At 33.6% G+C, this 104,710-nt stretch overlaps 5 protein-coding genes across 10 annotated transcripts; 2 read left to right on the top strand and 3 right to left on the bottom strand.

Annotated features, from left to right (window-relative positions):
* Nucleotides 1–786: 786 nt before the first annotated feature.
* LOC135835934 (uncharacterized) lies at nt 787–4,308 on the bottom strand. Its single transcript, XM_065350450.1, has 2 exons — nt 3,995–4,308; nt 787–3,923 (listed from the first exon to the last, which is right to left on the bottom strand). Exon 2 carries the CDS (start codon nt 3,921–3,923, stop codon nt 921–923), a length of 3,003 nt encoding a protein of 1,000 aa, XP_065206522.1. The 5' UTR covers nt 3,995–4,308; the 3' UTR covers nt 787–920.
* Nucleotides 4,309–4,544: 236 nt separating this feature from the next.
* Nucleotides 4,545–6,607, top strand: LOC135835936 (tRNA pseudouridine synthase-like 1). The gene is made up of 8 exons (XM_065350452.1): nt 4,545–4,974; nt 5,077–5,205; nt 5,305–5,433; nt 5,507–5,683; nt 5,759–5,869; nt 5,940–6,063; nt 6,134–6,356; nt 6,435–6,607. Exons 1-8 carry the CDS (start codon nt 4,922–4,924, stop codon nt 6,539–6,541), a joined length of 1,053 nt encoding a protein of 350 aa, XP_065206524.1. The 5' UTR covers nt 4,545–4,921; the 3' UTR covers nt 6,542–6,607.
* On the bottom strand, nt 5,940–8,830 carry LOC135835938 (dual specificity protein phosphatase 19). Its single transcript, XM_065350454.1, has one exon. The coding sequence runs from the start codon at nt 7,208–7,210 to the stop codon at nt 6,605–6,607; it is 606 nt and encodes a 201-aa protein (XP_065206526.1). The 5' UTR covers nt 7,211–8,830; the 3' UTR covers nt 5,940–6,604.
* A 695-nt stretch (nt 8,831–9,525) lies between these two features.
* LOC135835937 (estradiol 17-beta-dehydrogenase 8) lies at nt 9,526–11,094 on the top strand. Its single transcript, XM_065350453.1, has 6 exons — nt 9,526–9,755; nt 9,846–9,962; nt 10,043–10,233; nt 10,300–10,478; nt 10,556–10,683; nt 10,767–11,094. The coding sequence occupies exons 1-6, from the start codon at nt 9,725–9,727 to the stop codon at nt 10,853–10,855; spliced, it is 735 nt and encodes a 244-aa protein (XP_065206525.1). The 5' UTR covers nt 9,526–9,724; the 3' UTR covers nt 10,856–11,094.
* Nucleotides 11,095–11,147: 53 nt separating this feature from the next.
* tn (thin) lies at nt 11,148–85,284 on the bottom strand. Of its 6 annotated transcripts, none has more exons than XM_065350444.1 (15): nt 84,766–85,283; nt 63,120–63,225; nt 31,615–31,757; nt 29,514–29,792; nt 27,929–29,278; nt 20,361–20,514; nt 19,472–19,759; nt 17,245–17,542; nt 16,349–16,842; nt 13,654–13,917; nt 12,749–12,921; nt 12,538–12,678; nt 12,076–12,216; nt 11,709–11,926; nt 11,148–11,624 (listed from the first exon to the last, which is right to left on the bottom strand). In XM_065350444.1, exons 3-15 carry the CDS (start codon nt 31,747–31,749, stop codon nt 11,411–11,413), a joined length of 4,149 nt encoding a protein of 1,382 aa, XP_065206516.1. In that variant the 5' UTR covers nt 31,750–31,757; nt 63,120–63,225; nt 84,766–85,283; the 3' UTR covers nt 11,148–11,410. The 6 variants fall into 6 exon arrangements, with proteins under 6 accessions (XP_065206516.1, XP_065206520.1, XP_065206518.1 ...); XM_065350448.1 differs by having other exon boundaries at nt 16,769–16,842; XM_065350446.1 differs by having other exon boundaries at nt 16,349–16,815.
* Between the last annotated feature and the right edge of the window lie 19,426 nt (nt 85,285–104,710).

Here is a 104,710-nt window from a genome sequence, read left to right as displayed (position 1 = left end):
TGTATAAAATTCTGAACGGACATCTCAAATTATTTTTGATAAACCTCAAATTTTCTTTAAAAAAATTCGATTATTGAAAATGAAACAACTTAGAGAGGATCAGGAATAAGTTTTCCAGTAATTTTACTAGAAGAAGTAGGTTCCCTTACGCAGAAGTATCTCATTTTTGCCTTCCAAAAAAGGAGATGGTCATCATACATTCTTTTCTAGAGGCGGCGCCCCAACCTATAAAATACATACACTTTCAATATAATAAATGAACAAAATGTACACCATATTTGAATAGGTACTTCTTTTCGCATAGTCGTGTTCTGTTAGGTGTATTAAAAACAAAGTTTGATGGAGTAATTGTTTATTCCAAACTAAATACATCAATCTATCTTCTATTTTTACATAATAAATGAACGTTCAGAAAAAAGTTAAATAATTGAGGTAGAAAGTTGAAGAACTTACATTAGAAAAAAAAACAACTAACATTGACCACTACATAAAGATTTTTAAATGCTCAATTTGATATTTAAATACTCTTAAAGATTATTTTCTTACGAGCACAGTACAATTGATTAGAATAAAACAAATTATCGATGTTTGCGGAGGATAAAAACATGAAAAAATAAAAGAACTATCTAATACTTCATATAGATATGGGAAATGCCAAATATAACGAAACAATTAATCTTAATAAGCGTAAAACACAATCACAAAAGTAAAACTATAAAAAAATAAAAGAAAACGATTCCTTACTCTATATTTTTAGATTTTCATACTATAATGGCATCACGTTCGCCATTTTTGGAGTAAAAAATAAATAAAATGAAAATAATAGAGCTTATGAGCAAATAGATCAAGGAAACAAGTTCTAGAATTTTACATTAACAAAAAAATACAATAACAAACTGAAGGTAACTACCGTGGAAAGGTTAACCTTTAATGTCTTCGAGTACAGCTCTTCTTTCATTTAGAAGAACATTAGTTGCGTTGATCATTTCATTATGATTGGAATCGTCAAGTAAAATCACCTTGCAAAAGGTATTGGAGAAATCAACGATGATACAATTCAATACTTTCTGATAGACGATTTCTTTAAATCGGTAACAATCTTGTTGGGTCCATTCTCCGCGTATTGGTTTCACGTTGAATAATTTAGCATTAACAGTTTGTACGGGTAAAGCGTAAAATTCTGGCAATGTATTATAAACGGCAGTGATTGGAACCGAGACAGTTTCAGCGAAATCCACTAAACGAACAACTACAGTTTTTAGATCTTCCATCACGTATAAGGCTAATCCACGATACCAAATATTGTTTTCGAGCTGTACAGCGTAACACTGTCCGATAGTAACTTTTGATACCGATGGCGGAGAAAATAACGAATGGTAATTATTTAGATCGAGCATGAATTCGGCAAATTTAGGGATGTTTTCGATCTTTAATATGAAATTTGAAGGACTCAGCGCTTTTAAAACGACTACTTTATAGATGCTGCCTTTATTCAGCTGGTACTTAGGAATAACTTTCGAGCTCGATACGTTGTTGAATAAATCGAAGCATAAATTATCGGGTAGTATGTTGCATAGATTATTGACGAAATTGATACTGGTGACTTGATCACATTTTTCGAGGAAAATATCTTTAATAGGCACAACTTCATCGTTGTTTTGTTTCTTATATAACTGCACGATTGGATATTTTTCAGTTTTAATAACTTTTACGGTAAACGCTGCACTTTGTAAATCTGTCTGAGAGCGAATACGATTCATGAAACTGATTATTTTCTGCGTGGTATCATTCTGTATAGATATTCGAACGGTTTGACATTGAGGCGAAATATGTATCAATGTATCAGGCAGAGAATCAGTGTGAACGATATTTCTCGTATCGACTACTTTAAAATCGCCAGTATCGATGTACTGAACATTTGCTTTGTTTTCACTGAGAAGGGTTTTCACCATAATTCTCTTCCAGGATTTCTCCGTCTGAATTAGATAGATTTTCTCCAGGTTGAGTTTTAAATGAGACGAGGAGTAAAATGATCGTTTATTTCCGTCTTCAGCGATCAGTTTGGCAGCACAATCCAACGCGTGTTTTAATAATTGCAAAGATCCACTTTCAACTTGCACTCGAGCTTCACCGCATTCGTCAACTGCTAGTAGATGTACATCAAATGCTTCACCTACTTGCGCAATCTTGGGAACATGTAACTCGTTTCGAATCTTATTTAGGAAATATTTGTTGACGCTCACGTTGAAAACATTATTTCTTAAATATATGTCCATAGATAACTGGTTATTACTCGTTTCATAATTCAATTTACCGATGGCTATTTCGTTATTGAGCATTTTCATCAATTGGCAGCTTACGTAATTCGTGTTCTCGTACTTGGTTAAACCGGCCATCGAGCAACGGAAAGCTAACGGTGGAGTATTGGCAAATTTATGGTTCAGTGGAAATAACGACCGTAAAAGGAATTCTTTTTTAATGCCCATATCAATCAAACGGCACTCGGCGAAGTTTTCACCAGCTGATAAAACTTCAGCTCGGTACCAGTTGTGTTCAAAACAACACGCGTACAATTCACCAACATTAACGGTTTTCACGTCGCTTAACACGTTACGATCGTAGTGTTTGTTCATCTCGGTTAATAAAACGACGTATCTGATCTCATAGTCTTCGTCTAAAATTCTGAACCAAATTGCGTTGGTGTTCACGCAATTAGATATAAATATATTCCATGGTTCAGAAGCAGGAAATATTTGAGCAGGCAGCGAATTCGAATACGGAGTTGGCGACAAAAATGCACGATATGGATGTATTATAACTTGCGTAGAAAGCGGTTCGATGTAAACTGAATTCGTATTCTCGATCGAATTAATCCAATCTATGGGCGGAGGTATCTTGTATTTCTGTATATAAGCCGCTTTGATGTATTCCGTACTGATGCCATGCTTATGCGAATTGATTATTTCTAAAATACTCGTAATCACGTTGTGTTGAGCATTAACGAACGAAAATTCATACTTATGTTTCAAACTCTCGTAAGCTGTTTTTATCAAATTTTCGTGAATGCTGGTTAGAGACAAATCGTTGTACGATGGACTGATGAAATTATCGTTTCCGATTCTGAGTATGGTGTTGAATGAAATACCTTCGTTATCGGATGCCACGCTGGTAAGAGTTTCAAATACAGGAAACGCCAAAGAATGTTTACCAACTAAATCAAGCAACAGCAAATAATACGGATTATTGGCGTACGATGGCAGAGCATTGGAATTCGGGGTATCTACAGACGTCGTAGGCGGCGCGAAATACTCATTGTTGTTGAATATATTAGGAGAATTGAACGCGCCTTGATTAAAACTTGATGACACGTTACTGTCCAACTCCAAATTCGGGTAATAATGATAATCTTGATATGTCTGGGATTCTGGTTCCGTATATTTTTGCGAATATGTTTCACTATTCTGAGCGTCGTTCACCTCACTGACTGCGCTTTCACTCGAACTGCTCGAATATAAACTCATTTTTTCAATGATTGATTTTCTAGCGTTCATATTCGCTTGTCCGGTACATGATTTCACAGTAACTTTCCTTTTACAAGTATCCTCATCGAAGACTAAATTATTCGTCAACTGGACGCTAAGGTTTGAAACATCGTCCGATTCGCCGTTCGTAACAACCGAAGGAGTTTTCTTTCGCGTGTTTGATATCAAGTAAGACCCGCCATTGAGTTCTACAACACGAATTCCTCTGATGCAAAACAGAAAGGAATAAAGGTCCGGATATCCCAATTCGTCGAATGGTATACTAGTTTTATATGCTTTATGGAAATCTGATTCCAATGATTCTAATGAAACCTTTCCACCCATTAAGTTTACATAATCCCTTATGGTTCTGGGCACGCTAATCAAGTCTTCTTCATCCATCTGAAATGGAGAATAAAATGTAAGGAAACGATAACTTGATGGATTAACTTTTAACTACAGTATAATCTTACCTTTCCACTTTCAATTATTAAGGTCAGACGGTACTTTAAACGTTATTCGCACAGTAATGAATTTTTCCAAAATTATAGCAAGTTGACCGAGCATGAGCTAATGAACCTCAGCAATAATAATGATGCTTCAAAAACCATTGTTCATACACAAGTATTTTCCGTTTCCGAAGCTTTGAATTGACGCTCATCAATAATCTCAAAATTATAGAACTAGAATAAAGAACTGACTAGAAGAATAACCACGATGACTTCGATACAAGAAAACGTACTTTAATTAGTTTTCTTATCATCAACAACACTTAACAACACTTGCCTTTGCATTCTTTTGTACTCACCTCGCCCTTCCCCCAAGATGATTGTTTTGATTGTTGTTGTTGTTTTGCAATGCGGAACTGATTAGTGATTTTTGATATTTCGATTTTTCGCCTCTTCTGTGATTCGAAATTAAAATTCCGAGCAATATATGATATGATTTGTCTTCATTCGGCTTTAATTAATGAAATATAGGTCTTTGACAGATTTCTTGTCGAATAATTTGTAAAACAATAAACCAACGTTAGCTTTCAAAAATTGTTTTTGTATCTTTGTTGATCAGCAGTGCAAAATTAAAGGTGAATTTTGTTTTAAATTTTCAAATTTTGATAAGAACTTGGGTCGCCAAAGATTTTTTATCTCTTCGTCTCGTGTTTGCCGTCTCCGAAAAGTTTCATGATTGATTTCATCATCTTTTTCGTTTTCAATTTTTGGGAAATCTGAGCCTGAAATGCTCTATCTGCATGGTGATTGTGATCCTCTATTAGTGCGAATGTTCGGCATACAAATGTCATCTCTGTGACTACAGAAAGTATCGAGACAGTTTCCCTGAATCAGCAAGTGTGCCTTTCAGCCTCGTAGAATTTCAATCGTATGAATCTGGTTTAAGCTGTCATGGGGAACAAGAGATATTTAATCTATTTCTCATACATCGGAACGATGTTCAAGTACGAATAAACCTCGATTCGTGTTTTATTAAAGCTAAGATGATTTGAAATAAATTCGATTTGAATTAATGTTTTTTAAATGACTCTTTATAAAAATCTCAGGGGCGTTCAGCGTCAAATAAACAGAAATTTAGAAGCAAATGTCGATCCATCTACAGTTCAAGGATTATTAGAATTCGCACTATGTCGATTGAGACCCAAGAATGATGTTGTACTCTACCTATCCAGTCGGTATGGTATTGAATATGATTTATCTCCTGTAAATGTTGTATTGTGATCAGTATTTTTATAATAAGAAACTTAAAAATGAATTTTTTTCTCTATGTGCAGTACTGATCAAGGTGTACACGCTCTGAAAACAGCAGCTGCTGTAGATTTAGAATTCAATCATGACATACAACCGCTATACATACATAATTATCTCAATGGATTTTTCGATGAAGCCGACTTAGATATTAGGTAAAAATAATAAATTTTTGGTTTTATTATTCAAAAATGAAATTCCAATTCAAGTATTTTTATTTATTTCCAGAGTTCTAGATGTATTACAAGTTTCCAAAGACTTCAATCCTAGAAGATTACCTCTTTGGAGAAAGTATATTTATAGATTTGCTACGATCAAGCCGGATTCTGGGATACCACAGCATTTGATCCAGAAAAAGTTGCTTCCAATTCCAATAACAGAGAATCACCGATGTTATTTTGTTCCGTAAGTGTTTACAGATTTCGTTCGAGTGTTGGCTGATTTTTCACACAGCTCAATTTTGTATCATTTTGTTATCAGGAGTTCCCTACTTGACTTGGACGCTCTTCACAAAGCTTCGGAATTATTTATTGGGACAAAAGATTTTGTTTCATTTATGGGCAGAGGAGTAGCTGTTCCTGAAGATTTTGTGTAAGTGTTTATATTTACGAGTATGTCCGTAACAAATAAAGATGAATATTACAAAGTATTACTTTTACAGAACCATCCGGAGAATTAATCGGTTATACGTCGAACCTGCCCAGCCTTTTGTTCCAAGTCCTTTGAACGATTATTATAATTACTGGCACTGTGTTTGCGAAGGAAAATCATTTTTATACAAACAGGTAAATACTTAAATTGGATTCAATGTTTCTACTTTAATGATAATTATGCTAAAATTGAATTTGTTTGCAGATACGGAAGACGGTGGGCGTGTTATTGGCGGTAGCACAACATAAATTATCTATGAGTACAGTTCAAAAAATGATTGAAGACCCGTCACCTTTGTCGTATCCAAAAAGCCTTTCTGTAGCTCCTAGTCATGGCTTATATCTAGCAGATGTTTTCTACGATCCCAAAGATCTTGAAATACCTGCTGACGAAATGGAACAAAAAGAACCGAAACAAGAAGAGAGTGGTTTGTGTTCATTTTTTATTTACTCAAATGACCAAGTTTTCATTTACTTATAGTATTAATTAAAATAATTATTTTTAGATGGCATAGATGAAAACATGGATCCGTTGGAGAGAAATAAATTATTAATTAAAAAACGACTAGAAAAATACAAAGAAAATAAGAAAGCGCTGACAGCTGAGCAATAATAATAGACCAATGGTGACTCGTTTTTATATTGAATTATGTTAGAAAATAAACTTTCGTTTTAGTTAGTTCTTTCGTGAATACGCAGTGGCGTAATTTTCCAGTACCTTTACGAAACCAGGATTTGGATTAATTTTTGGTCTCTCTTTCTTTAGTATTTCCAAGGCTTCTTCATGATTTATTCCGCGATGTCGTATTAGATAAGCAGCAACAATTGTCGCAGATCGAGAAATACCCGCGTTACAGTGTACCAACACAATACCGGACGATTCTCTTACACCATCGATAATTTCGAAACAAACGTCGAACGTACGTTTAATATCAAATTCTTCGGTGTCATATGCCTCTATGAATGTAGTTGATATATCATCGTACGTAGGACAAGGTACTCCAATACTTAGAATGTGCGTTATGCCATTTTCTTTCAACATGTTATGATCATGAGCTACATCTTGAGAACCGATATATATCCAAGGTAAGACTTTACCGATCTGTAAATCAGGCGTATGGTCTACCACATATCCGCAGCTGGAAGTATTCAGTTTATTTTTCCGAAGTTCTCCACTCTCATCGCGATACTCTTCATACACTTCACCGGTGTTCGAGTATAATTTCACTGTCGTTGCTTTCAAAGTGTTCAGTTTTTTTTCTATGTTTTCCTGTAAGGACATTTATACGATTCCAGGAAAACGTAAAGCGAAATGTTCTGAAGAACGTATAGGAAAAATTGATTTTAACGAAGAATCGAGGACCATTCCGAACGAAACGAAACAAAAATTATCATTTCTTATCAAATGATTGACATGTGTTATTCAAGTTATGAAATTCACGAGAAAAAATGAACTGCTTTAATTTCATTAATTCATGATTTTTGAGGTTCTTCTGCTTAATGATGACTTGATTCTTTTCTCGTTGCGTTAAAACTTCGACTTTTGATGGCAGAATAAAATTATATTCGCAAAACTGAGATTTTTCAGATTTTTTCAAATGAATAATCTTTAGATCTACATTTTGAATGGCCGTATTGGTAACATTGCATTGCAAACAAAGCTACAAGTATGGAAATAGATTATACTCTTAAGAAAGTCATAGGATTTTATGTAAGTTTTACGTACTGCGCAGTGCGCGAGCAAGCATCAATCAAATCAGCTGTTCACGTACAACGTTGCACCCCGGTTGCTCCACCCACCTCCACCGCGTGACGACACCAACCTGCCATGCGCAGTACGTAATACATACGTAAAATGCTAAGACTTTCTTGAGAGCATAATCTATTTCCATACTTGTATTAAAGAGCTTTAACAATGAGAAGTCGAATTGGAGAGAATGTAAAAACACAGGTTTACCAAAACAAGGTTTACCCTTATCCTGGGTGAGAATGAAGTGTACTTCAAGGAAAGTCCATTTTTAGGTTTACCTTTGGTAAATCTGCACATCAATTCATTGCAGGGATGGAAGAGCCGGGAGCGAGCCAGAGCCAGAGTCTGAAAGAGCCGGATTTTTTGAGGAGCTAGAGCCAGAGCCAGGAGCCAAATAAATGAAAGTGCAGAAAAACATCAAGAGCTCTCTTGCAAAAGAGCTCCTTATTTTACTCAAGAGAGCCATCATCATAAGGAGTCTTTAACCTGGAAAGAGCCAGAGCCGAGTGGGAGCCCACAAAATTTTTCAGGCTCTTTGGCTCCCAAAAAGTAGAAAAAAAAGTAAAAAAATGCGCAAAATTTCATCAAAAATTCAACTTTCAACTCACATTTGTGAAGAAAATGAAGAATTTCTACGTTTGTTTTCTCATTGAGAAATAAAATGAAAATAAATGCAGTATATTTTCATTTTTTTCATCATTTTTCACAAATTTTATATTCTAATTTAAAGAGCCAAGAGCCAGAGCTGGAGCTGGAGTGGGAGCCGAGAAATTTGAAGAGGGAGCTGAGAGTCAAAGAGCGGAGCCAGAAGGAATTGAGGAGCGAGCAAGGAGCCAAAGAGCACATGTAAAGAAAAAGGGCCAAGAGCCAAGAGCGAGCCAGAGCCAAAACTTGTGGGGAGCTGAGCCAGAGCCAAGAGCGGGAGCCCTGAATTCATGGCTCTTCCATCCCTGATTCATTGTATTGGTTTACTCTCGAGTAAACATGCACCCTAACATTCGTTGATCAATTTGTTAGGGTTTACTCCTAAGTAAACATGCATCATAACATTCCCTGAAATCAATTTTTTTTTGGTAATTCAATTTTTGCTTGATTTTGATTTTGACTAATAAAATAATAAAATATTGTGTAGGCAAATAATTATTTTATTTTATTTTTTATTTGAGCACAAATTTTTTCAATTTTTTTTACAATTTTTCATTTTTACCAATTTTACCATTTACGAGTTGATTTTTGATTTTGACAGAAAATTGATTTTATTTTAATCAATTTTTTTGATTTTTTTATAGAATAATGAATTTTTTGGACAATATTGTATCGTTGAGCAGTAGAAACTAGAAAGCAGCATGGTCCTATTCGGCATGATTTTGTAATTATTAAAGAGAGGTTAGGTTAAGGTTAGGTTAAATGCCGATATGTTAATATTGAGGGAGGGCGCGAAGCGCCCGACCGAATAAGTGCAGAGTGAGTGAAGCGAGCTCTTGCTCCGAGTGCGGCCCTTGAGGGGCCGCGAGGGCGCGAAGCGCCCGATTCACGAGGAGTACTCGCGTAGCAAAAGTAGGAGATACGGACACGCGCGAGGCGAAGCCGAGCGCGCCCCCCAACACTGAAAACAAAATTTTATCTTACCAAATGCATGATAAAATTGAAAATTTTGTCTGGGTTTACTCTCGAGTAAACATACTTACATACATGGTAACATTCCTTGAAATTTTCGTCGGGGTTTACCCCTAGGTAAACCTGATCGTAACATTCCCTAAGGTACATGTTATTCTCGCCTGTGGGTGGTTTACCCGGAGGTAAACCAGAACATTCTCTCTAAATTGACGCGTGTGCTTTAACAAAGCTCTTATCAATTCTTATCAGTAAATGCGATTAACCTTTCGCTTGAACTCTGACAGAACGAAAAAAATTATTTAAAAAACCTGAAAAACTTGAAAAAATAGGTGATGTTTGGAAAGTTATGAGGTCGTGAGAAAACCCTATTAAATTCATATTCGTTTTAGTTTGCAAGCTGTTGTTCAAGTTCGATTTTTGTCTATCAAGATGCTGGCTGGTAAAATCGCTTTCGTGACAGGTTCGTGTTTTTCTGTTGCAGTTATTTGTAGATGTCTATGATACTAGATTAAATATTTGAAACATTCTGTTCAACTTAATTCATGTTTAGGTGCTGGAGGTGGAATTGGAAAAGCTACATGTCAATTACTTGCTGAAGCTGGTGCCAAAGTTGTGGCTTCAGATTGCAATGTTACCTCTGCAAAACAAACAATCAGTTTGTTGAAAGGTCAAATATCTATTGATCGCTTTTGCACTCGTGCATTATTGAATCAATTATTTCTAACTTGACTGCTGGGTAATTTCCAGGTGATGATCATATGGCGCTGCGAACTGATGTATCCAATGGTAAGGATGTTTCCAGTACCTTTAACAATATTATGGAGAATTATTATACCCCGCCTAGTATCGTTGTAAATGCGGCTGGTATCATAAAAGACAATTTTTTATTGAATTTAACCGAAGAAGACTTCGATAAAGTGATAGATGTCAATTTGAAGGTAAAATTATCTCGCCTGAAATTCAATTTTTAGTTTACGTGATTTTTTCAACTCTCTATTTCCTAGGGTACTTTTCTAGTCACACAGAAAGCTTGCAAGCTTTTAGTTGATGCAGGTAAACCAGGGTCTATTATTAATATATCGAGTATTGTGGGAAAGAAAGGAAATCGTGGTCAGTGTAACTATGCGTCGAGCAAAGCAGCTGTGGAGACGTTCAGCAAATGTGTAGCGATGGAAATGGCTCGGTATACCTACCTACTTCATGAAAATCTAATGACACTTTTATCTTTTAAAAAATACTGAACGGTTGTCATTTATTTAGATATGGTATTCGGTGTAATACAGTGTTACCAGGATTCATTTCTACGTCAATGACTGAAGCAATTCCTGATAAAGTTAAAGATATGTTTCATTCATTAATTCCGTTGAGAAAATTCGGAACACCCGAAGGTATATTCTCGTGCTTTTGTTTTTTGCTTTTTTCCAACATTTACTTACTTACCTCTTGTTTCACTTTTTTACTCCAATTGTAGAGGTAGGTGAAGTGATCAAGTTTCTGGCTAGTGATGCCAGCTCTTATGTTACCGGAACTTCAGTTTTTGTAAGTGGCGGATTGGAATAGGCTAACCAGTGATGATAATTTTATTCTTTCGTCGCACGAAATCTTTCAATCAATTTGGGATTGGTCATATTTATTCTCTCGATGAAATTCTTACCACAACGAAATAAACAGTGAACGTTATATATACGAGTACCGTGTATTTTTCAATTTCTTATCTGTTGTGTTACTTTTTCATAGTTTTGTTATTGCTTCGAGTTGAATACTACTGGTGTGTGTTGAAATAAATGTGATAAAATATATCGTCGTATTGCGTAATACATATTTCATATTGACATAAGTAATCAAATGAAGGTTTTGTTTCGCGTCTCTCTTTCTAACAATTTCGTTTATTTGTTTCACAGCAAGCTCGTTTTTATAAACAACATCGAATAAATCAAATGTTAGTAAAAATTTAAAAATCGCTAAAGAAAGAATATAACTCAAAGGTAACCGAACTTTTTAAACAAATCGAAAACGCGTAATAAAAAACAAATTCGTAAAATGCTGACGCTTAGAAAAAAAAACTGTGAGCAATAATTCAAAATTGCGCAGTCGTAATTTACAAATAGGAAGAAATTAGAAAACTTGAACGCGATGATTTTCTCGGTCGCAAACTAATATATTTCCGTTCGACATGACTGCTACTCCTTCCAATCCCTTGAATTCTCCGTCTCCCGAGCCCCAGCATCCGAACGACCTCAGGAACGTGCCGTCTGGATGGAATATCTGTATACGATTGTTTCCTGAATCGCCAACAAGAATATAACCTTGATCATCTACCGCCACTCCCCTAAAAGCATAATTTTTTTTTTGCGTTCACCACCAATATTCGTCATCGGTCAAGATGACTGGGCTGAAAATGAGATTAATTTACCTGGGGAATTTGAATTGTCCATTGGAGGAGCCTTCGCTCGCGATTGAATTTAAAACTCTGCCGTTTACGTCGAATATTTGCACTCGATGGTTGTTCGAATCCGAAACAATGACACGGTTTGTGTTGGAAACTGCGATGTAATGGGGGTGTTCTAATTGACCGATTTTATTACCGTACGAACCAAATTTACCAACGAATGTGCCATCTGATTGGAAAACCTACAAAAAAAATAGAAGGAAATTATACCTAAGTACTTATAGTTCTTGCATGTATTTTCTTTCTACGTCGAGAAGTGAATGAAGAATCGTATTCGTCTTTCAACTCGTCAGTTTTAAATTTTAATATTTCAATTCTGATTTGTAATCACCTGAATTCTGTGGTTCTCTTTGTCACAAACGTATATAAATCCTAAAGCATCGGTCGTTATTCCCCATGGGTAATTGAATCTACCATCTGCAGTTCCTTGACTACCAAATGCTCTCAAAAATCTTCCAGATGGATCCAATACCTATACGAAAATGACAAGTTTTCATTTTATTAATTTCCCAAAACTTTATCAGTGATTATTCCTCTAATTGCGAGGAGTCTTCAATTCGGTGTGAGCAGAAATCATCTTTTACGAAAATCGTTCAAAGAATATTTTGATCAAAATAAATTTAAGGGCTCAGCGAGCAACTAAAATTCTATAGAAATAGGTACTTTGATTTTTTTTCTTAGGATATTTTCATTGCTGAGGATGTATTCGATGAATTTTTTAACCAATAGGTCACTTTTTTATTTACATAATGATCACACCAAACCGAAATTCAGGAAAAAATTCTCCGCATACTTGAACTCTGTGATTATATCGATCCGCAATAATATATTGACCAATTCTATTGACTGCTATTCCAGCTAAACAATCAAATTCTCCTTCGCCATTTCCAAAACTACCAAATTCTTTCATAAATTTTCCATTTTGGTCGAAAACCTACAAAAAGATAGGTTGTAACGATAAACTCGTTTCAAATACCTACGGAATATAAACGATTAAAACTCACTTGAACTCTATGATTTGAAGAATCAGCAATAACAATGGAATTATCAGGCCCAACGGCAATACCTCTGGGCCATGTAAAGCATCCGGGGCCACTCCCCCGACTTCCTATCTTGAAGCACAGCTGTCTCTTTTGCATATATTGACTTCTAAGAGTAGTACCTACCTCTGCGAAACCTACAACATATTGATCATGCGTTTATGAAATAATTCATTCTCCAATAAATACTTGTAACGTGTTTAATTGTACTAATTGTAATCGCCCTAAATGTGCTGGAGGTGTATTTTGAAATTAAAACAAGCTGTAGAGGTGTAATTGGCTAGCACGATCGTAAACAGTATTATAATGTATGGCTCATGACAACAATTCGTGATGACCTTAAATAGCAATTTGTCACAAATGTTAATTCCTTTAATGACTCTAACTGTCCGAATTGGTCGAATATATTGGATTGGCAGATGGCTGTATATATTTTATTGAAAACGTACACCGCGCTTGTTCCTCATGTATCTGTATCCCAGATGAAGCATACTGTTCGAAGAGCTGTTGAACGTCCCTTTAAAATAATGAGCTACTAACGCACAGGCACATCTACGAATCCATTTTCGACCACTTTCAACTTGCCAGTGTTTATCTTAGTAAATTCGAATTGTATTTTGAATTCTAGCGACATGATGTTTATAATGGTTATCGCAGACATCGCGAGTTTGATTAATGAGTCGGAATTTGTTGTCGCCTTGTTGAATAGGTAACATCCTACTCTACTGCTGCCTACTTTTGATACCCAATTCGTGTATTTACCGTTTACGATAATGGGATTACTTCAAGCGGTAAATTATTATAAAATAGGTAGATATTCCACGAGTTGAATTCTACGACTACGACAAAAATAGGCACTACAGGTATACCTGCTTGGACTGCTGTAGCTGCTGTAGGAGAGTTGGGGGAGCCTTCCAGGTTTTTTTGATCGTCGTCAGAACTTTCAACACTGGCTGAATTATTACCCCTTAAAGGCAGTCCTAAAGAGAGCCTTCGCGATGTCGTCGAACTGCTCGGACCGCTGACCGCCGAAGAAGGCAGATTATTATCTTTTATGTCTTTGCTCCTGTTGCCGTATTTATTCTTCAAGTACCTAGCCCATGAACTTAACGATGAGCCGTCTTTCTCCGATCCTGCAACAGACAAGATGGGCATTGCCACGATTCTCATTTACTACGCGAATATTAAACGTATCGAATTTCATGTAGGTACGTACCAATAAAATACGAACGAGAGAAACAAATCAGATTTTACGTACTTATACTATAAGCGAAAAGCCAGAAGCTTTTGGTTAAAATAATACATCGTGGAATTTGCATCAGCAAAGAAAAGAATTAAAATATTTCAACGAAAAGGAAATCATTTATGCATCCGCATTTTTTAACACCAATGAAAAAGCAAATTCTACGAAAGTTTTATTATTGGAGAAGATATCTTTTTTTTTGGCGGGGGGAAGGGGTTCTAAACGATGATCTCAGAGAAAAATACATAATTAAGTTCATTTTCACAATTAAAAGTACCTACTTAATAGTTTTTTTTTTTGTTTTTTTTTAAAAATAAAGTTCGAGGATTTTAGTAACTATTTTTTGCTTTATTAAAAGAAAAACTAAAAAAAAAGAATGCGATCTGCGACGTCACCAACTTATCAAACCACATGAATTTGGGGTAAAAAATGTAATAAAACTTTACTTCAAAGTCAAACTTTTGATACAATTTTTTGATCCTTTTTAAAAATTACAATTCAATGCAAAAAATAAAATTGCCACAAAATATAAAATTTTTGCGAATTTTTTCATTTTTAATGTTCAATAAACGTCTAGAAATTTACATGTTTATGAGAATTCTTATTAATTTGAAAGCAATAAATATGTGAAGTCATGATTGAAAATTATCAAGTCACTCTATTTCAAATAAACGTCATCATCATTTTTTAAAAGTTATTTTCTTAATCAAAATTTAACGTTTTGGTACAAAGATTAATAAATCAGAAAAGATAATCCATCACAGGCTGGGTCGTTTCAGACTTTTTTTTGAAAGCCGAAGAGGGAGATGTTGAAAATCGTTGCAGGAGGACTTTCAAGACACCACGGAAAAAATTTCAAGTCACATACTAAAACCCATAAATTTCAACCTTTCAAAAATGTTTATGGAAACAGAAGAAATTAATTTTTTTTATTAGGTATAGGTATCTACTTTATTGAATTTAAAAGTTCAAAAAATCATGCAAAAATGATTTTTTAAGAGAATATTGAATTTTTCAAATGTTTGAGAGCTCAACTCATCACCCTGATTCTTTATTTCAATCTGAAATTCTGGACGGACGGTAACTAATCATTCTTAGACCGCTTTGAAAATTATAATTTAGGAACATTTTTCAGTCTTCTAGATCAAAAACTTTTGATGTCGGATTCAAGATGATCAATTAATTCTTTTTTTTTTTTAATTAGGTAGTCGAATCAAAAATTAAATTTCACCTTCATTCATTCAAAATAAAGCAGGTGAAGAAAGCTCGAATCAAATTTTCAAGAAGTTGATTCATTTCATAGTATAGACTATACAGTTACGCCATTGGTATTGTAATTTCAAAATACCTCATACAATTCTATTAAAGGGATCTTTTTATCAGTGTTTCATGTACGATGAGTTCACATAATAAATTGAATATTACGCGAAGGTGAAATGTAACATTTCCACCTTCTTAAATCTATTAAATTTATCTAATACGTAGTATCAAAGATATACCTAGCATATAGGTACATTATGCTGAAAGGACAAAACGAATATTCAGTTTCATATTACATATTGCCATTGTAAAGAATCATCAGATATCCCTAAATGCAAAAAGAAAATGTGGCAGTCTCAGAGACACGATGTGATAAACACAGATAAACAAAACGTAGCTAGGTTCATATCCTCATTGGAATACTTTTCATATACTCGTATATGCTCTGCTACCATAATATTACATTTTGTTCGTATAGTTCTATATTATGGTGCATGCATATCACGTCAACGTCAAGTCTTCACGTTGCGAAAATATTATAGGCAATGGGTATGTTATGTTTTATGAAAAGGCTTTTTAAAGGATAGGTAGGTACCTATGGACGCTCGTACGTATTACGTTCGTAGCGAAATTTAAACGTTGCGTTGGAAATTCGCTACACATGAAAGTACCTACCCACTAACTAAAACAGAATAGAATTTGAGTACATTAAAAATGTTTTAAAGCCACTCAAAGAAAAAGTCTATTAGCTTCTACATAAGCTAATGAAAAAAAGGGTCGTCACGAGCAAATAGGCCTTTTTTTTAAAAAAACACTGTAACGTCATCGTAATTCAATTTTCAAATAAAGATAAAAAAAAAAAGCGCACAGAAATTTCTACTCTATAAGCGCAGAAAAAGGCGAATGGAAACTCATTTAGATTGTAGAAACTTACAATCGATCGTGTGTACTTTTTTTTTGGTTGGTAGGTATTCGGGTTTTTTATTTTAAGGATGTAGGTGTGTAAGTGGAGAATTTCACGATTGTTGACGATTTAAATATTATACGCACAAACATAATACCTGTATTAGAGGATAACGGCCGTTCTGGCGAATTCTCCCTCGATTTAAGAACGTGGCTAGACCTACTCCGCGATAAGTCGTTGCCAGCGTTAGATGCTTTTGATGCCAAATACGAAGCCGGATAATATGAACTGGCAGAGTTTTCATCTAAATCGCCTTCTAAATCTTCGCCGAAACCGTGCGTACTTTTGCTTCGAGCTAGCCGCGCTTTTCTATCTTTGAACGACGTGTACGCTGCTGGCTCTCTTCTAAAATAGGCAGAATCGTCGTTTCCCGAATACCGTCTACCTGTTCCTTGCAGATAATCGTCCTCGTCCGTGGTGGGTGCCATTGCTGTACTTTTACTTTTGTTTAAAAAGCGACTAGTGAACCGAGACTTAGGTTCCGGTTCATCGTTTCGATTGTTGCTCAGGTACTTACTGCTGCTTCGGTTTGCGATGGCGTCCTTTGGCGATGCGTAAGATGGCCTGTAAGCGTCCGAATTTGTATTATATCTGCGGAAATATTACAATATACGTGTACGTGTAATAAAGTACGATTGTCATGTTTTAAAAGCATCCGTCTCCTTCTCAGCTCCGAGTATTATAACTACATATACTGGGTGTTCTGTTTGTGGAGTTGAATAATTCGCTCGATGTGCAGCAACTCAGACAACACAAATGTAAATTGGTTTGTCGACCCAAGAAATTGAAGGCGTAAAATTATTAGCACTCCAACGTCTTGGCCCCTCAACAAATTTACACTTGGGGAGGTTGATGGATTTCTGTTGTTACAGGCGAACTATTCGACACCTGCTAGGAACACTGGGTTCTATCTTATATTATGTATGCATAGAGAAATGTGATCGGATTCCTTACACCAAAGGTGAATGTGAGTGCGAATAACTATTTAGTTACCTGGAAGACGAAGATCCATCATCCCTGCTACTCCTACGATACGATGAATTAGCCCCGGGTGATCCTGGTCCGTTATCGCGAGCATTAGCACTTCGAGCAAGAAGTGGTCCGATATCGGTTTTCTCCAGGCCAGATTTAGCTCCGGTTTCAGTTTTCTTTCCAACTTCATCTTCGCTTTCAGTTTCTTCGCTTTCGGTGCTCGTTTCGGTTTCTTCTTCGTCATCGTCGTTATCTTCTTCAACATTTTCAGCTTTTGGTTTCTCGTTGATAGGTGAAGATGTGGAATTTGTACGATTAGCTGAAAAATAATTTGATTTGGGTGATAAACATGGTTGTAAACATAATTATGATTTTAATCTTATGAAACAAGAGCTGGGAAAAAACTAAAAAAAAAAAAAACCAATTTTAAATACTCGAAAACAGCAACAACATATGCCGAATTCCCGATCAGACTATTTATTTCCATTAAAAAAAATCGTCTTAAAAAAACTTTTATCGTACTTATTTTAATTTTTTTTTCCAATTCAACTCTGTTTTTCCTAGGTGTTTAAAGCAAGGTTTTGAAAAGTTTTAAACAGTTTTTTGTTTGCAAACCAGCCTTGAATGAAAACAAGGAATGGCTTAAAAATTCTAGTTTCTTGAGATAAATTTGAAGTTGCGAACATGAAATTGAGATTTTTGGGAAATTTTTGGAAGTCCAAAATTGGCCATTTTTGGGCGATTTATACTTTTTTCGAAAAAAAATTCTCAACTATTTATTAATTACTCGTAGTAAAAATGATGAAAATTATTCCTAAAACTGATATCAACTACCCCGCGTACAAATTTCATTATTTTGAGCCATTCTGAAGCCTTTAGCGTGATTTCCGATTTCTTCAGAGTTTTGCAGTTTCTTCAGAAGGCGTGGAAACTAATTTGGGCAGCTAAAAATCTATTAGGTAGTAGCTAATTATTTACTAATTTAAAGAATTCATTTGAATTTGAGCCATTTTCTAAATGAACAATTTGAGATTTTTTTTATTTTGGCATAATTTAAATCTGAGGAAAAAATTTGATGAAATCAAACATTTTCAGTGTGCAAGAAAATTTTTGAAACGGCACGAACAACTGTACTTTATCTGAAACCAATTCTTTGAATCCGAATTTTACCATTGCAAGCCATTCTATAGAGCTGTCTGATTTTAAATTTCTCCAGTAGGTAGGTACCTTACCTACCTAAGTACTCAGTAACAAATGCTGGTTAAAAAAGCAGGATACATCAAGGAGTTCGCCTGTAAATTGGCTCGAATAAGAATAAATTCGTTTAACAATCGAGAAAAAGCCACAGCTCGATTTTCAGTCACCCAAATTAGCTTACACGCTTTTCAGAGAAAATTCAAAATTCTGGAGGAATTGGAAGTTAACGCTAAAAGTTCCAGAATGGCTCAAAATTGTGAAATTTGGATTCAAGGGTTGGTTTGAGACACGATACAGCTGTTTGTTTCAATTTCAAAAACTTCTCTATGAACGGAAAATTTTTGATTTTTTGAATTTTAACCCTCACAAAATGAACCTACTGATTTAAAAAAAAATTCACTTTTGAGATGTTCGGTTGGAAATTGGCTCAAATGTTCATAAACTCGTTTAACGGGTCGAGAATTAATTTCCACGTTTTTGGAAACATTTCAAAATTTTGGAACGAATCGAATATCGCGCTGGAGGCTCCAAAGTGGCCCAAAATAATTAAATTCAGATTCCGGAGGTTGGTTTTAAGTAAGATTAAGAAAACGAAAATTATTTTACTTTTTGAATTTTTTAAATTTAAAATTTTGGGAAAATTGAAAATTACAGTGGTGCTCCAAAATTGCTCGGATTGGTGAAATTCAACTTGGGGACGCCAGTATTTGGTTTTATGTAGTACAAATTTTCATTATTTTTATTAAATGAATATGAGTTTTCTAAAAAGAAACCATCCAAAAAAAAAGGTTCAATTTTAGGTTTTCAAAAATTCGCCAAAAATCGAAAAATCAGTTTTAACAGCTGAAAAATTGGTTACGAGGGTTTCACGCCATACTCTTTCCAAAAATCTCAGTCTCGTTTAAAATTTAAATCGGAGGTAGACATCTCGAGAGATTCCTTTTACGAGCAATAAACAGAGGTTATTTCGATCAGAAATATGTTCAAAAGTTATAAATTTTTAAATTTGTATTTTTCCTCTTCTCTATTCAAAATCATATTATTATCTTACCTCCACTTAGAAATCGACTTTGAAAACGGGAAGCACCCGTTGTAGGAGTAACCTCTTTCTTAGTATCTGGCGGAACTTTGGTTCTAGGACTAGAATTTCCACTATTACTATCAGCCATTCCTTTCGCACTGGATTCTCGACCAGTTCTCGTTAAATACTGCTGTCTCAGCTCATCGGTGGTGAAAGCAGCGCCCGTGTTTCGAACCCCGGACGACGAACCCGTTGAAGACTCCGAAGAAGCGGTCGAATCTGAACTAGCTGAGCGAGCAGATTTCTTCAAAACAGCTCCTATGTACAATACAAGTATAAAATTGTAATCGTCGCGAGTATAAATCAAGGGTACTTGAAAATTTAAAATAAGGGTACAATTATTATTTTACGTATAATCAAAGAAATAATCTATGTAAAATAATCACGAGCTTTAGCACACCACACCTATATTTGAACTGCTACCCTTAATGCAGTTGCATTATACCTATAGGTAATTTAATACTATAAATAAGTAATTCTTACTCGTAATTAGACATTTAAACACCATTTTTGAAATCTTTAGTAGGTACTTAATACCCGAGTGGTAATGTGAGAGTAGGTGATTTAGTTTTACATAATGGCGATGTATTTTCAGTCACGATACCAAGTACGCTAAGTGTACGTGCAAAAATTTGCGATTTATGGCGATAAAATGTAACGCATAGTTACGACATAAACGTACCTATATAATTAGTTGGGTAGAGCTCCCCAAGTTTACGAAACGTTTTATTTTACTTATGAAAATGCATATTAATCAATCCAATATTTCAAACAGAAAGACTAAAAAAATTCTCCAATATCGAGCTCAAGTTCAACTCTAATTAAAACAAAAGAAGAAGTTTATGTAAAATAAATTTACCAGGTTGAGATACGATATCCGATGAGGCGGAAGATCTTCTCGAACCACTCGTCACAGGCGTTTTACTCGATCTCCTCTGTGTTTGTTGCAATGAACTCACAGCTTCCTCTTGTTCTTTGTCGTCTTCGTTACTGTCTTCTTCGCTAGAAACCGCCTAAATCCAAAGAAAAATCTAAATTGTCCTACGATTTTGGTAATTTTTTTTCAATTCATACAAAAATATTTAAAATAAGTTTCGTTCGCATAAGTTACATCGAATCGTTCCCAAAGGATTACTTAATTATACTATACACTCAATTTACCATGAGTATTCCCATTCCCTTCCGACACTTGTGAACTATGCATTCTATAAGAGTACTTTTAAGACGAACAACTCGTCAGAACAAACTCTTTTTAGGGAGTGGGGATGGGAGAGAGAATGAGACGAGAAAAATACCTGGGGAGAGGGATAACTGTTTCAATTCATACGTATTTCTAAGTTGGACGTCAAGAGATCTAAAAACATGTTAATAAATTTGCCTAACCAGTTCGCCGTAAATACGGTAAGGTTTCTAACTCTGGATAAGTAGATAAATTTGAACCAAAAATGAAGTCGATTATTCCCATTTAATTCAATTTTTTCAAGAATTTTTTTCGATGGCCTGATGAAATAGCCACCTTTTACGCCCTGATTTCCATGGGGTTGAGGGGGCTAGTATTTTTTTCGCATAATTATGCGATTTCTGGCAAAGTTATCAAACCTTTAGAACTTTATATCTCGATCGAAACTGGTTCAATTTAAAGAACTTCTATTTACGATGCTTTTAATAAAAATTAAAATTTAAAACAACCTTCTAAACGTTTCCATGAAAGGCCAATGAATAAAATTTGACTTAATTTTCATATATTTTTTCTTCTGATAGAATTAATCCCGAATTTTTGATCTCGCAAACAACTAAAGAAAACCTGTAACGAACCTCTCTCAACATCTAGGCACCACTTTACTATATACGATATTCTCTGCATTCTTTTTAATCAGGTCTTCAAATAATAAATCACTTTTATACGTAACAACGTTCATGGTCTTGTAAATGCAAAGTACGAAACTTTACAAAAAAAATGTACACTCATCTCCGCCCTTTTCAAATGACTTCATTGTATTAAAATCCGCTACAGGCTGAACTAAGATTTTCGCAGACAAATGAAAATTTTCCAGCTATTAATATTTTATTTGTTTCATTATTTCGTTTTGATTGTTCCGGCTAATTTCGCGGTATTAAAGGCGAATTAAAATTTAAGCAAAAATTTCTTTACTGCCTGCTATACCTAAGTATATATTTTTCATTGTGAATTTTCACCAGTTCACTATATAAGGTGAATGTTTTTTGTGATGTCTTTACGTCGAGCATAGGCTTTATATCAAATTCTCTCTCTACCCAAAGTTTTGAATAGAATTTTTAATATTGCTCGTTGTACATAATTCTCAACCATTTTGTTGTCGACTGGTTTTTCGAATTTATTAATTATTTCTCCCATTTTGTACAACTCGCAAAACTTTGTTTCTTTTACGTTTGTTTACGCCACTCATATTTAACCCTATCTGATTTTACGATAATACAACTATTCGTTTTTAGTTATGGTGATTTTTATACCGCGGTTTAATCAGCACGAGTATTTATTCATACACTACTTAATAAGTCCACTCGTACCATACGTATCTATCTTGTAACAAATAAACTCGAAAAGTTTGAATACATTAAGATCTGGCTTATATTCTCCTACTCATGAAAACTGCAAACAAAACCTAATGTTGTCGTATCTTCTGATGTTATGCAACTTTATATACACGCTTGCATACAAAACAGCCGTAATATCTGTATATATTTTGTAACGGCGAATATTATGCACTACGTACGTCTACGTAGTACTCGCAGCATGTACTACAAGTGTTTACAAAGCGCAATAGTACTCTACGAGATAATTTTTCTGAAAATGTTCGTTTAGAGAACAGAGAATGCATTAATTATACGTCTTCCTTATCAAAAATTATAATTCTAAACAATCGGGAGAGTTTTATTCATTCAACTATGTAGTTCGAAAAAATCTCAGCGAAATTAATGTAGTTAACGATTTTTAAATTTAAAAACAAGGCAATTATTTTTTTTAAATCGGAAAATATTCGATATTGCCAATAGGTACCCACTCGAGTTTTCTTAAAATAAGAAATCTACCTACATTATGTATTCGTTTCATCGTTTGAAAAAAAAAGTATCAAAAAGTTGCATGTTTTTAAACACAAATTACTAAACAGGCATTTTTAACAAACCTAAGTACAAAGTACCCAGGCAAGATGAGTACCCTACATGTACATACATATTTTGTAGTCTAAACTTTGAGTACCATTGACAGAAAACTTTTTATTTAAATTCAAAATACCAAAGTATTCTTTTCCAATACTTTGTTTTATATACAGTTTTAAGTAGGTACCTCTCTACCTATACCTAATTAGTCGAATATTAACAATAAATTTGACCATTTAACGATACCAAGTTGGCATCGGTGAATAAGATTATTCGAGTTCATGAAAATAAACGATACGCTATGCTGTACCCTACACACCCTATACCTGTAATAAAGAAATTCATTAATTTGCAAAATGGACCGCAGTAAGTATGATCGGTTCGGAAATTTCAATAATAACCTACCACAACTATGAAAATTTACTTAGACTGATATAATCTGGAATAAATTATACAGCGAATTCGCACCGGTATTTGGTTAAGTTCTGGGAACATACTGATGCAGTCTTTCTCTTTCCATCTCTCTCATTTACGTTATAAAGAAATTAAGACTGTTATTAATTATATAAATATTTGAATCTGTAATCGCGATTTATATTTAAGTACGTTCAATTTAAATGCAAATTCGAATTTATTCCGCCATAAAATACTTGTAATGTTCCTTATAGGTGCCTGTACTCGAGTACCCCACTGAAATTACGAATGTAAGTGTCATATGATAATACGGAAGACCTCGATTTGATACGCGAATAGGGCAATTTTGAATACATAGAGAAAAACTTTGTTTATAGTATTAGTTTCTTTATTGTATTGATAAAGGAGATAAGAATAGAGAAAAAATTACTGTCGGATTCTGTAATTTAGTTAGGTACCTATTTTTGTTCATTGGTATGCAAAGTGTTGTATTAAGTAATTCACTTTTGACATAGATATTATATTTTTACGTAGCCCTACACTAATCTGCGCGACTCCGACTTTTTGAAAACTTGAAAACGAAATCGACCAGTTCACAAAATGAGTTCATCAGATTTTACAATTTTAGGCATTTTGAAAACGTGACATTCAAATTAATATCCTTTCCCAGACTTTTCTAGTTACGTTGACAGTGAAGAGTAAAATAAACGATTTGACCTTGTCCCTGTGATAAAATTTTCAGATCGCCAAATCATCTCTAATCACTTCAAAAGAGATGAAATTTGTGAGTAAAACGAAATCAAAGTAGCCTAACTTTATTTCAAAAATATGTGGTATAAAATTGAGCGGGGGGGCTGAAGGCTCTGGAGGGGTTAGATTAGTGTAGCACGATATCGAATCATGCGGAAACGACACCCCATTCATTAATATTTAATTCTCCCAAAATTCTTATTTTACCCTCTCTACACTTTTTTTCTATTTTTCACTGCAACGCACAAAAACAAAAATTTCGAAAAAAATATATGATACTTATGGGTCAAAAATACATCCAAAAATTGTATCTCGCAATTTTCATTGTTAGTAAATAAATAGCATAAAATAAGTTGAAAACGCAATTTTGAGGGGTAAATATGAAGGGAGGGAGTTGAAAATTCTCGTAGGTATACCTGTGTTGTTCACCACATCACTCTAGAGAATATTCATCAAAAAAATTTCGAATGTAATTATGGTATTTCAATAGGGTTCTCAAAAAAATATCCAAGTTTGAGAGCGCACGATAGATAAAAGTTTTCTCACGGTGGTGCCGTGGAACAGTGTTGACAAAACGCGCGGTAGTACGGGAGATATGTACATGTTTTTTCAAATTTTATTTTTTTTGGCCATGTTGCACCTCACTTTGGGACTTTGGGAAAATTATATGTTATACCTTAGGGTATGAGGAAGTTTTTAAAAAAATTCAGTCATGTCACCCCCCAAAAAATTTTTTCTGCCCTCCCTCAAAGTTTTCAACCCCCTGAAAAACCAAGAAAATGGAGGGGGAAATTTCAAAATTTTTCATCAACCCCCCCTCCGAGAAACAACTCTTTGAAGTTTTGATGTTTAGCCCTTTCGCGCCGGCTGGGACAGCATATGTCCCAGCAACTTTGAACAAATCTGCTGGGAACTTCTGGGACACATTTTTCCCGCAGACTGGGTCCCATCAGTAGAGTAAAGTGTCAGGAATCGATTGAGACCACTCCCAATTTTTTTGCTCGTGTTATAGCAACACTGTGAATTATTTTTTCCGCAAAAACGTGTTTTTTAGTAAAAATGGGAAATCTGAGCAACCAGTTGGTAGTAATTAAAAATTTATTGCAAACACAGGGAGTTATTGTGCCCGGCAACGAATTTATATTTGAAAATAGATAGAATAAGCTACATTTTGGTGTAAAAAAAATTAATTTTGATTTATTTTTGAGGGAGCAAATTCAAAAACAAAAACGTAAATCAGTTTTTCTTCAATAATTTTTTGATATTTTTGAGCTGTTTTGGGTGTTATTTTTTCAAGAAATCGAAAAAAGGACGATTTCAGTCTGTCAGGAATGGTTTTCTGCATATTATGTCCAAATTTCATCGAATTTGATGCATTACTCACAGAGAAATCCTCTGTCAAAGATAATTGATGTCTCAATTTTGGTAAAATTTCATAAAAATGTCAATTTTTTGAAATTTTAAGATTTTATTAGCAAAAGTGTGTTTTCTTGAAATTTTTTCTCGTTTGCATCCAAAATACAAATTTTTCACATGACTTTTTGCATACTGGAATATTATTATTGGTATTGTCCCACTTGTCCCAGCAATTTTTGCAAATTTTAAGCACTGCTGGGACATATGCTGTCCCGGGACAAATTTTCAAAGTCCACGGCTGGGACATACGTGTTCCCACCACAATATCTTGAGTGTGAGTTGAGGAAAAAATCTGTAACAAACTTATGTTGCTTAGAGATGCCCAAGGAACGATTTAATGTAAAAAAATTGGAGGTGGGATGCAAAACCAATATTCGGCGCGAAAGGGTTAGGGGGCAGTTTCTCCGAAAGGGGAGGGGGTGGTAGGTCAAAAATTTTTATGAAGAGTTTTTACATCAAGGGTGACTTTTTGGACCACTTTCGACCCCATATGGATCAGTGGCCATTTCATCCATCTTATAGGGGAAGGCCCTATAAAAATTGATTTAAATTTAATTTTTAACTTATTATAAATTTTTTATTTTAGATTGGGAGCCATGTAATGTAAGTACAGCACCTTAGGCTAGAGGCTCGCTGATTATATGTAGGTATAAATTCAACTTCAACTTTTTAGTATAAGTAATTAAATTTTTTTGAAATTATTTCAATTTTTTATTCCTAAATCAATTTGATTCTCATTATTTGAATTAATTAGGATTCAGTTTTTAAATTAATAAATGTCTCAATTTTCAAGTTGAATCGTCTCTGATTTTATTTTTATTTAATTTTATAATTCATAATTAATTAATGTGCTTAAATTTTTGTATTTTCTAAAATTAATTCAGCTATTATAGGTACTTTAATTGGACTAAAAATTTTAATTTGAAACTACCTAATTCAACTTTCAGTTTACTTACTTCATTTAATTTCAAGTTTTTTAAATTCATTTTTTATCCTAAAATTGATTTAAATTTTTATTTTAAAATTAATTTCATTTTCTAATTGACTGAAAGTAGGTAGTTATGCAAAAAGCAACTAGATTTTTTTCTTAATTTTCTTATGCATGAGTTATATTTGCACATTGAGCCAAAAATGATTACAAATCTTCTGCACAATTAAGTATCAAATACCTGGACTAGACCAACTTTTTCTTGTATTTCGAATTAATTTTTATTTCAAAATATATCTATTGGTCAAGTTTTTATTTTACTACTACATTGATTTTTTTTAATTGCTTCAATTTTTATCTCAAGTAGGTAAACACTGATTTTTTGTACTTAGTTAATTCTAATTTTTAATTTAATTTCAATTGTAATTTTTGTTCACTCATTTATGTACTTAATTCAATTTATTAATTCGTTCAGTTATGACAGTCTATCCTCTCCCCCCACTACCCACCTTTACTCATTACACTCACAAAAAAAATAAATTGTAGGTACGAGTAACTGATCACCTATCAAAAAATCAACTGGAAAAATAAAACTTGGTTTAAAATATTATTAGCTATCAAATTCTCCATACATTCTAAATGGGTAGGAAAACCTAAGACGTTGCACGCTTTTAATCCGTTTGTATACCTAATGGGACCATTGAGGGACCTATACCAGTCTACACTTTAAAATGCTTGGTAAAATATTTTTTAAAACGGTGATACATAGTGTGCTATGAGTGTTTCTACTTTTGTATTGTGGTATCGTACAGAGTGTTAAATTAAACGGAGCAATAATTCAAACATATACGCGTTACCAACTAGTAAACAAATTGAAATTTATCATGACGAGGTACTTAGTTATCTATTCTGCAAATATGAAGGATCATAACTCTATCACTGTTCTATTAAGATTATTGAAATAAAGGTCCTACTGGGACTGGGTATGCTGTTCCAAAAAAATATGAGTTACATATGTATCGCCTCGAAAAAAAAATACTTATATCAATCGATTTGTTGATTGAGTTTTACTTTCATTCAACTCACAAAGAGCCATTTCCAGAAGAGTAACTCGATGAGGGGTTGGAAGGGAGCATCTTCATTTCACAATTCAGTTTTTCTTTGCAAAGCAAGTACCCAGTTATGATAAAATTCATCATTCGTTTACTCAGGCTGCATATTGGTTAAATAATTGCTACAAGTAGCATAAAGGCAGGTCCAAGATTCTCATAATGATAATTATTTCTTATTTTTTCACTTCAATATAAGAAAAAAAAGTCCAATATTTCACCAGGATGCTGGAATATGCAATCAAGTCTATTTTCTGGTGCCTTCTCTCAAAGTATTTCGAAAAATTTTCGATTTTTGTTCGAGTACTTTTCAAGATAGGTATGTAAATGCTGACTGGAAACCAGACTGGTAAAATATTGAACTGTTTCCTTTTTTTGAAATAAAGAATACCTAATCAAATTTCCAAAACATTGCCCTGCCTTCAAACAACTCGTTGGTACGTTTTATTCAAGCATAGGATCGGATCACAGTAACAAGTAACCTCGGTTACCTGGATCTACATTGACGTGCTGTTTGACGGATTAATTGCGCAAACGTACAGTTGTGAATAAACAATTTATTAGTCAACGTTTCCAGTGATATAGTTACAAGATAATTCTACAAGTTAATCAATACCTACATGTGTGAATCGTGATAACCAAGAAGAGATAAAAAATTCATCAAACACTTACTTCTCTGGCGGGTGTTTTTCTATTACGATCGGATGCAGCCGAAGATCTATTCGGAGAAGAGACCTGGCGTTCGTCTCTAGAATCGTCTCTTCGCAGCGAGCTGACTCTTTCAGGGACTGTAGTTCGATGAGGCGGCGTTTCGGCAGGAACTTCGGCGGGTGCAGCGGGAGCATTTTTATTTTGTCGTTTTATGCGCGAAATCTCATCATCTTCGCTGACCTGTCTTTGAGTTACCGGAGCTGTATTCGATGGTTTTCGTTGAGGCGGTGGTTGAAATTTTTGTTGTTGTAACGGCGTCGGTTCTTTTTCTTTTTTAATCTTCTTCGTTTCGGTTTCTTGCAGTCTTTTCATCACTCTGGGCGAGTCGTACAAACGCGTGATACCGCTGAGCGGTCCTTTGGCTACGTCTTCGGTATCTAGCACACGGTCTCGTTCTTTTTCACACGGATGTTGGATATGTGTATCGGAAAATCGAACCGATCTCGGACCTTGTACGTCGGTATCCGAATCCGCATTTTCGTTAGCGTGTCTGGCAGCCAAGCGTGATCGAAAACGTGATCTGGCACTTCGTCCGCCTTCGTTATCGTAACCAGAATCGAAATCCGTACCGTATTCGGATCGATCTGCTCGACCGTAACGATTATCGAGTCTATCGCTGGTGGCACTTCGGGTAGGATAGCGTTCTCCAAACTTACGTCCTCCCAGAGGAGACACTCTGCCGCTATTTTCCGAATTCCCATCGTATCCTCCTCGTTCTTCTTGTTGGCGAAATTGCGAAGCTAATCTGTGATCGCTTTTTGATCTCATTAAACCTGGTCCAGGTGGTTGTAACATGTTGCCACTTGTCGGGTGAGCATTTCCCGATGTTAAAAATTGATGAGGATTGTTTATCGATAAATCACCGTAGCCAGCTACGTGTTTGACTAATTGATTCGGTTCGTGAGCCATGATAAATTTCGCTCGTCTGGTATAATCACCGGTTTCAGTTTCGAAATACCTAATGAATTCGACCGTTTTCAAGAATATCTCTTTGGCATCCATCAGTTCGCAATCGTCCCATTCTACCACCTCGTTTTGCATGTATTTATCGGCCAAATCGCAGTTGCTTTGAATGTTTGAAATTTCTACTTGTAGGTTTTCTTTCAAACTGGATAGATTTTTATGCTCGGTGGTTAGGTATCGATCGATTTCATTTCGTAAATATTCTGTACGATCTTTCAACGCTTTATTCAAACGGCCGTATAATTCTTCGACTTCTTCGGAAACCGACGTACAATTTTGTTGCAAAGCCAGCATACTTTTCTCCACGTACGCCAGTATGTCTTCGAGACGATGAAGAGCTCTTCTAATCTGAAATCAAAACATACAGACAAACGATGTAGGTACTTAACGTAGGTAGGTAGACTTGTAGGTATTATTTAAATGATAACGCAAATATGCCGATGCGAGTACAGAAAATAAGAAACCTATCGATGTTCTACTATAGTATAGGTAGGTTCGTATTTGTGAATTCTGTCGCTACTGCTTCGGTAAATTTGCATTCTATATACGTGATAGTATAGTATGAAATTAGGTAGGTATGTACCTGATTTGTAATTCTAGAGATTTCTCGGCGTAAAATGTCTTTATGCGCTCCTTTACATTCCGGGCATATCTCTTTATCACAATGTAAACACATAGTGCAATAAGCTTTCTCTGAGCAAACGTTACATCTTTTCATGATCTGGCCACTGGTTGGATCCGGTAATTCGCCAGTAATTTCTATATGCAGCTCGAGAAACCGTTGTAACGTCACGTTGGTGGGATATCCTTGAACACCTTGATATGGTATTCTGTGCTCGGCTCGGCATTCTGGACATTTCACCTATAAAACGAACAAATGCTCAACTTGATGCGAAATAGTTTTTACAAAAAAGGTACATGTACATAACGAATATAGGTACATATTTTTGTTGGTCATTCAGACCAATGGAAAGATCTACATATAATGATATGTGGATAAATAAGAAGCCTGTTCATCATCAGATCTGGACTAACATTGTTAAAAAGATCCAAAAGCTTTAGATTTGATTAGATACAATCAAGTTTCTTTTTTCTATTGGATCTGAATCTGATTCTGATCGGACCATAAACAGATCTACACATATAATCTGATCACAACTTTAATCTGACTAGATTTGATCAGCCTAATTTTGATCTAGGAAATGTCCCAATTTGATCAGATCTGACCAAATTCAATCATTTTCTGCTGAAAAGAAACAGACAGAAAGTCTATCTGATTCAGAATTTAAATTAGGTACGAATTCATTAAAAATTCAAGCTCGGGTGGAGAAAAATTATATATTTTTTTAAAACCAAGATAAAAATCTTAAAATATTGATGGATTAGGTACCATTTAATTTTAAATTTCCATTTAAATTTTACAGCCTCCGCAGGTAGGTAAATTAAATCAGAATTAGAATTAATAAATTGGATTCGATTTAAAGTTAGTTTTAAAAATTTCTGTTGATTTAGGCAGTAAAAATAGTGTTTGATTTTCAATTTAAATTTGAATTTTTCAGAAATTTATAAATTTGAATTTTACCAATTTGAAATTGATTTTGAAATTCACCAATAAGTTATTTATCAATTGAAAATTTGATTTGATATTAGCAGACTTGGAAAGCCAGCTGAAAATTAAAAGCTAAAAGCCGAAAGCCGGATATCTTTTGAAGCTTTTCAAAAGCTGAAAGCCAGCTCAGCTGTTTCATTTTCCGGCTAAAAGCTTCATTTTTTTGGCTTTTTTATAAACTTTCAAATAGGGATTTCGAATTTCAATTTTTTTAAACGATAATGTCGAAATTTTTTCAATTTTTTATTCAAAAAGACCCTATTTATCCACAGCTAAAAGCTAGCCAAAAACCAGTCATATCAACCAAATCAATTTTGAAAGCCAAAATATTTTTTAAATGGAAAACTAAAATCCAAAAGCTCTACTTCAACTTTCGGTTTTCCAAGTCTGGATTCTAGATTGAAATGAAAATTCGTCAAAAATTCATCAACTAAAAATTCAGTTCTATACCTACATCTAATTTGAAATTTAAATTAAAAATCCTTACAGTTGAAAAACAACTAAAATTCAATTTCATTTGCAATTGCAAATATATTCACCAGAGAAAATCCTAAAAAAAAATCAAATTAAATAGGTAACTAAGCAGTAAGAAATAAATCCTTTTTCAATCAAAATTAATCTGAATTCACATGATAAAAATTCTATTCGTAAAATTCGAAGAATTAGAAATTTTGGTTCAATTTGAAATTGATTTTTAAACGTTGCTTAAATTCACTGGAGTAAAATGATTGAACCTGATCAGGTCTAATCAGTTCCACACATTCCATGGATCCAACTCGACGTGATCAGATCAGGTCAGAGCAGTTCAGATCAAAGTTTTGATCAGATTAGATCTGTTCAGACCTGATTGTATCTGAATATAAATATGATCTTGATCAGACTAGAGTAGATCTGATTAAATGCAGAAATTTCTCGAATCCAATTAAGTCTAATCAGATCGGATTAGATCTGTGCAGACTTGATCAGATCTAATTTTTTTTTTTTTTTGAGATTGATTTTATGCATCCATCTAGAGGTAGAACTAGAAGGTACCTATGTAGTTGATGAACAGGTAACATAATTTAAAAGAAATTACCTGTCTCCTGACGTAATCTACCAAACCATCCATGCATGGTTCCATACAAAATGAATGCTGACATGGCAATAACTTAGGATTTCTGTATCGGTCCAAACAGATAGCGCAGGTGAGTAATTGTTCAAACTGCTCCATTTTTTAATCTAAAATCAAACAAAATAGACACTCATTTTATTTATTTTGTCCATAGTATCGATACTATGTATTCTTACAGCTTATACTTAATAAATAAATTCATTGATACGCGAGTAGCAAGTACACATAAAAGGTGAGTTACATGGGTAGGTACCTAAACCTACCTATTTTATAAAATTTTCAAAAAAGTACAAAAAAATTGCAAAAATTTCAATTATTGTAGGTCGTTAGTTTGATTCCGCGAAGGTGCCCCAAACACCAAAAAGAAAAACACGAGACGAATCCAACTTTCCAATTCTACGAGATTTTCCTTTCAGAAAGTAATTATCGAGTTTTCAGCAATTTTCAAAACACCACAAAAACCAAATGAAACATGAAATTTAATTTTTACGTTGTCAGCTCTGATGAATAAGTACAGAAAGTCATTAAAATTTTGAAAAGGAATTAAATACAAATTATTTGTTTAGCAGATGTTTAAACGCGGCACAAATTATGTAAATTGTTTTTCGGTATATTTAAAATATAAAATTACTAGACAGCGGAAAATAAAGAGAAGACCATCTATTAACTTCAAAGCTCAAAATGATTTTGGTTTTTCATCCAAGTACTCTGAAATAAAATAAAAAAAACTTTTTTCTTCGCCGAAAAGCGACGACGAATTTGAAAGATTCATTTAGAACCGAGTTGAAGTTTCTTTTTAATTACATTTGCCATCTATTAAATGTCGAATCATTGAGAAATTCTTTGTGTATATTTTGTAATCTAAGAGTGACGTCAATGAAGCTCTCGCGTAATACTATGTATAAGAAAGAAGCATTTCATAAAAGTTTTTTTTCTCTCATTCAAGATACTTTTTTGATGAAAAAAAAATTCTTGCGTTATTTCTCCCGCATTAAACTAAACAAGCGCAAAACAACTCATCCCCGTTAATCTTATCGTTAAGCAAAGTAATTTGTTTAAGAGTAGTACAAAAGTACATTTAAACGACTTTTGGAATTCGCGGCCATTTTTGCTATACGTTTTCAACGTCTGGCATATTCAGACACTCGGCAATTTTGACACTTGGCGGTTTCTTCGTTTTACAAAGTTCGTCGAGATAATTAACACTCAACGTGTTTTCGCGGTATCTACGCTGAATTCCGACATGCAAAATTAAGAGGAGTCGCAGTCGGTGAGATGTGATTTTTTTCACAAAATAATTCCCACAAAGTAATCGACTGGAAAGAGTCGTATATTCAAAAGAACTGTTTCTGCGAGGAATTTGCTCAAATTATTCGCGTATTCTGTGCAAGTTTACATATTGAATTTCATGCGTGCGATATATGAACTCATATTCGATGAGCGAGATGGATGATTCGAATTTTTCCTCAATGTTTTTTTAGTCGCACATTCTTTTTTTTCTTATTCTTTTTAAATTGAGACTGAGGAATTAAATTTGAGAAATACAGAAATATTCCGAGCTCAGTAACCTTGAACTAAAAAAAAAAAATCGACTGACTTTCATAATATTTATTTATTTATTTATTTTTTAAATGAGTGTTAGAAGGGTACTGAGGGGTTATGCTAAAAAAAATGAGCACCAAAATTCGAGTATTTGAAGTCCTTAGAAATTCTGACAAAAAAAATGTCGCGTTTTTTCAAATGTTATTGTATTTTTATTTGTTTCAATGAATCTGATTAAGAGAAAGAATCCATAAAAATGAAAACAATTGAACATGTATTCCCTCACTATCATTTTACACACATCAGATTTGAAAAAAAAAAATAGAAAATGAAAAATTATGAAAAAAAATAGGGTAGCTAAGAAGATACCTAGGTAATATGGAAGCGAGTTTTCCACAAATATAATTTTGCTCCTGCAACTTACAGATTGGCAACCATGCCTTCTTATACATTACGAAAGTTGCGTAATTCCTTGGTGAAAAAATAATTAGATAATAGATAAATCACATTTTAGCTTTTCACACCAATTTATTAAAAATACCCTTCACCTCATCTTAATTGATGTTAATACTTGACCATGTTTTAAAAAATTTGAAAAATGAAAAAAGAAATTTGAAAGTAAGTTTCAAAATTCGAGGACAAGGCCAAATTGCCTATTTTACTCCCGACTATGCTCTTATTTTTTTAATTTTTAATTTTTTTTTTTTTTGAAAATGGGCAGATTTTGTAACGAAGTGTGAAAAGAAGAATACACAGACAAGTGAGACGAGACAAAATTTTAACAAATTATTTCGAGATTCGGACACAACTTTTGCGCCTCCTTTTGACTCAACTTGTTTTTAAAAGAAGTGTAAAACGATCATATCACAAGTTCAAAACTTACGAAGTTTAGTAGGTATTATCAACGCAACAATTCGTGAAATGTTAGGTATCTACTCGCGCCATATACGAGTATCTAGCCTTAATTCTCACGTCAGAAACCCTATTCCAAAAGCAAGGAAATCAATATTGACACTCTGTTTCGAAGATTTATCACGAAAAAATCTATATCAACGAATGCTCCAGAGATTCGAGATTCGAGATATAGAACAAAAATCGCGAATAGGCTAAATACGATTAGATATTCATACCATATTCGCATAGATGTGAAAAATCTCACAGCCTCGAATACGAGTAGGTACGCAGCGTAATAAAAATCAATTTGTAATACAAAAAGACAATATTTCGGCTGACAGTATTCAAAGTGGAAAAAAAAGAACTAAAGCCGGGATGATCCTCGGTATATTATTGAAAAAGAGCTATAAATTCCGAACATATCTAATATCACGAAGTGTATAGAATTTTTTTCACCTCTAACCTGAAGCTTTATTCAGATCAACATTGAAATTGTTAAATAATCCTAGAAAAATTCACTACACAAGTCTGAAAACCTAGGATAAATAACACGGAGAAAATTGGCTCGCCTTGAGACTCGCTCGAGAGTCGTGTCGATGTCGATGTCGTCGCTGACACCACCGTCGCTTTTGCTTTCGCTATCGCTACATCGTATCGTCTTCCAAACATAATTAAAATTTTTTACAAGTAGGTGTTGTGTACATATTAGCGTGTGATACCTATTGGAAAATTTTCGGATATTATTTTCGTTTCATTTTGCTACTAAAATGATGCCGGGGCTTGGGCTTATTTACGAGTGTTGCCTTTTTGAAAATTAATTATACGAGAAGCTCTACGTCTACGTACATCGTCGACACTTCTAACCTCTCTTAAAGCGAAATAAGAATTCATTCCACGCGCGTACAGCACTGAGAATTTTTCTTTACTTTAGTTTTTCCCGTATAATAAGTTTTCTGCAGATTTTCAACAACACATATGGCACTATCTTCAAGTTTTCATTTAACTGACAACATTCATCTGCTTAAGTTTTAATTTTTTATTTCTCTTGTCTGTCGTGCTGATATTACGAAATCCACCTTATACCTACGTTTGTTTGATCCTAATTTTCTACACAATGCAGCATCAACTTTGAAACTAATTTTTATCGTACAATACGATGCGAAGAAGTAGGTATCCTTCGTATATTATTCTAAATTCTTGCTTCTCTACATAGGTAGTAGGTAGGTACATCGCAAAATACACTGGTACCTACACGTCACGTTTATTTCATATACCATATACTTCTGCTCGTAAATATGTACTTTTTCTTCGGATTAATTTTAAATTGTTTTCAAAATAATTAGGTACTTATTAGCTATTAACAGATGAGTTAAATGCAAATATACTGGATTATAGAACTCTACCTACGTAGAGATCAAAAAAGGCAAAAGGCACTTCTCAATGCTACTCTACTATCGATAGTATGAGAGAATTATTTCAATATCCTTCTTTTTCTTCCTCGCTTGCCTGTATCCGGACATGGCGACTACAAAATCCCCACAACCAGTTCCCTCTAGCTATCTCAGTCCTCTGCCTTTTTTGTGCATTCTTCTAGTGACATTTTGGCAGTTTTCTTGATTAAGTCCGTGTATCGGGTGGGTGATCTTCCCCTTCCTCTCTTGCCTTCTATGTGGCCTTGGACTGTCAATTTTTCCAAGTTGTCCTATCTCATGATGTGTCCGAAGTAGCGCAGTATTCATCTCCTGATGACTGTGCTTAGCCTTTCCTTTACACCCAGTTGTTGAAATATTGACGCATTTGTTCTTTTCTGGACCCATGATATCCGTAGCATCCGTCTGTAGCAGTACATTTCAAATGTGTCAATTTTATCTTGATCTGCTTTGTGTACTGTTCACGTGTCCAGCACTCTGATGCATACAGGGTAGGGTGGTTCAAAGAACAATAGAAAAAACTTTATGTTTTAATGTTTTGAGCTTACCCTCTAGAAGTGTTCCATTTGGTTAGAAAAAACTTCACAAAAAATTTCAGGGCAAAAAAATAATATTTAGAGGTCGCGCACGAGAGTTGAAGATTGAGAAGGTACGAGTGCGTCGAGCGAAAACTTCCCACAGTTGCGCGCGGGGAAATGCAGTGTTGCGTTCCCTCATTGGATCAAAGTAGTATTAAACAACGTTATCCCCTCTACAATGTATGATAAGTAAGGCTAGTCATTTGTGGGCTTTTTTTAGATGTTATTAATGAAGATTCAATGGCAATTTTTCAAATCTGAAGCTCATTAAAGGAGGAAATACAAAAGATTTCAAAAGTACAGAAAAAAGTATGAATTTAAGGTTGTATTTTACTACCTATTCTATTCTACTTGGTAATCAAAGGGAAAAAATGTACATATAGGATAAATTTAAGTTCAAATACTAATATTTAATAAGATTCAGCACTTCAAGTTGATGTTTTATTGACTATTAATAATTTTAAAGCTGTTACTTTTGAAAAGTGGAATTTTTCAATTTCTTAATTCCAAATTCAGGTCCAAATGAATTCTACAGCCAAAAAATCATAATCAATACTTTGGAATGGTTGTTTTAAAAATCAAAAAAAAATATATTATCACTTAATAAGTTGTGGTGGGGATGTAGCTCTCAGTATAGTTGCGCCAAATCAACCCCGTCAAGCTTTGTTGCGTTTTCCCTCGGCGCCATCGTGGGAAGTATTATGCTTGCGAGCCCTCGTTGCTCTCAAAATTCAACGCTTGTGCGCGACCTCTAAATATTAATATTTTTCAACAAAAATTTTTTGGTGTCTTTTTTTCATCAAAAGGAACAAAATTAGGGGGTAAGACCTTGAGATTTCAAAAAAAATGTTACATGAACCACCCTAATACAGGGACTAGCGTTTTTATGATTCTTAGCTCTGTGGCCCTTGTAATGTTGTGGCTGTTCCATATCCGGGTGAGCTTTCCCATTGCTGTCTTTGCTATAGCCGACCTTCTCCTGATTTCTCCGGCTGAGTTCCCCTGATTCGTTATTAATGAACCAAGGTACACGAAGTCCTGAACAACCTCTATACCATCAGTCTCCAATATTTCAGGTCTGTTCTTTTGCTCCCTATTGATTATCATTATTTTCATTTTTCCTTTGTTGACCCTCAGGCCTGCCTCACTGTTGGCTTCTTCAATTTTTCTGAGCATTTCCTTCATCTCATCTGGTGTCTCTGCGAGCAGGGTTGTGTCATCAGCATATTGTAGATTTGACAATGTCTTTCCTCCAATTCTAACTCCCTTTTTCCAATCCTCTAGAGCAGTTCTCATAACCCATTCTAAAATCGACCCACCTCTACGCCTTTTTTGGAGGAGGAGGAGGAGGAGGAGGAGGAGAAGGAGGGCAGTCCAAAGGGTCCACATCATGGTTTTTTGACCATTAAGCATTTTTAAAACTACGCAGATACAAAAAAAAAAGTTTGAACAAAAGATTAAAGTTTTCAAAGTGTTCTAGCACCTTCAATTTTAAATGTTGTCCAAAAATGAACAGAACCTAATTCAAAGATCTTTAAATGCTCAATAAAAAAATCATGTTCATGGTTCCCTCACACTCAAAATTTCAGGTGCCAAAGCAATTTACAAATTTCTATAAATTACAGTGGAGTCTCAATAACTCAAACTCCGTTAACTCAAAAACTCCGATAACTCGAAGCAAAGTCTGTTTCCCTTCTATTCAACTCTCCATAAGACTCAATGTAAAATTCACTTCTTTACCTCGAAGTAACAAGTCCAAAAACTCTGATACCTCTAAGTAAAATTTTTAAAAAGGACAAGAAAAAACCTCTGTAAGTCGAACGTTACCAACGTTTTGCCTCTATAACTCGAATTTCTAGTTGAAAACACTTGTAAATTTGAATCTCATTTGATACAAAACTCTTTCACATTCACATATTGGTATCTTCAATGGTACCTATTGTACAATCTCATTCCATAATTTAATCTTTTCGACCAGGTATAATGTGTTTCCATTTCATTCTAGTAAAAAAAACACTCATCTAATTCAAAACTTCACTAACTCAAAATAATATACCAAAATTAACCTCTATAATTATTTAAACTCCGATAACTCGAAGTCAACTCCTTCTCCCTTCAGCTTCGAGTTATCGAGACTCCACTGTATATTCTTTCAATTTTCAAGTTCTACATTATGTACACAATCTGTGAAAATTTCAACATTTTATGGCAGTTTCTCCGAAAGGGGAGGGGGTGGATTTGAGGATGTCTTTTCAATTGTTCACTAATTTTTATTTTTTTCATGTCGTTTTAGAAATTTTTAATGTTGTTTTATGGACATTTTTGCTAAATTTGTCAAAATAAGCTACTTTTATGCCAATTTTTCAGTTTTCTGGGATTGGTACTCATTTGGAAAAATTCATTTAATTTAGATATTTGGTCAATGTTTTGTACATTTCTACAATTTGTTAGATATTTTTATCATTTTTACTACATTTTACTCAAATTTCAGTAATTTCCAACGTTTTTCATGGAATTTGAGAAATTTTTAAGCAATTTTTACGTAGTTCACTCAATATGTACATATTATGCTAATTTTCCTTTAATTAAACTTTTCCCAATTTTCCATTATTTTTTTTCATACTTGAGCATTCTTGCGATATTTTGCACAATTTTCGAATCAATTAAAACTACTTTTATGACATTAATAAATTTTCAAATTATTTCCCCAAAAATTTCGCTCAACTAGATATGATGATTTTTTATCAATTTATGATAACTTTTAATAAAATGGGAGACAAATTTTGAAATTTTTATTGTATTTTTTGCATTTTTGACGAATTATTACCTATTCAATTTTGAAGATGTGAGTGATTATTATACCATTCGTTCAGTTTTCATGATCATGATACTTTATGTAAGTACTTATACTTTGTACAAAAATTTATTTCTCGAGATTCGAATTCATATTGTTCGTAATTTTACCAAACCTTTGTGGTATACATTTAAAAGAACACTGTGTACTATTTCAATCCATCCAAACACGATAAAAAGTTATTAGACTGCACTGATAAGTGATAATGCATTTATATATGTATGTACTTTAATTCAGCACGAAATGAATCCAAACTTGCATAAAATTCCCCATATCAACCGCAAAACTTCCTTGACCTAAGCTCGATCCGTAAAAAGGGCAAGGTAAAGGATACCTAACTATTCGAGTAAAGTGTCGCTGGCTTAATGGAAGTATTATTTGTACACGTATTCTTTCGGCGGTGCGGCTCATTTAAACCTTACACACTCTCATTATAACGAGTATGTGGCGCGATAAAAGTTATAATTGTTTTTATCAAGTTTCCTTTTCATCTTATTAGGTACTCGCAACGAGTACTATGTCGACGAGGAATTCCACGCCAATTTCTTTTTCTAGTGCGAAATATTTTTTACGAGATTATTTCAGCAGCGTAGATAGGCATGAAAATGAAATAAAAACTGCCTAAACCCTGCAGAATAAAAACATTCGCCAGTTTTCGCGCTTAAAAGCAAAATGAAATTATTTTCGAGATTTTCATATTTATGTATATTTGCACGATATTCTCAATTAACCTACATTTTATATTATTTAGTCGAAAAAATAATCGATAAAACCTCCTCAGTGAGCGTACTCAAAATACGAATATAACGCATCGTGTTGAATAAATTGCAAATGCAAATGATACGTGTACAAGGAATGAAATTTCAACAATAATCATTAAAGTTGCCCGATATAATATGGGATGATTTTCAACTTCGAGAAAACAATTTGATTGCGTTGGCCATTGAAAATACGTCCAGTCCTAAATCTAATTTGTCATGTGTTTTAGGGTGATGTGACAATGCGAAATTAATGATGAAACAATGATAAGCACGATGTAAGAAGCCAGATAGAGTAACTCGTGAAATTTCCAAAATGAAAATTAATAAAATTAAATACGAGATGAATTTTCAGAGGAAATAGGGAACAGGTTATTTTTTTGCACCAGGTCGGTTAATTTTGTGATCTTAACAAGGGGTTGGGTTGATCCTAAACACGGACGTTAGAAGCCGCACAACTCCTCCAATACGAATTTCAAACTCATCCTAACCAATCATTTCAATCGACGCACGAACTCATCATTTTTTGAGATCGAATATCACTGAGTAAAAAAATAACACACAATGTGGCGTATTTTTCGTTTTCGACGAACGAAAAGAAAGAAACTTTTGACCAACATATTTGATGAAAAGTAAATTCGACCCGAATGTAACAATGAATGGTGATAATCCGTCAGAAAATGATTCTCAAAAGTACGTATTTGGTAAGATCGATTCCCAAAGGAAAGTATGGTGTGAATTTCACCTTTCACCAACTAGATATGTGGTATTATATCTCCATGCTTTCGAAAACCTCCAACATGTGCGAAATATTCGCAAACTTGGAAACGCGGAAGTAATTCGGCTGATAATAAAGTAAAAAAGGAAAATGTAGTAAAAACGTAGACCAGATAGTATTTAAGCTCGATCAAGTTGCGATATTACCTATACGTAGGTAAGGCATCATTATTTCGGTTAAGCTTCCATCCTAAAAATGTAAAGAAAACTTCGCTACCTAGATATATTGTCGAAAAATTCTTGATTTTGTTACAAGTTGTCGTGAGCTTTCAAATGTAGGTACCTATTCGTATTTCTGCGTAGATAGTAGATACCTACTCATGCCGCCGTAGGATTTTTGAAAATTCATAAATAATAAGATGATTGAAGAATGAAACCCCTCTGCGTATTCGAATTTATAGAATAGATATCTACCTATAAGCGCGTATGTTGAAGGTTAGTACATAAGATAGGTATACTCGTATATAGAAAAACCTCAGAATGACGAAGTGCAAACTGAAAGGTAATAATGGTGAATATTAAATGTACGAGTAAGTTACAGCGAGTGATATGAAACGGAATAGCAGAGAAGAAATATCAAAACAGTTAACATAAACGATGAAAATGCTGGGCTCAAGTGAACATTTTAGACTTGATGCGTGAAGTTTTATCACAGAAATTTTCCAAGACAAACGATGTTAAAATGCTTCTATATTTTATTTGATGGCATTACGGTAGAGTATATCTAATACTGATACCAAGCTTTTCCTTCGCTTTTACATCTACTGAGAAATATAATGTAGGTATAGCTATACCTAAAATGTATTCCTGTTCGAAAATTTTTTTGTTTTGCTTTATTCAACAACTAGGTATACCTACTTCTTCCTAAATTTAAAATGGAAGTGCCTACATACCTACAAGTGACGTGTCAGCATTATGCAGAAAAGTAAACAGCTTGAATGTTCAATTGCCACTGCGAATTGATACCTATACTATCTGGAACTGCTGTTCGTTGGATTTGGGTATGACTTGGAAAAGTAATGGGTAAATTTGAGCTGTTGAAATCAGTATTCAACTCCATCTTCTTCTCTGTTCTTTTAAAGCTCAAAGCGGTGTGGTTTTTAATTTTATCGCATTCTACAGCTAATCTATATGAAAAATATTCCATAACTGTTTCGATACTCTTATCAGCAAAGCCCTTGAAACTGCGGGAATTGGAGGTAAAAATTGATAAAACGTATGTTTTTATTTCAGAGTTATGAGCGATTCAAAAAGTAGCTGATCTCAAAGTGATTTAGGTTAAACCATATCCGCCATCCGGCCTTCAAAGTAGCCCAATTCAAGCTATGTATTTGTCTTCCTAGGAAAAATTTTGAATTATTAAGGAACGGTTCTGAAATGTCGCAGGAGCAAGAATTCATGAATTTGAAAAACCAAGGTTTGGTTATGATTTCAAGTTCAAAATTTTCAAGACGAACGAAAAAGGGGTCTCTTCCAAAGTGATTCAAAATAAAAGTATTTATAAAACTGAAGGCACTGCGGAAAAATTAATTTTTCAAAGCACCTCGAAATTCTCGAAATTTCAAATAGTTAATTGCTCTGCTTCTAATTCCTTCCATTTTAAAGGTATGCAATTTTACAAAACGAACATTTTTTACTTGTCTCAAGAAGATTACGCATAAATTCACCTTCAAAGCCAACAAATTTCAATTTTTGAAAATTTTGAAGAACTTAAAGCGAAAAATTTTCTTTTTCCAAACGAATCGCTTATAACTCCTTCAATTCTAGAGATATCTAAGCTATTTGTGAGAGAACCTTTTTTGTTTATCAGAAAAATCTAGACCAGAGACTGTGGTCAATAATTCCAATTTTTGGAAATTTAGGGACTCCACCCCTTCAATTTACAGAAAGAGCAATTATCATAAAAATCGAATATTGGGGAATTTTCGGTTTCACCCCTCTAAGTGCACAATGTAGAAAAAGTATCGTTCACATTAGCGAGAGGTATCTCTGAAACTTCGAAAAAAATGACCAAAAATTCATCAAATTTTTTCAGTTTTTTTGCGAAGAAAGTATTTTCAAAATACGAACTCATTTACCCTATAAAAACAATTTGCAAATTTTCAACCGCATCGAATTATCAGTCATCACACAAGAATTTACCCACCCGCAAGCAAACATACACCAGGAGCATGCGTTTCATTTACGAATAAATCTCAAAAAATGTCAAAGAGAAATGATTTTCGACCTTACACAATGTAATAGAGAAGTCCCCATCCTCACGAATGATTTTTTTTTCAAATGCTCAACTTTACTTCTCAAGTACAGGGTGCCCAGAAATATCGTGAACCCCTAACAAAGTTTTCTGCTAAATATTTCGGTTGGTCGCAGTGAATGATAATAATGATAGCATATATGATTGGTTGTTAGACTGAGATGATAACATTCCACCAATCATATGCATCTATTTCACGTTGCTAACCTACATTTTTAATGAAAAACTTTCTTCAGGGTACCCGATCTGTAGGTAGGTCTAGGTACAACTCATCTACACCATACTCAAGTCAAAATTCCATTTTGATTTTTTTTTTTTCAATGATAATAATTTTAATACCTACCCAATGATGTCATAAATTTTAAAAAATAATTTTTTTCAATTCAAACCAGTGCAACCAATAAAATTTGAACGAAAAATGAAATGTAGTCATTAGCTTCATGAAGTTTAAATAGGTGTGTTCTAAGCACGCGAGGAATAAATTGCATCACACTGCAAAAAAAAACACACACACGATACCCACGCACTAAAATAAAAATAATCTCATTCGTCTCGTAAAAAATTGATCAATTTCTTCTTGAAAAAGGAAAGAAATCAAATCATTCAGTTCAGCCAATGCTTATCACAAAAGTTCGATTAAGTAGTGATAACGTGATAATCAACGAATAAGGACGCAATGTGCATCAAAATTAAACAATTTTCTTATTACTGATATCATGAAATAAATGATTTTCATTCACCAAATTCCATAATCTCTAACCAAAGCAGAAATGCCGATCAAAGTACATGCATCACTTCAAAAAAAAAAAAACCCGATGCTCTCACTTTTACCTACACTACACGTTATCGTTGCTTGAAGACAGATAGCAGACAGAATGCTACCTATACTTACGCAGATCGCGCGAGTTTTCAAGGAACAATCAATTCGTGAGACACTTACCTCACTCTGGACAAAGGGAAATACCAAAAATAACCAAAAATGCGACCAATACTTCACTCCGATCACCGAATAACACGTAAGTAAACGTTCGCGACTAACGTATGTAGAAAAAAATACATACGAGTACGTAGACTTACATATATTTGCGCTTATACGATGTCGAAGATAGCGCTCTTCAAGTTTAGGTTTTAAATAGATGCTGGATAGCTTTGTTGTTATTTATAACGCCCTTGTATACAAAAATCTTCGTGCATATGCGTTTTATATGCGAGAAATGCGATAATAAAATCAACTCATGCTTTCATCGGTTACTATCCGTTTGCTCTCGCGAGTCCACATGTAAAAAATTCGTATTTTTAATTCCTGTCGATGACGATGAGGATGCATTTGAGTCATTCGAAACGTCGAAACATACAGGTAGGTGATACAGGAAGCCGCTCTCTGACTAATTACTTTCACAGGTAGGTAATTAAATAGGTAAATACTTTTGTATTTAAGTAAGTAGGTAATTTTGCATATAGGTACCTATTTAAGTACTTACACGTACCACGATCACTAAAATTAAATCGTTTAACCGGTATGATTTTTAACCCGGAACATTTTGAAAAGCTCTTTCATTTACAAAACGCGTAAAACGTTATGTAGTTTAGCTTTACAAATTTCAATTATATGCTTAAGCTAATTGGAGTAGGTTATATCAAAGTAAACACTCTTCAGTATGTGGTAAAGCATCGTACAAGCAGTACATAGAATTCATTTTGTTAACTTGTTTCATAACATACACGTATACGTGTTCAAATTACGCTTCGCGGTTCGCGATTCGCGATTTTAATTTAAATCCGAACAACCAGTGCAAAAAATGTCAGCTTTGTAAAGCGAGTTTTCTTTTCCTTTTTTCAACATTTCACCTCGTATTCGTTTTCTTCGTCATATACTCGTATTTGCGAGCACACATAAATGGTACTCTGGAGTTATAGACGTCTACAACTATAAAGAATGCGGTTTTCGCTGCACGACTAAAATCACTTCGGTTTATGCATCGCAAATTTTGCAAAATGCAAATAACCTTTTTCGCATCGAACAATTACCCTAGAAAATTACATCGACTCTGATTCTCCTAAGAGTTAAATTTGCCAAGCGGTAGCGCTTCTTCGGTGGCAAAATTTTAAGAAATTAATCGAGTTCAAAACTTAACGAAGTGTAACGTATTTAATGCAGGCATATTGTTATGTTATAGTACTGAAATTTAGGCTACTATATATTTACACAGACGAAAAATGTTATCATTAAATTTTTTCAGTTCTAACCCAATACTGTTAAGAATGTGTACAAGACCTCATTTAGTGATTCAAAAATTTGCCTCTACACGTAATAGATATTCTAAAAAAAAAATTCTAAAATTTCTAAAAGAAAAATTTTAATAGAATGTCAATCTACATAAATGAGCTTTACTCAAAAGTAACTTGTAAGTGAAGTACTCTGTTGACAGAAAAATTATGACACTCCAGTATTCAAAATTTCATAAATGTACGAAGTCGTTTTTATTATACAGGGTGCAGCCCAGAAATATCGAGTACCCCTAAGAAAGTTTTTCATTAAAAATATAGTTGTATGTAGGTTGGCAATGTGAAATAGATGCATATGATTGGTGGAATGTTATCTCTCCAGTCCAACAACCAATCATGTGCTATCATTATTATCATTCACTGTGACCAACCTAAGTATTTTAGTAGAAAACTTTTTTAGGGGTACCTACTCGATATTTCTGGGCACCCTGTAAGTATATTTTTGTGCATTCTCACGCTATTTTCATAGTTTTGGTGCGTTTGGCGTTTCCAACACCTCAAAGGGTGTCGGCTCGCAGAGCTATTAGTGACTACTAGCCAACCCGTTAATCGCGCATACTGCGCGATTCTTCAAAACTTAAAATGTACACTTTAAAAATTCATTAGCTAATATGTAGAATGATCACGATTTTTTCACTGTTAGTTATTGGAAAATTCAAAAAAATGAGCTTCGCTTTCTCAAAAAGAATTGCAAAAAAGTATAATTTTTTTGACAATTATCGTCAAAAAGCCTTGTTTTTTCCTATTAAGGGGATATTGTCAATACATAGTAGTAGTATAACCAAAATGCCTTATTTCACATTGGTCTTATGGGACAAACTTTAATGTTATAATTTAGAGCCGCGGATGCATGGAATAGGCTCAAATTTGAAATACATGTTTTTCAAGACATTTTGAACAATCTTGTGCATGCATTTGTCAATACGTTGAATAGTTTTTCAATAAAATAATACAGTTTTAAGAAACGTTGGATTTTTTTTCAAAAAGTCCAACATTTCATTAAATCGTATTTTTTCGAAAACTACTCAACGTATCGACAAATGCATGCACAGGATTGTTCAAAATGTTTTGAAAAACGTATTATACCCAATTTGAAGCTATTCCATGCACAAATGGCTCTGAATTATGTGTTTGAAATTTTTGGCAGGCGGACAGATATACTACCATGTATTGAGAATATCCCCTTAAGTACAGATCAAAATTTTGCTTTTTGGCAAAAATTGATAAAAAATTTTGCTTTTGATGAAATTTGTAAAAAATCTGCGGCCTACCTTTTTTCCAAAAAAGTGTTCAAAAATCTACCTGTTTTGCCAGAAACTGTTAATTGATAATTACTAAAAAGTTCTCCTTTTTTCGCAATACATAATTATTGAAAAGTTTTGAAAGGGTCTTTCTTTGTTTATATCTTATTCTCAAAAAGTTCCGCTCTTGGCTAACATTGTAATTCTTGATGAGGCTTTTTTGAAAATTAACAGAAAAAAATATTGTTTTATCGCAAAAAATTCCAATAGGTACTTACTTTCAACTTTTATCACCGCAAAAGTCCAAAATTTACCCCAAAGCGTCGCTTTCTCCCCAAATGTATTCTAAAAACACTCAATCACTCTCATCAAAAATCAAAATAATGTCCAGTTTTTCAATAAAAGTTGCGAAAAAGTATTATCACTCTTTCCAACAATTGGTAAAACGTCCTGGTTTCATTTCTTAAAAAGTCTAAAAAAATGATAACTTTTTGGCAACATTGCAAACTCTTACCAAAAATATATTTAAAAAAAATTGTTTTTACTCCTATAGTTTTACCTAATAAAAGCAACAAAAATAATTGCAAAAAATGTACTTAAACTACATATTTTTTTTGTCAATAACTACCAAACTTGCTACTTTTTGCTAAAATTGAGTTTCTTTTTTTTTACCAAATCAACAATCTTGTTTCTTTTAAATTTACAAAAATGTTTTGTTTTTTAGTTTTAAAAAAATCATTTTCTATCAGAAATTACCAAAAATTTCAGTAGTTCTTTTTCTGTTTGCTAAGATTATCAAAGTCTCGACTAAAATGACTCAATCTGCTGCACCCTCTGCATGAATTGGTGAAAACTTTCAACCTTGCATATGTATATGACTTGATCTGGTCAAATATCTCATGTCAAGAAATTTTGAGGTTTCGCTTAACTTTTACCATCAACTTTTGAAAATTTCTGAAAAAAAGCTAAGCGAATGCTCAAAACTTCTTGACATGTGGTATTTGACCTAAAATAACAACCTCTCAGTAAAAAGGCTTTGAAGTGTAGATGTGCAAGCTTACGTTGAAAGTACAAAAAATTGTGTAGTAAGCTGAAAAAACATTTGATGGGCAGACAAAAATACTTATGTTGTAGGTACCTACCCTGAAAGATCTAAGTTGAAAAACAATTTTCAACAGAAAAAAACTCTCAAAAGTTTATGGTAAAAGTTCAGTGAAAGCTTTAAAGTTCTTGACATGAGGTAATGTTGACGATGCACCCTGAATGTTTTTTTTATTATAAAATCAACTTTTTGTCGTAACTTCGTTTCACATTTCAAAATTTAGTAAATGGTTTTCAAGCTTTTTTCAGCTCATGCTGAAAATTGTTGAACTTTCAACATAAACCTGCATATCTATGTACTATTCAAAAACTTTCTATCAAGCGGCTGTTTATCAAAATCGGTTCAGCTATTGCAGAGAACTTGCTGAGACAAAAAACCGACTCATAATGAATTTTTAAACTTTCGCTGAACTTTTGCCGACAATTTTTAAAAGCTTTTTACAGTCTAGAATGGTTTTTTTACTGTGCTCTTTCAAGGTACAATCTGTATATTTTTTTTAAACATCAAATAAGATCAAATACTGCATGACCACAACTTTCAACTTTTGAACGTTTTTTTTTGTCATAAGTTTTTTTTCCGCGGAGACTTTTTGAGGTACAATGTAGGTACTTTTGTGTACCCACCAAATATAGCATAATCGATTATTGAGCTTTTTTGAGCTTATAGTGTAACTGTTTGAAGTTTTAACATAAACCTGCACAGTGCACAACTACACTTCAAAGCCTTTCTCGATATGTCATTTATCAAAATTGGTTCAGCAGTTGCTAAGATCTCACAGACAAAAGAATCAGCGTCATAATTCAAAACTTTCAAGCTTTCACTTAGCTTTGACCTGGAACTTTTTGAAACTTTTTTTCTTCAAGATTTGTCTTTTTGTGATGCTCTTTCAAAGTATATAATATAGTACGTACTTCTTTATTTATACGTTAAAGGCTTTGAGTATAGAGTTAACATCAATTATTGAGCTTTTTTTGAGCTTAAGGCACAACTTTTTTGTGAACTTTTTTCTTAAACATTTGGCTTCTTTTGATGCTCTTTCAAGGTATAATATACGTACTACTGTGTATACATTGAATGCACTACATATAGGCTAAAATCAATTATTGAGCTTTTTTGAGCTTTACATCGCAACTTTTTGAACTTTTAATTAAAACCTGCACATCTACGGGTCAAAAGATTTTTTTTGAGACATCGTCGAGCAAAATCGGTTCAGCCGTTGCTGAGATCTTAGAGTCAAAAGAATCCGGTCATAATTCAGCTTTTTTTGAGCTTTTTACAGCGCAGCTTTTTTTGTAAACATTTTTCTTCAAAATTTGACTTCTATCGATGCTCTTTCAAGGTATAATATACATACTTCTCTACATACATCAAATACGCTAAATATAGGCTAAAATCAATTATTGAGCTTTTTTTGAGCTTTAAGGTGCAACTTTTTTGTAAACTTCTTTCTTCGACATTAGACTTCTTTTGATGCTCTTTCAAGGTATAATATTCGTACTTCTCTGTATACATTAAATGCGCTTCATATAGGCTAAATTCAATTATTGAGCTTTTTTTGAGCTTTAAGGCGCAACTTTTTTGAAAACTTTTTTCTTTGACATTACACTTCTTTCGATGCTCTTTCAAGGTATAATATACGTACTTCTCTGTATACGTTAAATGCGCTACGTATAGGCTAAGATCAATTATTGAGCTTTTTTGAGCTTTATGGTGCAACTTTTTGAACTTTTGATAAAAACCTGCACATCTACGGGTCAAAAGCTTTTTTTTGAGACTTCATTGATCAAAATCGGTTCAGCCGTTCCTGAGATCTCAGTATTACAAAAATCCGGTCATAATTTTAATATATAGATGTGTTTGCTATATATTTTTACAATGCACAAATACGCATGTACTTATGTAGATTTTTATGATGCACAAATATGCATTGTGCAGCTGCATTGAGTTGCATTTATTATGAGGGGTTATTTTAGTGACCATGGGTGATGGGGGCAGAGGTTCTCCCACTTATTGAGTACAAATATACCAGCAAAGAGTTTGTCTGAGCACAGAGATCTCAGTCGATGTAAGACTGTGCTGTGAGTAAAGTGCCTGTGCTCGTTGCTGCTATTTTCCCTGGTTGCCTAAGAGATACCTGCTCCATTGATGCTGTATTGACAATTACAAATATGATACCAATATTATGCAAATATGTAAGTTATCTTACTGAGTACACTGATACATGAATACTTGTTTAGGATATGCCTCGCTTTAGTTGTTTGAATGATATCTTGCTGCATTGCTCATGCAATGTACCTGGATATGATTTTAATTGGGACAGTGATTGTGATTAGTACAGTGGTCACCATTTGATACACACATTATATGTCTAGTCAGTGAGTCAGGACCCTGGGGGGGGGGGAGACTCAAAGGGTCACCACTATGCAGTATGTGTGACAAGCCATACAGGCGACGATGCGGTCCTCTCAGATAAATCTGTGTTTGGTGCCTAGGGCATCCCTGTTACAACGCTGCTAGTAGGCTGTTGAAGATCATTCTGTGATACTGACACTGATGTGATGGGTGAACCACGGGTCAATTATTGGCACTCAGGTCCGAAGCATCCCCACAGTTGGCCATGGCTGATATTGCATGGCCTGAGACAGAGATCTTTTAGAATTGAGAAGTTCATTGCAAAAATAGCCCTTGTCACATGACCTCTTAGAACCTGTGCAACTCCCAAGCTCTTCCTTGAGCGTACCTGGTATTATGAATGTAAACTCTGTAATGCAATTCCTCTCCAGGCTACTCAGGGTAGACCAACTTGACAGCCATTTCATCATCACAACAATTGATCTCCGCAGTGGGCTATAGGTGCAATGGAGTGTATAGGGTCTAAGTGGTGATGTGACAAGGACTATTTTTGCAGTGAGCTCCTCAATTGATTGAGATTATTTACGAGTTATCTAAGAGTTATTTATGAGCCTTGCATGATCTATGAGTAGTACATGTGTGTACTCAAAAGCAATTATTTTTATTACAGATCGCTTATCATCCATCCAAGTTCCAGCCAAGCCAGAACTCTGGACCTGACAACCTCAATTGATTGATTATCGATATTGATTTAGATAATTTGCATATTCCTTTGATGATGTTTTGTTTTACCTAACAATTGCTTACATTTATTAATTAATAAATAGTCATTCGGTTTGTAATGGCTTTTCCTCTGGCATATTCTCGAAGTAGTTTTCGAAAACTCTTTTACATAAACTGACATCAATTTTTATGAATTTTTTAAAATTAAAATTTGATCTAAAATGACAAAATTTGAAGACTGAAATTCGTAGATCGCTGAAATTCAGTTAGGACATTTTTTTCAAACTCTCGAAACGATTAATAGCATTTTCGAGCTATCCAAAAGCCTCCGGCATGCAGATCATTAGATTTTCCAGTATACCTACTCAAAAAATTTCATAAAAAATGATTCAACGAAATTAAACTTTCAAATGCTTGAACACTCGCACAAAGGTACCATCTTCGAGACCATTCAAATGGATTACAGCTGTTTTTCTGAATCTGTTTCTTGTAGTTCAAATTCAAATTTTTCTTCGCAAACTATTTTTTTTTCTTTCAAGCGAAAAAATTTATGACGTGACGCAATTGAAAGCTTTAAGATGATCCGACATCGCAAAATCTTAATTTTCCCTCACCCTTGAATGATTGTGTCAAGAAATGTAGATCTGAATTGACAGAGACTGAGTTCGCGAAGTTGAGCCTACATTGATTGAAATGGTCAAATCGGCAAGATTTTTTTCAAACTAGAAAATTAAAGAAATCTGCTGGAGATCTTTCATATTCAAAATGTGCATAAAATGCATTTTTATCGCCTTTTTTTTTGCAAATAAATTATAATATGGCACTCACGTATATCGTAATATAGTACCTGTCTGCAGTAGAAACATATGTCTTAAAATTAATGAAACAGAAAATGTATACTTGGAATTAATAGGTACGCAGCTATAAGTTATGAACAATTTACATAGCATATACCATCGAGCAAACCAAAAAAAAAAAATTAATTTCACCTATTTGAAAATGTATTTATACCGCGACACATACCTACCTACGAAGGTGGGTATAATTCAAAATATAATTTATTGGTAGAGACTGCGATATGTCTCCGCCAAGTACACTACACACACCTTTCCACATTCACGTGCGAATTCAGACTTTTAAATTTCCCACTCGAGTATCGCACATTTACCAAATTGGTCAACTGAGCATGAAGGTGAATTATTGCAAGAGTGAAATTCGTTTTTTTTTTGTTTTTTTTTTGGTTTTCCGTATCTGGTCAAGGCATTCTTTCCCATTTAACAGTCAAAGCCAAAGTAATGCTACACCGGATTCGGATTCATTTCCAAGTGGAAAAATATTTTCGTCGGTGAAGTAAATTTTATTTAGAATAATGACTGCGGTTGTTGCGATAAGAAAATCTAGAACAACTACCGCGAGTCTGTGGAAAAAAATGTGTTTTCAAAGAATTATCATAATCCCGCGTCGCGTATTTTTCATTCGAGTATCTGATCAAAATTTTAAATAAATGAGATGCTGGAAATTCAATGAAATCTTCAACGCAGAACCTGTATACTGCTAACGTATATATACAAGTGTAGGCTTTTATACCTACTTAAACTTCTCTCAACAGCGAATACTCGTAAAACGACGAAAAATTGCGAATACGAGTATAGGTAAGTAGGTATTTCAAGTTCGAGGAATTTTTTTCCATTCTCAAAGAACGTAAAGGATTTATAGTTGGAAAAAATTATTGCCAGAAAGTCTTAATTTATATTTTTTTCAGGATTACTAGTCGACTACCACAATAGCATAATTGCATACAAAACCGTCCGCGTTTCTCTTCTTTACTCTATAAATTTTTGAGAATTTGAATGTATTTTATAATTGCTACGTTTTTCTCGAATATAAAGTGCCTGAAAAGAAAGACAGGGGTAACTAACACTAAATGGCTCTTGCTTACACGATTAAAATTTCTAGCCAACGCGTTCGAGATAAGAAACTATCTCTAATCCTATACCATCTCCTCTGCACTAATGAATTAAAGAATGAAAAGAATTATCGTTTCATTATCCAAAATTATCATTAAATTACCTAAATCTTGGCAAACTTTCTACCCATTATAAGTATACTTTAATTAAAGTTCAATTCAAAATTTTAATCTACTATCATCTTAAAATAAGAAAATATCTTCGTGAAAATAATACGTAATAGAGATGGTAAAATAGGTGCTTAGGATATCTACATAAATATAGGTACTAGATAGGTACCTCTATACCTACCTTAATATAGTAGATATACGTATATCTGTTCGAAATAAAGTTGTTATTTGAAAAATATGAATGAAAAACGTTTTATATATTTTTATATTCAACATATAGCAATTCAAAATACGAGTATATCATTTCAATTTTGAAAATTGAATAGAAATGAATACATTAGCGACTCTATACGAATTCTGAAAGTCGATACCAAAGTGAGCTGATTTTTTTCGTTTGTGTTTTTTTTTCTATTGAAAATGAGGAGAGGAGGGAATAAGATGAAAAATATTCGCTGGTGTAAAAAAAGTTTAGTGAAATTCTTGGAATCGATATATAGCAAGATTTTCCAAAAAATCACTTTGTAGGAATAAAACAATTTTTTTTGAAATTTTTAATCCAAATACATTTATAAGTTTTTTTAACTCGTTATTTTCAAAATCAAAAATGTGTCCAACTCGAGAGACGATTGCAAATTAAGAAAGGATCAATTTGAAGAAAATGGTCAAAGCTGAAAAAAATTCTACACCTACAATTGCCTTTTAAATACATTGACAATCCAGAACAAAAACGATACAAGTGATAGGCATAAATACGTATATACAGACAAATTAACGTAATAACCATCCAAATCCATAATCACATTCAAAAACACTATTAAACAGGAGAGAAAAGAAAACCTATTATTATTATAGAGATATCAAAGAGAAATAATTAATTATGTAAACAATACTCGGAGTAAATAAAATTAATAATGAGGGTAAAAATTTAATTAAAGTTGAAAAATTCAATCGTAGCCAATCAGCTTTGAATGGGAGAGCCTGCTGAAGATGGTTTACAATTTGAAAGCACCGCACCGCGTATTTAATTAACCCACGTTACAACCGTATTGAGGATATTACGATAACGATTGATAACATAAACCGACAAATTTTAATTTGCACATTATTTTGAATCGAATTTACATATAATTTTGTGGCAAAATTTCATATACGTCTAAGCTTTAATAATATTCGGTCTGAAACCGTAATGTACGTTAAAACGTTAGGATTAACTGGAAAAGGCAAATATTTAATTAAAACAGCCCTTCGCGTTCGGCCGACCAACCATTCCCACGGTTAAACGATATATTTGCTTCGCATATCATTCTTCCTGCCTACGTGAACGTATCCGAAACAATATTTTCGTATAAAATTTGGCACATCTTTGAGAAAATACCTACATTCTTTTCCCATACAAATCTAACTTGCTTTGAACTTCCTACAAAATGTCTTGTCAAATTAATCGTTAGCAGAAAAAATCAAGTGTAGATACCTATACGAGCACGAACAGGAATGAGAATTTGGAGTTGACTTTCTACACTGTCTAAGTGTCTACCTATAAACTTACGTTAGGTAGGCATAGGCAAAGTACCTAAATAACTCATAACCAGCGTCTGAGTGTACAATATAACACAAGTCAGCTGAAAATTATATCATCGAGAAAAAAAACCTGCAAAATGGTTCTCCAACATAGTTCTACGTACGGCGTACGCGCCGCAATTTCGCGTATAATGAAATTGGTACAACTAGACTAGTCGATGTAAAAACCAGCAGTGAGCCAGTGACGAAAAACACCGTTAACTTTATCAAATTTGCATACAGAAATAGAGTGAACGACGACGCGACGCGACGTTTTACCAAAGGAGTATGGTTTGAATCCTTTCTCTTTATCACATCTGCGGTAATTACAGATTTCAGTATTCATGGTTTACGTTCAGTCCATCTGATTGAACTAACCGTTAGCTGATGCAGCAAAGCGTGTACGTCGAAACGGTCCAACACCGTAGAATTTTGGTGGAATGAATTAAATATAACGTGTTGAAATACTCGTCGTCGGCGACGGCGTCGTTAAATTTATAGCTAATCATTGAGGGCTAACGATTAGGGAAAGTTGCGATAAAATTATATCTACACATCGCAATAAATACGTACATATGTACTCGTAGGTAAGGTAGTATAGGTATAATAGTGATCAAAACTACATTTCATTATAATTTCACGCCAGTAGGTATAAGTTTATTGGATGATGAATCTCATAAAAATAAGGTGCGCAGAAGATAGGTACGAGTTCTCATAACAAAATTAGGAAAACATTCAATGTAGTAGAACAAGAATCAATCGATCCCCATTTCAACCATTTTTTTTTGTTCGAAAAGATCTACCTAACGTGCGGAAAAATGATTGGATCTGATCAGATCTCAACATTTTCGTGATCCAATTTTACAGCATAATTAGAACTGGTCAGATGAACGTATTGAACGGATTACATCTGTTCAGACCTGATCAGATCCAATATAGGATAAAACAGATTGGAACTTCTAGATCTCCATAAATCTGATCAAACCTGATCAGACTCAATCATTTTCTTCTCTGGTAAACCGATTTTGCGGAATAGGTATAGAATTTCAGTAGAATTCAACAAAATCAAAAACTATGCCATACATCATCAAACGTGATTAAAACATATTGTTAAAAATGACGTAAAAACACTTTTAAAGGCATTAAAATCATTCCATCCCAGTCATATTACGAATTAAATTGACAAAAATATTAAAACACTCTTGATTTTTTTGTATCATTTTTAAATTTCAAAAAGTAGCTGGAGGCTCCAAAATGACTTGAACCCACCTGAAGTCGACTTCAGAGGGTGTTAAAATTGGAGTGCAGGTGCAGAGTAAATTTCGACTTTTCATCTCTATTTGATGAAGTTTTTGGGAAATTTTAAGTTTCGAAAATATACTGGAGGCTCCATGTAATTTTCAAAAAGTCGCTGGAGGCTCCAAAACGACTTGAAATCCATCTGAAGTCGACTTCGAAGCGTATGTATTGAAATTAGTTGCCATTTGATGAAATTTTGTGGAAATTTCGAGTTTCAAAAATCTGCTGCAGGCTCCAGAACTGCTCAAAACGATTTGAAATAGTTTCCAATTGATTTGACTGGTCGAAAACAGAATATATCCCAAATTTCAGCGTTCTAGGTCAATTTGGTAAAATTTTGATTTTTTCCATATTTTTGGCCAAAATTTGATTTTTGAAAATTCACCAAAAATCGAAAAAGGCACTTTAGCACTTGAAATTTTGACAGAGGATGAATTTTTGCCTGATCTTTCGACCTACCTTTGTATGGCTTAAAAAATTTCATGCAAGTCCGTGTTGGAACGCAAAATCTGCGATTTCGGCTGACCTGTCAATCAAAATGGTCGCCATTTTGGAGGTAAGGCCACTTTTTTTTAGGAAAAGGGCTAGAAACTCAGGACTCTCCCTTTAAGAAAAAAGTTGTCCCAGAGGATCGCCGGGGGCGGGGGTGCAGTAGATCCTTATACGGGCCCCCGACTAAAGCAACATTTGTCAAAATTTAGCAGAAACTGCAGCAGCATAAAATAATGGGGTTTAAAATGACATGGAAAAATAAAAAAAATCATTTAAAAGATTCAAAATTGGTGAAATCCAGCATTTGTTAAAATTTAAAATGACATAGAAACGATTGAAATCGACTAAAAATTGATGAAATTTCTTGGAATTTGAGCAAAAATGAAGAAAAAATTATGTAGGCTACATTTGACACCAAACATTTAATATTCATTTTAATCTCATATCACCAAGAGGGGATGAAATCTGACAAGAATTAGGTACAAAAAACTGCAAGATGAGCGTAAAAATGACTAACAAGGGAGGTGTCCCAGGTGAAATGCACAGATTTCAATGATTCTTGCACCATTGAATAGAGAACATCGAACATAGTCTACCACGAAGTTTTCAGCTGCTGAAGTTGATATTTCAGCCTTCCAGGGCGATTTTTCTATTTTCACATGGAATTTTGAAAAATTGGCCAAAAATAGTCGGCGCAGGTCGCATACCGAAACCTTCCATATTATTTGGACATTTCAATACATATTATGAGACTAGTCTACGGTGAAATTTTCAGCTGCTGAAGTTGATATTTCAGTCTTCCAGTGCAATTTTTATATTTTCACATGGGAATTTTGAAAAATTAGCCAAAAATAGTCGGCGGAGGTCGCATACCGAAACCCCTCATATTATTTTGGCATTTCAGTACATAAGATGAGACAAGCCTATGGTGAAATTTTCAGCTGCTGAAGTTGATATTTCAGCATTCCAGGGCGATTTTTCGATTTTTTCAAAATTGCAATGTGAAAATCGAAAAATCGTCCAGGACGGCTGAAATACATATCAACTTCAGCAGCTGAAAATTTGGGGTTAGACTATGTTCGATGTCCTCTATCCAATGATGCAAGAATCGTTGAAATCGGTGAATGTCACCTGGGGCACCTCCCTTGTAAGTATAAAAGTTGCCAAAAATTTATAAAATTTGAGTAAAATTGACTGGGAAATAATTGCTGAAAAAATCGTTCAAAGTTGATAGCATTCCAAAATTAGAGCAAATGCAAAATGTTGCAAAAATCAGAAGTAGGTACCTACCTAATGTCGCTTAGTAGAAAACGTTTTTCTTCGTCTTTCTTTTTTCGCTTGTAAATAAACCAATGGATTTTCCAATTTTGGCTTATATTTTATAAACGATAATCATCTTTTTCCACCAGTTAAACTTCGGAAACCCTATTTTTTACTTTTTCGTCAAGTTCGCTCACTAATTACGTAATACAGGACACTTTCAGTAGGTACTTTACCTACATTGATCAGTATGGTTAAGTCTAGACAATCCTCCTGAAAAATGCACTTATTTCCGAGACAATAGACATTGTGTAGGTTCCCAGAATACTCAGAAATTGTCTCTACCATCATCGAAACAACGTGTATTTTCAGTTTTCAAAAGGTTTCAAATGGTCATTTACGTATTCAATGAATTTTTTCTGGGTCACTACGCGGCGTTCTTTTACCACCATTCAAATTCATAGATCATTAAAACATATGTACTACGTCTCGTTAGACGAAATATTTTAAACCTTGGCTAATCGCCTTGTATAGGATGTGAAAATAACCAAAAATAACGATCCTTTGCATACTTTTGCTCGACAAAGAAATCTACGACGACGACTACGACTACGACTACGACGTTGAAATTTACGCAGAATTGTTGAACAGAAAAGCGCGACGCATACTCGTTCAAAGCGAATCTCAATGTTAACAAACTTACTGCGACGAAATCGTCGTCAAAAACATAGAATATGTATAAGTATGTATATACTATGAGTAAAATACCTACACGTATGGTACATCAATACCAATGGTACAGAAACTAAAATAATTTTAGATTTGAAGGGCGTTTTTACATGAGATATTCTCCAGTTCCGTTAACAACGATGACAAAATACATTTATACGTACCTAATACGAGTATTATACAAGCTGAAATATTTCACTATATTGCGTTGGTAATAATTTATAATGACCTTTGTCTGTATTTCAATATAGGAAAACGATTATGCTGCGTTGGGGCAAAAACACGAATATAGGGTCAATGTCAGATTAACGCCTTTATAATTATGGTTGGCGACAAAAGAGAGAGATGCTTTTGTTTACATAAAATATCTAACAAGAAAACAAAAACCAAAAAATAACGATTAAAATATCTACTCGCTAAAAATAATGACCTTATATTTTTATTACATTAAAAATACATAATTTCTGTTTTGTTTTTTTTTTCAACGGAAAATGTTCGGGATTGAGATAGCTATTATTATACTTTCTTATACCCTAACAGCCGGAGCTACCTACCGAATAATTATTTCGATCGAGGAAACGTATTAATAGATAAACTTTGAGAGCTAATAATTAATAATTTCCACTAGGTACCATAATAAATGCTGAACTGTCCAGTTGGAATAGATAAAATTTGCCAATATTTTACTCTTACAGTCGATGTTTTGAAAATAACGAACGCGAGGTGAACGTTATTGGGAGTCTGAATCGCGATTTGTCTCTTTTGGAAAACGGCCACAAATGATTTTGGCCAACTTTATGGTCTTCTGTATGCAGTATGCTGTGTACTATGAATGGCCTAAGTACCTCTACCTAATACGAAGTACGAATACGATGCACGTGATACACACGAGTTGTCGTGTTGTTACGGTCTGTTATAATAATGAAGAAAAAAAATGGGCAAAAACTCGTAATCGTATAGTCATGTTTCATGCTGGAAAAATTTTTATTTTATACATTGTTGCTGCCGTAGGTAGGTATATGGAATGTTTTTTTTTTTTTTTTCACGGGCCCCCTTTTAAATAAGTATAAAAGGTATGACCCTAACAGTTATTTTAAAATAATGCCTGTGTTGTACATTTTAATGGGCTTCTTTGACGATGCGTTTAGTCCAAATTACCACCGTATATTTTTCGACGAGGTGCTTTGTGGCGTGAAAAATTTTCAAGCAGGCAATTTGTTACGATGAAATGAAATGGTAAATTTTAGAAATATTGTATCAAACAAAGAACTCCAAGATGCTGTAAAAGGAATGTTCAGTTGGAAATTACTTTCGAGGTGTAATTTACTTTTAAATTAAGCAAAACACGGTGTGCTAGGCCTTGTATTTGAAGAATTATCCCAAGAAGGTCTAAAAGCACCACCTGCATATTCTCTTCAAAAGAAAAATACCATAAAGGTGTTCACGTTGATTTGAAAATGCTGGCTGGTTGGCGAAAAAAGTAATATTTAAGAAGCAAAGTTTTCCCTGATGGCATTTCTATCGCAGCCGCTAGAATGAAAAATACCTACCGGTTCGTTTCGTGTGATGAATTTTTCAATTAAATATTTTTTCTCTTTTTTTTCAACAAGAAATCATTTGATAAGTTCACTTAATCCATTTAACTAATTATTTGAAAAGTTATAAATTTTTTTATCAATAGGTATGTAACCCAAAAAGCTGCTCAAATTTTAAATGAAATCATTCCTGATAATTTACTCAATAATTTTAAATTTTTTTTTCATTATATCCCTCTTCTTTTCAGCCCATGCACACTGCACACTGCACAGCAACGCTAAAAAAGATGCAGAAGCTACGTACCTAACTCGTCCTTTCACAGTTCACAAAACTGAAGTCTTTGATGATATTTTTACATAAGAGACTTTTACACTGCAGAAAATAGGATCAAAAAGAGCGCAATACCGCAACAGGGATTTCAACATGGTCAAATTTCTATCACAAGATTGAAGTATATAGACCTATAGTTCTTTGATATTAATACCTAACTAAGAGGCGTAAAACAACGAGAATTGTTCGACCACGAAATTAAATTAACGTCAAGAATACCAGCGTTGCTTAAAATTAACGATACAATAAGTAAGCATTAAAAATCTAAGCATCCTTTAATGCTAATTTGCTGATAAAATACGCGATAGCGCGATGTACTAAAACACAACTACACAACTTTAAGCTCAACTAATAATACACTCTTGAAATAGATTTTTGTTGACTTTAGCTGAAAACACCGCTTTTTCCAAAGAGGCGTAACTTTAAAATCATTACCATTTTTTAATACCTATTAAATAAATCGACGAATTAATTCACTATATAGGTACCTAGTACCGGGTACTGCAAGCTCGGATAAATGCAAAAAAAAAATTTTAAAAACGCATTCTTAAATGTACTAATTAAAAAGCACTCAGCTATGGCAAATGAATTACAGATTTTATGTTAGTTTACTTTTTGCCCTTATTAACCTTTTAACCAACAAAAAGGAGCACGATTATAGGTGATGCTCTTTAGTTGCAAGCTTGTGACAGAAAAGCGCGCTAAATTCGTTATCAAAGGTCGACTCTTTCTTTGGCTTGGCGCATTAATGCAAACCGTGTAAAAACCGGAGAGTTTAGAATTTATTATCAATTAGTCTCATCGTTAGTGTTCAATGGGGTTTTATTTAAATGAGCTATGACAGAGAATTTCTTCGGTTAACTAGTACTTCTTTTTAAAAAATGGTAATGCATACGAAGCTTCCAAGTAGCAACGAAAGATCTTATTTACGAGTACTTAACTATCGCTATAGTTTAGGGGCGTATATAGCATTCATTGAAAAAAAATCGAGAATAAAAAATTGACACGAAGACATGGATAAATCAAAGCGGGGAAATATTTGTGTATGCAGGCGACCAGGCGTGAACGACTTTGAGATAAGTAGTTAAGTACTTATTTGACTTCCTGATTATTAAAATTTTTTAAAAAATCGAACATCTGGTTCTGGATTCACGAAAGGTAAATAAAATTCCAGCCAGGATAGATTCGGACCCACCAGGCAAACCATATCGAGAAAATCTTTATATTTATGATCCACCTAGGAAATGGCCTGCATTTTATGAACTTCCAGAGTTGCAGGGGTTTATTTATTCTTTTCTAAAAAAATGTCAAAAAAAAAAAAGATTTCATACTAGGTATACTTTTTCTGAAAAAGAGCTCTTAAAATACATTTTTTTCTTACTCAATTACTCATGTCAGGATTGACCCTCAAATCATGCATCAAAAATAAAATATCTTAGAAGTTGCACCTGTCCAATCACATTTTTAGTGATTTTATGACCTTTTTTTTGAAAAATTTGGGTTCTAAAAGATACACTTTTTCTCATCCATGTTGAAAACAGGCCCCAAAAGTGTTAGTAGATAAGATGTCTAACCGAATAAAAAATCCTAGAGTTGAAGCCGATGCCTATAGCATAACTGCTTTTTTTTCAATTCAGCATTTTTTCAGAGAAGAGTTCTAAAAAATGTATTTTTTTCTCATTTTTGTCAAAAATGGGCGCTCGAGACCATTGACAATTGAAATTGGTATTTAAGATGAAATGTTTTTGGAGCTGTAACTATTCGATCAAAATTTATAGAAAATTTAAGACACCAAAAAATGCTACTTTTTTTTACAAATATCATAATTAGATAGGAAACTGCATTGATTAATAAATCATATGGGTGGTTAAAAAATGTGACCAAAAACAACGTTTTTTGGATAAGATGATAACAGATCATTCAATTTCCAGATTCAAAAAAAAAGTTTTCGATTCAAGGTTATACAAATGAGAGATATATACGTAAATTCACGAATTCAAGTTTGCAGTGAATGAAAATTGAAATTACCTATTCTCATTATGGGCCATTCCCTGCCAAATTGGCGGATTTCTGCACGAAAGGTCTTCCATTTTTTTCAAAATCAGATCATGTGTAGAGGTCATCAAACGATGGCGAATGACGCGAACCGGACATTTTTTCAATTTTTTTTGGCGGAGCTGTGGGGCTTCAAAGTTTTTCAAAATGGCCGAAAATGGAAAATTTCAGTTGCAAATTGCTCCAGTTGCAGGTGGTATAGAATTTTGAACTTTTTAAAAAATTGTAGTACAATGAGAAGGTAATTGACAAATGATGTCAAAATCAGTGTTTCCACTTTCAAAAACCTAAAGAAATCTATTTAAAAACTTATAATTATTTTAATATAACCAGGATCTCGACGAGTAAAAATTCTGAAAAAATTCTCAGTTTTAGTCCTTTCTATGTAGAATAACATACCAAAAAATTAAACAGGCATTTTTTTCCATTTTCGAGAAAAAAAAATTACAAGTTTTACACTTATTGCAAAAATACCATCAGAAACCTAAAAAATGAAAAGGTTTACATTTTTGAGATATTTTACCAATGTGTAGACGAACACGTGAAAAAAATCCCCCCTCTCCCAATTTGTCAACGAATTGACGAGAAGTGCCATTTTTCGTGCTATACTGTAATTTTAAAAATGAAGCATATTGAAAAAATTTCGCCACCGTTTTAACCAAAAGCAGGAACCTAAAAAATGAATATTTTTGCATTTTTGAAATATTTCACCAATATGTAGACGGACATGTGAAAAAATCTCCCCTCCTCCCTCCCCAATTTGTCAATGGATTGACGATAAATGCCATTTTTCTGGCTATGATTTTGTAAATGAAACATAGGTATTGAAAACAGTTTTCTTTTTTCTGCATTGTTTCTAAAAGTTGTTGACAGCACTGGTCGATTGCTAATTCAACAGAAAAATTTGTAAAATACGTACCTTTAAAAATTTTTTACGATACTTGAGAATTTTTAGGTGAATAATGGGAAATTTTACGTTTCCTGTTCCTCTAAAAATAGTTTTTCACTACTTGAGTATGTAATATGTATATCTCATCGAAAGTTCGAATACATATTTGAACTAAGATCCACAATTGAGAACTTAGAATTCATGAGGCACTCTTCAGATTAATTTTTGAAACATAAGAATGGACTCGTGTAGGTACTCGAAATCTTACCAATTAAATGACAATTTTCTGATTTTCCTATAAGCTATATTCGCTACTTGCGATAAAGAAGGGATGTCATCAAACATATAGGCTCAACTGACGTACGATCTCCACAGTGGAGCTCGTAGAAAAATCATCCCCTACTTCCTACATATCAGTGGGTAGGTCAAATTATCACGAATGAACATTTCTTACCTTGTTCGAATTAAGTTACAGAATTTTCTTGATGGTTCTTCCTAGTTGAGAAGATTTGTTCGAGGCACCCTACGGGTACGCTGTTCTTTATCTGTTCATTTCGAATCTGAAAAACAAAATGAATATTTTTTGTGAATAAATATATCCAAACATATCTACCACACATAAACAAGATGTGCTTAGTTTAGATGTCCGTTGACCAAAAGCAAACTAATAATTCAATACTTAAGCTAGAGATACCTGCAGTATATCCCATATTCGCAAATACATACTATAACAACAAATGAACATGATGAAAAGAAACGTACGAAATATTAGGTCGAGTTTAATCTCTCGACAAAACCATTCTGCCGAGCCGCTTTGAAACCACACGATGACTCGACACGATGTCAGAGTTCAGATTCACTTTGAAAATTCAAAGACGTGCACCTCGTATAGAGATATCATTTTCAATAAAAGCCATCAAGTGTGAATGATTCACAATTGAATGCTCGGTTTCGGGTCGAATATATGCGTATACGCAAATTGATGATCCGCATTAAAAAAAAAAAAAGAAAGAAAGAAAAAGGTACAAAATTGTGTACAGAGATGACGTATTCGTATATAGAGATTCGTATTCGATAATTCGCTCGCATTTGGCGCCTTTTCTACGCCTTTGACACTTAACAATAGCGAACGATGAACAGGAAAACTTTTTTCGCGACGTATTTGGCATGGAAATGTAGAATATAAGCTTATAGTCGTTATTCAATGAAAATACCAAGAAAAAAAGCTTACTCAGTAGGGATTCGATTAAAGCTCGAACCCTTAAACTGAGAATAGGTCCTTTTCCAATACATTAGCTCGCGTACACATTTCCACAATAATGAAGAAGATATAAATTTTCAACTTAGTACTTTCATTTCCCTGTTTGTGAGTTTGTTTTGTGGTTAGCTATAGATTACATACATAATAGATTGTGGTAATATTAAATGGTAATTTTCATATGTAAGTAAAATACGTCAGCGCCGGTACCGCCGATATACTCGTATATACCTACTACCTACTACCTATACCGATACCGATACCGCTATTTTCTCTCACCTTGTCTTCATCCGATCCGATGCATTCTCGCGATGTAGGTACCTCTTACCTCCTCTTATTCTGTTTCTCTCTTGTTCTCGTTTATTTTACCCTTATGTAGTCGCGTAGAGCTTAGCACAACCAAACGCTACGTGAGAGAAAACCACTTGCATATTACAAATTCGCCATACTTTGCGATGTTCATTTTCAAACAGTGAAACTCTTCAAACTCTTACTACCTAGCTATATCTACCATTACCTCCTCTGATCTAGTCTACAAACACTAAACAGTATACCGAATTCACCTACCTATTATTCGCTCATCGTGCTGTTTGAAATTCAAAAATCTCTATAGCACAGTAATGCTACTAATGCAGCAGACTGTACGAAAAAATACGTTTAAAGTTGCAAAAGTAAAGAAAGAATACCAGATCTAAGTGAATTCCGCTCCCTTCGTCGTCGTAGATAAATAGATAAAATCTTTACGAGTCGAAGTAGCGAAAAGTGCTGAATGAGAATGTTAGCAGTAAAAACAGCGCACTGTCGAGTGTGTCTTCCTCAACCATCAGCAACAGCAACATGGCACGCAAAACGTTTAATGGTCCGCAATGGGCTGGCTCGCAACCTATTTAACGACTTTTACTCGTGATTTCGTAGTAAACCTTGGTAGTACCTAACCTATTATATTTTTATAAAAACATACGTCACAAAATACTCATTAAGTGCCCTGAAAACGCTGGCGAAAACTCGTGTGCACAAATTGCGTTTGCGACCCCCATTGGAAAATGTAATTCGCGAAATAAAACGTCAAATACGAGAGTTTTCAATGTAACGTCATCATTTTTCGTACAATAATTTATCAATTATTAATAATCCTTCGGGCGATTAAGTATAAAAGTCAAAAACATCGCAAAGAATTAACACCCATCTAGCGAGATTTTCAATTCAGCCGATGAAAAATTTGCTCGCTGAATTTCCAGCGCAGCTCCGATTATTATGTCTGGAGAAATTTCACACGAGCTGTATGCACCCCCTTTTCTAATTTATCGTTCCACGTATTATATACGAGTACGTTATAAGCACAATTCGTTGCGTTCGCCTAGCCCTAGCCTCGCCTCGCCTCTACTACAAATCCCAAAATTCTTATAATTCAAGCCATTTAGACTTTTCGTTTTTAAACTCTTATTGCCATTGATTTGGGAATTTATACGTTTCTGTATTGCGGTGTAAATAACTAATTTCGCTTCTTCTACAGCCGTAGAATTTTTAAAAGCCTACAATGATGGATCGCACGCAACCAATCTGAAAGATGAGATGATGGTGTTTTTTCCACATACGTTGTACTCGTATGTACCTATCTTTTATCTATGCTCGTGGACAGAACCTCGAACGTAATAAATGATATTTGATTGCTTTTTATAAAACTTTGCGCCATTTTTCTTACACTTTGATCTCGTCGTTGTTTGGCTTTTAAAGTACGAAACTTCAATCTTGCACGTGCGTAAAATTAACTCGGAGTATTTTCTTTGTTCTAAGGAACAATGAATTTTTAAAGATTTTCTCCCCGTCGTACGTATCCGAGCCTATACCTTCTTCTTTCTTTTCTTTTTTTTTATCCACAGGACTTTTCATCTTTATTTCTTTTGCCTCCCAAAAAAACGAGATAACATTCCATAAATACCGAGCAATTGTTATTTAATCAAACTATTCGGAATTCTTTAAATGTTTACGTTTCGGGTATCCACCTACTTGTCTAACAATCGAGCAGAAAATTCCATTTGATGGAAAATAAAGATTTGTCCACTATGCAAGGTGAAAAAAATTCTTCGTATTTGTTATAGGTAGGCTGTAGTTTATTTGTAAAATGGAATGAAAATGAATTGGTGTATTTTTCTCGCCTGAGTTTTTCGGACAAGTTTAAATAAAATGAGCATAATTCAAATACAGGGTGTTCCATAAGATTATTAAATATCTGCTAGATATATTTCAGATCTTTCAATGTTTACAGGCTTAGAAGTAGAACATTTAATATGAACCAACTTTTTGTAATGATCTTTGATTTGTCAGTATCTAGGAGCTAAAAAAGTTGTAAAAAGGCTCAATTTAATGAACTAATTTATAATTCAAGGATACGTTATTGTTTATTGTTTTTTCTTTCAAGAATTTCTTGAGAAAACCGGTGGGAGGGGGGGGGGATAAAAAGATTCAAAAAATATCTCGAGGGCATTTCAGCGAGGAACAAAAAAAATCTGAAAACTATTTTCTAGGGGTTTTGTCAAAACACCCTGCTGATGTTTTTCACGGCTGAATCGTGTGATGACTATAAAAGATTTTAGGAGATGATAGAAAAAATTAGGATATCTCAACCGGTGCGACAGTTTTTGATCCGAACACAGCACACAGCTAAATCAAAAATCGAAATACATCGTTCACCCCTCTAAAAAATTTCAGATACTGGAGTGCATTTTTCTATTTTTGGCGAATTGCGAAAAAATTGAAATTTCACTGACTTGACCTAGAAAGTCGAAATTTGATATGTATTCTATTTTCGACACCCTAAGGCAATTGAAAACAGTTTCGAATCGTTTTGAGCAATTTTGGAGCCTCCAGCAGAATTAAATGTCGATCCACGAAGCTGATAAGCCAAAATTTTATTCATGTCTACCTCAATTTTAACATGCTGAGTTGATTGGAGACGCTTTTAAGCCTTCCTAGACTTCCCAGCCACGTTTTGAAGACACCAGTTTTTGAAACAAAAAAAAATAAGTCAAAATCTGCAAAATCCAACTTCAACACCTATACATGCGGTTGGGGTCTGCTTGTCACCTACTTGATCATTTATAAGTATACCATTTTAGCAAAATCGGTTTCTGCCGATGCAACTTCTACATACAGCGATTTCATATTTAAAACTTTGAAAAATTCACTGTGTGTAGACTGACCTGGAATTTGTAATAACATGCTGAGTCGATTCCAGGTTTCGAAAAATGCCCTTAAAATCTGTCCAATTCAATTTTAATACGAATATAGGTAAGCTCGAATGATATGTACTTGTTAGTGACCCACTTGACGTTGACGCAAGATGATTTTAGGGTACATAGTAGAACACTTTAGCTTTTCGACTTCATTGGGTCAAATATTGTGAAAATTGAAACTTTCAAAAATCTGCTGGAGGCTCAAAGATTACTTCAAACGATTTGAAACTGTTTTCAATCGATTTATAAGGTCAAAAATCATACCAAACTTCAGTTTTCAAGCTCAGTTTGGTGAAATTTTGATTTTTTAAAACATTTTTGCTACGTCTACAAAAATGTACCAAAAATCGAAAAATGTCCTTCAATGTATAAAATTTTGGCTGTTGATTTGTTCGATGCTTTTACCGACTTTGCCGTGAAACGGAAAGTCAAGGTATTGTATTTGTCATGATGGTTCAAGAATTGGGTGGGGGTGGATTTTCTTGACGTTTCGGAGTGTGCTGATCACGATAAGACGTATGGCGCAAAACGAGATAAGTTTATATATATATTTATATATTTATATATAGCCGCATACAGGCAAACTCGTAACGTTTTGTATAAACAGCAATCTCAAGACCCCTCTATAACTTCGTTGCTGTGCATGCGCTCGACGCGTCACCCCGTAGGCCTGATAGTACTCGATGTTAGGCCGCGTTATATTCGTTAACTTAATTTTTTGGTGACCTGTGGAAAGTGTCTCATTGCCAAAACATCTATTTTTCAAGAAAGCTTTTTTTTTAAAGTCTCATACGTCTCTGTTTTTTGCAAATGCCTTTTTAACAAAGCATCCTACAGAAAAATAACCAGCTCTGAGCAGAAAGGAAATTTAATTCTCTACAATTTCCTTCATTGCATTTTTTTCCTATGATGCATACTTTTCCCATAAAATCAATGTTTAGATTGAAAAACACGAAAATTCGGCCCTGTATAATCAACTCAAAATTAAAATTCAGCAGTCAAAAATTTATTTTAGACGATTTTTGACCACGCCATGTGAAAGAGGACATCTTCAACCACCAGAATCACCAAACAGAACGTAAAAAACGTAAAAAATGATTCTTGGCAATAAAAACCTTTTCCTCATATCCTCATACCTATTAATTAGGCTATGTACTCATTTGAAAATTGAGTCAAAAGAGAAAGTGTATAAACGGCAATCTCACGTCCCTGCTCAAACTTTGCCAGTAGACTCCCCACACCTTGTAGATTCATATGGCACCTGATCGAAAAGTCACGTCCTAAAAAGGTTACGAGTTTGTCAAAACGTTATGAGTTTGCTGGTTAATCTATAAAAAAGTTACGAGTTTACCCCCTAGAATATTTATTTATTTATTTATATATCAATTTATGTATAAATTTGTGCCGGGCTGAACTCAAAAGCTCCGAACTTTAAGTCGAAACTGATGATGGCAAAATATTGCTTTGATACTGAACTAGAGAAATTTTTAATTTGGTCGAAATCGATTCAGCCGTTTACGAGATATGAACGTTTAAGTGTGTTTCAACGTTATGGATAAGCAGAAATTTGTGTAAACCCTTATATCTCGCAAACGGCTCACCCCCAACAAACAGATGGGGTGGTTAGGGTGTGTAGGTTGCAGATTGGTGCGCCGGAGGTCGGGTGTTCGAATCCCGCGCGAGTCAAGAGGAGAAAATTTTTTGTTAATTTTTTTGTTAATTTTATCCGTCCAAAATTTTTTTGTCATAGAAAATCAAAATTTTTCAAAAATTTCTAGTGTAATTTTTGTTTTAACAAAAAACATTAAGTTTTTGGTAAATAGCCAGTAAATTTTGATAATTTTTTTTTTTTGGTGAATTAATAGTAATTTTTAGTAGGTAGGTAAATAAAATGATTAGTTATTTTTGGTGAATTACTCGTAATTAAAGTTGGTCGAAAATTTTGGTAAATTGCTTGGGTAATTTTTGGTAAATTGGTAAAGTTTGGTAAATTGTTAAAAATTGGTAAAGTTTGGTAAATTGTTAAAAACCTTTGGCAGTAAATTACTGGGGTAATTAAAATTCGGTAAAAAATTGGTAAATTAGTGAGGAAATGTCTGGTAAATTACTGAGGTGAATGGTGGTAAATTGCTGGGGTAATTCTTGGTAAAATGGAAAATTAGTAAATTAGTGGGTAATGTCTGGTAAATTACTGAGGTAAATGTTAGTAAATTGCTGGGGTAATTTTTGGCAAATTCGTAAATTTTAGTAAATTGATAAATTTTGGTAAATTGGTAAATTTTGGTAAATCGGTAAATTTTGGTAAATCGGTAAATTTGGGTAAATTGGTAAATTTTGGTAAATTGGTAAATTTTGGTAAATTGGTAAATTTCGTCGGTAAATTTGGGTAAATTGGTCAATTTTGGTAAATTGGTAAATTTTGGTAAATTGGTAAATTTTGGTAAATTGGTAAATTTTGGTATACTGGTAAATTTTGGTAAATTGGTAAATTTTGGTAAATCCGTAAATTTCGGTAAATTTGTTTATTCTCCTGTATAACAGAGCAAAGTCGGTTAATCTTGCCTACTGCGCAAGATGTTTTTTCGATTTAGCTTTGCTCGGTTCAACAATTTTTCTGGGAGATAGGATAGGTGCCTAACTACCTACCTTGTCAGTAGAAAAATGTCAATAGTTGGTACTTGTGCAAGATAAATGTCTAAAAGAAAAAAAAATGTATGTACCATTTGTCAATATCTCCCCCCTGGGCGCCAAAAAATTTTGAAAAAATTTACGTTGCTAAACTCATGTCTCCTCGATGTATTTTGGATGAATTCAATTTTTTTTATTCAAAACTCGTTGAAATATGATCAGTTTACTTGAAAAAAATGTTTTTTTGCCATTGCCGGCAAGGGGGGAGGGGAGGGGGGAATTTTTTGGCTCCAAAATAGGAGGGGCATTTCACCTATTTTACCCGGGAATACCCTTTCCCAGAGAAAATTCAAAACTTGCTGAAGGCTCCAGAATAGATCGAAAATGATTGTTTGATTGTTTTGATTGTTTTCAATAAAGGGAGGGAAGTTGAAAATATGAAGTACCTAACTATTTGTGCTGATACATTCCGTTCGAAAAAAAACAACAATGAACAAGTTAAAAATTTGCTATTACAGCATATTGCATTTTTTTTTTATTTTCAAAAATCTGCCACGAGTCATTGATGCTTGGAATTTCTTCAATGAAAATTTCAAAAAAATTCCATAGTACACTTCATAAATTAGTAATTAATTACGGAACCAATCGAGCGTTTTTTCAACATAATATGATTCTTTTGAGTTTTGATAAACGTCACAAAAATATTAGGTATCTGTTTTTAATTAAGTAGGTAAAATATTCCGAGACTTGGCTATTCGATGATCACTCGAACGTATTCTTCAAAAGTTCATCAACTGAACCTAATAACGATACCTAATATTTCAAATAATCCGAGAATGTCGAATTGTTTTATATTTGATAGAGACTACGAGCATTTGATTTATGTAAAAGCGCCTCGAAAAACGAAATAAAAGCAGCCTGACCTGTATACATTAATTTACAATCAATCGCTATAGTGATCTTATTTCGTCGGCGTTTTTTTTCTCTTTCTGTTGGCCTTTATCTGTTTTTCGTTCATTAGAATTTTAAAACCATTCGCCGAATAAAAGACCCTTTAACTATTCTGTTTCCTTTCGGTTTAATCCGTCTTTAAAAACGTGGCGTTGTATTCATAAGGAACCAAAATTCGCAACGATCTGTCTTTGAGGCCGAAACGTCGAGCGAGAGCATTTAAATGTAGACTTAACAACCGAACTAAGTATCTGTTTCACACAAAAGCTTGCTGGATTATGGATGTTCAGGTGTCGAACTTGTGGTTACAAATTAGAAAATGTCAGAAGATTAGCATTTTATGCGAAGTGCATTTTGATTAAAAAGTCTCTATAGCTAGCTAGGTAGGTAGAGAGTAGGTAGATGATAGCTACCTCTGACACCATTATGGCTTGATGATTTTCAAATCAAAACGATCAAATCTAACACAATGGCAACACGTGTTACCTACTAATTGTAGCAATTTATAATATTATTTTATTCGAGTGAAGAGGCGCTTACTATCAAGTAGGTATTTATTGGCGTACAATTCGCCAAAAATATGCTATATTCTCACGAAAGTTCGTGACGTCATTATGTGTAAACAAGTTCCAAGAATTTAGCGTTCGCCTCTTTTTTGTTGATTCATAAGTAAAAATTAGACATTCAACTCAAACTTTTACCACTCGCGTGTGTACTGTTTCTCTATATCTACATAGTTCGTCGCGCGCGGCGAATAATTACTCAACATATATGAACGATTTTATTTTTAAGAATGTCGTAATAATTTTAAACACTTATCTTGTCAACAATATTTTGCATCATGATTTTTCAAATTGAGCCAAAATTTTCGTAATTGATACAAGGCTTTCAAATTGAAAAGGAAGTTGACTGAAATATCGAGTACCCAAATACATTATTTTCAATTTCAATATTAAAAAAAGCCACTTAATTCATTATTCCTCGATCACGAATGTGGCTAAGCAAATTTCAGCGACCAAAACCCCATTCAAAAACTGAATCATTCAACGTATCATGTACTAGGTAAGTAATTTTCCACTCTCAGCTGTACTACATATAGTGCCACGTTACTTATTCAAACCTAATGTCACTCATTCTATCCGTAACGATGGTTATAAAAATGTGTAACAAAAGTGCAGTAGCATATTCAAGTCTTAGGTTGGCCATGAGCCAACTGAACGACAGATGATGTATTATCAGTTCATTTATGATTTAGAATGAGAAAGTTACATAAATTTTCAAGCTTGTTAATAAGTTTTTGAAAAATATTTTGGAAGTAAGACAAATGAATAAGTCTTCGGCTTGAATTGTAAAACGTAACGTAGGTACGAGTGCAGTGGAAATGGATTCTTATTGTTCAAAAATTTCAAATATTCAAAATTTTCGTTTTCTTTATTTTTAATCGGATCTTTTTCAAACTTGCAGACTTTAAGAACCAAAGCCAAAAATCAGTATTTTCCTAGGTAGATGCGAATGTTGAAAAAAAAAGACATACCTATTATTCGTATAACGACTATAACGTGTATCTACATTATTTTATTTACTACATGCAACAACTCATGTTATTCTCAAATTTTTTGAAATATTGCAATTAGCAAAAGCTTTAAGAAAGCCAACTTGAACAACCAAAAAAGTTTAAAAAAGTAACCAAAAAGTAACCAAAGAAGTTCGTTAGCATTTAGTAAAGCATTTCAACATAGAAAAAAATCACAAAAAACCAGGATGACATATTTAATCAAAAATAAAAGTAAAAAAAATAAAATCAAAATTATGAAACAATAAAAATTTTAATTAAAATCTAATAATGAAACTCGATCAGTACTTTGACAATTTTAGTAAAAAGTATCGGACTTTTTGGTAATTGCTGGTGAAAAAATGAGACTTTTTCCAAATTCTCATCAGAACAGGGACTGGTGAGGTTATTTTGACAACTTTTTGGTAATAAAGTAGATAGTACAGCAAGACTTTTTTGCAACTTCTGACATAAAAGTGAGAATTTTTAAAATTTCAGGCGAAAAAACAAGATTTTGACAATATAAAAAGCAGAGTTTTTTTTTTTGAAATTTTTGATAAACAAGCGAGACTTCTGCATTTGACAATTTTTGGAAAATAATAATTAAGATTTTAAAATATTTTTGTCAAACAAAGCGACAATTTTTATTCTTTGGCCATTCTTAGGTAAGCAATTAAAATTTTTGAGTGATATGGTAAAAAGTGACTTTGTCAACTTTTTTTTGAAAAAGTGTGACTTCTTTGAAACTTTTTTATAAAAAAGTGACTTCTTTTGGAAAGTGTTTGTGACAGACACTGTTTAAAACCAGTGGTGTTTGTGACAGACACTGTTTAAAACCAGTGTTTGTGACAGACACTGTAAAAAACTAGTGTTTGTAACAGACACTGTTCAAAACCAGTGTTTGTGACAGACACAGTTGCAAACCAGTGTTTGTGACAGACACGTATTCAGAACCAGTGTTTGTGACAGACACTGTATAAAACCAGTGTTTGTGACAGACACCGTTTAAAACCAGTGTTTGTGACAGACACCATTAAAAACCAGTGGTGTTGTGACAGACACTGTTAAAAAGCAGTGTTTGTGACAGACACTGTTAAAAACCGGTGTTTGTGACAGACACTGTTTAAAACCAGTGTTTGTGACAGACACTGTTTAAAACCAGTGTTTGTGACAGACACTGTTTAAAACCAGTGTTTGTGACAGACACCGTTTAAAACCAGTGTTTGTGACAGACACCGTTTAAAACCAGTGTTTGTGACAGACACTGTTTAAAACCAGTGTTTGTGACAGACACCATTTAAAACCAGTGTTTGTGACAGACACCGTTTAAAACCAGTGTTTGTGACAGACACTGTTTAAAACCAGTGTTTGTGACAGACACTGTTTAAAACCAGTGTTTGTGACAGACACTGTTTAAAACCAGTGTTTGTGACAGACTCTGTTTAAAACCAGTGTTTGTGATAGACACTGTTTAAAACCAGTGTTTGTGACAGACACCGTTTAAAACCAGATTTGTGACAGACTCTGTTTAAAACCAGTGTTCGTGATAGACACTGTTAAAAACCAGTGTTTGTGACAGACACTGTTTAAAACCAGATTTGTGACAGACTCTGTTTAAAACCAGTGTTTGTGATAGACACTGTTTAAAACCAGTGTTTGTGACAGACTCTGTTTAAAACCAGTGTTTGTGATAGACACTGTTAAAAACCAGTGTTTGTGACAGACACTGTTTAAAACCAGTGTTTGGAATTTTTTCGCAAATAAAGCAACAATTTTTAGAAATTTTAAGGAGGAAACTACATATGTACTTGTTGGCAGAAAGCAAGAATTTGACAATTTCAATCAAATTCCGTGTTTTGAAAACGAAATGCTGAAAGGGCAGTGTTGCCAGTTCGGACAGAATAAAAAATTGAATTATTGACTGTTGATATTATTGAAAAATTTTCTCTGTTTATTGAAAAAGTGGGGCAAAGATTTAGAAAATTGAATTTTTGAAGATGTTTTAAAAAACTAGGTGACTTTGGTAACAAAAATTATGAAAAAAAAACAACAAAAAGTTGCTTCATACCAGAAAAGCTCTTTTTGGAAAAGAGGTTATTTAGAGTAATTCCACCACTAAAATAGAAAATTGCTTTGAAAATTTTAATTCAATTTTTTTGATTTTGTTTAGAGAGGACTGCACGTGCACAAAGGGATCAAAATTTCGAGGTCAGGAAAGATTTTTTCTTGAAAAAAATATTATTTTTTCAGCGCGAAAATTAAAAATTATCAAAATATTTTGCCAACTTCTCTTTAATTGATTAATTTGTTTTAAATTTTTCCCATTTTGGGGGGATCTGGACGAGATGTAACATCGCTTTTACACTTTTTTGTCCAACTTTTTTTTGAGTTTCCGGTGTACCACCTCATTTTTAGTTAGTTAAGGGGAGGAAGAGAGCCAACATTTTCAGTTTTTTTTTTCAAAAAATAAAAATTCATTTCTTTTGGATCTTTCAATAGGTACCTATGGTGATTGAAATAAACTTTTTATTGGTTGGTTTTATATTCAAGACAAAGTTTGTGATGTTCTCCTTTCGCATTCAATTTTCAAAAAAAGTAAGAAAGAATCACCTCCTCCAGAAGCCACGTTTAGGTAATAATTTGGGTTGATTAAGGTTGATTACAATACAATATGAATAGGTAGAAATACCCAGACCCATTGAATATCTTTACAGCAAAGCACCCAAGCAACGTTTTTCGCAATGATAATGATCGAGTCACCGGAATTTCAAATAGACGAGGAGAGGTGTAGAGAAGTACGTAATAAAGGGTTGCACATTGGTATACGTGTAGAAACTTCAACCCACATTCGCTACCTATACAAGAACTAGGAAGGAAAAAGGAAACAAAAGTAACATTTTCCAACCAATGAGAAAATATAAATAAGTCGACGACTACATACATTTGTATAATAAATGCGAACTGGAAAAGCTCAGGAACGATTTCTAAAAGAATAACGGATCGACCGATCTGTCCGATGCATAACTAGAGTTTTAGAAAAGAAAACCAGAACTGCATTCTACGCGGTTACCACCTCTTCGAAGGAATAATTACCGGAAAAACGGAAAACAACTCACACAGCGCGTATTTACAGTAGGATAAATTACCTAACCGCTGGCAAATGGCGGAAAACTCGGGCGCGAATCTCATCGTCGAGTCGAGTCGAGTCGAATCGAATTCTCGGTACAATACGTACGTAATTCGAAACGCACAAACTGATGTTAAACTTGGCCACATTTCGTCCCCTTAAACTCTCAATGCGAATAAAATGAGACGACAAAACTACGATCAAAATAAAATGCCAGCGTATAACCCTATACATTGCATATACATACGCGTACTATATACACGTTTATACGTCGTTCATTTTCAGAACTTCTCAACAGGAAAATTTCAATTCACAAGATTACCATGGCACCATCAAGCGGCTATAAATTAGCAACGAACAAAAAACTACTCGTCACAGAATGATTTTATTTTCATCACATAAAATGAGTTGAACAATTTAAAACCGCGAATAATACAAAGACTGCATTGTGAAAGTTGAAACAATATAATAAAGTGGACCACAAAATTATCTTGAAAACATGCAGGACACAAAGTAAAAATCCGTTTCCATGAATGGGTGTTCGAGATAGAAAAGGCACCCCTTGAGCATATTCATTCGACTGTGTAAACACGCAACGCAACATAAAGGCAAATTTATGCTGATACAAATATATTCGTTGAAAATGTCTCCGAGGTTGCCAACAAAAACGTTCGAATACGTAAGTAAATAAAGGTCGAGACCTTGTGTTTGAAACTATCGTATAAATTTTAATATTTGCAAAACACAACTTGCATACAACTAAAATAAAAGCCAAAACTAAATGTATTTAATTTAACGAACTCCAACGTTACGTGACGAAAATGTCAAAATTTCGCCATTTTTTCTCACTATTCTGTTGGGTCTATGTTGGCAAAAAAAAAAAGCTCAAACCAAATTTTCGCCATGAAAATTAATTTGCCCCAATCTTCACGTAATGATAAACACTCGAGCACGCAACCTAACCTAACTGCATATATGCTGGCTTTTATCGCCGTTGAATCTTTTACATCCGATTAATCAACACGTGTAGCGAAGTTTTCACAAAATTAAATCCTTTCCAGCAACAAGTCTCCGTAAACTATGACTTTTCTTATTTCACAACCCTATGAATAAAAAAGATTATTTTTTACATTGTTTACAACGGAAAAAACTTGATGACAATTTGGAATTTCTACACCCAATCCTGCACCTATAAAATGATCCCTTTAAAAAAAAATAAGTAGGTACCTAGTTATATTTTGTTGAGGCGTGGAGAAAAATACAACTTCGATATATTTATTTCAAATTTCGTTTAAAACCATCGTACTGTATACTTTTACCTATGCTGCTGTAACAACTTAACAAGTCTAACTTAACAACACTGTAAACAAAGCTATAAACTATTGGCTTAACGCCAACGCGAAAAAAAAGAACAAATGTAGTTACGAGAAAAAAATGATACAAATGAAAAGAGGAAATGTCCAACAAGTATGGAATACTACCTGACAATGTTTTAAAATACCTACGAGTACGTAAGCCACAAGTAAGTTTTTGTTTGACTTCTATCTACGTTGGTCGTTGTGGCCGAAGTCTATTCTATTTATTCATACTAGGTACTCTTGTCCGTTTCAATGAATTATTTTTTATGATAATACTTCAAGTGTACTCTTATAAGAAACTTCATAGAATGCCTCAATTCCAACGAGTCTGGAAAGAGTACAAAGGAGTAGAATGAGCACCAAGCACGCGTACTATGTACATGATGATAGATTTTATTTAGTTCGAAAGAATTCGTAGTAACTGTCGTCCACTTTCTAGAGAATTGCAGGACCATCATGAAAAGAAAAATTAAGGAAAAAAGGAGACGAGGGAAACAGAGACTGTCTTGGACAGGAAATCCTCACAGATTGACATTAGGGTGGATCGCGAAAAAAAATCCAGAAGGATTTTGACGTAATTCAATAGAGACCTTCATTTTGAGTCGAAAGTTACTCAGAAATTTTTTTAGCTCCGAAGTTGCCCCCGGAGGGAAGATACGAGTCCTCGAAGAGGCAGCATTCCCGAAAAAATCATGATTTTTCACTTTAGCCCTTGTCGATGCATATTTTGAGGAGGAGTAGCCCAGATCTAAAAAATAGTACCTATTTGAGATTCTGAGTCGACCTTTGCCATTGTCATAAAAATCTAAGACCATATTTTAGGGTTCTACTGAGCGTTTGATAATTTGCAAATCGCTTGATATCAAGGTGAATTTGTGTTTTTAAAACGGCTTTCTAGAATATTTTTCCAGTTTCAGAAATTATATTTTTTGTGGAGGCTTCAGAAGTTCAGAACACCTCGAATCGGAAAATCGAGATCGGGAATAAGATTCAAAACACTTTATACCTCTTTGATCAATTTTTAATTTTTCGTGGGAAACGTCCAAATAGAGTTACTTTTAGTAAAGATGGTGATATCCACACTCTCACCAAATTTGACAAAACTCACCCAAAATGATAGTTTTGATGTCTCCACAAAATTTTTGCGTCGATCTTCCAATTCCAATTTGAGTTATACGGTCGAAAATGTTCAAACTTCAATGTTTTCCATCTTTGGAGGGGAAGATTCATTCAGAAAATGTTTGCATATTCAAGTTTTTTTTTAGGAAGAGAAGGAGTTGAAAATTTTATAAATTTTGTACATAAAAAACAATGAGAGGGAGGGGGTCATGGCTGCAGCCTTTAAAAAAAATGTACATACTTACACCTCAAGGTATGACATAGGTACTCGTAGGTAGTGCTCACATGGTTTTTTAAAGCGCAAATTCTCAAATGTCGGTGTAACATGCTCAAAAAAGGGAGTGTTATTTATATAAAGGTTTTGGCCAACAATTTTAAAAATTTGATAAGTTTTAAAATATATTTTTTTTTAATTTGGGAACATTATTCAACAGGACCAATATTTTTTTATAGGGCGAAGCAGAATTTTTCTTGAAAAGAGACCAAAATTGTTTGTGGTACCGAGAAGAGTTTTTTGTTTTTGTTTTTTTGAAAAGAGGAGATCCTTAGAATGAAAATGATACTTACGGAAATAAAAAAAAACACGGATTTTGATGTACCTACTTATTTCATTTTCCTTGATTTTTTTCAACTTTGAAGGCTCTCTAGTCTCTATACAAGTAGACCGAAAATAGTTCCGTGGAACAGGAGAGGATTATTTGGAATAATTTTGACGTAGAAATTGAAATTGGATAAATACAATTTTTTTGATTTTTTCACCACTTGGCATGATTTGATTTTATTCAAGTTCGAAGGCGAAAATTTTCGACATTTTCAACCTTCTCCCCCCCCCCCCCCTCAAGAAGAAAAACAAACAAAATGAGCGAGTTTTTTTTTGAAAAAAATGTCACTTTCGTATGTATATTGTATGTACTAGGTATCGTAGGTACGTATAAAGTGACTAACTACGTACCTATTTTATGCGAACGTTTAAAAATTTTTGAATCACCATCTCCTGGGATGAAAAATATTGAATTTTGGAAGTATGCCTATACGGCCATATTACTCATGTTGGGAATGAGAGGACCAGCTCAAAAAAGTTTAAAGATGATTTTATATCGAAAATAACATTTTTAGATGTGTTCTTCCAATTTGGATAGAGTATGAAGTCTACCATCTAACCCTAATGCTCATTCTTTAAAAACTCACCAAAAATCGAAAAATAAAATTCAGTATCTAACGTCTCTTCAATTCGATGCTTCTCGTGGTCTTTCAATTTTATTTTCCTAGCTTTTTTTATCGTTGAAAATGATGATCAAAATTTGTATGTATGGCCTGTATAGTGTATAGGTACCCATTAGTAGGTATAGTTCTTCTTGTGACCTTTTATCTTATTGAATATGTGATTTTTCTTAGAAGCAAAATCACTCTCGGATCATTTATCCGCATTAATGAGTACAGTTTGTAAGAAATGTTTGTTTTCCTGCCTTTAGTAGGTATAGATATTTCTTGTTTGGTTCGAAATCACTGATTTATTCCAATCCATTTTAGCGAAAAGATTCCACAAAGTTGTACGTATACCTACCTATAAACCTACTCTTTAACTTTTCAAATCGTCTGCAAAAGAGAAAAAGGAAAAATTCGAGATACAACGACGCCGCGGAAGCTTGATTATCTGTATACGAGTAATTGTCATAAATTATTCGCATTAGTTAATCGTAATTACTAGAGTAAATAAATATCGTTTATAAAAGGAGGCGATACCGTATTATCTGGAAGAAAAATCTTGAAAACTTTGATAGGTATTTGCTCGTTTCTATTAGGGGTGTATATTTCTGGTACATTAAAACGACGGTTTTAATATCTTATCTTTTCGGTTTCAAGTTGGTATTTTTATTAATCAATGAATCTTATAGATGGCTTTAAGTATATATAGGTACTATATCGTCTCTCTTATATAACTTTGGCACGAGTAACGTCATCAAAAACGACTATAAACTTATCCTGCAAAGTAACATAATTAAACACGTAGGTACCTAGTTTTAAAATGGTATAGATTCATAGATCGAATTACCAAGTCGAGTTTATACGCGATTTTAAGATTGTAACTTGTATCTATATCCTACGTACGTACGTACAACATTGAATCGAAACTCGAAAGCGTCAACAATTTGAATATTTGATTTTATAAAATACCCAGCACAGCACACGGTGGTGTACTCGAAGATAAACTTCACGACGACAATTTGTTGGCTAGAATAAAAAACTATTCTGAATTCGTAAAGACATTTATAGCATAGGCGGTGCGTGGTTCCATCTCGCTAAACTATTTCTACACGACAATATTATATCGCGGTAGAAAATTTTGCACGAATCACTGACCTTTGCTTTGAATGGGTGAAAATTTCTACTCCGATATTGAGTTTGTTTCTTTGGTGAAATTACAAAGCACATTGCGCTGAAAACCGAAGCAATCATGTTTGGTATAAATGTACATCTGATAATGACAGCTTTGCAATAAAGTAAAAGAGATGTTCGTAGTCAATAGTTTCAGTATGTAATATTGTTTACCTTTTTTATACCATACCATTGCGACGTTGATTCGAGTCGTATTTGTTCCTTTTTTTATACTCGTATGTATGTACTTGCGTACGTACTACATATAATACGTACCTACGAGTATAACTGCAAGTATGAGTTTCCAGAATTGAGTTTCAAATTCCAACTTTTGCCAGAACAATCGTGACGAATGCATATGTCAATCGAATTTCATTCATCGAACAAGTACGTACAGTCGTACACCATTCATTGCGATGATTGATTTATAAATATGCAATTTAATACACTGTAGTGATTGTGTTCAGATATAATGTAATGCTCTCGCTATCATATTTTAAAGATGCATCCAATAATCAACCTTTTTCTTTTTCACATCACAATGAACTCTTTGGATTTTGATTTTACATTGTTATGACTTACATAAGTACATTATATGCATAAAACCGTGTATGCAATCTTTTCCAGAAATGAGTTACTTATGACAGAAAATACGTAGGTATCTAAGTATGAAGAATATTTTAAACTATTCAAAACATCAACAAAAACAGTAATTAGTTTTTTTGAAAAAATTACAAGATTTCAATAAAGTACCTACATAGGTAAATGATTTTTAATATTTTTCGCATCGTCCGTAACAGAAATATTCCAAAAACATTATTCAAGACTGAGATTTCAATGGAGGGGGAGGAGGAATGCAATAAAGAACGAAATGCATCAAAGGACCTTTTCACCTCGATTTCTTCACATATGTTGGAAAGCTTTGTGACAAAAATACAAAAAAGAATGCCAGAATGTTTTCTTTGCCTGGTAATATAAAAAGTAAAGCGTTCTCACATTACCTTTTCTTTATTGGTGTCTCTACGATATATTTTTTTGAAACGTTTGAAGACATCGATTTCGAAATGGAACGATGAATTGGGAACTTATTTTATGTGGTCGTGGTGAAAGAAAACAAACGACGGGTAGGTATCACCATTGCACTGGTATTAAAACAAAGTTTTTTTGCGGACAAAATGTCATCAATCAATATTTTCAATGATAGATTTTTTCAGTCACATTTTTATTTACCAAGTGTTTGAAACTCAGTTTTGATTTGAGTAATTAATTGAAATAGGTACTCAAAGTACCTATTTTTATAACGAGTGTTTGAAAAATTTTAATCCAGTCAAACAAGGAGAAGCTGCTGTTCTGTTTAGTTTAGTACTACGGAGAAATGGTTTTTTTTTTTTTTAGCGCGGAAGCCAGTTTTTATCCACGTCCACCAGGGAAGGAAAGGAGGGGGAGGGACATTGAGGGTAATCGACTATTATGTAGTAACTGATTTTTTTTAGGTTAGCTTTTATACCTCAACAATAACCTTAAAATACAAGGAATTAATATAAACTTTCGCAGAGGGTTTTCTATCACCTAATTACGAGTAAAATACATATCAAAAAAACTTTGGTCACACAGTCAACAATTTTTCTCATTTTTTCCCCGCTATATTCTGGAGATTAGAAAACCGTGGAGCGCATTCCAACAAAAATTTTAATTTCTTAACTGCAAAACTGAAAGTCTTACAAGGGTTTGAATTCTCCAAAGCAGTCCTCAAAATTACATAAAATAATAAATGAAATAATAAAACGGCCACTTACTATACCTCGGAAACGTAATTTTTGCTCACGTATGAACTTTAATCTGCTCCGTGGCTTACTTGATTTCGATAACAATGGATGGGAAAACTCACTTTTTTGAGGCTCAAAATTTATAATACCTATGTATCTACCTACATACGAGTATCTAGGTCTACGAAATAATGAGCTTTTCATCGAATTTGAAAAAGTTAATTGTACACTATCAATAGGGTGAAAATCACACGAAAGGATTAAATTGTATAAAAAATGCTAGGTACCATTAAAAGCTCATGTTCTCAGCTAAAAATATTTGGTTTGAGCAGAAAAATGTTTAAAAATCGATTTTGCTTTTAAGAAAATAAAAAAGTATATTTTCTGTTTTAAAAAAAAGTTAGAGTTTACGTCTGCTAATTTTTAGATTTTTCTTCCCTCTCTTTCTCATTTTTCAGCTTTGCGCATCTCTAACCCCCTCCACCCCCTCTCGAAAAAATCTCAAAAAATCAACATAAAATTACAATTCTCATCGTTCGAATTGAAGAGAACCTGATGAAAGCAATTCTGGTTTAAATCTCATACATTTTTATAATGCAATGTAACTCATGCGCTGCCACCTGGCGCAGAAGCCCTCATAGTTCAAATCAATAAAGAAACCTCAGATGCAACTCTGAAAATATTCTACTACGGTCAAATTCTGTCTATCATTTAGTTTTGAGGCCCACTTTTTCTTGTTAAGATCCATTGTTCAGTTTAGAGGGATATTTGAATCCTTCAACTCATTGTAAAAAATTGAATAAACGCATGAAAAAACTAAACAGACCAAATACGAGGATACGAGTATCTCAAAAAAACAATATTACAACCACGTTTTGAGGTTCGATTCGATATCAATGATAAAACGCTATTTTTGGGCACCCAAAATTTTTCAAAAATTTATGTAAAATGTCAAAAAACGTGATCGAGCAACTGCATTTGTAAAACCATTCATCTTAGTGATATTCTATGATTGCAAGCTAAAAATTTTTCCAAAAAAAAAAACAACAATAAAATCTCAAAAAACGTATCAAAAAATGGCACGATTAACGTGTAATTTTAAGAATCCAATTTTTAAAAAAATAATTGACATGAAATGACATGTTCTTATTGATCATGTTACAAAAATACGATGTGAGCAAAGCTGGTTTCAATGTTTCAAATTTTCATGAATGTACTGTAGTTGACTCATGGCGCAGAAGCGCCCATAGTTCAAATCAATTTTTAAAAAACTTACAATTAGCTGAAACTCTGGAAATCTTTCATTATGGCCATATTCTATACATTTGGTATTGTAGTTTGAGGTCCGCTTTCATTAGGAGTGAAAAAATTTCATTCTTAGGGTCCAATTTTTGAAAAAAAAAATCCATGAAATTTCGATAAAAGCAATCGGGAAAGTAAAGCTGCAACTCCGGAAGTCTGTTTTAAATATATTCCATCAACCGTAGACCAGAGTTTTTTTTTTTTTTTTTTTTTTTAATTTGAACCATCAGAAATGTTCTTGAACTAACCATCAACAGAATTTTCCTAAATAGACATCTAATAATTAGGTACAAATAGCATGAGTATCTGGGTATTTAGGCAATTTTTAGACTGTTTTTAAAAACATCAAAATATTTTGAAAGCCCAAATTATTCGAAATTGAACCCCTAAATTTTTTAGGAGAGACTCATGAGCATAATCGCGATGAACCCCCCCCCCCAATGTTTCTAAAAATCATAAGAACATTTTTACTTATTTTACTCCATGAATTACACAATTATCCACCGAATGATAGAAACTTTTTTTTTTCAAAATAGAGTTATACAAGTACCTATGTTATACTGAAAATAAGTATCTCCAATTGAAGAAGTTTCAAGTGAATCCATACAGCAAGTAAACAACTATATCTACACACAGAGATATCAAACCGTATTGGACACCTTCTTCTTGACTAAATGGCAAAAAAACACGATACACGTAGCAATGAAATGAGTAAAACACCGTTAAAAATACGACAACGCCGATGAACGATGAGAGTATTTTAAAAATTAATGGGTGTTCGTTATCTTTCCGTATACGTCTATTAGGATGATGCGATGCTTCAAAATGAAGATTCGTATTCAAAACTACGTCATTTTGCGATATGTGATGGTGTTTGGCGAACAATGATTTATTTGCTTCATCTACAATCGAGGTAGTATTAAATTGACATTTTGTATTTCTCTTTTCCTCATGTTCGTTGCATTTGGAGAACTTGGCCGCCGCCGGTGTTCTTTTCGTGGTCGTCATATTTTTATCCAACGAGTTACTATATTCGTACGCTAACGTATGCGAGTGATTTTCACGATGAGAAATGGGACACGAAATTTTGCCAGATGGAGGTTCATAAAAATTTACTCTTCTACGGTATAAGTTTCCCATATTGATGGCGACGAGAGATACGCGAGACTTATGAATTTTGTTTCTCGTCGGAAAATTTCGTCTTATAAAGATGAGGGTGTAATTTACTTTAATATTTGCTTAGAAAGTAATATTATTAGCTGTATATCGAGCTGAATAGCAAAAATTACCATCGAGAAACGTCTCAAGATTATTCCACCAGACGTATAGTATAGACCAAGGTAAAATTAAATATTTGTAGGCCGAAGGACGCCTTGTGAAAAGTAATCAACAATCAGCGTTAATAATTAACAATCAAATAATCAACTCACCTATCAAACCATCGAAACCAAACACCCAATGAACTAAATATGCCTATAATTATGGTACTTGAATTACGAGTATACCGATGAATTAAACGCAACGAACCATTTCAAAACTACCCGGCGAACACGCGAAAAAAAAAACAAAATTATAAAGACAAACAAAACACCACACACAAATCGTAACTATTAAACATTTATTAACTTTATGAATAAATCGTTGGCTTGGATTCGATATAGTATGGTCTTTCTTTCTTTCTTTTTTTTCTATATACTTTTCAGTGTCGCCCGAAAGGCTAACGAAATTTTACGACCGGTACATCTTTGTGTTTGTAGCTTGTCTGAAACGTAACGTTATGGAACTGATGAATAAGACAAAAAATTGGCAACTTGTATTCGACTTAAATATTCTAAATGGGCCACGTAATGTTAAATATAGCACTTGGAAATCGTAATAAAATTTCGTGTTACGTGTGCGACGACAACGTACTCTCGTGATACGCGTACTTTCAAACAGTCTTCATCGTTCATTAGCGAGTATACTTATTTGTGAGAAAAAAATTCGCGAAAATTTACATCAATGTCTTTGGCTTGGTTGGGTTTATGATAGATGAAAATTTCATAACCCAATAAGTATACTCGATGTACTAATATTTTTACTTCATTAACAAAGAAAATAATCTGGCTGCGTTCCAGGGTGATTATATTATTCTAAAAAATAAGGTCGTCTTTCTTGTGGTCGTTCAATTGAAAAGTTGTCATTTTTCTGCAGTAAAATATCGATTCATTTAATACGTAATTTAATATCAAATTTTGTTTCAGTCGCTGGAGAAAATTTTCGTAAATAATGATTTTGGTTAGTCAACTACATACATATAAGAATTTCACTCTTTTTTCTACTGTTATACTAGTCCACTAAAAAGTAAAAACTGATTTTCGTAGTATATAATATTGCTTGTACATATTTACCTTTACCTTCATGTTAGATTACCTTTGAAAATATTTTATTTTTTTAAAATTCGACATGATTTCTCAGTTTTTTTTTTATGCCAAATTGATGATTTTTACCCTCAAAGTTAGATATATTCCTTGATATGTAAAAATTGTTGGCAGGCTATGCCCAACTACCAAGTACACCAACGTCAAACACACACCTTCGCAAAAAATGTCATCTCTCGAATGGTCGCAAAATTCGGCAATTCATTCGAACAACTACGCACATACTTTAAAAATTTTTAAGGTTACCTACCTACGTATTTAGGCCAAGATCATAACTATGTAAATCATGTTTTACGTGCAGGGAGTTCTGATGGATGTTTTCAAACTTCCGTTTGATGATATCACATATTAAACTACCACGATGCAAAAAAGATCGTCGATTTCATGATTTGAAGGGAAAAGATGGTTCATTATTCAAGTTCTGAAGTTTTACGAATAAATTTCTGCAACACATAACTCCATAAAAGATTACACAATCAGAATTGTGAGCATTTTTTTTTACGAAGTGCTGATTGATATTATTGTTTGTTTTAATCGATGGCGTTTGGCTCAAGAGCTACCCTTATATATTTTTTTCAAATTTTGGATCATTAATTTCAAAAACTTGAAAATATAAACACGTTGCAAATACCTACTGAAAATAAAATATGAATAATGGACATTCGAGAAATATAATTAAAATAATTTTTTAGCAAAAAAGTGTTTTATGAATGAGATTTCGTAAATTTCCACACGTCCCTAGAACTGGTCATATTATGTTTTTAAAAAATCACGACACATTCATAAAAATCTTCGCAGTGGCCATGTTTTTGTAAGATTTTAAGACTCGGTTTGATTTCGAATGAATAAGAATGTACAAAAATAGTCCATTATGATACTTTCATTATTTATACATACTTAAAAATGAAAAACATATCTGCGGTTTTGGCTTTTTCAATACATTTTTTTAAGATTCCTAATTGTTTACATGTTTGAAATTAAATCGTCGCATTCCTTTACAATTGACGTCACGTCGCGAGTAATACCTACACAGACGCTATCGTTCAATGACTTATTTAAGATTTGGCAGCATTGATTATTCCCCCTTGAAATCTGAGAGACTGCAAATCTTTTTGCATTCAAATGCAATATAGGTATTTTCAATTCACGAGGATAATTACGTCGTTTTTTGGAGAGATGGACAGTATCTAACAAGGGAACCTCTTGAGGTGTCCGCCTCCGATTTGAACGGGACTGCGATTTTTGGAAAGAGCATAGTGTAAACCCCCCAAAGCAAATTTTCAGCTGCCCAAGTTCATTTTTCGATTTTTGGCGAATTTTTGAAAATTCAAAATTGACCGTTTTTGGCGATTTATGCTTTTTTTTAAAAGTACGTACTTAATCAATAAAAATGGTCAACATAAGTCCCAAAACTACTATTAATTATCCAAATCCAAATTTCACCATTTCCAGCCATTCTGCAGCCTCCAGCGCGCTTTTTCAATTTCTCCAGAATTTTGAATTTGCTCCAGAAGGCGTGAATATGCAGTTGGGCAGCGAAAAATCGAGTTGTGTATTATACTCGACCTGTTTAACGAGTTTATCTACATTTGAACCAATTTTGGGAGTGACACCTCAAGAGTGGTCTTTTTTACCAGCTTTTTTCAAAATTAAAAAATCAAAAAAATCAAAAAATAACCATTTGTGAGGAAATTTTTGAAATTTGCGCGAATCGCTGTATTTTGTCCGTAACTTAACCCCCAAATCAAAATTTTACAATTTCCAGCCATTCTGGAGCCTCCAGCGCGATTTTAATTTCAAAATTGCGAAAAAATGCATTCAAGGTTGTTTGAAGTTTGTCCACATACCCTCGAGTCGATGATCCTTCAATTTCTACAACAAAGGAACTTTACAATGAGTCAATTTCGATCCGATCGAAATCAGGCTCAATCAAAAAACATGGCAGTCACATTTCCAACTAACCCAAATTTTGAAACGCCAAAGTTAGTTTTTAATTTCGTCTTGAAATTCTAACTGAAACATTTTATGTCAAATCAGACAGACTTGGTTTTAGGTTTCCCTATTTTTTTCAATTTTTTATGGGGTTTTTACAACGATAAATCTGAAAAATCACCATCACAATCAGGGGTTCTCATTACTCATTGTCATTACCTGTCGTATGGTTTCAATTCTAATCTTTCGACAGGCACTATGGTAATCACGTTGAACGACTGACATACAAACAAATAGAAGTTTTTTCAGATAATTAAAAACCCCACTCTTAATATTCTTTTAAATTGAAAAAATTATTTTGAAAACACATCCCCCAGTGAGAAACTGTAATAACAATACCTACAATTTTTGAAGCAATTTTAATCCTACACAGAGAAACGTCGCGTATCTATGCATATTTTTCTCGTTTCTTTTTTTTTTTTTTTTCATCACAACGAATTAAACCTTATTGCAGAATGTAAAATTTTTGCATATATTTCCAACAGTAGCTGCGAATTTATTTTGGTGGGTGGAAAAGAAAACGTGAAAAATGATGTTTACATCCTGCATGCACTGGATATACACATAGCACTCGGTGGCAGAACATTATTATTCATAAGATTTTGTACACAAAATTATATACTTAATTTTAAACAATGTAACTTATCACATTTTTTTTGTGTGAGGATTGTTTTCAGAAAAATGAGTTTCCGCAAATTTTCTAAATGATAATTAAATTCATTTTTAAAAATTTGTTTTCCAAGGTTCTGTTGGTGTTAATGGAGGAAACGAAATACGTCGCGTTGTGTAGGACATGAGGATGAGGACTGTAATGTTGATATGCCTACACGATAATATGTAAATTTTATACCTACCTACACCATGTACCTATCTAACAACACTTCTTATCACATTTTGTTTTTCGAATGTACACATAGATAGGTTGGTGGAAGTTGTCGTGTTGTATTTGAAAGCTAGATTCTTTGTTATTTTCGTTTGATACATGGTACATATCTTCGATCTGTTGACAATGATATGTTTTTAATGAAATTTTAAAAATCACTTCGATAAAAGCGAAATCACGGATGACGTTTCCATTGATAAAAGTTGAACGTGTTGGCTTACTTCGCGATTTTCAACGTATCCGTGTTAAACGTATTCTAGTGAGAAATGTAAAAAAAAAAAATACAATTTTTGATATCATCTTTACCTCGTTTTTCTCTTTGTTTTGTTTATTTGTTGTTCTTTTTTTGTGAATATCTCACTATCGCATATACGTTGGGAAATTTTGAAAGGTAAATGTGTCGTATGTTAGATGTGCCATTTTTTTTCTCCGTTTTTTCAAGAACAAGATGTAGCTTGAGAGATATCTTGCGTTACGTTTGTATATACGAACTTATCCTAGCTTTCTTTTTGATATAGAGCATGTGTTATTTGTTGGATGGAATAAGGAACGTGCAAAATACTCTGGAAATCTTTCTTTACTCAGTTTTGCTCGTGAAATTGATAATTCATTTTTTCTCGAGTTTTATTTTTTTCTAATTATGTACTTGGACGACAGAATGGGAAAAAAGTAAATATCATTAAGAAAAATGAAAATAACAGTCCAATTTGAATTTTTATGCACAATTTTCCATTCATTTTTACAACATACCCGTAGCAATAATTACAAACCTGCGGATTAATTTAAAAAACAATTTACTTTGTTATTGCGTTCAATTCTAGCCAAGAAAAGTCAATGTTGAAAACAGAGTGAATTAAATATTCAAATTTTTTAAACCTTTTTTCAAGTTTTTTAGTTATGAGCTACGTAGGTATTCAAAGCTTTCAGAACGAAATGGAAAAATCAAATTCGTTTCTGGTATTATAATTTTTGCATTTTTCATACTGTACACATATCTTTCAAATCGAGTCTTTCTGATACTTTTTTGGGCCATCCCATGTTGATATCCTATTACAGGCTAACAATCCAATTCGTTTGTCTATTACTATAAAAATCAATCTTTCACCAAAAAAAAACCCCCCAATGGACCAAGGATTAAAGATAAAAATGAACTGATAACAAAATGAAGCTCGAGACACACGAAAAATGAATAAAAAAACATGTAAAATTTATCGATAAAAATAGAGAAGAAAAAAACCACTCCTTAAATGTTGAGCAGTAATAATAAAGAATTACCTGGAAGAAGAATTTGTAAGGATTATAAAAAAAGAAGAAAAATAACTTTTAAAGGAGAAAAATGACGACGGAAGACGATAAACGGAAAAATGTAGGCTTGTACTTCTGTGGAAGAAATTTTCGCATTTGAACGAAAATTAAACGAGGGTTGGTATTCTTTAAAGTTTAATATTGATAATTTATTCCGTATTTTTACGAAAATAATTTTTTTTTCTTGCAATATTCTCGGTGAAATTTAATATCTCGGGTACCCAGCATGGGCATTTTACTTATGAAATTATTTCGAATACATCAAGCTCACTCGAGAAAACACATGTAAAAAACCACCTGCGTTTTCACGTTGAAAAAGTGTAGGTGTATGTCTATGTATGCATATTGCATGTACCTACTTACTTGATTAATATAAAAAGCATTGTCAAAAATTCCTTGTACGTAATTTTTCCTCTACAATTAATTTTCATCGTGCATAGAAGTATAACTTTTTGTTTTATTTTCTTCATCTTCGTAAGATTAAATCACAGAACTGTCTTAATGTTGACGAAATAAAACATCGTAATGATAAGAAATTCGTGCGTTGTAATAATTATGTTCAATTAGTTTTCATTCGCACAAATTTTCAACCAAAATTACTACCATAAATTTCTGCAAAAATCGATAAAAATATATCGGAAAAAAACCCGACGTCAATTTTTAAAAACGAAAATTAGCAAATTGTCAACGAATATTGTTATTTTTACCATCGATAATGAACTGTTCTTGATAAAAACTGTAATTTCGAACTGTCTTAAAGGTTTTACTGGGTTACCAATAAATTGGGAGGCTTTTTAAAATTAATACAATGTTTAGCATACGACGCGCATTCGAAGAGAGAAAACGAAAGAAAAAACAATATTTCCAAAACAATCAATTTTAAAGAAATCGAAAATTTATAACAAAGCAGGCACTTGGAGTAAACAAACTATGACGAATAGGCTTATGTCGCTAGAAAGTAAACAAAACCAAATTGAAAGTAAGGAAAATAAATTTTGGACCCCTATTCGTCTAGTATAAACTTAAAAATTCTAACTGCCATCTTTGTAAACTGAAGTAGAATTTCAGTGAACTGAAAATAAAAGGAAGCACCCAAGAACGTGTTAAATTATGTAAGTACGCTATATTTACCGAATTTGAGAGAAAAAAAAAGTGGAAAATGGTAGGTACATAAGTCCTTTAAAATACGAAGTCAATATTCTTGCCTTTTTCTCTCGGGATTTACTAGTTAAATAAAAGACAAGGTGCTTCCAATTTCGTTTTTTTATATTTAAATTCAATTTGCCTTACCTACGTATAAATCTACTACACACAATATGTACCCGAGTATTTCGACAGATTTCAACTTATTTTTAGACCCAAGTCGTAAAATTATGTATTTAGATGTCAAGAGGTGATTTTTTGGGAGGGAGGGGGGCTCACGTAGGCACAGGTAACAGATAAGGATGAGAAAGTGTCGATAATTTTGTTCAAAAAAATCACGATTTCTTCGCGTGATTTTCTCGTTAGTGCTTTAATGATTTTTTTTCTCTTTTCTAATAAACCCTGTATTTTGATATTTCATTTATGACTAATCCTGTGGTTTAGCGAAAAGCAGTCATTTTTCCATCTCTTCTTTAGTTCCGAAAAAATAGAGCTGAAAACAACTGTCATTTTAAAAAGGAAATACAGCTTGGAAATTTTCATTATAATATAATTACAAGAATTACGCAGGCACAAAGAAAACAAAGAATAAAGTAGACCACAAGTACATACTACAAAGGACAGGCACAAAGGTGAGAAATACACTATGAATTATGTATTTTCAAAAAATAAATTTTTTGGCAACTCGCGAAAAATTGTTTGAATAATCCAGGGGAAAAATATGATAACTGAGTCAACGAAGATCAATCATCACTAAATTGTTTTGCAGTTTGAACACAGCTTATGTGCTCCCATCCCCATTCTTCAACTGCTACATTTATTCTGATATACCTATGTCAAAAATTGTTTATTCATGAGAACTGAGAAGCTGTAACACCTCAACCATTCAAGTATCATGATTCACCCTTATGTCCAAACACCAAAGTTTGTTGATATTTCTACAACTATTTCATTTCCATTCAGATAAGTATCAAGTAATATCACTCATTTCGTTAAAAAATTACTGCAATTTACCCAAAATTACCATAATTTACCCAATTACCCAAAATTACCGTAATTTACCCAAAATTACCGTAATTTACCCAAAATTACCGTAATTTACCCGAAATTACCGTAATTTGTCAAAATTTCCGTAATTGTGATCTGTCACGAGAAAACCAGGTTAGTGTCCAAAACGTAAATTTTACAGGAGGGGCATTTGAAGTTTGAATCAATGTGTTCGGGGATCTATGATTCGTAGGTCCGTGAAACTTGGACCACTTTTGGGCACAAGAGGTGCCAACATGACCTGACATTTTTTTTTCAAAATCAAGGTTGCCAAAGGCCGATAATCGAAATTTTCTCCAAATCGATTTTTTTGTTTTTTGTCAATTTCACGCCAAAAGTTTCGCGAAAACTACTAAGAATGAATTATTAATATAAAATAAAGTTATTTATTGAGTTTTTAAATTTTTTCAAAAATTTTGTTCAAGGTGAAAAGAGTTGATTTTTCCAGCTGAAGCCTCATTCAAATTTCAATAAAATGGCACTAATTCTCCAAATGTGGGCCGATTGCCCCAAAAATTTGCATACCGACTCCCCAGAACATACTTTTCCAGAAAATCACAAAAAAAAATTTTCAAACTTTTTTTGTAGTTGCTCTATTTTTTTAACCTTGAATTTAGGGTCAAAAGAATCGTTCGCGAACGTTTTAACCACCACAGGCGGATTCTGCACACTGAGTACTATCAATATCCATAAAAAAAAACAAATCGATTTTTTGGACACTAACCTGGTTTTCTCGTGACAGATCACAATTTACAAAACATGACATGACTGAAATTTACCAAAAGTTAATGCAATTTACCAAAAATGATGGTAATTTACCTTCGAATTCCTGTAATTTACCAAGAATTACCATAAGGAAATGTATGTACAAAAATGATAGTTATTTTACCAAAAATTATTGCAAATTCACCAACAATAATTAATTACCTATACTTATAGTAAATTTTGTAAACCTATACAGAGTAAACGAATGCATTATCCGATGTGACTTGTAATAGTATATTACGTGACAGGAGCGGAAAGTATGCGATTAACGAGTGCGAAGTTTAAGGAGCGAGGCGAAGCCGAGTGACTTAAATCGCACGAGTTAATCGCGTTACTGTCCAATCCTGTCGCGTATACTATTTTAATTTCATATGAGAGGAAAATAAATGCTGAAATTTTTAAAAATTGTTAATTTGGAATTTGTAAACATGTGCGGAAAACAGTTACTTTCCTCCCTAGGGAGGAAAGTAACTACTTTCCGCACGTGTTTAGATAGATGCGTTAAAGACATATTTTCCAACCACAAAACTGTTGCGGAAACTACTCATTTTCCGATCATATGAAATTAAAAATAATTCATCTCTCGCCTCTATTATTTTACTGATTTCAAAAAAACACGGCACCGTAAATAAGAATTGTGTACTTTATACTTGAGATTTTGAAGAAAAGGATGTAAAAAATTAATTACACCTTACTATGGTACCTATTTTAAAACAAATCTTAACAATTAAGGATTTCTTGAAGGTGCCTTACAGTAGTAGCTTTTGATCAATACAAGTTCACGAATTCATACTCGACGTTGCTGGTAGGTATTGTACTTAATTCTAATATTAGAATTTATTTTAAAATACTAGACCTAGGTAATTAATTTTCGACTCCACAAATGCATCGAAACTGTAAAATTAATCAAATACATATGTGTACTTTTAATAACAGTACTCGAATAATTCGTTCATTTATTTAAGTAGGTATTTAAAACTGTATAATGTACATCGTCGGTTTTTTCATTCAAGTTCTCGTCTCTATGCGAATGAAAATAGAAAAGTGCGCTATTGAATAGAGGTGCCTTTAGTCTTTACTCACTTGAAGAAGTAATCACCGTTATGCAGTCAACAGTGTACTTCATTAAGCATTAACCTATTCTATATTCGTAAGTGTTTAGTCGCATAATCGTCTAAATGATGAATAGCTTCTAATACACTATGTACACAACACACGTACGTATTGTACTTAGCTCTATCAAATGGTATAATAAACATTACCTCTTCATCTCACACAAAGTGTTATATTTTACTCGTAAAGCTACCATTATATTAGTATTGAACTCAAATGGTACGAATAAATTAACCGTCTTATGAATTACTCTACTCCAAACTAGCGTTTCAATCAGGTGAAAAAAAACTCTTTTTTAAGTTTAACTTTTAATTGTATCTGAACTTGAAAGGATAAGGAAAAAATCTAAGCGTATACGAAATTATCGTATATACTGGCGTAAAACGCAAACTTAATCTAATACAAGGTACCTACCTATTTATTTTTATAGTGTTCACTGTATTCTACATAAACGATTAATTACTCCAACTGTCAGAATTAAACGTATAATTTACGAAAGAAATTCTACCCTTTACACAACGTATAGCGAATTTGTTAATCAAATCCGTTCTTAATCTGAATTTTACCATCTATTCGTTTCAATCACTGTTTTAAAAGAAAATTACACCAAAGGTAGGGTAGGTTGGTAGGTAGGTAGGTACCTAACCTTTGGTGTTGTAATAGCTAAGTATAAAACCGGGCGTTTTAATGTTTACAATAGCAATCTTATACTGTACTTCTCGCGGTAAACCTATCTGATGAGACGAAATTGCTACGAGAATTGAAAAATAACTCTTGCTCAACGATTAAAATTAAATGAAATTCTCGTGTTTTTAGAAAGTGACGATTAAGCGAGAATGACAAAAAGTAAATCATAAATACCACATAATGGACGCCAGCGTATCATCCGAAGGGTAAATAACACGTCTAGGATTTAAACTATCAGATTAAATATCTTTGGGCATACCTACTTATTGCATTATACTTGTATCATAATTTTAAAAAGTGGGTATGCTTTTTCCAAATTCTACAGAAGAACATTAGAAAGAGTTGGGAAGAACCTACAGGAACGTACACATAACCTCCAAATGGACAATTCCAGCTTGCCTCCTACTCGCAGTTAAGCTGATGAGGGCGAGGAAGGAAATTGACACCTAAATTAGTTTTACAAAGAAAACTTCAACAATCAACACATATTACTAATTAAGTAGGTAAACCAAACATTCGCCAAACCAATTTCACTCCTGACTCACTCCACACAAAAAAAAATCACAAAAAACCTACCGCGATTAATCACAATCGCAATTTCGTTGATAAAATATCAACCTGAAAAAAAAGGCAGAAGAACCCATTCGGTGAAACGTCGATACAACAATATGCCGTTGGTTTTCATCCCCCTTTAGCTATTTGTAAAAATTATGGTCTTTCTCGCCATTTTGAATCTATTTCGGCAACATCGAACCAGTACTGCAATCGAATGGGTAGCAGTTGAATTCGCAATTTAATTTATCAGATAGCAAAAGTAAAATCTCTAAGAATGTAAGAACTAATTTTCGCAAAGAACGCGAAAACGGTACTAAACGAAGAACTCGGCGTGCTTGGCGGGCGGCGGCATATGAAGAGTCGTACGATGTTTAGTTTCTTCGCTCGATTCACGCCTAAAATTTTCTTTATCAGAAAACAAAATTTCAACGTTTTCATTTTACTAATGTCAAACGACTTTTAAACACGTTGTAGTGTTTGTTGGCAGTATGAAAAATGTTAATTAAACGCCGTCGAATACGAGCTGTGATACTATGGTTGCTAAAATTTTCACAGTCTATACTGCATATTGACAAGCGAACAAGCGAGCATGGCACGCCTATGTAGGTACCTATATTCTGATTATTAGGATTCGCCGTTAATTTAGACAACGTAGGCAACATATGCCACCGCACCGTTACTTTAGCAACTCTATTCGTTACCTATACTATAGTAGTAAACGAACACTTTACCTGAATCTATCCATGTACTACAGTTACTATGCATCTTTATCTGTAGTTCTACTTACCTGGTGTCCCATTAACGATAGTACGCGTACATACTTACATGCTAAGTATGTATTTAATTCAGATGGAACAAAAACAAAATCACAAAAAAACTTATGAATCTAGCTACATGTTTTCATATCATGTTCCTGCTATACCACACCTAAAATCCATTTTTTTTTACTGTGCCACCACTTCTTCCAACCATTTTATCATTTAGAAAAACATTTTACATACCTACAATGAAAAAATCCAAGTACAATGTGACTAACAGCTAGTTTTTGTCAGGTCCAAACCAGGTATTGTATTTCTCCAGCGATTTAAATCCTAATTGAAAAATTTACCGTTCCTTCTGAATTGGCAAAAACCAAGTTGTAAAATCGTCACCTTAAAGGCAACGGCGTGTATGTCCAAAATTTTCAATTTTGAGGTTTTGGTATCACTGGAAAGCTGAGACTGAGACGAACCTAATGGTGTCACAACAATATTCCTAATTGGACGGGAAAATTATCAAAAATTAAAATTAAAATAATTTTTTGGTTGGAGTATGTCCAGCTTATTTGCGAAAAGCGAGTATGTCCATGAGTATGTCCATAACACGAAACAAGTGTAAAATTTTGTTTGATTAAGTTGTTCAACATCAAGTTTTTTTGTATTAGGTAGGTAAATAGGCAATATTGTGTAGTTTTTACAGTAGGTACACCTTTCAGACTGATGGTACATTGGTTCCAAATTAGTTTTTTTGCGTTCAGTTGATAGCAGTGATTTTTTTTCTAAATTTGGAACTGCACAATTTTTTTTCAACATGCACATTGATTTTTTGGAACTACACAATACTTATGTGTGAAACTACTCGTTAAAATATAGGGACTGTTTCATTGCACAGTTGATTAATTTTCATTCATGAAATATGGACATACTCGTTAATTACCTCTTGACATCATGGACATACTCAAAATAATATGAGTAGGTATGTCCATTTTTCACAAACAAAAGTTAATTTTACTGCACAATAACCCTTTCGCGCCGGCTGGGACAGCATATGTCCCGGGACACGAATTTCGTTGTAGTGGGACATAGAGTGATGCTACAAATGCAGCAATGTGTCCCAGCGGTACTAGGGATCGTATACCTAAAGCTCTTTAATACAAGTATGGAAATAGATTATACTCTTAAGAAAGTCATAGGATTTTACGTAAGTTTTACGTACTGCGCAATGCGCGAGCAAGCATCAAATCAGCTGTTCACGTACAACGTTGCACCCCATTGGTTGCTCCACCCACCTCCACCGCGTGACGACACCAACCTGCCATGCGCAGTACGTAATACATACGTAAAATGCTAAGACTTTCTTGAGAGCATAATCTATTTCCATACTTGTATTAAAGAGCTTTACGTATACCACCCATTACAACTTTTGGTCCGGCTAAAAAGCAACACTGATTTCATATTTTCACGAAACAGTGTGTTTTTCAGTACATTTTTGAAATCTCTAAAAATCAGGCAATTTTCAAAATTTTTTTTTTGATAGTTCGTAGTGTTCATTCAAGGCGCGAATTTTTTTGGTGAAAATAGATGAGTTGAGGAACATTTTGGTATAAAAATGTTTGAGATTGGGTAAAAATTCGTGCTGCAAATGAGACCTGAAAAAAGTGAGTAAATTTTGGTTCAAATTTTCATGAATTTTTGATTGTTTTCGTGATTGTTTTTTCAACATTGACGATTTTTCTTCATTATTAGAGACGAACCACCGTCCTATGACTGATCAACAAATTGAGAAACAATTACAAAACAAAAAAAGTTGGATGATGAGAATCAGAAGTAAATTTGAGGAGAGAGTGTAGCATATCTGCACAAAGTGTGACACAGGGTTATGTGTTGTATATTCTGCAAAATACCATAAGAAATGATTTTGTTTTTTTTATCCAATCAGATTGGGTAATTTTTGTGCTAAAAAGTTGTGCCAAAAGTAATAAATAAGACTAATTTTTTATTCCTAAATTTTTTTATTTTTTTATCCAATCAAATTGGGTAATTTCTGTGCCGAAACTGCCAAAAGTAAAAAATTAGTCTTGTTTTCTATAAAGATGTTTTTATTCATTGAAAACTAGTTCATTTTGCATAAAAATACGCAACACTTTGAAGGGGAGTCCCATGTGTCCCATGTACCTGGTAACAGTGCGTGGGACATACGCTGTCCCAACAAGATGAGTTCATCACGCCTGCTGGGACATATGCTGTCCCAGCCCCAAATTTCAATGTTGGGGGTGGAGAAAAAAAGTGGGACAAAGGGATGTTGTATTAGGAGGTACAAGGAACACATTTATCAAAAAAAATCAGAATTCTGCTGTAAAATGAAAAGTCGGCGCGAAAGGGACAATAAACATCGTTTTTCTCAAAAGTGGTCCAGACATATTACTCTGAGTTAGTTCAGCTACAAAAGTTCAAAATTTCATCGCTTGATATCATCTTATGACTTAATAATCACCATTCAAAGTTTAAAATCGCTCTAACTCAAAAAGTGCTTTTTTGGACATACACGCCGTTGCCTTTACGGTGACAAAATGTACCTATCGATGGCTTGGTTTAAATAGCACGTAAGTCCAGGTTTTTCAAAAATGCTTTTTTTGTGGTTTCTTTAGTAAAAAAAAAACGAGGAATCTGAATTTAAAAACCTCGTAAGTCGGAAATAAACCCTAGCGCTGTAATCGGCAAAAAACCAAGATTGAAAAACATGTAAGTCCGATGTACGAGGTTTCTATTACAAAAACCACATACTCGTAACTACAAGAATTTCATCAATTTTAAATTTGAAAACCTCGTAAGTCTTTGTTAAAAACCATGTAAGTCCTATGTAACTACAATGAAAACCTCGTATGTTGTCTTTAGAAACCTTGTATGTCCTTTCAAATAAGCGCTTAATTAACTACTTATAATTGATCAATCTATAAAATATCATCAGGCCATACCATTAAGACCCTTAAAAATAATAATGCAATCTAAAACTGCAAATAACAACATCTGAAAGGCGTTTCGCGATAAGGGCCCTTGTGGTGATACACAACCCGATGTTTTCAAGAGAGACAAAATATCAAATTATCAAAATTTTATCGAAAAAATCGATTTTTTGTTTTCTGGTGGGGTGAAATCTTCTGTAGCACCTGCATAAGCCGTTTTGGACTGAACATTTCCCTTGAGAAGATATTACAAGAAACACCCGGGGACCTTGTGTTGAAAGAGTAAATTTCGAGTTAAAAAAACAGTTTTGTTATTTTTGAACATTTTTTAGATGGAAGTAGTCACAAGAAGTGTACTTTTTATTAGTTCGTAGGTACCTAAATAAAAAAAATTTAAAAAGGTAACACTTTTTAGAAAAATGAAATTTGCATTATTTATAATAAAATTTCAGTTTTTTGAGAATAACTCAAAAACTACGCATTCTAGAAAAAAACTAACGACATTATGTCGATTGGAAATTTAATTCTCTACAACTTTGTTAACAAGAATTTTTTTTTGGATGCTTCCTTTCGTCTCCAGGTCAATTTTAATGAAACGGTATAACTCATTTTATACGTTGTTCTTTTTTTTTTTTTAAATCGCTACAAAATCAATTATTATTTTTCATCTGTTCAGTATCAAGAAGTTTTTTTTTTGAAAAAACAACAACTGCATCGGATTCAGCGTTAAATTTTAGACTAGAATCCATACTTTCATGAGTTTTTTAAAAAAAATGTCATATTTTTATTAAAACCTCAATCTTTAGAGGCGTTTTTCTCAAACACTTTCAGAAAAACTGATTGCACCACTGGATTATTCCTCGTTGAAAAAAGAACTCAAAACGCCATTTTAAAAATAAAACATCAAATCACCACAAGGACCCTTATTGCAAAACGCCTCTCATCCTGAATGTTTTAAACGTTTTTATGCTCTCCTGAAAAATTTACGATTTTGGACTTACGTACTATTTAAACCAAGCCATCGCTATGTGCAATTGACAATGTCACTTACGTATTAACATACACTGAACGTGTTTATTGGTTCTAAAGTTCACGTCTACAGATTTTATGACTTTTTGGTGGAGGGGGGGCTGGAATTTTCAAAAAGCTTTTGGAGACTTCAGAAAAGCATGTAAGTATCACCAGTCGACTCAGAATGTTGAAATTGAGATATGAAGTAAGTTTTAGCTTTCCTACTTCTTTGAGTAAAATATTATGGAATTTAAATTTTCCAATAAAATGTGTTGGAGGGTGCAAAACTGCTTAGAATGGTTCATGGCATAAAAGATGTTTTTTTCGGTAAAAATTTCTAAAAAAATCCTGTTTTTTTCGCAATTCCAACGAAAAATCAGTAAAGTATTTAACAAAATCACCTATCAAAACATTTTACTTTTTTTTGTCAAAATTGTGAATAGTCTTACGATTTTGTATAAACTGTAACATATAGACCCATGTTTTATCAAAATTGCTAAAAAGTCTTTGTTTTTAACCAAAATTGGAGAAACCTCCTTTGTACTCGTATATGGTCAAAATTTCAAGACAACTGAATAAATTTAAACTTTTTTTGATGTTTCGAATTGAAAATTGAATTTTTTCGAAATTTGATTTGTTTTTTGATGAGTTCATTTCATCGAGTGAAAGAGTTTTTTCAACTTTTTCAACAGATACGTAAAAATAAGAGTCCAATGGGTCAACGTCACCAATCTAAACTTTTTTTCATGTTTTAAATCAAAAAATCGCATTTTTTGGCAAACTTTAAATTTTTTAAAATCGACTTTACGAAATAACGCCATCCGAATTTTTTAATATGTTGTTCAACATGAAACGGTCCATAATATATTTTTTCAGAATTTTTGTGAGTTGGAAAGATATGAAAACTACGTTTTGAAACAATTCTAGCTAATTTCTCGTACGAAAAAAAAGTGGCAACACTGATTTTGATGATATCACCACAAAGTATTTCAAAACTTCTAACTATTGGAAAAAATTCCATTTTGGTAGGTATCGCGGTTGTCGAGTAATCCACTGCTGAAATGGATGATATTTCAAGTTCACTAAAAACTTCAACACCCCCTAGCAGCCTTTAAAAAAGGGCTGAATGACCAATGGCGTAGCTAGAGGGCTACGATTTACGCCATTGGTCATCCCTTCGGAAGGTCTTTCCACAGGAAAAATTTTAAAAATCGCTGATCCTCCCTTACCACTTCTTGATTGAATTGACGTGGAATGACCCTAATTCAAAATAGGTACCATTGGATGCTTGGAGGAAAATACATACTTAGGTAGTGTTTTTTATGCCCCAATTATTAAAAAAGAAAAGAAAAGAAAAAAGGTGCAAAAAATGTAATCAGGCTACTAGAATTCTGTAGAGTATGTGCTTTTGAGTTGTAGCTGTCTTCAACTTTGAACGAAAAAAGAAAAAATGCCAGACAATCACGATTGTTTCTTAATATTAACTTCCTGTTTTCTCAACTTCTAATATGCAATATTTCGATAAAACTTCAAACATTTGTAACCAAAATTATTATAAACGCATGTTACTTCTCAACGGGTCTGGGCGAGTTTTCATACGAAGAAAAGGCGAAGTTCATTTATCAAACAAGCAACCTCAAAATGTATCCTGGCAAAGTGTTAGAATTCAGGCTAAGTATATAATCATCTTATACTACGAAAGATAAGTCATCTTATAACTTCACATACGTACTCGTATACGAGTACATAGCTACGAGTAGGTATAAGCAGCAGCGCAACGTTCCATCACGAAGGAAATTTTAACAACGATGCGAGTAGGAGTACGTCATAGAAAAAACCAAATAAATCAAAAGTCTACGTAATGCTATTTATTTAGTTATTTGTCAGTTGACACGACGTCTATGTTGTTTCACGTATGGTAATAATTTTCAAAGGGTCAAAAGAAATTTGAATCACTGAAGTCCCCGGGGGTTGGAATTTCGCTAGTTTTTCTCTTGTTTTATTACAGATATTCTGACATGTACTCGTAAGTGAACGTGTGTTTTGGTATAACGCGAGTGACAATTATTGAACCTACATAAATATACACTACGTGAAAACGTTCAGCGCCAAGGATAATAGTGGAACATTGTACATCTCGCAAAATCTACTCCATTTCTCTGGGGAATTTCTGTTGGCAAATGTATCATTTTTTAGTCATTACGGGCAACGGAAAATAAATATTATTGTGTGCGTGTGCACGTTGTTGATAAAATAGCGAAGGTATTTACGGTATATTTTTTTTTTACCACCTAGATCCTATCTTATAGACTTCATAAATTATATAGGAGTAATTTCATATAAGTATATATTAGATTTAAAAACCAATATTTTGTTCTGTTTAGTTAAATTATCCTCACGTTTTAGAGACCGACAAATACGTATAAATTATCTTTAAAAAGTTCTCTCATCGTCGACCAAGATACGTGATATGATATTTTCTTGTTCGATTTTAGTAAAAACGACAATTGTACAAGTAGCGAAATCAGCTCGCTTTCTATTAAACTACTTTTTTTACGTACTTATAGAGTCGAGAAAAAAAATTCATCCTTGATATAATTTATTAACATAAAATCATTCTAAATATTTTCGTTTTTTTAAGTTGATTATTTGGAAAAGTTCGGGGAAAAGTTTGAAGAAAAGAGAGAGAAAAATTGCCGAAAATTTGACTAATAAAAACGTTGCCGAGTTCAATTCTTTATTGTTGTAAATAAACCAGACAATTTCACAAATAAACGTCGGTTGAGATTTTTTTATAATTTTTTTTTCCGCATGGTTTACTTGATGTACTTGTTGGAAGAAACGTAATTTTATCCTTATGCAACCGAAAACTTAAAAATAGTAGCTTTTGCATTTGAACGAGTATTTTTTTTATTCCAATTCGTTACACGATTTATCTTATCTACCTGGCACTGTGAGTAAACTTTTTTTTTAATTCCCAAAGTGCTTGTCGTTTATTTGCTCATTCGTTTACTACGAAAAACGATAGGTAAATTCCCGATGGAATTATTTTTCGTAATCATTTTTTTTACGCGTTTCTAAAGTTCGTTACGTGATTAAACGGCTAGGCCTATAAGTATAAATGGTATGGTATACATTGTTCAAGCATTGGCGTGTTATTTTCTCAGCAATGATTTATACATTTTTTTAAAGGTTTAAGCGTTTAGTTGAATTACACATACATCCTGGTTACATAAATAAAGATTCGTGCGCTAATTCTACGAATATACTTGCCAACGTTGAGAAAATGCTGGATTAGATTCAAGTAGAGGATAGGGGGTAGCATTAGAAGAAAATTTCTTGTTTAGGGATATCTACTTATCTTGAATTTGTGTCAAAATTGAATACCTGGAAAAATTTTAGAGAGTGCCTATATGATGCGATCATGTGATTGTACAATTTTGCTTTGATATCTTTAAACACACTTACACATTATCTACTTGAAACATGATGATAAAAATTTAGGTTTAACTTTATTTTAATGCAAGTGATTTAATAGTGTAGGCGATTTAGCATTTAAAAAAACATTTTTATCTAGCCAAGATTTTTTTGCGGGAAATCGTCGAGGGTGACCCCCTGAATAATTCCTGAGAGTTACCACCCCATACCCCTCTTGCTAATTTTATTTTTTTCTGAAAAAAATTTTAAGAGGCCTCATCCCCCTTCCCATGGTTGGAGAGGAAAAGTTGGTGAACAAAATTTGTAGGAAATTTGATGTACAACAAAATTACCGAGCTATTTCTAATGTGAAATCAATCCTCGAGGAGGAATAATAAAAACAGAGGGGGGGCTGAAGGCTCTGGAGAGAACTAGGTGACTATAGCAGAAAATCTGAAGTCGTATTCGTGCTCAGCAGTATTGAATCATATGAAAACGACATCAATGCCATCAAAATAACTTTATTTCAGAAATAGTGAAAATTGAGGGGGTTGAGGGGCTCTGGAGAGGGCTAGGTGAGTGTAGTACAAAATCTGAGGTCATATTCGTGCTCAGCGGTATCGAATCATATGAAAACGATACTCTACTCATTAATAGTTATTTTTTTCAAAATTCCCATTTCACCCCCCAACCCCTAAGATACATTATTCCAAGTTTTCAGCACGGCGCACCAAAGCAAAAAATTTTAATATAGTATATGATGTTTGGGGGCCAGAAATATATCCAAAAAACGTGTTTCCAAAATTTTACCTCGCAATCTTGGTTGTTAATAGGCATAACAAAATGGAAAAAACGCCATTTTGAGGGGTAAATATGAGGGGAGGGGGTTTAAAATTTTTGTGGGGATACCCATTACCTACTAACGATATACATAACTTCCAGAAAAATTTTCAAAATCCGTAGAAATGGGGCTGAGAACTGTGTTATTGAAATTTCAAAAAAGGGGGGTTCCCCAAAAAGAGGAGGTGGCGTGGATCTGAAATTTTTCACGCGGTAGTTTTGAAGTGGGGTACAGGGGTACCACACACGAGCACTCTACAGTGACAAATACTAGATGAGAATCGTTCTAAGACACATAAAGAAATACTCAGGGTAGAGTAAACTACAGCTTTCCATGTCCATTTGATGAAATTTTGTTGTCCCCTTTAAGAAAAAAGTTACCCCGGAAGATCGGCGGGGGGGGGGTGCAATTACTCCTATTGTCATATGCAGGAATATTTTTAATGATTTTTGTATGCGCGCTGAGGGATGGAAAA

The sequence above is a fragment of the Planococcus citri genome, chromosome 2, assembly GCF_950023065.1.
Source record: "Planococcus citri chromosome 2, ihPlaCitr1.1, whole genome shotgun sequence".
In the NCBI taxonomy this organism is placed as follows: Eukaryota; Metazoa; Arthropoda; class Insecta; order Hemiptera; family Pseudococcidae; genus Planococcus; species Planococcus citri.
The sequence above is the reverse complement of the archived record's forward strand: the minus strand, read 5'-3'. Positions and strand labels throughout refer to the sequence as shown.

Coding starts and splice junctions, on each gene's coding strand:
- LOC135835938 (XM_065350454.1), bottom strand. CDS start 7,210: ATGTCCTTACAGGAAAACATAGAAAAAAAACTGAACACTTTGAAAGCA.
- LOC135835937 (XM_065350453.1), top strand. CDS start 9,725: ATGCTGGCTGGTAAAATCGCTTTCGTGACAG. Junction 10,234..10,299: donor TGATAGATGTCAATTTGAAG/GTAAAATTATCT, acceptor TCTATTTCCTAG/GGTACTTTTCTAGTCACACA. Junction 10,479..10,555: donor GTAGCGATGGAAATGGCTCG/GTATACCTACCT, acceptor TCATTTATTTAG/ATATGGTATTCGGTGTAATA.
- LOC135835934 (XM_065350450.1), bottom strand. CDS start 3,923: ATGGATGAAGAAGACTTGATTAGCGTGCCCAGAACCATAAGGGATTAT.
- tn (XM_065350444.1), bottom strand. CDS start 31,749: ATGGAGCAGTTTGAACAATTACTCACCTGCGCTATCTGTTTGGACCGA. Junction 29,279..29,513: donor TCTCTAGAATTACAAATCAG/GTACATACCTAC, acceptor TTTTGATTTCAG/ATTAGAAGAGCTCTTCATCG. Junction 19,760..20,360: donor GGATATCGTATCTCAACCTG/GTAAATTTATTT, acceptor TATTGTACATAG/GAGCTGTTTTGAAGAAATCT.
- LOC135835936 (XM_065350452.1), top strand. CDS start 4,922: ATGGGGAACAAGAGATATTTAATCTATTTCTCATACATCGGAACGATG. Junction 5,206..5,304: donor GTACTCTACCTATCCAGTCG/GTATGGTATTGA, acceptor CTCTATGTGCAG/TACTGATCAAGGTGTACACG. Junction 5,870..5,939: donor GCTGTTCCTGAAGATTTTGT/GTAAGTGTTTAT, acceptor TTACTTTTACAG/AACCATCCGGAGAATTAATC.